The sequence below is a fragment of the Dermacentor silvarum genome, chromosome 3 (genome assembly GCF_013339745.2).
Source record: "Dermacentor silvarum isolate Dsil-2018 chromosome 3, BIME_Dsil_1.4, whole genome shotgun sequence".
NCBI lineage: Eukaryota > Metazoa > Arthropoda > Arachnida > Ixodida > Ixodidae > Dermacentor > Dermacentor silvarum.
Genome location: NC_051156.1, coordinates 165,428,462 through 165,572,640, shown reverse-complemented (window position 1 = coordinate 165,572,640; position 144,179 = coordinate 165,428,462). Strand labels below are relative to the sequence as shown.

The following is a 144,179-nucleotide window of genomic DNA, read 5'->3' as shown; positions in this document are numbered from 1 at the left end:
TCAAACAAAAGTGCAACCCTAATATAAGGTATGCAGGTACGAAGGCACACAGGCGTCTGTGACCGACACAAGGTGTGGCCGGGATCATCTGTTCAAGCTAGTTTTAGCATGAATCCAAGTACGCGGAAGTCGTACAAGGTTCTACTCTTTCTTGCTTACATCACAACCAACCGCAAGTGGTCCTTGAAACGGAAACGCTTACGCAGAAGAAATTGTTGTGGAATACTGTAACCTCACACAATCTGGCAGCCTTGTACGTGAGTCGGCACACTTGTCTGAAACTCGCGAGGCGTCTGCTCCGAACTTCGCTGGCGACATTAGCGATAACACGTGGTGCGAAACTGGCTGGAGGTGACATGCACGGCTACGTTTACGAGATGTACTGCCGTCTCTCATCTTTCTGGTTGCCCAACGCTTTAAAAGCTGCCTTGGACGTCAGGACACGCGTTCCGGAAAAGCGTTCCGCGTTCGGGAAAACCCCTACAAGACAATCGAAGTCGAAGGTTGTCTTTCGCAATTACTTGTGCGATTCCAAACGTTGGCAATGATGTACTTGCGAATCTTAATAAACACTCCCGACGAGCAAAAGAAAAAGAAAGAAAAAAAATAACCGCAGTGAACTACTTCAAATGTTTATATGTAATCCCGTCCGACCAAAATTCGAAATCCAAAGTAACTGCCGAGGAAACGAGACAAAAAAAAAGTATTTGGCCGTAAGTAAACTGAAATCGTGTTCCCACGTTTCATTTCCTCTTTTAGGAAAGAGTGGTATCGCGTAACATATTTGATACTGGCGCGCAGGCTGTGAGTCTCGTGATCAGGTTATCATGTTCAGCGGCACAGGTATTAGGGTTAAGTTCTTATGTTGTGTTATTTTTATATGAAAGGAAACTAGTTCACCAGAGCATAGGGAGATGTTTATGTTTAGCCTGCAACATTTTGACCGATTTTTACATCCCAGACTCACTTAACGTTTCTTCTTCTTCTTCTTCTTCTTCTTTCTGGGGTTTTACGTGCCAAAACCAGTTCTGATTATGAGGCACGCCGTTGTGGAGGGCTCCGGATTAATTTTGACCACCTGGGGTTCTTTAACGTGCACTACAACGCAAGCACACGGGCGTTTTTGCATTTCGCCTCCATCGAAATGCGGCCGCCGCGGCCCGGATTCGATCCCGCTACCTCGTGCTCAGCAGCGCAACGCCTTAGCTGACTGAGCCACCCCAGCCGGTGCACTTAACGTTTATTAGCTCCAATAATGCAACGACAGCGCATTCTTAGAGTTCAAGTCAACGCAAGTCCTTTGTGAATGCTGAAAGACTTTGTTCGCACCTTTACTTGCGCCCGCAGCTTGTGGGCCTTCATTTCCCTTCTTTCCTTTTTATTACCATCACGTTATCACCATTCCCACAATTGAGGGTGGAAAACCAGACGCCTCTGCTTAACCTCCCTGCATCTCATTGCTCCGATCTTTCTCTATGAGGTCTGGGACCAGTTGCTCCATATGGAAGAAGAAGAAGAAGAAGAGAAAACGTTTATTGATCAAAAGCATTGTGGTGGAACGGTCAAAACACGCCGCACAATGGAGCAATGGGAGGCACAGCTAACCAGCTCAGACCTGATGGGACAACAGTCCTTCATAGAACAGGTCAAGCGGGCGGCCAAGGCCAGTGGGGCCCTGGACTAAAGGGGCTCCATATGGAAAGTTTTCATCTGCATTATGACACAAGACACCAGTAATTAACGAAAATGTAATGGGTACACTCTAGACACAGGAATATACACAATGTTGTGGTTAAGTTTCTTGAACATATCAGTTTGCGGTGCCTCACGGCGTTTTCATCGATTTGGCAGCAGTCACGTGGGAACTTTTGGTTCTTATGCTCAGAAAAACGTTAACTGTAATGGAGGAAGTGTATATTATAAGGTAGACGTAAACAGGGAAATGTTTCACTTACCTAAGATTGCTTGTTCCTATTGCGAGTAATGATTTCAGCGCTATTCTCTTGTGTAGATTACTCGTCTCTACAGCCCCAGCCATGATGAGAGAGCACAGCATAACCATGCCAATTTCCTGCATGTGTACACGATCACGTGATAATCAGATCAGTGTCAGTTGCTCAGGTTCTGCCCATTTTCCTGGCAGAGCAGCAAACTCGTCACCTGTAAGAAACCTCATACAGTTTATGGCTGCGGTTGTCGAGAAAGACTGTTTCTCCTTTCCCGTGTATTGAGATAGGGGCCCCCAAGCTAAAGCTTCCTCTTAACCTTCATATCTAAAATTACTTTTTATTGACAGTTGAGCCAAGAAGCATCAGAAGACTGCTGCTGATGCTTCTTGGCTAAATAGTGCGACAGCAGCTGCCTCTCCCAGCTGCTTACCCCGCTATCATCTCAAGAACCAGCTCTTTGCAATGCGCAGAACGTCGTCCTGACCCGCAACCCCTTTACTTGTTGTCTGCAAGTAAAGACACGGTCGTTCAGAGTCTGCGTAGTGCACACGACTCAGCACAAATTAAAAAGCTCTAAAACTGCGTAATAGCCGAGTGGTTAGAGCGTCCAGGTGGAAATGAACATTGTCGCAGGGGCATAAGTTCGATCCCACAGTGCGGGGGTGGGTGGTAATGTCGTTACTCGCCATATGGCGAACGGGAAGACGAAGATAAGCAGGTGATTTGACGACGACGGCATTGCGGCAACGACGTAACGAGCTTTTAAATCTTGTACTATTAAACGAAATAGTTTCTCCTCCGATTCCATGGCCTTCATTGTCGCTTGGCTTCATATGGTTGTCACATAAGGTTTAGTATACTTGTCTTGATCTGCAGATTTATCGCGAACAAAATGACGGTCAGAAAGCAGGTTTGCTCTTCTTCTAGAAAAGGAAATGGCTGAAATAAGAGGGAATGGACAATTGCTCCCTACGCGTCTATTGATAAAATGCTTTATGCAGTTGCTTATACTATATGTTTGTCCAGCGGGATCGTTTGTGTTCTCTACATGACTAAATATGGGCAGCTGTTGTGCATGTTGTGTACGAGAAAACACATCCTGTTGTGCACATATTCTGCCTTCTTCCTATCGCCCCACTTCAATACACCTTCACCATAAACCAACTCTCCCAAATCAAGTTGCTGCTACAGCTCTACCCTATATTATACCGCCTATACTACCAGAAATGCCGCATTTACTCGAATCTAAGGGGCCCTGGATTTCTGCGCCCTCGATTTCTTCGCCATCCGGTCTTTCACGCCCATTAATGAAATATGCATTGCGCTCGATTGTAACGCAGTTTTCATACTTGAATTAAAATGCTAAATTCAATATCCTTGTGATTGTTTCCTCTCCAGATTTTCATGGTAACTGAGTGAAATGCTGATTTGTTGTCGCTCAGAAAAAGGAAATTCCTTCGAACTGAGAGCTTTAGTGCACCGGGCATTACTCGTCATTCCGGTCCGAAACCACCAAGGAGGAATTCAAGTTTTCTCGGTGGGCTTAGGCCATCGCCAATTGAAGTTTTCTTTTCGTCCTCGATGCTCGCAGGCATGCCATATTTTAATCATCTAGTGCGTGTTGGAATTTAGTAAATACGGTATGTACATGGTACCGTTTGTCTCTGCATCGTACTTCAATTTCACGCATTTTACTGCTACAGACAATGCTCTAAACTGGGTTTCGTTTGCCTTGACCATCCATCCCGTCCATTCATACTGTTACAAAAATGTTCCAAAAGCCGGGTAAATTATAATTGAAAAAAAGCTTTACTCCGACTTAACATAACAAATTAACAACAAAAGGGTATAGACACTTCGCCACCTATGCAAGTGGCATCTTCTGTGTGCACTGACATAAATGAGGGGAGGTCCCCGTCTACACATCACACACGTCCTTGTAAACGTCCGGCAGGGGGCCACGGTTGGTGTTGCACGCCGATGCGTCCCGACGGATGAACCAGGATTCTAGGAGTTTTCTTTTTCCCCACTTTTGCTCTCAGGCCAGCGTCGTCGCATTGTCAAGGTCGAAACTATGCCCTGTCGTCAAGCAGTGATCGACAAGTTTCGTCGTATATAGAACGCTTTGCATGGGTGGCCTTGGCAACGTCTCCTTTGTGTTCTTTCAATCTCGATTATTTTTTTCTGCCCGTTTCGCCAACATAAGACGCATCACAATCCCCGCATCGGACTTTGTAGATGACCGCGCTTTGATCGCCCGCAGGAGTGCGGTCTTTCGGTTTCGTGAGCACATTCCTCAAGGTATAATGTCGTTTAAAAACTGTTTGTATGCCTAACGGACGGAAAACTCTCCGAACTGTGACTGACGCACCCTGGATATGGGGAAGAGATACAAAAGACGCTGCCCTCTCTTGTGACTCGCTCCCTCTTCTCCTCCGCATTTGCTTCTGGGTATCGTTAATAAATAAGTGAAAAAGGTGCTTGATGCAATACAACGACGCGATTATCCCACGACCTTTATTTGACATTGGTCTAACGCGACTTCAAATGTGAAGATCATCTCAACTGCCACGCTGCAGGCACATTGGGCAGCTTGGAATTTGTCCTGCTGAACTATGGAAACAAATAAATATGACTGTTTTACATTAAAAAAAAAACAAAAATAAACATGAGAAACCAACACTACATGAATCAAACATATTTAGGCAGCAAATTGTTCAACCACCGTGAACAAAAGAAAAACATAAGCATAATAATCCTTTCATCAAATAACTTCCAGTCAAAGGTTTTATAAAGGTAAACATTTTAACTAAATAAATATAGCCTATTTACGCATGGGCAGTCTGATAAGGCTAAAGCATGTTCATGTAGATAGTTCAAATTCCTCAAAATGCATTACTATGTTACATAAAAAGGAAGTTGTGTACATAACAAAAAATAAAAGGACGGAACTTCATCTGATGCACATATATTTTTTGTGTACTGTAAAACAATTGTATGTCTGTCAAATATGTTAGATGTTGTTTAAGTATTACTTTAAATTACAAGTTTTTTTTATTTGACCGCACCCTTCCCCGCTAACAGACCACCCTGAAACCACTGGGTTGTTGTCCAGTCCCTCGTAGTGGGTGAACGCAATTATTCGAGGAAGCAGTGGGCAACCAGAACAAAAAAAAAACGCATTAATTACAGTGTGGTCAGATTGCACCTTCTTTGTTTCCGTTTGGTTACAAAGTTGGCGCCTAAATGCAGCACACGCAATGAGGTCAGGAGTTCACTCACGTTGAGGTAGAAGGCAGCCACCTTCTGTGAATTCAGAATCCCGAAAAACGGGAATAGGAAGACGGGCATCAGAGCGGTGGCGGCCAGTGGAATCGCTTCGGCCGACCAGTAGAACGCCATCCACAGGAGAATGTATGCGCACCATCCTGCCTGCGCTTACAGTTCGGCTTCAGAGGGCCGTGTGACCCATAGCTACAAGCTTCGAAGATATTGTACAACAAGCATGGGAGCGACAACATTCAACCGCAAATGTGATCTTTAATTAAATTCACATGTACGAATATGTCATCTCGATAATGCCATTTACACCCCTTCCGTTATGTTTACATAACTATCACTATGCGTACGCTGTAATAGTTCTGCGTTTATTGATTTACTTACTTGGGGGCATAGTGGTAGGTATAGTGAACTAGAATACCGATTCACTATAGTGGTAGGATAGGAGAGGTGGCCAAAGGGCGCCGCTTCGCCAATGCGCCACGCATTACGCGACGGCTCTCGAGTTGCCGCCGCTTTGCGTAAGATGGCAGCAGGGGTAGTGTGGGCGCATAGTCGTACTTGAAAGCAGGTAGCCGGCGGGCGTCGCGAGCATTCACACTGCCTTTTAACGTCTCTGACTTTTGAGAAAGAGCTTCGCGTCGTAGTGCCGTACAGCAGAGAAGTCTTCAGTGACACTGAATGCTTACGGTCGCTTAAAACGGACGTTTCGCGCGAATTTGCGCTTGCAGAGTGACTTCAGACGCGTCTTATTTCTTTATTTTACTGCATACAGATTGGTTCTGAGAACTGATACGGTGACTAATGCGTGATTGCCAAATGAATCACATTTGAAACGATATCGTTTTGATATGTTCACGATCAAGTACATCTGTTTCTGTTTCTTCTTCCTCGTTACAATATTAATAAACACTCCTTTATTAGCACGTACGACTTTGCAGAAACAGTATTTACTGTGTTTCCAAAACTACTTTTGGTGTGTTAGCCAACACACACACACACACACACACACACACACACACACACACACACACACACACATATATATATATATAGTAATCATGAAAAGTGGTGGGTCCAGAAATCGTCAGTTTCCAAGCACAGATTAAATCACTGGGAGGACAGGGTGATTTACCAAGCCATGTTCATCGACGCTTTCTGCGACACCGTAATATTCCCTGTAGAAGCTTCGGCGTGCGCGATCTGTCTGCAGTCTGCATCCCAATTGAAGTCCACTGACGTCTACAACGGTCACCACGCGGTTTCACTTACTGCGTGTTTCCCACCGTTTCTGTTCGTTGTTGGTCAGAGTGGCCGGCCAAGGTCGGCCGCGACCACGAAGGCACCGCGGCGCCACTCTGTCTACACAGGTCGGCGTCTACTAAAAAAAAAAAAAAAATACAGACGCGTCCCTTGCGATCGGCACTCAGTGTCACACTTGTCGAGATTACCCGCGCCGATTAGAAATTTTGACGCTCCATATGAGCCTGGTACACTAATTTTTGTGGGCAAGGGCGCCAGACAGCCTCTACAAGCTATTAATTGCATAAACAAAATTTTAAAGCTACACAAATTGCGATAATAACCGACCTTTTAGAGCGCAGCGAAAGCTTGCGATGCGCGTCTTTGACCCTATAAAACCCCTTTCGCCACCTGGCGACTGCTATAGAAACTCGAGAGGTGCGGCCACCTCTCCTATTGTACCACCGTGCTTGGGAGGTACCTGCTTCGTCATTTCAGGCATTACTGCCAGAGAGTTAAAATTCAAGAAAAGGAAAACCCACGCAAATCTCTTTTTTAAAGCACGGAAATATTCATTAGAAATAATGTTAACAATATTCAGTTGATAAAATAAATGAATATTAATTGTAAAATGGTAAATATTATAAATGTTGTTAAATGATAAAAACGAGCCTAACTGAAATCACGAACAAAGAAGATAGTAAAATGCGCTCGCGCAGAGTTCACGCACGCTTCTGACTTACACATACGTAATGGATACGTCCGCTTACAAGTTACAGAGAGAGAGACAGAAAGAAACTTTAATGAATGAAACAAAATTTGAGGTCCCATGGTTGGGGCCCCTAGTCCAGGGCTCCACTGGCGCGAGCGGCTCGCTGGGCTTGGTCCAGGAGAGCCAGTTGGCTGTCCTGATCCTCGTCCGCAAGCCACGCCTCTCACTGCCTGGTAAAATTTTGTGTTTATAGAGTAAATCAGAAGTACGCGTCGCCTGCGGTTATAGACGAAGAATGTAGAATTTGCGGGAACGGAGTGGTGGCGCCCGTCTGTCATTAATCTGCCAGCAAGACACCCCCCGCTTAAGGCCCATTGCTTATGGTTTTGTGTTAAACACGACAGACGGCGCTGCTGTTAAGTTACCTATTGTTTTTTTTTTCTTCCTTTTTTCATATTTCTTTCAGGTGTCGCCACAAACAACAAGCACTTCTCGTTCGTTCTGGACGAAACGGTCCGGTAATGCACCTCCTTTCATCCCTTCCCCTCATACTTTGTATTCAACTTCATCCACAACCTAATGCCACCTATGTGCAAAATTTGAGACAGAACGATTCAATGCACTAGAAGAGAGTGATGTATACTTGGGGCTCGGTTACAACATTCGTTGCACTAATGTAGCGGAGTGTAATGCAGGATTTAATCTAGGGTTTCTTCCGCTCGATCATAATTTTACTCGTGCCTCACGAGTGAATTATCACGTGCTTTCGTTTGCGGCCGGCGTATGCCGAAGACAACTTAGGCGGAGGGCCGCTCCATACACTCGCGAAGCTCAAAAGGGAATAGCATTAGAATATAATCGTTACGTTATTCGAGCCTTATTTTCTTCTCCTCTGTATATTTTCACATTTTTTATTTTCTTGCATCCGTCTACATACTCTCCATATTATGCTGGATATTGCCAAACATAAAGTTGTAAAATATACCTTTCCTTCAATATGCAGGGCCACTGGAAGCAGGAGCAAGGGAACGCCGAGGATGTAGAGGAGTCGCCATGATTTGCCCAGCACTCTCGAACTCAGAGACACTTTGGCGCGGAGGTTTTCTGCGTGGAGTTTGTGTAAGCCCAATTCGATCAACACTACAGCCCTCTGGCGGAGATGTGGACCAATATAATAAACTGAGAAAATTACAATGAAAGTATAACAGTCTTGCCTTGCCGAATTCATGGACAATAAAGTGTACCAAGCTCGTCACGGACAGCTTCTATTTTACTTCGTTAACATTTCAGTGCTGCTCACTAAGATCTCAAGTAATCATTCCAGTTTTCGGCCAGAACATGCACGGCGAAGAAATACTTGCGTGACTTAGAGGATGTGCAGTGTTGATCAAAAGTTTTCATGCATGCTGTAGCGTGCGTGAACACATTGACTTTCCAGACTGGTGGCGGGGCTCATGAAGCAGTTTTGACACATGGAAGATGACAATGATAAAGTAGTGTCTGTTTCCCTCTTCAGAACTTTACAGCTCTTAGAATCGGATACAAGCCCTGCAACAGGGTTTGCTGTGTTATAGCGTTCGCTTTGGCCCGGAACTTTTGTCTGGGGGCTGCACGTATACAGGGTGCAAAATATTTTGCTGCACGTGTTCGAAAAAAAAAAACAGGTTTTGCGTTCACCGCTCCACTGTTCTTGCTCCAATTTTGCAGAAAGATCGCATTTGGTAGTCGACTGCGTTTAGTACCACACCTGACACAGTTATTTGCCTGGTTTTCAGGGGCGTAGCCAGAAATTTTTTTCGGGGGGGGGGGGGGGGGGCGTTCACCGGCCAGACCGGGGGGGGCAAGCGTCTGCTTTTCTCTACGTGACGCGATCGATAATGCATATCGGTAGTTTAAACAGACTCTAGACATGTATATCCAAGACATGGAACCCCCCCTCCCCCCCTCGCGTGTGCGTGTGCTTGTGAAGAAATTAAGTAAAAAGTAAAGTAAGCTCAGTAAAATACAGTAAGTATGACAGGTACAGTGAGCGTTTGGAGCAACGGTCTCTCATCGCACCACTGAATGAACCAGTCTTCGAAAACGCGTCATTGAGACGACCCGCCCGATCGGAGAAGACATCATTAATATCTCTGTTAAGCGTATATGGTGTCGTCCTCGTCGGGGCGAAGTGCGTTTCACAAGTCAAGGACGGCTATACACGTGAAAATGCACGTGGGACCAGGCTGTACCTGCTCACATAGCAATAGCTTGTTCACTGCGTCTTTGCGCTAGAAAACATAAATACGCGCAAAAACGCGTAAGGCTTTTTTTTTTTCCGAAGCTTTCGTCGCCCTGCTACCTCATACGAGGGGGTTGCATTTCCTGCGGCAAGTGCATGGGCCGCTGTGTCTTCCGCTGTGTGCGAGCGTGCAGCCGTCATTTGCCTTTACGTCAACAGATTCAGAATTGTACAGAATATTTCGCCGCACAGCATAGATATGGCATGTGTAAGCATTTTAAGTAGTGCGTGCAACTCATTTCTGCTTCACTTACGCCGGTGCAAACCGCAAGCGGCCTTGTACCTCATAGAATCTCGACTGATTGGTGTACTAGTGATCAGAATGAACTCCGGTCTTGTTCAGTGCATAGTGCACGTAATCAATTTCTCAGGACGCGTGAACTCCGATGAAAACTGTAAGCGCCTGCAACAAGAGTTTACTTACGCTGTACTGCGCACAGGAGTAATCCATGCTTGTCGGCTGTCTGTTTCGTGCATTCTGTTGCGAGTCGGTGGAATTTCACTGCTGGCATCAACCCCTTCGTGTGTACATTGCTGGTTTGGGATTCCACAACACAACAGCAACCACCAGCCTTCCGTAATTGCTGGTTTGGGATCCAACAACACAACAGTAACTACCAGCCTTCCGTAGGGGCGCAATCGCAAACAAGAGACGTTTCGCGCGCGAGAGAGCGCGGCCTAACCGGCACCTGAAAGGAAGCGGCGCAAATGTATACCGGAAATTTCGACCATCTGGGGTGTTTAACGTGAACCTAAATCTAAGTAAACGGGCCTCGAGCATTTTGGCCTTCATCTAAAATGCGGCTGCCGCATTTGTTGCTTCAGAATGCGGCCGCCGCAATGTGGCCGTCACATTCTCGCCCAAAACCTCACAGAGTGTCAAAGCCTTGACAAACACCGTGACAGTTTTTTCCATATGCAGACATGATTCGCAGTAAATTACCAACCCAAACGGAAGCGCCCAGGAATGAAATAGTGATAGTAGCACCGGTTTCTTGCATTATGTCAGCGCGAAGCGATGAGAGCTAAGGGTGGGCAAGTGAGGGGGGGGGGGGGCAAAAAATATCGGAGGGGGGTTGACCCCCCCCCCCCCCCCTGGCTACGCCCCTGCTGGTTTTTAAGAAAAACGTCGCGTGAGCTCCAGAGGTGCTCACGTACGCAAAGCGGACGGTGCTGTAGAGCCCCTACTCGCCTGGACCTTTAATCCCTCCGTTCCGTAAGTCACTAGGGGGGTAGTGCTGTAGCGGCCGCGAGGGGCCACAGCGCACAGGCAAGTGTGAGCAACAACACCACCAGCGAGCGCACCTCCGAACCGGTTTCTCCCCGCAGTCTCTCCTCTCCACTCCACCGATGGCCAGGAGAGGGAAGGGCGAGCAACACCAAGAGAGGCTGAAGCCAATGAAAAAATCACCAGCCCTTCCCCTGTCGAGAAAATGGGGGTAAGTGAAGCTTGTCGTGCGTGTAATCTGCCCTTCGTCAGGCTAACGTTCGGAAGCCATCGCGTCGGGATTCTCTGCTCGTCGCTGACGGCGGGCCTCGGCTTAGGAAGCACTCGCTTCGGGATCGTCGGTTCTTCGCTGACTGCGAGCCTCGGCTACGGAAGCCCTCACGCTAGAATCGGCACGTCGACGACGAGCCACTTCCCGAGCGAGTTCACGCCGGCGTTCATCAAACGCAGCTTGCTCCTTTGCAGAACGCGCCACGCGTGGCCTTCCCATCTGTTCGCCAAAACTGATCTGAGGCGAGGGAAGCCCGGAGGAGCACGCGGAAACCCACTTTCCTCCCATGTCCCTTCTCGCGACGCACCAAACGAACCTAATTGGTCGCGCTGATGGCACGTGATCCACGTGTCACGTGATCCGTGATCAAGCGTGTAGCATATTCAATGCGCGTGTGCGCAGCACGTGATTTCTTTCTTTTTTTCTCTATTTCTTTCTGTCTTCTTTCCTTTCTCTCTTTCTTTCTTTCTTGTCCCTGGTATGTGCCATTGAGCTTGGGCCCTTTCTGCACAATCGCCAGGATCAGCCCACTTTTCAGAGTGACACCATCACCACCGCCGACACTTGTGAGCCTATAAAGCTTCGCTTAAAATCACGGTGTCAGAACTTTTAGGTGTTGACACTGCGCGCGCCCGAGCGTCCAGAATATGTTCGGCAGCGCGCGGGCGCACCCAGTAGCTCTACTGCGAGCCGATAGATGGCGCCGCGGTCAGCGGTCCCAGCTTAGCGGCGCCTGTGACTTGACACTGCTCTGCCTACCCTAAAATTTTCGTTCATAGTGGAGTCAGTAAAACTCAAAGTGCAACAGAAATTCGTTATTACAGATTAAAGTGATAAGTGTACCAGGCTTAATGCTTTGCTAACATGAGGTTTTCTTGCTTAGGGCGTGAATGACATGAACACGGATCGATCGGGGAGCATTCAAAGCCCACTCAAGTTACGCTCGGGCGCACAATTTGTTTCGTCCAGTCTAGTCGTTGATCCAAGTATAAAAAATAAATGTTTTAGCCCATGTGCTACCCCTCGATCAGAAGAAAATAGTGACTGCACTGGAAATTGTTGTATTTCATGCTTATCGCTGCTTCCATTCACACTCAGAAACCGTTCAAGCACCGTTGCGTGAATTCAGTGTGGCCGCGATATAAATTAAGAAATGAAACGGCGCAAGCTTGCGATATGCACCTCACTAGAGCAAAGTGGCTGTTCATGGCTAGAACTTAAGATGAAAATGCACATCAGCTATGTAAAAAACTCTTTCAAAGGGGAATTTATTAGGCGGGTTGAAGGCAGGCGTCTTATCATGGATTACAGCATCACTATTAGAGTTTACTGGTGAAAACCTGAGCATATGCATTTTTATTCCAATTCCACTTAACATAGGCCGTGTATATTATTCATTTGGCTTTCGTCCATTGAGGACTGAGTGACTCTTGCAGGATCTAAAAGAAGAGGTGACTTTCTTTTTTGTTTATTTGCATATGAGAATGTGCCAATGTAAGCGTATTTGACAATTGATGCTACAGCCTGTCCACAAATACATTTACACCCACCACACAATCATCTCATAGACTTTTTTATTTTTTTATTTTGCAAAGAGACAATACGAAAAATATTGTGCTCGAAGCAGCTCGACAATTTTAATAGGGGATACCCATCCCAGAACCTTACGCTCTCATACACTACCACAATGGAGAAACGTTGAATAAAATCATCCAAGCGTGTAATATACATCGCACGCGCATTGTAAAAAAAAATCGGTAACCAGGATGGAAAAAATTTGAAAAGCAGGCACACATCTGCACAGAAAACAGCAGTACTATACAGGGTGCACAAATATTTAAAAATATGCAAATGTCACGTATTTGGACAGAACCAAGGTAATGTTGTTTGCCGTCCCTTGGAGATACTAATATTCTTTTTACATTTAGCCCAATTAAATAATTAGCCTTAATAATTATTCACCTTCTCAAATATTGTAATTAGATTAAAAGTGTAAATGATAAAATTGTTAGAGCAACATGAAAGACTCCCGATACAGCTTATATTGCTCAATACGGGCTACGTAGAACTGTTTTCAGAGCTTGAAAGAAGCCCACAAATACATGCTAAGTGCCTCGAGCGGCCAGTCACGCGGCAATTTTGCTTGTATTCGCGGGTTTCTTTCACGCTCAGAAAACACTTTTGTGTATCACGTGTTGAGCAACAAAAAGCTGTATCGAGAGTTTTATCTAATTATAGCATTAGAAAAGTTGATTAAACAATTATGAAAATAATTACCTAAATAGGCAGAGTGCAAAAAAATAATCTTAGTATTTCCAAGCGACGTCAAACAACATTACCTTGATCCTGTCTAGCTACGTGACACTTGCATATTTTTAAATCTTGGGTGCATGATTGTTGGGACACCCAGTATACAAGGTATCCCAGCTATCACGCAGCACGATTTTAAGAAAAACGGGAACGGCGTTACGCGAAGCAAACCAAGTGCGTATTGTTTCCTTTACAGTGGAGAAGCCGCCAGTAATTTTTGGTTACTGAGATTTAATTAGGTAATTGTAATTAATTATGTAACTAGAGAAGTACTGTCCTAATTATCAAAGTGTCAATTAGAAGATTGTAGAGCAACATGAAAAAGTGCCGAAACCGCTTTCTGTTGCTCAATACATGCTACATAAATGTGTTTTTCCGAGCGTGAAAGAAGCCGGCGAATACACGCAAAATGCCTCGCGCGGCCACTCGCGCGTCGATTATGCAAGACAGGGCTTTCAAATTGTTGATGTTTCCATGGAAAAATGAAACCAGCCTGTTCATTAGCACTTTACATTTACGCCGCAACTACCATCCCTTGACCTTCAGCCATTGTGAAGAAGGCAACAGCCAAGGCTACGGAAAGCTTTCTAGCTCTGCAGTGGGCTATTCAAAAGAGAGTCAAGTTTGGCTATCCCCTGCGCCGCTACATGGTCTGGGGAGAGTTTTATACGATGGCCGTATAAAAGCGGCCCTGTTGTTCTTGCATGAAAAGCAAACAAATTTAGATAAAGGAAGCTATCGCGGGAGAGGCGAGAAAGTTCGGTCATGAAGATGCTCTTGGGTCACCATTTACGAGTATGGCCACCGTGTAATGTCTCCGTCACGCTATTCAGGGTTGTTGCGCCATTTTATCACTTCAGTTGGTCGCCCGTTTTAGAAGCGTCAAGTTTTCCAGGCCTTCATTTCATTTCATTTTATTTTTACCGTCAGCTCCACTTGGGCTACTGCAGTGGTGGAAAAAAATATAACACTCTAAGATCAAAGTTCTAAGCTTCAGCAAAAATTATCTTATTAAAAATCTGAGCTTCCGCAAAACTCCCGAAGTGAATGCCAAATTAAAAAAAAAAAGAGCAACGGAGCTCGAGCTCTCCCACAAGACAGCACATGCCCGAAGCTTCATCACACTTTATAATGCAGGCGTTGGTTAGACATAATTTATTTTCTCGCTTTAACTCTGTTACGACTGCCATCTCATAAACCTACTTGATCTCGCTCATTCACGTGTTTGTTCATCTACTCTGCATATCTTTGTTTAGTTTCCTTAATTTTAGTTTTTTTTCGTTATTTTTCATTTTTTCAGCCGAAGCAGCATGAAAGTACCCCCGCAGCACCCAGATTAAGGAAAAATAAGCGGCATTTGCTGACATACACCAGTAGCAAGTCGCTCACGAAAATCAAGAGCCATGTCTGCGGCAGCAGGCGTTGCCTTATAGTACACAGAACCATGTCATCACAGAAAACTACGAAAGCAACACTGGCTTCATAGTCTCGAACAACAGGGGTTCTATTTTTCTTAGGACTAGACAAATTTCGTGAAAGTTTTATCACTTTTGGTACCCTCGTCTTTGTTCTGTCGCCGTTTGTATGGAATTGCAGATCAATTTGAAACGAAAAAAAAAAAAAAAAAAACGGGGTAGCTTGCACTAGCAAGGCTAAAGACACAGCGGAGTTGATCGGTTCCTAGCTGGTCCTGGCTATACGAAGTGATGCTAAGTTATACGAAGTAATGCCAAGTGATGCTAAGTTATACGAAGTGCATTTCCTCGTGGTCCATGGCATCGGGGAACACCTCGCGAAGCACTTACAGCCCGAGCACAGGTAGGGGAAGTGAGGCGAAAGCCATGCACAGTGTACGGGCGGCGCGCAGCAGACGACACGCCGGGATGATTTCACGGCGCATGCGCAGTAGCGCTCAGCTGGTGGGAGTTCGGCCGAGCCGCCGCCTTGAGCGCCTACTGCAGTCACGGACACCGCGAGCGTTCGGCGCAAATGCGGGGAAACGGAGAAGCGCGGTTGGTGTCGGCAGCACCTCTGTGCGTTGCCTCGTTGGTACTGCTACAATTTGTTTCTCTCTCGCGCGCGCGCTCATTTTCTCTTTCTCTCTCCGGAGCATAGCGCGCGACGATCCGTGACGTGGTTGCTAGGCAACGCAGTGAGAGGCGGCACACATTAGGGCCGGCTTAAACAGTTCCGCTCTTAAAATGGCAGTCGAGCTGGAAGGGCAAAGCACGGGCAATAGCAAGGTTGAGCGTTGCGCTTAACTTCCTCGGACGGTGTTTTTGCTACATACGGGTGCTACGATACGCGGGTGCGCCAAAATTTCTTGCGCCCTTAAAAACTTTGCCATGTTTTACCACGGCGTGATGACATCGCACAAGCGTCATTAGCCCTTCCCGTAAACAGCGGTACCAGGAAATACATCACTTTAAGATTGGAAACACTAAATTTACTGTGCACTTACAATTCATCTGAGAAGGTTTAAGATGAAAGGCATGTGCTGCGAATGAAGTTTTTCATGACTTCTGTTTGCGCGCTGCAATTCTCATAAATTCTCACGAATAATCAGTCAAGTACATAAGATCTGGTTTGAGAAACCTTGGCGGTTCAATAGTATAGCTTCTGTCTTGCATAGGGTGTCTCAGCGAACACTTTCAAATATTATTCAGCGCTGCATGTGGCAGATGGCCCAATTCTAGTTAATGAGCTGGCCTACTCGAAGAGGCGGACGTTACATGTACAAAAAATTGAAATGCATAATCGACTAATTAACAAAAATTTGCTAATTAAGTTTTTAACTAATTACCTGATGACCCATATTGTAATTTACAAATTGTAGCCGTGGAGTTGGCAAGGCGGATCCACTTGGAACGAATTCTCGGGATGACACCAGTTACGAGATATTAATTCCCGAACTTTGCGGAGAAATGCATTGGCGTTCCAGTTAATTTTGTGCTTCAAAGCATAAAGCGACGTTTTGTTAAGAACCTAACTGCAACGCCAATGCATTTCTCCGCAAAGTTCGGGAAATAATATCTCGAAACCGGTGTCATCCCGAGAATTCGTTCCAAGTGGATCCGCCTTGCGAACGGCTACAATTTGTAAATTGCAATATGGGTCATCAGGTAATTAGCTAAAACCTTAATTAGTGAATTTCTATTAGTTATTCGATTATGCATTTCAATTTCTCGTGCAAGTAATGTCCGCCTCTTCGAGTAGACCAGCTCATGAACTAGCAATTGTGCTATCTGCCACAGGCAACCTTTAAGGATTTTTGAAAGTGTTCGCTGAAACACCCTGTATATCATTCTCAAACATGCGGCACGCATATGTATGACTATTCACAGGACATAACGGCGTCTATGATGGCGAGAATCCTCCTGGAGTGTCAATATATAATTGAATAAAAAGTAAATTTCATGCAAAGAATTTTCCCACCAGTAGCAAGATGCTTCTTCACGAATTTTTGTCGTGTACGTGTAATATCCTCACACAGTTCGCAGTGGGTTTCAGTGTAAAGATGGCTAGTTTCCATGACGATCGAAGCTAATTTGTCGATTATGTTCAGTCGTTGAGTGGATCAAGGAATGAGAAGGAAGAAGTACAAAGACAACGACAAGACATGCGTGGTAGGCAACAACAACAACGATAAAGAAAAAGTTATCATGATCTACAAGCGGTAATGCAACTATGCCATTGGTCCTGAAATGAGCTGTTTCATTCCTTCAAAATTTTAAACTTCAACGCCGTGCAAACTAGACGAGCCAGATAAGTCTGTTATGAACAAGGTAACCATATATGCTCGATAGAACAGTTATTATACAATGTAAATACAAAAGGTTGTTACACTTATTACAAAAGAGTCCTGAACGTCAGTGTTTACAAAGATAGACCTTTGTTAGCTCATTCGTCCTTAACATTATACGCATTCGCAAAATTGCATAAATTATGCTGGCATGCTTCTGAGCTGGTTTCTCGTCTTTGTGAAACTAGCTTTCCACCAAACGCAGTTTGAATGAACATTTTTATAAACTTTTTTTTTCTTTTTTTTTAACACGAAAGTGTTTTATGCCGGGGTCCACCATCAGCTTCCTGTAACCGGTGTGGCGTCGGATCAAACGCGTAAAATATGCTCTCTTCACTTAGGGAGCCTACATGCAAGCGCTGTTTTAAAACAGCGCTTGCATGTAGCCTCCCTATCTTCACTGGGATGGCGCCGCCATCTAGGAGCGGTGAAGCGAAGTACTGCATCATGGCACTAACGAGGGCCGACAATGAGCGCTTCGGTATTCTGAGCGCAGCGGAGGCTCCAACGTGGTGTAGCCTGGTGTAGGCAGTGTATACGCCTTCTGCTGAGGTGACGACGCAGTTTACGCACATGGTTTGTCTTTCGCGTCCGATTAGCCTGTGAGGCCTTGTCGCCCACGCACTGCAACTTTTACATGCATAACCAGTGCTTACGCGCCGCCTACTGCTTCGCTTGCGAAGGCACCAACCAAGAAAAGCTCCGTCGCATGCCCCCGCGCGAGTGACACGTGTAAATGCAGAGCATAGTGGGGTTCCGTGATGTTGGTGTTGTTGGTGTGGTGGTGGTGGTGATGGTGTGGTGGTGGTGGTCTGGGTTGAGAGAGAAGAGAGAATCGTAAGTAGGTAACGTAAAGTTGTTATTATTTTATTGGCATCACTGCGATGTCTTGAACTGGTGCTTCGGCGCTGATGTTGGAATGCGTCGAGGTACTAGTTGAAGGTCTTGCTTCCATCGCTTATCAACTGCGACCGCCGACGAACGCAAGAGAAGAGAGCGCAGGAGTTGACGAGTGGAGGCCGCGCCAACCCGCTTTATATTCCTAGCGCGCGCGTTAGAGGGAGAGGGGGTGGAGAGAGGGCGCGCTATCAAGCCAGCACCTGCTGTTGCTACGGTGCTTGCAGCGCCGGAGCGCGACTCAACTACGACGCTTCGCGCGCTGCACATGTGCTGCAAGCGTGATGCGGGAGAGGAGGAGTGGGGGAGAGGGCGCATCTGTGCTCGAGCTGTTGCGGACGGACGGCGCACGCTACATGTGAGTTAAAGAAATGCTCTGCATTTAAAACTACTGCGCTAAGCGGCGCAGAAAGGCAACGACGTCGACGAGAGAATCTCGCTTTGGTCCGGCGAGAGACACGCAAGCGTGAAGCAGAACGCCTTCACGCGTTCGCGGCGCACGCAGCGAACCTCTGAAACTCGCGTTCCTGAATGTGAGCGCGTGGCAACTCGATTGGCTGCCCAAGACTCTACGGAGCCGGACCTAAATGCTCGTACCTTCGCCGAAGCGCTTCAGCAGCAGGACGTCGCTTGCCAACAGGACGCCGCGTGCCAAGCAAACCTGCCACATGGTCGCCGACCCGCAAATCGTACGTCTTTCGCTGCAGCGAACCATCAGTTCACGAAGCAAACACGTGACAGCTTCCGTGAAGACACGTTTCACTTTCGTGTTCTACCGATTCCTATGAAAGAGGGAACAACCAAATTTTTTTCTCATTTTTTTTTATTCACACTAAGTTTATTTTAAATGTGTACAGTTCGGGTTACGGTTTGCTTACGGTACGGGTTATGCCAACCAATGGAAGTTGCCCTTGCCTTGTTCCCGTTTTCAATTACTAGAACATGCTCAGAATAGATAAGGAGAGTGATTGAATAAAGATAGTAAATAAATGATACAAAAATCTGAACAGCATAGTGTATGCCTTGTGATATATTTTCACTTCCTTGTATATAGCCGCCAATACAGTCTATTGTTTATTTGAATGGATAGTTCTTCCACAAAGTTTTTTTTAAACAGTAATTAAAAATGAAGTGAACAATTTACCTCACGCGCTCGTATGTTTTAACAAGTGTAGTTCACCAAGCTCAATGTTTGCAGTATCAGAGGCACAAGTCCTAGCCAAGCAGCCGGGTTGCGGACACGAATCAGTAATTACAATCGTATCTTGAGCTTTAAAGAACAGTGCGAAACAAATAACTGAACCGACACCTTACACCACTTCCGTGGACTTTAGTTGGTGGAAATGGTGACCTAATATTTATGTTGACGCGGGTTTACGCAACAGTGGTGACCGCCTCTTTATAGAGTAGCAAAGTGCGTGGATTTAAAGGACCCCTTCTTCATACAGGAACTGATGTAAACTGCAGCAAGTTTATTCATCTCTCGCCTATAACAACTCAAGCGAAGCAAGATACCCCCCCCCCCAAACTGGGTCTCTACAGATAAATATCTAAACTGCTTATTACATGCCGATGCTGAGAACGACCGATACCTTTGAAGCTTTCCAGACCGGAAATAAAGCTCTTTAGTATAGCGGGTATGCGATGAGAACTGTCAGTTTCGGCGTAGCACATACGCCGAACTAAATATACCGGGGTATCTGGCGCTAAATGGCTGTCTGACAAGTAAACAGACATGTAGTATTGTGACAGGCATGTAAAAAAATTCTCTTATTCGTTGGTTATTACGTGCAAAAAGAGCCAGTAGCGTTTTTTCCGCGAACACACACTGATGTGAGTGATTTTAACAATATAGGCAACCAAACATGAATCAAAAGGTAAAAACATTTTTTTTATTTACCTTTCCAGGACACTTCCGGAAACGCTGCACACGGGGCATCTCCGTCGGAGAAACTCGCGTCAGTCATATTTCCACCAAAAGGTTACACGAGCGATCAGTCACACGGTTCAACGACCTCTTGGACTGTAACTCCGCCCTAATGTAGTAAAGAATATCCATGGCTCAGAACTTCCACCAAGGTTCCGCCTTAAAGGGGTAACTTATTTCTCACCTTGGCAGCGGCTCCAAGACGGCGCACCCGGATCGACCCGGATCGCAGCAAATCTTATCAGCCTCGCGCGTGCGCCTTTTCTATAGTATGCACTCTCTCACCGCTGTATTTTTCTCACACCAAACGTCGACAAGTCAGGCGCAGCGCAATGACTTGCCAGAGGTCTCAAAACGACGGAAAAATGCGTAGTCCTACTCTCCCGCGAAACCAACGCCGAGGATGCAATAAGCGCAGTAAATTTCCTGGCCCGGGGGCTGTTAACGCGAGTTCCGCGTGGTGGCAACAGGCACGTGTGCGAAGGAGCGCGGGTGCTGAGTCGCAGCGTTGCGAAAGATAACGACACTATTGAGCCCTCGCTGCCGTACGCGCCAAGGGAAGATGCCTCTTGTGTCTTGTTAAGGGCCGTCAATGCCGACGGCAAGAGGAGAAGGATTTCGCCGCTTGTTTCGATACGTCACAATCTCTTCTATCGTTGTCGGCAGCAGTGGTCGTGAAGGCTCATTCACACTAGACCGACACGACGCCGGATTTTGGTCTGCCGACTGTTGGCGACAGCGTTTTCCTTCTTTTAAACGGTTGGCCACAGCGTTTTCCCTCCTGTAAACTGCTGTCGCCTACAGTCGGCAAACCAAAATCGGTGTCGTGTCGGCCTAGTGTGAATGAGCCTTTAGTGGACTCAACGGCGTTGATTCGACATGCATGGCTCGTCGAGCGGCTGAACCAGTGGCGTATTGCAGTTTTTTTTTTTTTCTTTCGTGCAGCGATATGTCTGCCGAGCGCACTGTGGCACTTGTGCCGTCTCATCCCTCAAGGTTATCCTCCATTCATACTGATTGAGTCCTAGAAACTTTTCACAATAGATACTTCGAACTGTAGGTAAACAAAATTTGGCGTGCGAAGTGTCCATTTCAGGACGCGATGCGGTTAAATCACTGGGCGGCACCTTAAATGTACATACATGGAAGGGTGAAAAGAAAAAAAAACTGCCGATAAGGCAGCCTGACTGACGGGTTCTCACCCCCGAACGTTTGAGCAGCAACCGTTTACAGCAAGCAAAAAAAAAAAAAAAAAACTTGGCAGGCCAGATGCGTTTTGGACACGGGCGCACGTCGCGGCAATTGCAAACAGTTCATATAATAATAAAAAATGGTCCTAAGGCCTTCATATTTTAATATAAGACGCCTTATATTGCCCCTGGAAAAACGTCTTCCCAGCAACGCATTGCTGTTTAAAAGTGAAGCCGACTTTAAGGGGCTCGGTCTAAGCTTGGTCTCTCTAAGCTGGCTTGCATGTTCTGTGTTGAAGTGAATGAAGCCTACTTGCCGGATGCGAACGAGTCCCGATAACGCTATCGCGTTCTACTCTTAAAGGCTAAGCTTAAGCGTCCTCCATTTTTTTCGTCAATGGAGATGAAATCGTCGCCACGCGCCGCCGAACGCTGTATGTGCGAGTGAAAGAGCGCGAGGGACGCGCGCTTTCACGGGGAGTGAACGCACGGTGGAGAACAAACGCGCGTTCTGCGCTGTGCTCCCTTAAGGGCTGCAGAAGTAGGCGTCTCTTTCCTCCTCTACAATCACCATATATGTAGAGTAAACGTACCTTCTTCCGACGCGCGAAAGGGTGTGGGGGAGGGGGGGGAGGGGCAGGGAAGGGAGGCGACGTTTAGCTGCGGCACCAAGTGCCTATTTATATCAGAGGCTCCGGCAACAGTCACCAACGCCGCACGCATTTTGAGCGAACGCGGGCAAAACGCCGGCGGCGTCGACAACAGTTCTGCGTGTTGCCGGTGCTGCTGGATGTCCAAGTTTATACAGCTGATAAAGCTGCTATCATCACTCTGTATAGCTCTCTTCAAATTTGCTATCGCAATTGATGCTTCGCCTTTCAGGTGAAACTGCGACAACTTTTTTTTGTAGTCGTTGTTCTCAGTTTCATGCCTTGAGGACCAGGTGAGACTCGTTCTCCGTGCGTGGCTATGTGCTCATTTCTTCGTTTGCTTTGCACCTGTTGCATGCAAATTTTTGCTTCGGTTGCTTTGAGCAGTAAACTGTTCCATCAGACTGCTATAGTAACACAAAAACGAGTTCACATGCGAAGTTTGTCGGCAAGGCATTGCGTAGGAAAAGATAATTGTTGCTCCGGTATTGTCGAGACCGCGCACAATATGTGTAAACATACGGATCGAGTTGCACGTGGCATTCCTTGTGAGAGTTCCAAGCTAATTTATATTAGAATGCTATGATTTTTAACGTATAATGTTGATGTGAGCAAAAAATACTACTAAACCGAGCTATCACTAAAGTAGGACAACTAAATTTATGAAACCGTGAAAACACTCCGAAGTTTCTGTTCCACCTGATTTCATCAAGCACGATGTCTGTAGGCTACATATTAGCGTGTAACTTCTGAACGGCACGAGGTAGATGCATAATTCTTTTCGAAATAGGTAACAAAATTGTGAGGGGTTCTCTTCAACGTGAAAAAAAAATATCTTTAAAAATTGTTCTCATTTCAAGAGTGTCTTCATGTCTTGCACTGGCCATGGGAAGGGGGGGGGGGGGGGGGGGGGTAAGCTGACGCACTTGTCCCTGAAAGCTTTGTTACGACGGAGCCCCAATTCACTTCGACGTGAGCTAGCTGTTGTCTTTTCGGCGTTATTGCTCTTACCGACGACACGCTTTTTTGTACGCGAAACATTGTGAACGATTTCCCGAATTAGATGGCGACAATGCGGCTTTACTCATATTGCGTGTGTGACTAGAACAGTGTTCTACATTCTCGAATCTAGGTGAGCTGCAGCGATTGCCGAGGACTGTAGGGTGAGGCGCGTGTAAATGCCGAACCGACTTGAGCCGGACGTTTAGATTTGGCGACCGCCGATCATGCTCACCGCTATTATTGTAACTCTAACGTCTTTTATTTTTCTCTACTTTTTTTGGCACAGCTTGCCCAACAATGCTTTAAGTTCACTATTTACTATCCGTAATAGTGAAATTCTTATTCATGGCCACTACGCCACGCAAACGTAGCACGGTTTTAGCGCCAGAAGTGAGTAGGACGTTAAACACTGCCACCCCCGGTAAAGTTCTAAGAAGTTCCATGCATGCAGTGTTGAAACATTGTTTGGGATGTAATAGCAAAGATCACTCAAGATAATAGCACTATAGTCGGATACAACTTTAGAAGGCAGCGGCATTTGCCCCTCAAAGGCGGATGCACACGAGGCGCGCACTTCAGGTGACGTCATGAGCCGGACGGCCGGTGTCCCCGCCGACGGAGAACATGCTTAACATGGCCGCGCTCGCTTCGAACTGCGCCGAGTCGCGTCGGCTCTGTGCATCTCCCTTCGTCAGAGTGAGTTAGAATTGTTTGTGGTGGTCTGTCATGCCGGAAATATTATTGTGTGCTTACGATGCACAATTTGTGCCGCGTGCGTTTGTTCTGAGCTGTGAGCCAGCGAAGAAAGATTGCAGCGAACATCGGTGACGCTGCGCCGCGTTTCGTGTGGAAACAGGATCCCGTGGCGACGTACCGCTGCAAACAAACATCGTGCGTGTTTGTTCCGTGGTGTTTTGTTTTGCTCCTAAGTGAAGTTACGACGAGGAGAGTTCGCCAAAGTCTGGTACCTATACTGTGAGCGGCGGGTGTGTTTGTGTACTGTGCCCCTGCGTTTCTCGTCGGGCGTGGTGAAGTGAAGGAGCAAAACCATTATCGGGATAAATGAGAAAAGCGTGCGCGGATGAAACCAACCTGCGAGTTTCTCAACAGAAAAGATTTGTGAAAGCAACCTCCAACGCAAAGATTCGTTGCTGCCAGCTCAGCGTGCAAACGACCGATCGTTGGCAGCAGTGTGATAAGATAGTCGAGCGTCTAGCAGCGTCATTCGAGTGTTGTGTAGCAGCGTCGATTGATTGCTTTCCACCAATTCTAACAATCAGTGACTAACACGCGCTGCTTGAGTGAATGTCATTAGATTGTTAACGGTGAGGCGTTTGGAAGCAGTGTTTGTTTCCTTAATGTCAGCTTCAATGCTAATATAAAATTATGACTGATACACTGGTGCCGTTACAAGGGAGCTTGGCATGAATTCGCGTCGCTGTGTGGCTTAGAACTCTTCGCTCACTGCACGCGCCAGCTGTAGAAAGCCTGCTGTGACACAATCGCGCATAAGTTGTGCTGCCAGCGCTCGACTTGCTTTCCCACAACACAGCTTTGCGCTTCGTCGTGATATATCGCTACTAAAAAATTCCTATGGCAGTGAAGGCAACAGAGCCAATATGTACATTAAAAAAAGTACGACAAAGTAGGAACAGCTGCTTGTGAACTAATTCCTAATAGTTCCACTCACGTCTGCGTTAAATGCGTGTGTGTGTTTTCTTGTGTGTTTGTGTATATTTGTTATTTTGCCCTTTTTTGTATTTTAGATCTTAGTTTTCGCGCTCGCGTTTGTGTTCATGTGTGTGAATATGCGAGTTCTTCCGTGCGTGTACGTATTTATTCCTATTTCTATCCTTTTATTTTTGCATTTGTTCTTGTAAGCATGCTGCAGCCACGTCTTTCTTTAGAATTCGATTAACTCGTCTCATTCAAAGCACCAAGTCCTGTGAATAGCAGGGCTGGCCTCTTCGATGTTATTAAAGCCATTCTCTCTTGTCTACCTTGCCTCCTCAGTCTGCCATCTTGCTTTGTTTTCTCTTACTATTCTGACCTTGCTTCTTGTGCAGTTGCCGCAAGGTGATTAACCAACGTGCACCAAGGAAAGTTCTATCAGCTGTGACAACAGAAACATTGACAAATACAAAATGTTAAAAGCATCACGTGGCTTGCACATTTACTTCGTCTCTCACCCCTGTTAATGTGTTTATGCATCAGTGCACACGACAGCTTGACAGAAGTGCACATGAAAAGGTGCCATATTGCGAAACAGCACCTTGCTATGTTGTTCCATTCAGTCTTAATAAACAGATGGTTTTGCTGCCCGTCACATGTGGTGGTACACATATATAACATTGTGCAGTGGGGTATCATTTCCTGTCTTGACGCTTTCATCATTACAAATGCAGTTTTCTAGTGAATGGAGTCCAGCAAAGCAGTGCTGTGAAAGCTTTTGCAACTTTCACCATTTATTACTTTCCTAATATCACTCTCTGAATCTGTCCGTCACTTTGCCTACGGTTTGTAATGAACAAAGTGACTCACTAAAATACGTTCAACTTTGCTGAGCATTTTTCCAGTACGTAAGTATGACAAAAAATGCTAGAAAAGTTAATCACGTTAATAATTGTGCTTGCGTTCGCATTACTTGCTCGAGTCAGATTAATAATTTGAAAATTGGCTATGACAACACTTCAATTTTCAGTGCAGACTGCTAACGGAGCCATAAAGCGTGCTCCGACTTCTGCTATTTCAATATGGGGCGCGTCAAACTCGACGGTGGCTGCCTGAATGACCATTTTGGGCCTCACTAAGCTAGTGATGTTTTATATTCGTTCTCTAATTCGCATTACTTGTGAGGCAGATAACAAAATAAACAATGCAACCACATGAATGTGCTTTGGCATGCAAGCTGCTGACAGTGGCTGTCAGTTTCGTGTTGTCTGCTGCTATTTCACCACCACTCGCTATGACATGACTGTGATTTACAGTGCAGACTGCTAACAGAACCATAAAGCGTGCTCTGACTTCTGCTATTTCACCTATGGGGCGCGTCAAACTCGACGGTGGCTGCCTGAATGATCATTTTGGGCCTCACTAAGCTAATGATGTTTTATATTTGTTCTCTTAATTGCATTACTTTTGTGAGCCAGATAACAAAATAAACAATGCAACCACATGAATGTGCTTTGGCATTCAAGCTGCTGACAGTGGCTGTCAGTTTCATGTTGTCTGCTGCTATTTCACCACCACTCGTTATGACATGACTGTGATTTCCAGTGCAGACTGCTAACAGAACCATAAAGCGTGCTCTGACTACTGCTATTTCACTATGGGGCGCGTCAAACTCGACGGTGGCTGCCTAAATGAGCATTTTGGGCCCGCCAACGATAATCAGGGTTAACAATAGTGTTTCAATTCAGATATGCCAGCATTTAAATGTGTTTCTATGCCACTTCTTAAATCGAGCACAATGTGTGCAGGATGTTGCTTATCAGAATTGAGCTTCTATTATAAGGAATATGCCATAAATGAAACTGCTTATTTATTTGAGAGGTCACGGAATGTATGGTTGGCTGTTGCGAACCCACCGGCAAAATTTTTGGTAGCCCTAATAAGGGTTGTTCTTTCGTTAATAAGAAGTCTTTATGCTTCGTCGAGTGGCTCAATGCCAGACAGCTCGCAGTCGGAGTCGCTTTCTTCAGTGTCATCTTCACCCAGCTGTATGATGGTGGGTTGAATGTGCTCACTCCCAGACGTGTCAAGTCTGAACTTTGCCTCCAAGTCCATCACATGCTGAATGCTCTTCGTCCAGTCTTCCGCCGTTACCTGCTTGATTTTCTTCCTCAAGATAACGTCGACCGTGGACAGCTTGAAGTCTCTGTTGTCCGCAGCGATGCCATTTTTGACCTTGTACACGAGCTCAAGGGGATTAAATTCGCAGTGGTACGGCGGGAGCCTGAGTACAATGCAACCGGCCCTTACAGCTGTGTTGTCTATGATGTAGCTCAGAAAGCGTGACTTTGCAGATGCCACCAGCTCAAGCAACTGCTTTTTTATCACCCTTTCCCCGTAGGTGATGTTCTTGCTTGTGAGACACTCCTGTATCTTTTCCTTCTTCCAGGCCGTCGTCGGCAATTTCTCTTCTCGATGGCTATGGTAAGGTGCATTGTCTAAAACAATGACGCTACCAGCTGGCAACTTCTGCAGAACGTCATTGAACCAGCCCTCAAAGCGATTGCCGTCCATTTCCTCGTGGTAGTCGCCTGTCTTTTGGCCTCTGAATACATCCAAGCAGCCGTCGAGGAAACCATCGTCGCTGCCGATGTGCTTCACGATCAGGCGCTTACCTTTCCCAGAAGGTTGTTTTAGACCCGTCGTCAGGCCATTTGCTCGAGCGAACAGGCGTCCGCGCTTCTGCACCACGGTGTCTGTCCACACGATCGACCGAGTGTGTCCCGCCTCCACGCGCTCCACGTCACGGAGGTAGCGATTCCGCCAGTCGGTGATGTCATCCCAGTCGAGAAGCAGCGAGTTGCGGCTTCTCTTTTCGTGCTTGAAGCCGATCTCGGCAAACAGGCGACGCACAGTACACCGCCTTAGTGATGGGAGTTCCATACGCTCCGAGAACTCGGTAGTTATCTTCTCGACCGTCGGTATCTCGTTGCGGCGAGAGAAATCGTGCACACATGACCTCAGCGCGCACAACGTGAAGCTGTCTAACTTCGCGCTGCATCTTCTCTTCTCCGCATTGTGTGGGCGCTTTCGCGAGGGCGTCGTCAGTTTGCCACCCGAAAAATTCGAAGCTTTAACTTCCTCCCTCACCCTGAACACAGTCCTTTCACTGACACCGAGTATGTCGGCGACAAACTTGCTCGTGTCCTCCACGCTGCGTTCAGGCTGCCTGTTACGCCAAAACGTGTAGCAGTGGAAGATCATGTTCCGTGAATCGTTGTTCAGGATGTGGCCGCTCTTGTTCTTGCCGAGGCTCCTTGGTGGTGTGGTCATCGAGGCGACACAAGGCTCGTTCGGCAACGAAGGATCGCGTTCCGATGTCACCTCGCTAGGCTCCATGGCGGGAAACTGGCACGGAATGCCGCGCGCGATCGTGCGCGAACTCACGACATTGCAGGTTCGCAACCGCGAAAAAAAAAGAAAAAAAATTAATGAAAAAATAAGCCTAACACATTAAGAAAATAAGCTTGTGCAAACACACAAAAAGTATATATGAATCTTATGCTATTAAGCCAGCGACTGCTTTATAATTACGCGCCCGGTGCCGTCGATCTTGCTCCGTAGCAGACGACGCACAGCGTTGTAGAAGGCACGGAGTTATTTTTCTCTCGCGATCCGGCATGTGCTGAAGCATTTCCATCATGATAGTTTTACCAAACCACTCGTCAAGATACACAAATCTTATTTATACTGACAAATACGTGTCTTAGAAGCAGTCACAATTTTTTGAGCGGGACTATTTCTTTAGTCGCGGAGGAATTGGCTTCTGCGCTTCGGTCAACTGGGCAGGGCCTCTCCTGTCTTCTGAAGTTGTACCCGACTATAGCTAATACAGATTTCATTATTTTACGCTAACTGCGAGGGTTTACGGGTTAAGCAGCGGTGCTGGCCCGCACGAGGTTGCTGATTTTATTCGGGCAAGGGCAGGCGCATAACTATATATAACCACTGCATGTCAATGCACTTGATGCTGAGGACTTACCCAGTGCTTTCCACTGTCGTATGTCTTGAAAAAATTCAGTAAGCATAACTTCAGTACTCTCACTCACACACTGGGTCAATGTGTTGAAAACCAGGAAACGGAGCCGAGGCAGAGAACGTCTTGTTTATTTGACGCTAGTAAAGAGAAAAGAACGCAGGCGCGTCCTCGCTCGCTTGGCACTTCGTCTGCTCTTCACTTGCAGAGCATATTGTATAACACAATCAATCAATCAATCAATCAATCAACCAGTCAATCAATCAATCACTCAGACAATCAATCAATCAACCAATCAATCCATGAAAGACTTTGTACGTCCATGAAGTTCCTGCAGAGCTTACCCGGTGCACTCCATTACCGCGTGTCTTGCATAACTTCCGTATGCCGAATCACTCACTCCGCTTCTTTATGCACACTCAATCAATCAATCAATCAATCGCAGCCTACCAAGTAAATCAACAACTGCAGGGGGGGGGGGCGCGCTGGCACAGATTGACGACAACAAGCAAAGGCGAGAAGTCAAATTTCCTTCTTTGGTTCCTTCGTTTATTACGACGAGCCGGGGCGTAGGAACCCCGATACAACGACCACGTCTGTAAATGTACGCGAGTATACAAGTCTCATACAAACGCAGCAATGCGAAAAGCACAAAAACTGTGCCCGTAGAGAGTAGGTATGTACATGTGGCACGGGGAGGGCGCCGACGACGATCAGTCGACGATCTGCGCGCCCCTTTCGCGTCAAGACAACGGTGCTATAGTGAACTCTGGACGTTGATCGCAGTAAGAAAGGCCTAACTGTAGCATAAAAAAAAATTAGAGCCAGTTGTTCTCGCGCACGAGTCGTCTGCAATTCCGCAAACCGAATCTTTACACAACCACGACGAGCAACACGTGCGTCATCATCGCGTTGAACCACTGAAACACTCCGTGCATTATTTCAGTTCAGATAGAAACGAGAGCTCACTAAAAATAATTTTCCTGTTGATATTGGGAGACACGCCCAAAAACTAGCTCAGAAAAAAAAAAGAAAAGGTAATCTGTGTGTGTCTGCCACGCAGCCTCATACTCTATATTCTCGGGCTTGGGTCGGGTGAAAAAAAGAAAAAAAAATCTTCATCCAGCTTGGCAGCACAGTCTGAAATCTGAAAGTGCAGCGTTGTGTCCGTCCGTTAGAGGGCATGTGACAGATATCGATACCAAGTCTTAATAATGCGCTCGTTGTAACAGTAATGAAGCTTACTGGGTTGCTTTTGGGAGTCGACAAGAAACAAAAAGCCCGGAAACAAACAATCGTAGCAACGTTTTCCTTGAGTACAATTTCCCACGAGCAACCACTTAAAGTGCGGCTCGTTTCCGTACGTGGCTGCACATAGCATTCGATATAAACTATATGATCGTGCAACACAACACAGCGCATTGAGGCTAGGTTTTTCGCAGCTCGAGTATGCTCGGAGTAGACCTTCACTAGCCCTCCTAGAGAAGTTTTATGATAAGACGGCTTACGATTAGGATATCGTTGTCCCTTTAAATAAGCATACGATTTCATATCAGTTGAATGAAACGTGGAGCTACCAGAACGCCCAATGAGTACCTACGGGTAATAACACTGTTTCTTACGTTCAAACGAAGGTTCGTGTAGACAGTCCGTATAGTATAAACGGCTTCATTTTTTTCGAGCACGACTGAAGAGAATTTTTAACAGATAAACAAACAGTCCACAAAAGCTACATATCTGGCTGAATGGTTTCATCAACATTTAGAAACCCTGTTCGAATTCGTATGGCGGAAGACGGATGAATATTTAGCGGAGAAAATCACAAGCGAAAGGCTCAGCGTTTCCGAACTGAGACGTCAACGACGTTTTTGCCATACTATCGCATTTTGAATGACCGAGCTATCCTCTGGCGAACATCACTGTCTTCCGCGTTTATCTGTCTCTCTTTGTCGCTTTATATGACATTTTCATCGAGGAAAACATAAATGTTTCCTTTCGACATTTTACTTTGATCTGAAGTAGATCGTAATTCCCTTTCAGTAATCAATGGCTGGCATCTAAACACGCTGTTCCAATCTGCTATGTCATCTTCTCCGACTGCAAATCTCTGCTGCCGGTAAAAAAAGACCTATTCGGGATATCCAACGCTTAACCAAATAATCTAACATATTATGTCCCGTTATTGTTCTAACCGTGGTTCCGTACCACCGTTATGCGAGAAACGCGCAATTCACCGCTTTACGTGTTTGAGGCAGCATTCAGATCTTCGATAAAATATTGAAAATGCGCGCGAGTGAACAAAAGGAATACCGCAGTGATCAATCAATGTACGGAGAATACGATTAAACGCAAAAAGAGGTAAAAAAAATACACACTCATTTCTATCACTGGTCCTCTCTTGTTCACTGCAGTTCCTTGACCTCAGGTAAGCACGGCCACGCGAAATTGCTTAGCCCCGTCCGACAACATTCACCAACGCAACATACACATACGCGTGTATAGGCACGAAGGAAACTATGAACACCGACTGTTTCCTGCACGCTAAACACTGAAACACCAGACGTCATCGCATGCCTTACTGGGCGCCGTTTCGGTGGGGCCGTCACAACGTCAAACGCCTCACGCGGTAGAACGCAACAGAAACAGGCCGCGCACGCACTCGTCGCTCCCGGACAGGAGCGCGCATGCGCCGAAGCTATAGGAACAGTCCGCGACGATCTCTTCTGTCGCGTGACGTCACGTCGTGATCATGGGCGTCGCCGCTGTCGTCGTCGACACCATCCCATCCGCGAGTGTGACGTTGAAAAGCGACGCGACGGTGGCCTCCACCAGGGTGTCGTTGCCGACAAAGGGGACGATACCGAAGTCCTTGGTGGCCCAGGATGGAAAGCGGTAGAGATCGAACACTAGCGGCCCTATCGTGTGGATGGCGGCCAGTTGCACCAGCACGCAAGCCACGTTCATCATGAACCCCATCTTCATCTGCGGGAAGAGAAAGGAGGGCAACGGTAAATTTCAAGAGTGATGGAATGGGGGCTTCCCTATCGAAAAACCCATGTGCCCCATATCCGATAACCCCAACAAACAATTGGGGATCCCATGTAAGAACCCGTATGTTACCACAGGTCATAGGGGACATACTATCGAGAAAAGAAGCATGTGCGCCATAACTCCCCGCATTCAATATAAGAACATATCCGGATCTGATAAAAAACAGACAAAAAAACGTGTTTTTATATATCGCATTGGACATATATAGGACTGGCCGCATATGATATATGGGAACATAAAGGTTCTTATATGGGATCCACATGTCTTCATATAACGGTTGTGAAGATCACAAGTGACACGCCTTGTAGGTTTATTGGAACATGCGAGTTCTTATATGCGCCCATATGTGTTCATATGGGAATATTAGATATGGGGCCGTTCTCAGTGGGGTATTTGTTGACTTTCTATGGTGCATCATCGTCATCATAACCAGCCTATTTTTATGTCGACTGCAGGATGAAGGCATCTCCCAACAATCGCCAATTACTCCTGTCTTGCGCCTGCTGATTCCAACTTGCACCTGCAAATTTCCTCGACTGCGCTTCCCTTCCCTTGGCAACCATTCTGTAACTCTAATGGTTCACAGGTTATCTACCCTACGCATTACATGACCTGCCCAGCTTCATTTGTTTATCTTAATGTTAATAGAATATCGGCAATCCACCTTTGCTCTCTGATCCACACTGTTCTCTGCCTGTCTCTTAACGTTACACCTAAGATTTTTTATTCCATCACTCTTTGCAGGGTCCTCAACTTGTTTTAGAGCTTATTTGTTAAACTCAAATTTTCTGCCCCATATGTTAGTACCGGTAGAATGCAATGATTGCACACTTTTCTTTTCAACGACAATGGTAAGCTCCCAGTCAATATTTGGTAATGCCCGCCGTATCCACTCCAACCAATTTTTAATCTTCTGTAAATTTCCTTGTCATGCTGCGAGACCCCTGTGAGTAATGGACCTAGATCAACGTGCTCCAGTACAGACTCTAGAGGCTGACTAGCGATCATGAATTCTTATTTCCTTGCCAGGCTATTGAACCTTACTTTTCTATTGTGCATATTCAACCCATCTCTTGTACTTTCTCTATTATGGTCATCAATCATTTGTTTGAATTGATGTCCAATGTTGCTGAACAGGACAATGTCATCTGCAAACTGAAGGTTGCTGAGATAGTCTTCGTTAATCCTGACTCCTAAGCCTTCCCAGTCTAAAAGCTTGAATACTTCTAAGCATGCAGTGAATAGCATTGGAGAGATTGTCTCCTTGCCTGGCCCCTTTCTTCATAGGTAACTTTCTACTTTTCTTGTGGAGAACCAAGGTATCTGTGGAATCTTTGTAGATATTTTCTAAGATATTTACGTATGCCTCCTGCACTCCTTGATTACGCAATTCCTCCATGACTGCTGATATCTCTACTGATTTATCTACGAAAGCCATATAGAGAAGTTGATTGTACCCCGCAGACTTCTCAATTACAAAATTGATCACATGAATGTGATTCATTGTAGAATATCCCTTCCTGAAGCCAGCCTGTTCTCTTGGTTGATTTAAGTTAAGTGTTGCCCTGACTCTATTGGAAATCATCTATTGGTGATGCATCAATTATGGTGAATCAGTACAGCGCAAATGCAAGGTACAGGACAACGATGGACGCGACGAGGAGAAGCTTTTATTTTTTTTTTCGAGACAGAAGCTTGTTCTCGCCTTGTCTATCTGTGCCCTGTGCCATGCACTTGCACTCTACCCAAGCGCCCTGGTAAAAGTAAGTGCCGTACGCGGGATTCAGAAGACGCATTCATGCCGAGAGGTGTTAGTTCCGTTTACGCTATTCCGCTGGGTATTATAGTCATGGCAGCATAAAAGCGGCCAAGGCAATTACTGTGTGTCCTTCGCTGGAGTGATTTGGGCAAGCGACCTTGGCACTCCAGTCTCCATTCTCTCGTGGCAGTGGACTATTTGCTAATTTGGTTTTTGTATATTAAAGAGAATCTTCCTTGCCGAGTTCGAGGCACTTTTTCGTGCATATGTGGCCTCTAACGTCGAACGCGTTGGAATTGAATGGTACATGAATTTGGTAAACTACGTCCTTTTGGCACTTTTGGCTGCAAAACGGCTTTGTGACTTTGCAAAATTTCAACAAAGTACGGTGTCATAAATAATTAAATGAAACATTAATAAAATTGCCCGACGTGAGGATTCGAACACAGAACCTCTAGCGCACAAGCCTCAAGTTTGAAACCATTTCGGCAAGGCCGCATACGTCGACAAGTGGCACAGAACACCGTTTCTCGAGGGCAAGCCACCGCGTTGAGACTCTTGGCGCGTTTCGATCCACAGTTGCACTAGAAGAAGCAGACGCATCAAAAACACGACGGGTGCAGCGCGACACAATGGATTCAACTGAAAATTTCAACAAATAATATTTGTGTGACGTACTGCACGTAAATATGTGCATATAATATCCAGCCTGTCTTTAGTTCCCTGTAAATAAATTCATTTCTCCGTAAAACAGGCTGATCTTTGAAACTAATATTTATACTTCGAAAACCACGTTTCATATATGCACACACACATGGTCCATGAGCGAATCACACCACGAATGCTTCGCTTTATGCAGATCTCAACTGTTGTTCAGTGCGCCAGTTTTATTCTGGTTGAGAGGCTCCGTACGGAGTTGGTCTGCCATGCAGCACTGCAATGGCCAGATTCCCAGGGTGGCTTTGTTATCCCTTCTGTGTGTGTCCGCTGCAGGCTACTACACTCTTAAAAAAGTTTTGCACCTTTGGTGCTTATTTTGTTCCACAACAATAATTGTCATCTGCCTTGCGTGCGTTTCCTTTTAAAAAATGTCGCAGTTTCGCCCGAAAGGCGAAGCATCAATTGCAACAGCAAATTAGTAGAGAGCTATTCGGAGTAGGGATAGTAGTTTTATCGGATACATAAACTTGGACACATTCGCTTACTAACTGAATTAACAAGCGTGGTGTCAGCGCGCACAAGCAAACATGCATGAATAGATCACACTCATTTACCGCAGACAACCACTGTCAAAACGCTGGCAGCAAGCGTAGCCGCCGCAGCGAGCGAAGGTTCATGCGGTCTATCGCTTCAACGGAAACTGAGCGGCGAATGCACGGCGCATACAAAGGTCAGAGCCGTGTGGAGATCGCTTACAAGATACGGTGCGCGCGACAACACCGGCAGAGCGTACTGGCGCAAAGTACAAAAATGCATTTGTTGGCAGAGTAGAAGCCCCCCGCCCCTCCCGCGCTGCCTTTCCGTTTTCCTCTTTGCGCGTGAGAGATTGCGTCGCCAGTTCCCCTTGCGCCCGGTTGCAAGATACGCATTTGGTGCCGCAGCACGGCGTACAGCGCCTTATATGATGCATACTGCATCATATAAGGCATGCCGTATTAACGCAAATGAGTATAACGGGTGAAATACATACGGCTCACCTAATTACACCGCACGTGAGCCGGTAGGCACCATTTGCGTTAGTCCAGATGCGATGGTATAGCGAAAGGCATTTAATTTATAGCCCACTACCTTAACTAAACGCGCCACCTTAGATATATGGTGTGAATATAAAGATTAAATACCCTCTGGCGGTGACAAAGGCGAAGGACACATGCCGCCAGCCGTCTCGCATTCTCGCCTCTCCACACGATGCAACGTGCCAACAGCTACGTGGATAATGAAAATGAGAGACAGCTGGAGACGTCACTAAGATATTCCCGAACATCACAGTGACGTCATAAATTCTGAATGCGTCTAGCTAATCCTCTATCAGTAAACTACTGTACGGTATTCTAAAGGAGCTAAAGACTGCCCCCTGTTACGTTCGGCGACCAGCAGGGGCAGCGATCGAGCTTGAAGTATCTCCTGATTGCGTGTGACGAATCGCTTCGGGAGGCTGAAAAACGTCCCGCCGGGAAAGATCAGCGGCGATACCAGGCCTATACACCTTTCAAAGAATACGTGTCACCCGGGCGCCGACCACGACGCTAGGAGGAGGAGACTTCGGAAAAGGGCCGCTACTACGACGCTTTCTCACGGCCGCTCGACAGACCAGCTGGCCGTCAAGGCCGTTCTTCAAGCAAACCCATCAATGGCTGGCCCATTCCAGGAACAACAGACGCGTCAGTTCAAGTCAGGCACGAAGCCCCCTGTCTACGAGTGTGCCCTCCTTTCTGTGGGGGAGTGTGTGCCCGAGGGCACTTCTCCGAATGTGTTCGGGAAACAAAGGCGCCGGGGGATTATCCACACCCTCGCCCTCAAGGCGGACCCTTCGGTGACTCTCGACGCTCCTATTGGAGGATGGTGGGACCGCAGCTTGGCCAGAGGGCTTTTAAGCGGACTTTTGCGGCTCTCTGGTGTGCTTCGATCCAGTCATGCTAGACTGATGAGACGTAACATTCTCCTACTTCTTATGTAAATAATGTAAATAAACCCAGTACTCTTCGTCCTCGATGAGAACCTGTTCCTCCTTTCAATAACGTCTTCAGCGTGGATGAGGCGGACGACGGCATGGGCCAGCTACCACTTTGGATATGCCCGACCCCAACTATTACAACTGGCGGCGAGACGCACCGGTGGCGTAGGCTAGAGAGCGACCCGCAGTTTGACGTCGGACTCCGAGGCCACGACTCCCAACTCCTACACCCCTAGCAAGTTACCGGAAGCTTTCTTGTTTCAAAATGGTCGAAATACGAAACAAATAATGCTTTGCAATCCGCTTCAACGCCACGTCGACGCGCTAGCGCTGAGCTTTCGCTCAGCGCTAGCGTTAAGTTAAATAAAAGTTAAGTTAAACGAAAATGGAAATGTTAAATGTTAGCGCGTCGGAAATGTTAAGAGGGCTTTGGCCTTCATTTTCCTTGAATTATAATCAACGTTTCTCTGTCTAATTAATGACAGAGTTTTGAGAGAACACTTTACCAGTTCCAACTGATGTAATGTTCACATTTCGTGATCTTGTAAGTAGTCATGAAACGGGCCTGCATGCTTACATTTAACTCCGTTATGGTGTTATGCCGCATGGCAACCGAAGCGAAAAAAAAAAAAGTTGCCAACTTAGGTAGGTACCCCACATATAAGCACCCTAAGGCGCCCGGATTACGTACCATGTCTATGGTCCTTAGCCTTCCCATGTCGCACAGGATGGCGTTGGCCCCGGTAGCGATGGGCAGCATGAAGGCGAACAGGCAGCACGCCTTGACGGGCATCAGGAAGTACAGCGGGTGCACGCGTGTCGCCACAGCCTGTTGAGAAGAAAGGACACTCGCTAAGAACGTTCCCTTTTGCAACATTCAAATGACGTTACTCATGTATCAGATTTTATCTAGTGCAGGAACTTCGAAGCTAGCTTACTTTGCGCTACCACGATGTGCTTGCCGTATCTAACCTGCATTGTTAAATTGCCGAAACAACCTCATGATACGAGCGTTGCGTGTACAAATGATGTTTAGAAATTAGCTTTGATAGAACAGGATATTGAGTTTGTGTTTTTGCAGTTGTCTTTTTTTTTTTGTTCTTGTCATTGTTGTCATTGCACAGACACACAAACACAGAGCCTGGAGGATCAGCGAAGTCTGGTGGACCGGGCCCGGGCTGCGGCATTAGCCAACGGCTTTCTGGACTGAGAGAGCCGCCCATCTAGGGCGAAGAAAGAACACTTTCTCGCTGTTTCTAGCAATAAACGTTCATTCCTCCTCCTCCTTGTCATTGTTGTGGTTATTGGTGTTCTCGTTTTGTACAATCTTCTTTCTGCTTTCTGGGGTTTTACGCGCCAAAACCAGTTATGATTATGAGGCACGCCGTTGTGGAGGGCTCCGGATTAATTTTGACCACCTGGGGTTCTTTAACGTGCACTACAACGCAAGCACACGGGGGTTTTTGCACTTCGCCTCCATCGAAATGCGGCCGGGATTCGATCCCGCGATCTCGTGCTCAGCAGCGCAATGCCTTCGTTTTGTTTTGTACATACAGTACAATATATTGTATATATATGGATATACCTATAGTTGGCATATAGTTGGCATAGTGCTGTATAGTAGAATAGTATGTCAATTGTATATTCGTTTTTAGTGAAATTACTAGCTGATTTTGATCGCCACGTGATTATTGCATGCTTATGCTCGTCGACGTGCACGTCGAACTGCACTAAGAGCAGATGCCTTTTCATGCTGTATAGCCCTTAGTTTCTGCTTCCGCTCCTGTAAATAAACAGGCCCAAAAATATTCAATACGATATATGGGGGCTGTTTCTCTCGAATACTGTATTCGATTCGATTCGGAAAGTTTGCTATTCGAACACCCCTAATTAACAGTTTTCTTTCACGACGGCTTTGTACGGTCACGGAAACGTTATAATAGCGACGGACGCCACAAAGAATTTGGCCTGACGTACTCTTAACACATTGCGCTGTAATAGTTAGCGGACATGCTATATTTTCCCCGCGGTCGCAAAACGAGGCGCTTTCACCTGAGAGCAAGCGTGCTTCTCTGCAACGCTCCGTATCATTGTGGCAAAGGCTGCTTCGACAACACAAATACGGCAGAGCCTGAAAAGCAGGGAAAGTGGCGCCACTGCCCGGCGACTCTCGTCATCAGTCGGCTGAGTCAACGGCCTCCGAGGCTGCCGGCACGGCGAGACCGAGACCGCTCCAGACTCAGGGGCGCTGATGGGTCAGATCGATCGCTCTCTCACGCATATTGACCCTTTTCGCGGAGCAGTTTGTTTTAGAGAAACGAGATGGCGCTCACGGCGGCGCGCCATACCTCTCCCCAGCGACCGTGCACGAATACGAAACCATTACCGCTTCTATCTTGCTTCTGTGCGATCAGCTGTCGGAAATGCAACTGAGTTTTCGCTAACACACTGTGCTCCAATCATGCTAGATTGAATCATGTGGATTGAAGACGTGTGCAATAGTTGGCTGCAAAAATAGTGACTGGCATGTTAAGGAATAGAATGAATCTGCGTGGCCAAGTTCGCGGACCGCTGCTGCAACTGTCCGAACGTGTTACCGGCACTTCGTGATGTACAGTCGGGCGCGATATGAAGGTGATCGCGCGAGCGTCGACCAAGAGCGAGAACAGCGCCAAGGCCCAGAATTCAGTTTTGAGGAGAGGGAAGTACTAGGCATGTCTCCCTCACTCTTTTTGCTGTTCCTTAAGCAGCGGTCACTCCCGCCCGAGGAAAGTGCTTTTTCAGTGATTTTTTTTTCTTTACTGGCTTCAAGCAAAGGCGGGGACGGAGGCGGGGACCATTTTCTTGCGAAATGAGATTCGGGGTCGCATCAGCATCGCAGCAGTTATACTCTTCAGCGTAAACCCTTTACGAAATTTCATTGGTTGTAGAAATCAGTGAAATGACGCAATGCCCATTTTTTGTAAAACATCGCACATCAAATAAATGAAGCGAAGCCAAGGATCGCCTTTAGTATAACTTTCCCACCAACGTTGTTATCATCCTGAAAGATAAGAGCCCACCAAGTTATGATTGATCGCAACAACTGGGAAGGTAAAAATAGAGAGAAAGAGCGGTGAGTTCGCCTTGGGAGTGATTGTCGCAGCATGGAACAGCTAACGAAGGAGAGAAGAGCGTGAAATCTTGATTTTTATATTTCCTAAACGTGCCGCTAGGGCCCTGGTACGCTTGGCCGGTCGACGCTCGCGCGATCACCTTCATATCGCGCCCGACTGTACGTACGGCTTTCCTTGAGGATGCAGAAATCTGCTCATCCGCCAGCTCTGTATCGCTAACCTTCAAAGAAAGGGCTTCATCCCCAGAACGTCGGCAAGAGTGAGTACCACTCGTTAAACAATGACAAAGGGAGTAGCGCCGCTTCCTGTCATAGTAAGTTTCGCGCACGTTATCTATACACATCTGTCCCAAATGGCAGGAAAACTTACGCACACTCTATCGCCGACGTATCAAGAATAAGTGAATGAGCGCACACTTGAATATGTGCACACTGTATACGCACAATAAATGACGGACTACACCGATGGCGCACGAATTGTCGAAGCTGAATGTTTCGTGACGGTCCACAAGAGTAAGCGAGTTACTAGCTGTAATATATATTTCCTACAAGGTATTACAATGACCACCGGTTATCCATACTAGGCCATATAATGCGTAGGATGGATAACCGGTGGATCATTAGGGCTACAGAATGGATACCAAGAGAAGGGAAGCGCAGTCGAGAAACCAGGTGGGATGATAAGGTTAGGAAATTCGCAGGCGCAAGTTGGAATACGCTAGCGCAAGACAGGGGTAATTGGAGATCGCAGGGAGAGGCCTTCGTCCTGCAGTGGACATAAATATAGGCTGATGATGATGATTACACTGTACAAAACAGCTACGTTTCAAGCCTTGCGCGCAGCAAGAACAAATCTATCGGAACTGAGCACAACCGCGAGCGATTAGGCAGAAAATAATCAGATAGTGGTCGCACCGAAGAACTTCACTGAGTCAGAAACTGACAAGCCGCTGCTTCAAAATATTTGCCAAATAAAGTACAAAGAGCAAAACACACTAATCCTGATTCAATTCATGAGCGGAATGTTTGTATAGCTTGAAATACATGTTTAGCCCCGCTTTTAGGACAAGCACCATATACGCTGCTTGCGCAGTTTGGACATAGCTTAATCTGCTCCGAAAGCGCTTTTGCATGTTCTCTGAAACTGTGATCAAAGCTTCGTGTCGTCCACCTAGTCACCGTCGACGATATCTCCGAAAACAGAGGTTTTCTAAGCCGCGCCGGCGTCATACACTTCCATTGTAAACAAGGAGGCAACGGAGGCAGTTGAGGCAAGCAATGGACGCGTCACCACGTGATCAAACATGGCAGCGCCCACGGGATCACCGCGAAAAGGGTCAATACTCGCACGTGCTTTGGCACCTTTAAATGTCAGTTTTGCAAGAACCGTTTTACTCTTTCTGTTTTCTCTCTGCCAATTCTCTATTTTTGTAGTTGTTTTTTTTTCCTGCTCCGTTTAGCGACGGAATTTCAACTGGTATGTATCGCCTCACATAGACATCGTTGCTAAAACGGCGCTAAGTTCGGCTGGGCTCCTGTGTTCGCCAAAAAGTCGCTCCGAAAAAGCCGCGTGAGCGCTGACGTGGAGCGTATTCGGAGACGGTCACAGTTGCGCGCATAAACCACGTCTCTGCAGTCTTAAAGGGACACTAAAGAGAAACAAGACGTTCAGCTGGAATAAAAGAGGGACCTTCAGGAATGCATGCAGTTTTTGTCGGGTGTAAAAATATCAGTTATTAGTGGAGAAATTCGTAAACAAAGACCACATATCTCTTCCTCAATTTCTCTCACCCCAGATTCGGCGCTGAAGCAGTGTCGTCGCGGATTTCATTGTTCTCAGCGAATCAGAGGGCGCCATGATACGTCCCCGCTTGCGTAAACGGCCGAGGCGCTCGCTCCATCATAGGCAGCATGGCCGCTGCGTTTGCGTTCGCTGCGACTTTTGCTTAGGTGTCCTGTGGCTACGATGGATACCGTTGCTGACACTGAAACTTGCAACGAAGAGCTCCCTAGGGAATCAGAACTGCATTTGAGCGACTTCAGTGAAACGGAGCACGAAATGATCCTCCGTGCTCGCGCGGTAGGTGCTTGCACGTACGATGGCGGTGAGCAGCCGGCCGCGCCGACGGAAAGCGAGGCGGCCGGTCCGCCAGTGGACAATAGAGTGTTTTAGCTGAGCGCTTGCTGTCCGCTCCGCTCAGACCGGTATATGCTAGCAAATGCCACACAACCGCTTCGCGGGAACGCTATTGCGCTTGCGCACAACGCTCATACCGGCAGCGGAACGAAGACCGCATCCCTCGCTCCGCTGCAAAGCCGACTGAGCGGAGCCTGACAGCGTGTCTACTTGGCCTCTTCGTCGTTTTGCAGCCGAGTTCATAGCGCGTCGCTCGCGTCTCGGCAGGACGCGCTTATCAAGTGCGAAATCTAGGCAGTTCCCTGCAGTATCTCAGAGCGTGAAATTTGAGCGGAGCGGAGCGTAAGCGGCGCTTTGCTAAAACTGTCTAATGTTCCCGACAGAACAAGCGTAGAAAGTCCGGTATGGTTTTTTCGTGTCTTTTTTTAATGACATTCACTTTCACCGAGCCGCCAGTTTGCTGCTGCAGAGGCATCAGTAGGGGATTTGATGATGGCGACGTTGATGGGACAGCTACTCGAGAAAGGACTGGCCTCTGGGGCACGCCAGGATACTTTCCGAGGGCAGGATTATATACATAATCCGAGGGCGAGAAATGCAGAGAGCACACCATCGGTTTCTCAGGCTCTTTTGCCGTTTTATAATCGGCAGAGCACTGAGCCATTGCGAACACCGGGGCTCATGGCGCGGCAGCACATGAAAGGACACAGTCGCGTCAACACTGCTGCTGCCCCTGAGCAAGCACCTTGCGCCGTTTATACAGCCCTCAACACTACACACACGAGGCATTTTCTGGCCGTTTCCCTCGAAGTCAACGTTTTTCGAGCCACGCAACACGCAACCAAACACTGCAACACTGTAGAGCGGAACAGGCGCGCGCGATGATGCATGGAGCAAAAACGAAACTATCACGACCGCATGTAGCGTCTTGGCGTTTTTTCTTATTACTTATTTAATTTTGCGCTAAACTTGTACGTCCTTGCTTGAAACGGCTTAAAAAGTTGGCAAATTCTGTTTATGTACGTTTAAGGTGTATTTCATTTTGCGCTTTATTAACAGCGATAAATCGCTCTCGACCAATCGCGGCCGGGCTGCGTTTGTGATCTCCGACGTCACGAACGTGTAGTGCGGGAAGTTCGAAGGGGCGTCAGCACCTATCCTTCAGTTTTTCGCTATTTTCTCGCTTATCAAACCTCTGTTCGCAGTAAGAACGGTATGCCTGTGATCGTGATAGGATATTCTACCATTAAAGCTGAACTTCCGGTTTCTCTTTAGTGTCCCTTTAAAGGTATTGTGTGTTAGGTTGTGCTTGTTATGCGCAGCGGTCTGTACTTGCTATCCGCACTCATTAAGTCATACAGGTTTCGGAGCACCTTTTCTTAATCCACCTGCACATTGGGACATAACTTAGGAAGTTCGTACAACGACGCGGTACTGTAGCTTGTGACTTATCGTCTACCTGCGCTGAGAATGATGCATTTATTTGATACGCGCCGAAACTGACGAAACCAACTGAGAAAAAGCGTGGCTTCTAAACGCAGATATCTTGTTCGGTAGCTTGCATGTTTGTTTGTTTGCTTGTTTGTTGAGTAGGCCTTTGGAGGGAGGTTTTCTCACTCGATTGCAATAGCATTTGTTCGATTAGTTCTGCTGGTAGTGTCGAAGGGCTGAATGGAAGAGTTTGCGGACACGCCTCGTTCTTTTCACTTTAACGTGACACGATCCGCAGACCTCGAGTAAAACGTCAATTATTATGTATCTGTACTGTGACATGAGTGACAATTAACTGACGTACCGCCTCTCATTTCCGCAATCCGACCAGTCGACGCGCCGGATTTCAATACATGGGACTTGCGGTTAGTTTCGCAACGTGTGCGACAAAGAGTTTTTTTTTCTGTTTACAGCAGCAAATCCACGAGTATGAACAACGACCGTGCTAGGTTGTTATTCATCGGTTGTTCATAAAGTGTCGCGACCGTACAACATGCTGAAGTTCGTGCAACATAACAAAAACATCCACAGGCAGCCTTGTTCTTTCTTTTCCCGCCATGGAAGTATAATTATTTCTGATACACTTATCCAACATTACAACCGGAACGCTCCTTCATTTAGCTAGCCGGCCTTCACAAGAACCCACCTACAGCTTCGATCACTTGTTACGCGATAACAGATGCCACAAGACTCTCCTCGTATGCGTACTCAAAGAAATTCCCACGTCATACACATAGAGCACAACATGCGACGTGCAAGTCGTCATCAAATAAAGAGAATCACTAAAAAAACGTAGACATTGAACGATCGAAGACCGCGATTTCACTCACCAATTCGCTGATGATGGGCGTGAGGATTCCGGTGACCACGTAGGTGCTGACCACTTCGGTGAGAAAGCAGCCGCTGAAGCACAACAGCACCAGCACCAGCCCCGAAGGAAGGTCTCGAAGCCCGTTCAGCGTGTTTATCACGATGGCCGACAGGCCGGAACGCTGCGGCACACAGTAGCTCGGTTTGCATGAACTCCACGCTAGTGGGCCGGAATGCAAGAACGCTCGCGTCTTGTTTACACGTTAAAGAACCCCAGGTAGTCAAAATTAATCCGTAGCCCTTCACTATACGGCGTCTCCTCGTGACTCATACGCTCTGTAGTTTCTGGAGGCTGACCGCACAATTTCATTTCATAGAAAACGCAAGCGACGCCTTTTATGCTTTTGCTGCTCTTTTGATTCCTGCTAGCAGCACAAACACATCAGTTGTTGAGAATATATAACCACTGTTCCTCATATAAGTAACATTTTGTTGCGAGTCACTGCCTGTTTGCGTCTTCTTTCAATGTCCATTGTGCTTTCGACTGTCTAGTTTCACGTGGTCGCATAAGGCGGAATTAATTAACATTGCAATCAATCACTTGGTTTTTTAGTCATAATTAGTTCGTTAAACGGTTCGCCAAGTAAAACAGCTCCAATGGTTGCAGTGCATCACTCCCTTTGTGAAATCGCGTTCAAGCGGTGCATTCCGGTAACATACGGAGGCATACCTGTGAAGCCTCGGCAATGGACAGGCATCCACCGAAGAGTATGACGATGCCCCAGGGCATCTTGGTGGAAAATTCCTTAAAGGAGACCAGTGGCTCACTGCAGTGCAAGTTTCGCGGGTTCTTGGGCAGAACAAACAACAGGAAGCAGATGGCAAGCGCCGGACTGGAAGACTTGATTTGGCTAAGGGAAAATAGAGAGTTGGAACCGTATGAACAAGCAATCCGAAAGAATGTAACACTCACAGAAGCTAAGGCAATTGCAGGATAGTTAAAATGCTGTTATTTGCAATGTCACGTTTACATTTTGTATTCTTTGGTATTTGGAAAAAAAAGGGATGGGAACAGAAGTGAAGAAAAGGTCAGCAAGGCGAAGGTTGTATAGAAACCAACATGTCCCTGCCGGTTCCGATCCCACCCTCAGCGCATCTGCCACTTTACTCCAGTTTTGACCTTACTATATGAGCAAGTACATACAAGATGAACTCTATTACAGCTAAAAATTGTCCACTTCTCTTGCCCCCCATCACCCCGGAATAAGTGTGATAGAATGTACACGGCAACGCTTGTCATGCCTTAGGCTGCATCTGTCAGAGCATAACTTTACGCAGACAATAACCGCTGAAAGAAGAGAATGTGGGGGACAGTCGAGAAAATGCAGGAGGTTCGAAAGTGGGCAAGGTAGATGCACTACAGGTCGGATAACATGCCTGATCAGGATCATTGCGCTGGTCCCTAACTATATATGCATACTTTTTCTTAGCTTCGGCAATATGCTTTCGCTTGTCACTGAGGTTAGTACCTTCGTTTTCAGAATATGTTTCCAAGATCAGAAACCACCGTGAACCGCATGCCCACAGATAGCTTCACATTTCATGGTAAAAGCTGCACAATGTTCGAACCAATGGATAACAAGTAAGCCGCTGATTACATCGCGCAACGTGCTGTTCCTCGTAGCCGTGGAAGTTGCACGTCCAAAAGACGAAACGGTGCAACCAGCGAGCTCAGGCGAACACTATTCAAAAGATGAAAGCCAGAAGCAGTTGTGGCTGAGGGCGCCTCCAAGAGAAAGGGCTTACTAGTTTTTACCACGCCTCGGAAGCTTAGGCAGTTCCCACAACGTGCTCGTACCATATGATGCAGTTGTCTGACCCAGGGTATGATTTAGTGTTCACTGTGGTCGGATGATACACTGCTCGTGCTTAACTGGGCCACATTACGCTGCGGCCAGATTTTGACTCTACTAATACCACTACACTACGAAAATAAACAACTGAGAATGATGCAGTATGGGGTAGAAGTACTCACTTGCCGTACTTGATGAGATCACCCCAGCCCGTCATGAAGTGTGGCTTGTAAAAGAACAGCACAATTATCACAGCAGCGAGTAAGATGAGCACCGTGTACTCGGCGAAGCTGACGGAGCCCAGCCTCTGGTACTGTTGCTGGATTTCCCGCCGGATGTCGTTCTTGCCCTCGAGGCAGTGCTCGTTTCTTCTGAAAAACGGACGGCCAGTGACGTGGCAGCGATAAGTTACAAGCACAGCTCGAAGCCAAGAATGCACTTTTAATAGGCTCCTCATATGGATGCCAATAGCTCAGGCAAGTGTATTCCATAGGCGTCCTTCCCTAAAGCACATACATCCTAGGTTTTCATGGGTTAGAGATGGTATAGATTGGTTATAGACACTAAGCACTGTAAGCCTAAACATTTCTCTACTCTACACTCTACCTGTCGAAGAACTGATATTTTGTATGCAGTGTATATTCATAAGTCGAGGAACGGTGCTGCCCCACACAGCATACGGCAGTGTCAGAGAACTTCCAGGAATTTTCTAGCTTGACGCTAAACCATAGTTAAGCAGCGCACGAAACTCGTGCAAGCTGCATGGCTTCAGTACTGTCAGTAATTTTCTCACTACATTGCTCGAGCATTTGTTATTTGTTATGCAGTTGTTCAGCAACGCGAAGCAACAAAGTAGTTCACCAAGCAGTTACGACCACTTAATTTTCATGCTCTTGACTAAATGCGGCCTGCACCACCAGCAATTATTGTTCAATCAATCACCTTTTTGTTCGGTTGCATTTTTTTTTCCTTTCTCCGTTTTTGTAATTTTCTTGCTCACTCAGCGAACCGTCGACACGGTGTGTGGCAAAAACTTTGCACGAACTAGCGAATGCACAACCTGACACATGAAATATGCTAGAACTGCGAATGCTTCAGCTTCGTGGTACTGAAAGGAATGGGTGGATATTGTGTTTCGCGATCCCATGTAAAATTCTCCTTATCACTAAATGAAAAGCGATCCCATGTAAAATTCTCCTTATCACTAAATGAAAAGCAAGATGGTGTTTCATTTACCTGCTAAGTCTGATGACAAACCAGAGATACATCCAGCCTATGGCGGTGCAAACAATCATAGGAGGAATATTGTACAGCATCCAACTGGCTGATGTGAGCTCCGTGGAATGAGGAAAAAGCCTGAAAAAAAAAAGAAATCGCTATTAAAAAAAAGTGCGACATCTCGCGTGCCAGTGGCAGCAATGAAACATGCAAACGATTATGCAAATATAACTGAACTTTTTATGTAAGCTTACATGGCCGTAACGATTTTTTCTACAGCTCTTTCATAACTTGTATCCGGTTGCCTGTGAATGTTTGCTTTTTTCCTACGACGATTTCTTACTGGCCACCTAAATGATCGCTAAAAAGATTTCTTGTGCGTCAAGCCGGCGTCCTCACCTGTAGCCACGTGATCCTTCCTCAGATTGTGTTGTTCGGAGATACCTAGTGCGTTATAAGATAAAGCTATTGCAGACTGTTTTCACGCCGTTTCTGTAATTAGCCCTCCACGATTGTTCAAAAAGTTTTCGGGCTACCCTCACTTCGCCTGTACGTCACGCGACCTCACGGAAACCGCGAAAACTCCTCATATGATACGGCGCATAGACACTGACTATGCACGATAAAACTGAACAAAAAGGAAATAATTATTTGCAGCTCCATACATTTTTCTCCATCAGCTCACCGCTATTGGTCAAGAGTTATCGTGCTGCGCCCACTTCGCCTTTCTGTCACACAACGTCAAAGAAATCCATGAAACCTCACTACGTCTGAGTGACGTGTACGCATAAACATCCAATAATATAAATAGCAAAATATTTTTTTCCTTTTCTTTATTTATTTTTTTTTTGAAATAACACGAGCCCTTTCGTTCCGCAAGCCCTCGACGTCCCCTCATGGGAGGCTTAGGCCCGGCCATCTTAAAGTGCTGGTTCCGAAATAAATGTTTATTCCTGCTCCTCCTTTCGTTCCGAAAGGAATAGATGATGTTTGCCTGCAGACCGCTCTGACCAAAGCTACTCGGAGCTACCGGGAAGAACGAATTGATTTCCGTATTTTACTCCGTAATTTATTTACGCAGCAATGTAACGTTGTCGAGGCGTTTCGAAAGGTATACCACATCGTTCTGCTAAACTTTATTTGCTGAGGATGCATTTTAGTGGCATTTCTACTATTCCGTTGCATGCCGCCGCGATTTTCGACCAGCCAGCGCAAGCTAAACATGCGGAAGCGGGCCAATCACAGACGCCGGCACCACCTTTCTCATCCGTTTATCTACTTTCACTGCGCTAGCTCTGCCCCAACGAAACCTGTCCACTTCTGTGCACTCCTCACCTTTTGACAGCCAAATAGATAAGAAAAACCTGTCAAGGTGGCCAATGCTATTCTCTCTGAAAGCAAACAAAAGTGACCTCCTGTAAACGAGGAGAGCGTTTGGTTCGGCGCTTGAAACAATGCTGCGGGTCAACGCCCGATTCTTGCGTTGGCGGTTTACGTAAACTTGACGTAAGGAGATTGGACTAAACACATATTAAAATAGTTTCGCCTTATATAGGGCCCTAAGTGGGACGCAGGTCAGCCAGCCACACTTCGCTAACGAACACCGTGTAGTTAAACTTCGCTGAATGACGCTGTTTAAACGATAATTTATATTTATTTATTTATATACGCCCATCGTCAGGCGCGCCGGTAGCATGTCGCGTTGTTTGCTCCTTTCTCGGAAAATTCGGCACAATCGCGGACTGATAACGACACTGACAGAAACCACATGCATGTTGGCTTCTCTTATTGATTCCCGAGCCCTGCAGTAGTTAGTGCACGGCAAGTATAGATCAGACGGATCATGGTTTCAACGAAGGGGGTTTTAGGGTTCAACGGCACTGCTCGAGTGAAATGATGCGCTGTGATGCTCCGCTAGTGCTGCGGAAGCTACACAGCGGAGAGGCCAACAGGGAATAGTCCCCGCCAAAATTTGAGGATCTCGGCGGCGAAAGGGCTCGTCGTGGCACCCCGTGGCGGCTGCGGTAGATTAAGCTACGTAGTACACCGTTGCCCTCTCGAAGGCCACGCGGAGCAGACGCAGCTACGCACAATGCATAGATGAATTGATGTTTCTGTCTTTTTAAGATCGCATGTATACTTTTTCATTATTTAACTTAAAAATAAGCAATGATATACTACCGAGAATGCTCTCGCGATCACGAAATCAGCCAATAGCGTCAGTGGGCCAGCTGTTTTCGATGACGCCGCATGACAAGATTGCGGAAGCGAGAGCAAGCGATGTTTCACTGTGTTTGAACGTAGATGTAGATTTCAAGTTCCCTGCTGCAGGCAGCGCAATAATATTTGGCTCACACGTTCACAAGAGCCCCGTTACCAGATCGGCAACGTTTTCTTTTTTGTTACTATGTTGAAGAACTCTTTCCGAGCCTCTTTAACAGAGACAAGAATACGTCATGACAAGCCAAGAATACGTCTTGTCAACCTCGCGAACATTGGATAGTTCCAATAAAATTCGTTTACTCTCTCAAGCGCACGCCATTTTATTGCGATAGCAATTATATGGACACTCAAAAGCAGATTTCTGCCGTCGGCGTCGCCGTCGTCATCGCCGTCGCCGTGAGGTTCCGTATGACGTCAATGGAGTTGAAATCGTCGCCGATGATGATGATAAGTGGTTCTTGAGGGAAAGGGAAAGGTTGGCGCTATCATCGTCGCCGCGCGCCGAACGCTGTATGTGCGAGTGAAAGGGCGCGAGGGGCGCGCGCTTTCATGGGGAGTGAACGCACGGCGGAGAACAAACGCGCGTTCTGCGCCGTGCTCCCTTAAGGGCGGCAGAAGTAGGCGTCTCTTTCCTCCTTTACAATCACCATATATGTAGGGCAAACGCGCCTTCTTCCGACGCGCGAGAGGCCGTGGCGGAGGGGGGGGGGGGGGGGGAGGGGGGGGGGAGGGAAGGGAGCGACGTTTAGCTGCGGCACCAAGTGCCTATTTATATCAGAGGCTCCGGCAACAGTCACCAACGCCGCACGCATTTTGAGCGAACGCGGGCAAAACGCCGAAGGCGTCGACAACCGTTCTGCGTGTTGCCGGTGCTGCTGCATGTCCAAATTTATACAGCTGATAAAGCTAATATCATTACTCCGTATAGCTCTCTACATATTTGCTATCGCAATTGATGCTTCGCCTTTCAGGTGAAACTGCGACAACTTTTTTTATTATCTCTATGAGTATACAACCGAAGCCGACCGGCGAGGCGACCGGCTATATTTGAAAGCACGTCACGCCGTGCCCTTACGATACATCGTGCCCTGTCTGAACCAAAGTGTTTAAAGGAACACGACCCACTCTGCCGTCTATGACGTCATAAGGAGCTGGTGCGGGGACTACAATACGGCATCGCAATCCGTCTTTTGCTGTTACTTCAATTCTGGCGCATCACGCGTGCCCCCAAAGTTAGGCTGGTCTATTTGGGATTCTAAAAGCCTGTGTGTTGTGGGGAAGAGTGGGGGAGGGGGACGCAATAGCCAATTTAGGTTATAATAATACTACTTGTCTCATGTACTCTTAGGGGTAGCAGTAAAGCGACATCGGCGCACATAGACTGTCTACAACACTGAACGCGGTACCTGTGCAGCACGCTTCACGCTTGACCGTTACATATGTGTTTTTTTTTTTGCGCTATTGATTTCGCATCTCGAAAACAACCGAGAGATCGATGTCCTAATTTTTACTCAGCCTGCGTCACACGGCGGATAAACAGTAGCGGCACCGCTGAAGTTTGCGATGTCGTAGACTCCGTTTGATCATCCGCCATTCGTTGATCTGTAATCGCCACAATCAATAGACACTTCCGAATTTTTACTCACTCGTCGATAATGCCCTTGAACAGAATGTTGGTCGACGAGCCGATTATGGACCCAGTGCCACCGATGTTTGACGAGTATGCGATTGAAAGCAGCAGGATCTTCTTGAGGAGATCGTGGTTCTTCTTTATTAAAGCTCCGCTGATGAAACCAAGAAAAAAAAGAAGAGGCACAGATCGTTTCACGTCGAGTAGAATTGAAGGCAGATAAATGCAGTGACAAAAAAATGAAAACGCAATACAAGAATACAAATGTGAATCCGTGATTAAATACCAGTGCTAACGGACATCGAGAAAAGAGAAAAAAAGAACACCTGTAGACAAAATGATTGCTAACAACTGTTATGCAGTCAGCAAGCCTAATAGGTGTGTGTTCCTTATTTTTTTCGCTGCTCTCAAAGTCCTCTAGCACTGGAATTTAAGCATAAAGATTTATCAATTTCCTCCGACTTCCATGTCGCTAATCCAGGTTCGAAGTAGTAGAATTATGGAATAGGCGACCTTGTTAACAATGCAAGAAAGGCATTAACGCCCAACCATAGGGATAGAACAAGAACATAGAATCGGGAAGCAAACTAAGCGAAAAAAAATAATAGGAAGAGCGGCCAAATGGGTCTGCGCCGAGGCACTAAAATATGTTACACCAGCCGCAAAGCAAACAAGCACAAAATTAAAGCTTAGTTACGGTGCTCAACAACATTGCGATACCAAAACTTCAACTGGTAATGAATAGGTTTAGGGAAACAAACATGCAATTCTTTATGATTAATGGCACACGAGAACTATTTCGAGAACTTTCCTTCCCAGCCGAATTAGCGATTTCTTTAATGCGCCTTAGTATCGTCTTTGTTTATGATACTACAATAAAGAAAAAATAAACAAACAAATAAAAACAGGATGATATTGCAAGGAATGTTTCTACGGACTGGTATATTGATTGTAATTAGCTGAACCAATCTATTAGTACAATGAGTGACTCACCTTGGATCTGCACCGATCCCAACTTCAAAATGGTCCCCGCCTGCGTCACCATTCTGCTTGAAGCCTGCAGTGTCAGTAACAAGACAATCAAAAACGTCTGCTGACAACAGTGAGAAGAACAACAAAATACACGTTATGAGTATTACATGGTCGCCAATGAAAGATGTTTATGATTAGATTCAATGCGTGATTTCAATGCCCTGGCCATAGCAACCTTTCTTTGTTCCTAGGTATCTTTCTTGACGGCGCTATACCTTCGCGATCGTCATCATTACCAGCCCTAATTGGACCGTCGAGGAACAACGTTCCTTGCCGAGTATTTCCAACTACCTTTACACGGTGCGAAACACACGATCGAATTCAGGGTAAACTGCTGCATTTACCATCCCCTTACTGCACACTCCGTCGCCTTAGCTGATCACATGGTACTTGCATCTACGCATTAGCTGACTAGTTCCTCCTCCGAGCTAGTCCTCCTTATTGTGCACAGATACAAGAGGTCACCTACTAGCCTATGTTCCCCCTAAGTCTTACTCATCCCTAAGAAATGTCTTACTTATCCTAAGTCTTATGTTATCTTTATTTAAGAGGAAGCTTTAGCTAGGGCCTCCGATCTAAATACATGAGAAAGGAGAAAGTTTTTCCCGAGAACCGCTGTACCGATTTTGATGACGTTTGTTGCATTTAAAAGAAAAACGTAAACTCCAGTAACCGAAGAAGTTTTTTATTATTATTTAAGTCCTTAATCGCTTTTACAAATATTGCATAAAATTGAAAAACACGAAACCGAAGTTTACAACTCCGTAACTCAGCAACGAAAAACACTACCACAATCCTGTAAATTGCAACTAATAATACATCTAAAGGTGACAAAATTTGTAACAAATTTACGTAAGAAGTAAATTCATAGATTCAGACCCGCTGTGGTGGCTTAGCAGCTATGGCGTTGCGCTGCTGAGCGTCAGGTCGCAGGATGAAATACCGGCCACGGCGGCCACATTTCGATGGGGGCGAAATGCAAAACCTCCCGTGTACCATGCATTGGGTGCACGTTAAAGAAGACCAAGTGGTCAAAATTCATCCGGTGTGCCAAACTACAGCGTGCGCAATAATAGAATGGTAGTTTTGGCACGTAAGACCCTGGAATTTATATATATATATATATATATATATATATATATATATATATATATATATAATTAATTGAACAACTCTGTCCACTTTACATGCTCTTACGGATGCAGTTGACAGCACTGCAAGATCTGTTTTGGGAGCAAAGTTAGCTATTTGTAAACTTGGTGCTTTTGTTTTTTTAAGCTTGCCGATTTCCGGCAATTCAGCGAAAAATTTCAGATCCGAAATTAAAATTCTGCTTTCTACAGTTACTAGAATTTAACTTTTCCTCTCAAGTCCCCCCCCCCCCCCCCCAAAAAAAAAAGAAGAATTAAATCAGATGATTTTACGGATTGGCTCATCGAAACATTTCTGCGTTTTATATGCATTCGAATGTGTGGCGTCAAAGTTGGCCCCGGGCTAAAGCTTCCTCTTAACAGCACGTCTATAATATTGGGTAAGAAGCATCGAACCGTGAACTCTAAGACAACTGCCTCGGCTTGTCACCGTGATGTTACCTAGCAACTCAGCGGAGCGTGCTAAAAACACGCAGTTACAGACAAAAGATGGACACAAAAGGGCTAGGCTTCTCTTTCTTCCATTTGTGCCCAAGTGTGTCGACTCGTCCCGCTACACCCCCCGTTCAGCGCGGGCAACCTGTTTGCAGGACCCACCGTCACGGCTGAGCGGCCGAGGAGCTTTAGCTGTAGGACACGAGATTGCGTGCTCGAATGCCGGCAGTGATGGCCCCTGGTGTGTACAGGGAGGAAAAACGCCCCCACGTTCTGATATTTCGGCACACACCGAAGATGCCCGTGTGATGCACGTTTACGCTAGACTTGCCAACTATCTACATTCACCCTCGTAGGCCCTGATCTGGGATACACACAACCTCGTCAATTAACCAATGTGAGAACTTGATAACGAACCTGCGGTGTGGAACGAGCGCTCCCGCGCACTTCAAGCACCGCACGTTCTGTCGTGGATACAAGGCAAGACACACACACACACACAAAAGCGCTAAGTGTAAGCGTACACAGGTGCGCAGAAAACTTGAGGACGAATAATAGAAGACACACGGTGACACACGTGCAATGCGGTGGGAGCGTGACTTACACTCGTTCGTTGGCACCTGGTGGTAGGATGGCACGACCATCTTGGCTGCGAGGGCGATGGCCATGGGCCCCATGATGGTGGCCACGGCCGTGTTGGGCATCCACATGGACATGAACACCGTGATCGACATCAGGCCCAGCAGGACTCTGTTGCGCAAAAGAAGAAAAAAAATAAAGGTCATGTCCTAAAGGACGTAAGCAAAAATTAAAAAAAGAACACCGCGGGAAAGTGCAGAGAGCAAGAGAGACATTCACGAAATGAGAAGTGGCACATATATGAAACTCGCGCGAACTTGCCATGTGCTTGTGTGTGATTATGCAGGTCGACTGACTCCGCCGGTCTGCGTGATTCTAATCCACGCCGGTCAATCATATTGTCATGTTGTTGTGGTGATACAGAACCGAACATTGACACGACTGTGAGCTAAAAATCTAACTTGTGTCCCAAACGAACAGGCAATGCTCGAATAACAACAGTGGCGACCCGCAGGTTCATCGGTCGCCGATTCTAAGCTCAAAGATCAAGTCAGTCTACAATGAATTTATACATATATCCCCGTACATTCCAGAATAATCGCTGGTGCTTGCTTATAATCATCAATTCGCAAGAATACTCGAGTAGCGCGCACAATCAGCTTAGGCAAGACAGTTTCGCTTTGGAATGAGCCTCAACATTCAGGAAATTTGCGACACAGTAGGCGCGTCTTGCACAGAGCGATAAACCTGGTAACAGTGGTAATCGGCGGAAATCTGTCGCCGGACAAAGAAAAGAAAAGGACAGTATATGCTTGACAATATTTAGCTTCGGTGTGCCTTTTTGAATACGATACCTTTGTGTGTTTGTATCACTTTATTCAGCGGACAATGTGATCAGCTATTCGGAACAGTCATGTGCTACAAGTCCACAAGTGGAAATCACCTGTCCGTGGCGCGATTATTCGATGCTTAACTGTGCATCTGAAGCAGCACATTTTTATTTGCACGTCAAAGTGCTTCCGATACGTGTAACAGTCTGGACTCAGTATAGTGTGAGGCCCTCGCCTTTCGTGTTTATATTTTGCAGTGTGACGACTAAATGTGGGGCTGGTTTACTCTCCTTAGCAAACTTTGCTCGAGAATGTCCGTACCTGTGGCGTTTCCTTTCACTCTACAGAGTTTTCATTGCTATGATGATTGTATGCAAAATAAGTAGCCATCACCACTATAGGGTGATAAAACCTCTTTTTTTGTATTTGTTTAAATAAAAAAGCAAAACTTCGAATAAAGAAATAAACAGAAACCTCGCGTATGACCTATCTGCGTTCCTGACAGTATATTTCCCAAAGCATGATTTTAGGAGCATGTGTACGCTACCGGCGATGTTGAATAATGGCCGCCGAAAATATCTATAGTGGTACTAACAACACGTTCGCAAATATTAACGGCAGAAAATAGTTAAGAATACTCTGTCCTCAGTGAGGACTTTCTGTACTAACTGACTGCGTTCCTTCCCGGTAGCCTATCTTTCGACACGATAACTTCTCGCGTAAATGTTCTGAGTGAAACTAAAGGTTTAATAACAAACCCACGTGTTGCATATTAGCATGTCACATTCAAGCCCACAGATGAGTAATCGTTGCTAAACTATTCCGCGTTCTCTTTCATATTGCGGCCAGCTTGTCAAGAGTTCTGAAGTCGACGTATCCGCGACGTCAGTTCTGTCGTTGTCGTTGTTGTTGGTGCTGCTGGTTAATAGCAGCAAACATGTGGGAAAATAGGCTGCATTAAAAACCAACTATCCCAACAAACAGTTAACAAACTAACCAAACATCGTTATTGATGCAACATTCACATTCATACCACGAAAACCGAAATAGTATGTCCGAGTCTGTCCTTTTGAAGTATACCAAGCTTACACACACACAAAAAGAGGATGGGGGATATATAAGCGCAAAGAAATAAAGTTAGCCGTCAGGCAATCGCAGTAAGCTTTACATCTATCTTCTCAGGCTGCGAAAGAAAAGTCTACTGCGCCACGTGGCCGAAAGACATTTCCCGCTGTTTTTCTCTTTCTAAGAACAAGAAAAGACGAAGCCCTCCGAATAAATTAAATACAACAAAAGAAGAAAGAGGAACAGAGCTGCTGGCTAGTCGCTGAGGGAATCACTACGGGAGCGAGTAAATAAGCAAATGCCACGGCGGACGCCATTGGCTGAATGAAGGAACGAAGAGCGCTGATGCGTGATATACTAGGGCGGCTGAAATATGGGCGGTGGCCGTGAAGGCCGAAGCCAGAACCGGTATGTCGAGCGCGCGGATGCGTGGTACCGTTGTAGCGCAATATCGCAGATGGACCGCCACATGAGCTTGCAGACAGGCGCCGCTGCCACTATGGCGCCACGGGTCAGTGCACTCTCCTATAAGCAATATTGGCCCTGCGTCGAAGCCCCGCTGTGTAAGGATGCACGCAGACTAAACAGGGAACGGAGGGATGCGATAGAGTGTAACTCGGTACGAGATAAGCCTTGTCATCGAGTTTAAACTGGGACCCTGACTCGAAAGACTAATTCAATTTATACTGGTAGAATATCATTTAGGAACTCTACTTTTATTCCTTTGACGGTAAGATGCCAATTGTTTAAAAAACAATTAGGGCACGTTACGTGCCAAAACCACTATCTGATTACGAGGAACGACGCGCAGCGGGGGACTCCGGATAAATTTGGACCACCTGGGGTTCTATACAGTGCACCTAAATCTAAGTACACGGCCGTTCTTGCGTTTCGCCTCCATCGAAATGCGACCACCGTGGCCGAGATTCGATCCCGTGACCTCATGCTTAGCAGCCCAACTAAGCAACGACGGCGCGTAAGAGACCAGTTGCTGAAAACGTTACACTTTAGAAATGAGCCTTCTTTTACGAGTTTTGCACCGGAGTTACAACACTGCCACGCGTGTATAATGTCACAGAGTTCGAAGCATCTCCTCGCATTCGGACCGTTTCGGCGTCGAAAAGTTCATCGTAACTTCCTAGGCTGAGTCTCGAGCTTCGATAATTAATGCGATGTCTATCCTTTTTATTTATAGTGTAGAGTATCAAGGCAGGTGCAACCTGGTTAGCCTCTTTGCCTTTTCTTTATTTCTTACCCTCTTTATAATGCAATACAATGTTTTATCTGTGAACAGATTGCTAGCCGAAATGTGACACTGTCAAACCTTTAACGTCAAGGGATGCTAGTGCGGATACATCAAAGTGATGTCGGTACCAGTCTTTCAGATTAGAATTTTTTTTTTTTTTTGCTGTTCTAAGCTCTGCTAACGGTAACAGTTATTCAGCACTTTTCGTACAGTCAATCACAAATGTTTACGGACCACGCGATCTCAGAAAATGTTCCATTCCCGAGCAGCCTGTAGCAGTAGCCAGTAAAACTGTACCCGGCAATGTTGTTAGCATATTCTAGTCGAGGCCCGAAATGCAAATACCAGGCTGCATTGTGAGGCTGCGGAAAACTTCAGCTTTTTCTCAGATTTCATGGTCCGCAATATCGTGTGGTTGACTGTACATGTACATAAATCAGGCATGCTGAAGTCTCATAGAACTTGTATGGCTTGCATTCTAAAGCTGGCCAAACAAACAACCAAGAAGAATGGCTCTTTCGGTATTCCAGAAACTTATTTTACTTACACCGTTTGACCGAGTGTTGCTATTTAGTGACTCTTTAACAAGTGTCAAAAATTGAAGCACTTTTCCCTTCCATACGAGGAAGACAGTAACGATCGGAAGACGCCGGAGCGACTGCGGAAGGATATGTTCAGCATGAGATCGCCGGTGGTACTAAAATCAGCTTTTGTGCAGCAGAAGACCGCACACGCATTTTTTGAAGACGACGTTTTAGCTGACTTGCCACGGGTTTTGCGCATCCCAGACTTGAGTGTCTTTAACCACTCACAGAAAAAAAAAAAAAAAAACGCGGTGCTTTCGCGGCTCCAGAGCGTCGTAGCGAGTCGCAAATGGCATCAAAATGTAGGTCTCCATAAGATAAAATGCGACTCGCAGATTACGTAAAATTAACGGAACGTGCGTAATTAGGGCGAATATAGTGGCAAATTACACATATTGCACTAAGCCCCTGTAAAGGGTGCATCGCCATAGGCACAGTCATGCTGAGGAAAAGCCGCCGTATGGCACACTTTTGGGAAATGGAGCGAGTTCACTTGGAATACGCAGGGCTCGCGCTAAGCAATGTTGTCTGGAAGTCAGCTTTACCAGTGCTCAGAAGACGCGAGAATTAGTCGCAGAATAAGTAAGTTTAACGGTACAGGCGTAATTAGCACGAATATAATTGATAATTAGCCACATTGCACCGCAGACTGCGCTATCTCCGGTAACAGCTTGGTCAAAGCAAAAAAAAAAAAAAAAAAGCTCAACCAAGCGTCTACGCTGCACAAGACAAGCTCGACGTAATTGCGCATGAACTACGATACGAATAAGACATGAAATGGTTGAAAATTGAACATAAAATTGAGACAGGAAGCGACGGAATGGAGAGATATGATAAAGATTTCATGATAGAATGATTTCAACCATGTACGCTGACCTTGGCTTCTTTAGAGTCGACATTTGGTTGACGCTTTCTTTGTTAATTTTTTTAAATGCGAAAGCGTCAAATATCCCACTGAGCGAAAAAGCCGGCGGTGTCTATAGCAGCGAAACTTCGCATTGGCTGCGACTCCACGTCACGTGATACTGGTTCGCGCTTGCTGGCTCGGCCCTCGACGGAGCAGAGCTGGCGAAAGGGAACACCTGCTGCCGCCAACGTTTGCAGATCTATAAACGTTGAAAGACATGATTTTTTTTGTCCCAAATTAAAACACACACAAAAAGAACATAGACAGCACGGGCGGCGGACGCGAGAATCATGTGTCTTCCTTTTGTGTGTGTTTTAATTTTGTGGCAAAAAAAAAAACGTCTTTCAGCTAGCAACAACTAGGCCAACAAACAGTTCTGCTGAAACTATAAACGCTGGCTGCCGCGGTATTGCGTGAGGGGACAGGGCATCGTCGCGACGCCACGTCACCCTCGCTCTGGCAAGCGTGTGTTATCCGCGCGTTCCTTATCCATGCAAGCTCTCGCCTGCGTTCTAATTGCGCCTCGGTAAGGTCAAATCAAAACGCGCCAAGCGTCTCAGCGCGCTCGATTGTCCGCGATGAGTTCACAACTCGATGAACCGCTCAGCGGCGTTCAATTGAACATTAATGCTTTCGCATTTACAACTCATAAGTGCATAGGTGTCCTCGGATTTTTATTTTTTTAATGCGAAGGATATCGAATATGCAGTTGGAACATCACTGAAGTGACAAGTCATGGGAGGGGAAAAAAAAACGTAGGTGCAGAAAGACGTCCCAATTTCCAAAAGCGGGCCATATGACGTCATATGGGAAGGCCACGGTGAACGCTATCACTGCATCGTTTTATTGACGATTCTCCCAACATAAGCATCGGAATGACGCTCTGGTTATATTGTTTCGCTGACATTTCTGCATTAAGATATTCGCACAAGCACAAGCACAGCGTGTACCACCGGAGTTCGCTGTGTAAAAGAACGCTAAAAAAATGTAAATTCTTCAGTTTTACGCGCCAACACCACAATCTCATCACGAGGTACGTCATACTGGGGGGACTCCGGGTTAATTTTCACCATCTTTGGTTTTTTTTTTAAGCTGCACCTAATGCACGGTAGACAGGAGCTTTTACATTCTTCCCCCATCGATATGAGGACGCCGCGGCCGGGATCGAAACAGCGAACTCTAGGTCAGCAGCGCCACGCCGTAGCCCCTGAGCAACCGTGCACGGGTCGTTAAAAAATGTGCTAAGCAATAGAACAAAAGGAAACGAGAGCACAATGGTTTTATGCGTGCCCACGCTAACGCTCTTGAAGGCGTCTCTATCAAGAAAAAAGCATGCATCCGTAATGCTTGTAGACGACGAGCCTTAAGCATCAATGAGTATGCGATCATTGAAATGAAGGCTGCATGCAAGATAGAAATTAACGTTGACGATTGCGCCTTGTAATTATCTGTCGGTTATCTTTATATTTTACACGATTTTTTGCCGCATAAGGCGTCGCCGGTGCTACGTGTCGAAACCGCCTTTCGTAGAAGGCCAACAATGCGACCAGTTAACAACACTGCGCGTGTCTGATTAATATATACTGACACCTTTTTTCATGCGAGCAGTCCTCAATAGAATGCGCTTCGTGAAGCGCATGACGTCACATCAAAAATATGGCGTGAGAAGCCCACAGAAAAACGAAGTGACAATAAAAAGCATATCCCCGCGTAAAAATTTTAGCATACCTTGCATAGTTCTGTTTCCAGTAGTCTTTCCGTTAAACCCTTCTATACGTACGATATTTCGTGTTGACATGACCAAATAAAAACGCCGCGACCTAGAGCTAAGGCCAAATAGTTATTCTATAAAGCGACCGTCCTTAATCTGCAGGCATTATTTCTCTCTTTGACCTCTTTCTAACCCCTATAACCCCCACTCCAGTGCAGGGTAGCGAACCGGAAACTTGCCTCTGGTCCTCCTTGCCTTTTCTCTCTCTTTCACTCTCTATCTTGGCGTAAAACGGAAAGCTGGAGGTCTGTCAGAGGCGGTTAAAGAAGAAAGAACTGCCGAGTAACAGGAAACAGACCTGTATTTGTCAAGGCACTTTTGTCAAAGTTGTATAGACAAGTATAACTGCCGTCGGTATGACAACGTCAGGTGGCGGCGCTCACTTTGGTTGCCATTCCTTTGCAGCCTGCTGTTGCCCGAAGCAACACTCGTCAAGCCACTGCGCTGTCCACGTAAAAGGAGTAACACGCCACGAACAACAGGGCTGCCTTGACAAAAGCTGACCCAGTGACGGCCGCTCGATGTTCCTTTCTGTCATATGTGGCCTTGAATATGCTACAGACGCATCTGCCCAAGTTAACAAATGCTGCTGTTGGAGCTTTACTCAAAGCAACACTATAGAGAATGACATTCAGTACCAATTATGCTTCCGAAATAGTGAAACGGCACCGCTCTTTTCGTTTCAAGAGTCTTTGTAAGCCAGAAAAGCAGACAAGACGCAAACATGAAAGACAGGTGGCAATACCGCCGTTAAGTTCCGCTACACTGGCTCGACATGAAGTCATGGACGTTGACGCGTCTACTCGGACCTATAGTAATAGTTCATCGGTAAACGATGACTACGTCTATGTCTAAAAAATAATGAGAATCTCAACATAGCCAATTTCGAGAGCAATTTATGCAGCGATATCGTCGACACGGGGAATACATTTTCGGTTCGATGACCTCCCAGTGACGTAGCGTCTCCGCTGTTACGGCGACATAATTGAAGAATGAAATATATGGCCTTCCCTTTCTCCCGTAGTAGTCAACCTTTTATACTAAAATAAATAAAAGAAATGTTTTCAAAGGTTACTTTACTAGTTTTTAACGTCGTTTAGTGATGTCATTCAGTATTTCTTTAGGCATTCGCATGCAGCACTCGAGACGTGCGCCTCTCACCGACCTTCCCTCGCTGGTGCCGACGGTGAGGAGGCACTTGAAGGCGAGCCGCTCGTGCAGGTCACTAGACTCGATGGCTGTGGCGAGCATCAGCGAAGCCATGAACAGCAGCCCGGTGTTCTGTACGCGGCGGGTTGGGAGAGAGATCAGAAACACCACAGTGGACGCAGCAAAGCATATTGCCTGGCTATTGGCTCTTCATTTAATAGTGACGTGGTGGAAGGTACACGGAAGTCTACTCGAGACTTTGCTGTAGGCCGACCTGAACACATTCTGACATGGAGGACCATACCGCTCAGTAATACCTGTTGATGTTTTTAAAACGTAGTGTAGGCACCGGAGGTTCAGCTTCGCCTTAAGCATTGCTGGTTTGGCTAAAGATGACACAGCTGCCTGTTCCGTGCAGGGCATGCAAGAGTCGTGCGTATTGTCTTAATGGGCCATAATTGGGGGATACAATCATAAGTGCCTACCAATTGGCTAAAGTGGGCGAAGCGTATCTGACGAAGCAACGTGGTGTCCTAAGCAGAGAAGTACATTTCCTCAACACTGCTTTTGGCGCCCGTTATCGCTCATCGAAGCCCTAGTAAGTCGGGCTTCTGGATAAGAGCTGCAATCATTAGAAATAACCACTGGAATATTCACTTAAATAAACAAAGTGTTTTAGAGTTTGCGCTTGGCTATATACCCAATTCTTTATGTAAAGCTGTCAAAGGCGTGGATGACGCTAAATTAATGCTTGTCTTTAATTTCACTTTACCGAGAGTTAAAGCATACCGTGAACGCTCAAGCACACACGAATCGCTGGTGACATGACACGCGAACAGCGTTGGTGGCGCCATCTTGTGACAATGCATTCTTCAAAAGTGCTATGAGCTATTATTTTTTTTTTTGTCCCACTGCATTCTCCTTCTACAATGGAGTAAACGTGACCCGGTTATATAATGTGGTTGCTTTTGTCACTTTTGTTCCTTTTCCGGACAAAAAACTCAAGTAACTCATGGACTCAATGCATATAATGTCACAATATGTTATCGCCATCGGCAACGTTCCCGACCACTATTGGCTACCACGCTTACGACATGCAAAAAAAAAAGAACTCGAGGATGGATGCGCGTAACGATGACAGAATGAATGCTCGTATTAGCAACTCTTCTCCCACAGTACGAAACTGTGAGAGTTTCTATGTGTACGCTGTGAGGGCACGCATGCGCGCGTACTCACGTTGAGATAAAAGGAAGCCACTTCTTCGGTTGACAATATTCCCAGGAACGGTAGTAGAACTATCGGTAGTAGTGACGTCACCGATAGAGGCACTGGCTCCACGACGTAGTAGATGCCCATCCATAGCGTCACGAAGGCAACCCACGACGCCTGCAACAGACACGATAGTTAACGTTAACGGTTTCGAGACAACAGCTGAAGAGACCTGGCACCAGTCAAAACGGCGATACGAAAGATCAGCCAGTCGCAAGCACAGTACACCCAACCTTGCCAGAACCTGGGCCTGTGCAACAGCATGCGGCCTGTAAAGTTACGATACACGGCCTATTTGACAACGCCCAAATAGATTTCTTACTTCCTTATTATGGCTTCTAAGCGTTCTAAGCTGGTGTAATTTATCACAACCTGTTAATGCTGCAAGGAGCCCTGTATGTACTGTTCTTATTATGGAAAGCCTTGCAAGATGAAATCATGATACTGCAGAAAAACAAAAACCACAGACATTGGCACTGATTTGTCTACACGGGATAAGCAGGCGCACGTATAATCGTTGGTGAAACTCGATTCACATGGGAACGCATGTAAGTATTTGGACCGGGTACTCGCAAGCATGTTCGCACCTTCGTCACCGAAGCGGATGATACTCCGCTGACTTTATTATTTCGCTGTCAACTGCTAATTCAAATTACCTGCTGCCATTTCTGGCTGCGCCTTTGTTGAAGGACTTGCACTCAATTAGCAAACCGCTCCATTTTAGAACAAGTGCCAACTTCTTGTTATGCTCGTGGTACAAATTTAAGGAGATGCTTCGAGCGATTGTGCTTTTACAAGACAAAGAACAAAAATATTCATTCATAATTTGCAATGAAGCTAAAAGAACTCTACCAGATGCACATTCCCCGACTGTGCTTACGGGCTGTATAATAATATCCTCATGGTGCGTGAGCTCTTAAGAACGGCGCCTTGTCTGTGAGGTACGCTTTTAGCCGAATTACGTTTCACCAACTGAGTTTCTTGTACGCGAACTGAAACCACAGTGCGCGGGACTTTTTCTCTTCTTTTCTATTACAATACGACTACTGCAACACCAGGGAGCCAAAATTATGACTTTGTGCCCAACCTAAATACGTCCTAGCGCAAGAACCATCCCCCCGTACCACTGGGTGCCTAACGACATTCACTAGCTCTCAAAACCTGATTCGCTACGACTTATATGTTCACTGCGTTAGACAATACGGGCAGTATATATATGAAGGGGTGCTGATACGTATTCAGCCTTACCAAGAAAACATTGAGCTAAGTAGCTGTCAATTGAAGGGTGTGTTGGCCAATTTGTCACAAACTTTGGGCGACAGCGCCATCGGTACTGTTAAACGCTGGGTTGTCGAGATCAAAACTGGCCATTACTGTGCTGAATGTTTTCAGTTTTCAGTTATGTTGTTTCCTTGTAGAAAACAAAAACAAGAGGATGTTGAGACTAAAGGCATAATGCCTGACAGAGGACCCAACACCCTTGTACACAGTTCGTACAACACTCATATTTATACAGTAATATATCAATCAATATTAAATAAACGGCATCTTTCACGGTACACAATTGAACATGCAAAACATAAAATCTAGGACACAGAGAAAGCATCACTCTGGGCAAAATAAATATAGAGTAGAACAATATGAAACCAAATGAATACAGAATTGGTATGGTTAATATAATACATGCAATACAATGTGCACTGCCTAACTACGATAACATAAGATCTGATAATCTTCAAGGAGCAAAAAAAAAATAAAAAAAAATAAAAACGAAAATATTTAGATACAAGCATGAAAAACGGCACAACTATGTGCAGGTGTGTCCCACCTGTCACAGTGTATAGGTGTATCGTTATGATCTTTTGTGTGCTAATCTTAGAAATGTATATTTTCCTGCATTAAAATTTTTAAACTTCTGGCCTGAAAGCTTTTTCAGTACAACTGAAATTAAGCTTTTGTTCCAACTTGTTTATTATGTAAGCTGTTTGATAAACGAAAGTATGTTTCCCATAATTTGTTCGTGTTTTTTGGGTGCTGCGCAGGTTTTGGCGCCTAGGATAATGGTGTTGTCTAGCACCTTCACTCCGCGCACACAGTTTTTCCCTATATATGATTTGTAACAGTTTCATGTAAAAAAATTTGATGAGAACGAAGCATATGATATTTTTTCAAATAGAGATGCTCTCCTCAAATTTTCATAATTTCCTTGGTGGTTGCAGTAAAGTCGGCGAACTCTAGTGAGAGTGAACTAGTGAGAGCGCTAGTGAACTAAAGTGAGAAGCGTAGTGGAAGGCCTGTTCATGCACCCGTGCTTGCAAATGCGAAAGCCACCCATGACATGAAGGACCGTCGAATATCAGCCGAAAGTATTGTCACACATATGAGAATATCACGTGACAAAGTTCGGGCCATCATCCACGACGACTTGCAGATCAGAAACTTGCAGCAAAGTAGATCTCTAAACTTTTGACAACTGAACAAACAAGGAATCCTGCGGAGTGACTGTTTTGGAACATTTTGCAAGAAATCAGTCAGATTTCCTGCGAAAAATCGTAACTGGTTATAAGACATGAATGTACTGTTGCGATCCCTAGACAAAGTAACAGCCTAAGGAACGGAGGCACAACGATTCTCCCAGGTCGAAAGAAGTCACGTTTGGAAATGTCGCTCCAGAATCAGGTGGGAGACAGTCCTTGGGGATCAGAAGGGACTTCTGCTGGTGGACTACCTCCAACAGGGTTCAACAATCAATGCAGAATACTAATGTGCTTTATCGACGAAGTTGAGGCAAGACATCAAGAAAGAGACGTCAAGGATACATCCCAAAGGTTCCATTCTGTTGCATGACAAGGCCTTGTCACACACTGCAGGTGAAACATTGCAAAATTGCTCTCCTATAGGCTTTGAAGTGATGACCCTTCCACTCTATTCGTCCAACCTGGCTCCTTATGGCTACCATATTTCCCCCTATTTCGAAAAATTTCCAAGTGGACACAGATTTGGGAGTGTTCTGCGGGTGACTAATGCTGCAAATGAGTGATTACACCAGCCAACGAAATGATTTTATTTACAAGGACTTACTTAGATGCAGGACAGATGCCGCAAATGCATTCACTTCCTGGGGATGATGTAGAATAGTGTGGCAGTTATAGCTTGCTAGCTCAATTTTTTCTGGGTAAGGCCCAAGACTTATCAGCCACCCCTGTAGTCCATGGCTGATGGGACTTCTCACGCATGAATAGAAGGCACCCGGAGAAATACGCAGAAGAATCTCTGACGTAGCGGCTGTGTAGTTTTCTGCCCAGTTATTAAGTCCCACAGGGTTTACACCACATCACTTGCACTTCCGCACTGTTCATTGCATTATCGCATGGCATAATCGAGCTGCCGCACGAGCGGAATATACCGGCCAAGTAAAATTTTCACCAGTTCGATTCAGTTATTTGTTAAGCACACCTCGAAAATGTAACGTGACGTCAGTCGCGAGATAGAAAGAGGACTAAAGGAGATGTGACACAAAGATGCAAATCTCGACATTTTTGTGTCCCTCGTTTCGCTGCCATACACTAATACAGTTTAGAAAAAAGAAGAAGAAGAAGAAAACATATATGCATGCCGGTTACGGATTCGTTTTCAAGCTATCTTTCGTCTTACTGGGCTCACTTTGACTAGCAAGGTGTGCGGGGTATTTTATAAGTAGATAAATTCATTCGAAAGCTATTATGTTTCACATAGTACGTATGACGCAGTCATATATGCACGGCCTTTGGCATGTTTTCTCTACATTTTCAAGAAACGCAAAACCAGACATGCAGCGACACAAAGAATGTCGCTGACACTTCTTCAGGAAGCGCACGACCAATAACAATATTAAGCTTTTCTTGTCGATAGCTTCGCCCTGTTATAAAACTAAGTGCAATGGGCCACCGGCACCCGATTAAATTATGCAAAGGTACAGGGCGTTGCAAATGCTAAAGCGTTTAAAAGACGTGTTGCGCCACCGTTTGCGGCACTATACATGTGTTCTGCCTGCCCAAGCGCACATCTGTGGCTGCCGCAAAAACTTTAGTCTCCCGTGTAAGTTACGAGGGCAACGCTTTGCGTCAAGATCCTTTCGCATATGCTAATATTGAAGTTCAAGTCGGTTTTCGCTAACCTTGCATAAGCACCAACGAGAATTGGACATCGCCGCGGCATAATCAGCCGTGTTATCATGCCGACCGCTAGCAGAAGGGGGCGGGCACCCGAACGCTGGCTAATGAAGAGACGCTCTTACGTGAGAGAACTTTTGTGAATAGGATCCCAAGTATAAGAACAAAAATGTGGCGCATGTTGAGGTTACGTGGGCGCGGCACGCCGCGTGCGTTGCGCTTCGCTTGTGCCCATCTGCGCGTAAGAAGTTTGGGTGCGGAGTAAGGAGCGCAAAATTTTGCTTCAGGGCTCGAATTCACAAAAACTTCTTATGCTAGAATTGTCCGTAAGAAAGAATTTCAGCCAATCCGGATGCAAAACATTACTATCTAAGACGGCCAGCCAATGGCAAAGGGCACTTACGAAAGAAGAGCTTTGTGAACTCGGCCCCTGGTCCCAGATGATGAGCTTGAGAGACACTGCCACTGAGTAGCGTCATCCACACGGGCGTGGGCGCCAGACACAGTGAGTTGTGTTTTCAATCAAAATAAGAGACTACGGGCCTACCGTTCGGGTTGAAATTTCACGAAAAATATAAAAACGAAGTTACTTTTCTCATATCGTTCGATGAAACTCTCGACATAACTTCTTGTCTCATTTGCTCGAAATTACGCTTGCAAACAGGCGTCTAAAGAACTATTCAAAATTTCGAATACGAATCGAGTAGTCTCTGCTATTATATTCATATTCGATTCGATAATTCGCCATTAAAAATTTTCGATTATTCGTTTTTCTCGCATGTTCGAGTTGCGATGGGGAGTGAACAAAGGAAGTGAGGACCATTCGGAATGATTCCGCTGCATACGAGAGCTGTGGTTGCTGCGCAGACACACCGGGTCCATGCACAGCGAACACCCGGGGCTGATAACTTCTGCTCAATAATTTCCAGCCATTCAATAAGAATACCACACTTCTAGTAGACTATATACAAACTCGTTGCTTCAATTTATTATTTGGCAAGCCTCGCTATGTTTGCAAGTCTATTTAAAAGACTGTGCGGAGCTGTAGTGCCAAACTTCGCTCCTTCAACGAACACAACGCCGTTCCTGCATGTGGTGACATGCCGTTCCCTCGTTGCATTACTGGCATTCTTGTGCTACCCCAAATAACTGAAAGCTGTTTTTGCTCATTAAGAAGCTCCTCAGTTGTCAGAACGTCCAGTTGCGAACGGCATTACATATACATATACAAACTTTAAAAATATGCAAATGTCTCGTAGCTGGACAGAAGCAATATAATGTAGTTTGCCGTCGCTTGGAGATGCTCAGGTGATTTCTTGCAATCCGCCTAATTGCATAATTAGTGTTAATTAAGTAATCAACTTCTCAAATGTTATAATCAGTTACAAAGTGTCAATGAGAAAATTGCAGAGCAACAAGTAAAACTCCCGATACAGCTTTCTGTTACTCAGTACGTGCTAAATACAGGTGTTTTTCCCAGCGTGAAAGAAGCCCGCGAATACACGCAAAACCCGCCGCGGTGGCGCAGTGAACCAAGGCATTTCGCTGCTGAGCTCGAGATCGTGGGATCGAATCCCGGCCGCGGCGGCCGCATCTCGATGGAGGCGAACTGCAAAAACGCCCGTGTGCTTGCGTTGTAGTGCATGTTAAAGAGCCCCAGGTGGTCGAAATTAATCCGGAGACCTCCACTACGGCGTACCTCATAATTAGAACTGGCTTTGGCACGTAAAACTCCAGAAAGAAGAAGAAGAGAATATACGCAATATTGCCGCGCGACTGGCCGCTCGAGGCACTTTGCGTGTATTCGCGGGCTTCTTTCACGTTAGGAAAACCACTTTTATGTAGCACGTCTTGAGCAAGAGAAAGCTGTATTGGGAGTCTTTCATGTTGCTCTACAATTTGGCATTGACTTCATTGACACTTTTCACCTAATTATAATATTTGAGTTGGGAAATTTGGGACACCCTAATAGTTGGGACACCCTGTATAGTATGTCAAATGAATGTACATCAGCTGAATTTTTCACCAAACGGGATACACGCAAACTTCATTACACATGGGAAAATATTCGATATTCGATTCGATATTTGGAGGTCGCTCGATTTGGTTCCGGAATTTCACCCTTCGAACAGCCGTATTGGTGTTTCATTTTGTCGGAACGAACCAGACAAGTAACGAGGCCAAGTATTTTGTTGAATGATGCAGACCTCAATGTGAGATTTTGGTGACGAATCTGGGAGAAAACAAAGCAGCAGTAAGTGAGAAATTTTATTTCGACGTTGTTAGAATAAATCCGCGGTTCACTGTGGTATTCAAGTCCTGTATCTTGAACCACGCAGCTTGTAGTCCTATTACGGCTACTTATCTTAGCAGCGCGCAAGCGAACGATCTACACAGCTATGTGGACTCCTTCAAGAGGGGTTCACATATTCCCAAAGCAAAAAATAATAATAATAATGGTTTGAAAATACCTACATCTATTGCCAAGAGCAGTTAACATTCTCCGCGTAAGCTTTCCCCTAATTCTGACTGCAAAGGGAAGTTTACCAAACGACAGTAACCAGCTTGACATATTCCCGGAGCCAAAATGCGATCACTTACGTCGGTTCCTATGCTGAGTGGTATAGGAAGCAGGACCAAGGGTGTTGCAGTGGCCAGGACAGGCTTGAGCGCTTTTTTCCAACTGGGAACTGGTATTTTGTCCTCCATCCTGCAAGTAACGAAAAGACAAATAAAACCCTGTAAGTGCCCTGTAGCATTCCTGTCACAACTACAGGCGTCACAACGATATGTAGTGTTTGGTCGGTGATAATAATATCTCATGCCGTATTGTATTTTATTGAAAGTATTGGGTTACAAATAATTCAATGAACACTATGAAAATTGTCCGACGGCCGGAGTTGAACACACGTCCACCACCACCACCACTTCGACTATGCTATGATAGCGTGCAAAATAAATGAACGCAGCTACGATTTCCGCACCACTCCGAAAGGAGCCCTTAGTGTAGGTGTAAACCGTGCTTGTCTAGCGCGAGACGTGAAACGGAGCGAGGATCGCACCCGACACCGTCTATCACACAAGCGGGCATCCTTCGTTGTGGCGAAGTCCAGGCGCAACGACGGCTGTTATGACGGCAGTGAAGAGAGAACGAATTAAGCCATCCTACCTGGAAGGAGAACTGGAAGGCGAATCAGAATCTTCCTGTCCAGCTAAGCTCCGCTCGTGCGCGTTGAGGGAAAAAACCGACCGTGTGCTGCGGAGACACAACGATTGTGACAGACTCTCCTCTTCGTGTTCACGCTGATATCCTCAGGCGATCAGGGCGAACCAAACGTGTCTTCTAGAAGCGCCACTGTCGTCACGCGACTCCCCGCAAGTCATCGCTGGCGCTCCCTCCTACCTGATCTTCTCCCCTCCGGTTCCCGTGCGAGCAACGTGAGATCCCGCGAGAACCTGGCACCATCCGGGCTGAAGCGGACGCCTACTAGCGTTTCAGACCTTCTTCCGTTCAGCAGGAGGATACGCGATCGCCATTCGCCCACGCGTCTCTGTACCTGTTCCATAACGCAGAGGCCTCGCCGAGAGAACTGGCACCTGTTATCACGGTGTCCCATGTGCGTTTAACGGTGAAGCCAGCCGTCGGGTTTAGTCTGAAGATCTAGGGTATCTAGAGTGCCTTGAGGCTTTCTTTTTCTTTCTTTTTTTCTTTCTGTCTATTTTAAGCGAAGCTTTTTGTGCCACGAGCGTGGACGTCCGGCCTTGTTGGTATGACATACTTAGGAACGGTTAAGCGCGAAGATGACGAGGACTTGATCGACTCGGTTACAGCCGGCGGCTATAATAGCTATAAAACAAAGGGGTCCAATCCCGAAGAAAGCATACTATGCGGTCAAGAGGGTCACGTGGTGGAGGTCTCCGCGTCTTGCCGTCTGCACTGGGCAGGCAGGTAGTCGCTATGATGGTAAAAAGCTTCGCTTCTCAGATTACAACATGTGAGTTAAACCTGCATAATTGAATTATTTGCTTCGGGACGTCCGGATTTCCGAATTCGGCTGTTATCTCGGCATCTTGCTCCACGCTAGTTAGTCTACTAGAAGGAAGTATACACATGTTGTAGTCGGGGCTTTACAATATCTGGAAGACGACAATTTCAGTGCCGGTAACGGAGGGGAAAGGGGATGGACACATTATCATAAATGTGCTCTCACCCACGTAGTTATAAATAAAATGGCGGGAGCTTGCAATGGTGAACGTGAATTCTGAAAAACAGCGAAACGGCCACTACTACACAGGGATGGGATGGCACGGGTGCAAGATAAAAAACAAGAACACCACAGTGAAAAGGAAAAGAAGATAGCGAAATAATTTAACACCGCATTCCAGTCCGTCAAACGTTCTGAGGGAGCACCCATCCCAAACTTATAATCCCCATAGTCATTCATGGGAATTATGAGCGCAAACTAAATTCGGTAAGATCGCACATACTTGGCGCCAGCATCGTGTCGTGTTCTGCATCAATGGCACCTTACACTGGTTACCACATGTGAGGCTTTATTATCTCTATTTTGTCGGCCTTTACATGTCACGACGATGTTATTTTTTTAAACAAAACTTCTGCTGCGCAATTAAGATCACAACATCGTGTAATTGAAAAATATCCGCCTCCATTCCACCCTATGAAATTGGCAACGACAATGTGGCTGGAAATGCCACAGTGATCTAAAAACCTGGGGTTCCTTTTCAGTTTCTACTGTTGTTGCTAGTTTTTTTAAATGCAAAGCATTTCTTGGCGAACATTTTCCACTTTGACAGTATCTATCTATCTATCTATCTATCTATCTATCTATCTATCTATCTATCTATCTATCTATCTATCTATCTATCTAGCCGCCTACGTATTGGTGCTCTCATGGTCGTATCGTTAACTTGGTACGTATTTACCAAAATTGGCATACTATGACAAGACTGTATGACGAAGATAAATGGAAGGTCATGACATGAATATCACGACATGTGTCATGTAGGTCATGAACCAAATGCCTACGTCTTGGTGCTCTCATGGTCATTTCGTTAACTTGGTAGGTACCAAAATTGGCACAGCATGACAACAGTGTATGACAAACATAAATGATATGTGATGACATGAATATCATGACATCCGTGTCATGTAGGTCATAAAACAGCCGCCTAAAATGACAATGACCCAGCGAAAAAACATTAACACTCAAAAACCACTCAAATGGGTTCGTACGTGGGTACTAAGTGAAGGAAACACTAAAGGATGCTGGTAGAAGTCATAGTCATGAGCATGACTCAGCAAAAATGACAATGACTCATCGAAAAAAGATAACACTCAAAAACCACTCAAATGGGTTCGGACGAGGGTACTAAGTGAAGGAAACACTAAAGGATGCTGGTAGAAGTCACAGTCATGAGCATGACTCGTCAAAAATGACAATGACTCATCGAAAAAAGATAACACTCAAAAACCACTCAAATGGGTTCGGACGAGGGTACTAAGTGAAGGAGGCACTAAAGGATAATTGTAGAAGTCATAGTCATGAGCATGACTCAGCAAAAATGACAATGACTCAACAAAAAAAAAGATTAACACTCAAAAACCACTGAAATGGGTTCGGATGTGTTACTAAGTGAAGGAAAGGGCTAAATGTTAATGGTCGAAGTCATAGTCATGAGCGCGGCTAAGGCTTTCGCCTTAAGGTCTCCAAGGCAGTTTCTAAAGGGACTCTTGAGGACTCATGACGTGAATGTCATCAAACAGCCGCCTACGCCTTGGTGCTCTCATGGTCGTTTCGTTAACTTGGTAGGGTCCCCGGACACTGCTTCGCATAACATCGATTCCCACAGGGCTTGGGATCTGCCGGCTTTTCTTAATTTTTTTTATAAATCTTCGTTAAGAATGTGCGTATTGATCGCAACAAAATGTGCGTGCACAGTGCAAAGTTTCATGAAATACATGCTCTCCCCCCTTCCCTTGCCATGTCCTTAGGATTTTTTTTTTTTCAAATTTTGAAGTTCACAGGTTAGCAGCTATGGTATAGTGAACGTACTTCGGGACAGCCTGGACACTCGATGCGTGTTCCCACCCAACTGGATTTACAAAAGACAGCAGGTTGTCTGCCGCATATATCTTCGACGGGACTACAAGGGTGGCGGTTTGGGTTTGTTGACACGTAAAATTTAAGAGAAGCCCGCCTATAGCGCGAGCGGGGAAGAGAACGCATAGAATAAGCAAGAAGAGCAATGTGGGAAAAAGTGTGGCACATTGGGGTAGCCGGTATTCCATAATGCTGCGAGGGCGTACAGCGCAAAGCAGTAACAACAGGGCGACACCAAACAAGGACGACCCTTGTCCCGGTCTGTTGTCTTCCTGTTGTTAACTGCTTCGCGCTCTACGACCTTGCAAGTGTGTGGAGTGTATGTTTCGCGAAAAAAAAGAAAGAAAAAGCGCTTACAGACTATAGCCGCTATTTGCCGTGCCCCTATACTTGAATTTTGTATGAGCGAATCGTAATTGAGATCGCACACGCCATCGCTCCACCCGCGAGCATGCGAATCCGGGGTCTCCCCTGTGTAGCCTCTTGGCTTACGGTAATGTCATCATTCTGATAAATGTGGGGAATGAAGGCGTAGCCCTCATGCTATTTCCGGAAGAAAGTTTTGACCGAGGACTTTGCGAAAAAGCGTATACGCTATAGCGAGTTTTCATGCGTCTTGATAGTTTGAAAAACACTTTTATGTAGCACGTATTGAGCAACAGAAAGCTGTATCGGGAGATTTTCATGTTGCTCTGTAAGTTTTTTTCTCACTGGCAATTTTGCCTAATTATATTATTTGAGAAGTTGATTAATTAATTAAGACTAATTATGTAATTAGGTGGAACGCAAAAATTATTCTGAGTATCTCCAAGCGACGGCAAACACTATTACCTTGGTTCAGTTCAGCTACGAGGCATATGCATATTTTTCAGGTTTGGCTCAAATTACGTGAGACACCCATGGTATAGCGGAGGATTATATAGGAGGGGGTGCTGGAGCTGGGTGGGTCACTTTAAATGTAGGATCTACATATATAGCCGATGCACCAAGCAAGCGGAAATGCAGTCAAGGACGGTAGAGAAATGGGTAGTCGAGACGATGTTAGGGAATTCGCAGGCTCAGGACGGTGGCGTTTGTCCTGCATATGACTTATTAATAGCAGGAGGATGATTATTAGGTTACACTGTCATATCAGCGAGTCGGAATCCGTACTTCGGGTGAACACAAGAGGCAAAGAATACAAGGTGTCGCAGTTTGCCGGCTCAAATCGGCACATTGCGAAAAGTACTGAGAATGAGTCATTCCGCGAAATGATGGTGCTACAAAGTTTACGCAGCTTATGTCGGAAACATAAGAGAAATGCGAGACTCCGTCCGTGATTTGAGAGAACAATGCGGTTCTTTTTTAGCGACTACGACATCGGAACCACTGCCAACACATTCAGAAAAAAAAATTATTTCAATGTCTTCCGCGATGTCAAGGCGTTCCGCGATGACAATACGCCTCTTGCGCAAGGCGTGTGCCCCGCTGTGACCTATTGCGGTAACATAATTCGGTGCAAGCCCAAAAGAATGTCTTAGTTCACCTCAGATGCAGCGACGTATCCACCGCACTTGTGGTTTATCATTTTTACGAGATATATTCAGAAATCGTCGTAGGGCCGGGCCACTCAACCCCAAGCTCTATTGCCATCAAAAAGCAGACGGTCTGACTACGGCTGTGACAATAATCGCGATAACAAAGACATTGGCGCTACGGTGTCAACGACAGAAATTATAGAGCACGACGACGGAGAGCGCACGACAACGCGACACGACCACGATCAATCACATGACGCGGTCGCGTGATCAAATTTCGGGTGAAAAGGATTTTTTTTTTGTTTCTTCTGGTATCAGAAGTACATACATCATGATGATGGTAAGCATGATAATACTATACGTGCAAGAAACGTCGCTATAAATCTGGAAGACATTCTCATGTTAACATCGCTCGTCTGTTAAATGCTAAATCGCAAGGGACAAATAAGCGCACAGAAAAAAGGAAGAAAATGTGAGTTGGCACAATGAACTCTTTTCTTTTTTTTTACCTTTGTTTTTCTGCTTTTGTTTTGTGCTGAATTTAAAGCTTCATAAGGTCGACACATACGACAATAACAGTGTAGGTAAATAATTAAGTGCGGGTGTAACTATATACGAAGCCAACCGGTTCGTAATCGACGAACCGTCTTTATATATACCTCGTGTCCTAGCTAACGTTAGCCAAGCTGTTCAACGGGGGAAAAAACAGAGAGAGATTTAAAAAAACCTGGTGCAAGATAGGATGATAGGACCTACGGTGTTCACCGTCATAGGCCCAACGACATAACACGGTAGGCCTTAAAATTGTATTAAACGACTCCAAACGACTTAATGTTAAGCGACTCCCAAACCGCATTTCTCTCTCTCTCTCTCTCTTTAATGCGCGACTATAAGCGAGTGTCAGTTCCTATAAGTATCCCTAATTACTCCTTTACATAACATAACATTATTAAGCAATAATTTCTACAAAGTAGTAAACCCACAAACTCGCATAAGAATTAAGGGCAACAATTCTTTTCTCGTCATTTTATTTCGCTTTCTTACTCTCAACCTAAGTTTAATCGCATCCTGAAAACCGTTCAAGTAAAAATAAGAAGAATACGAGAATGAGCAAAATAAACATAGTTTTTTTTTCTTTGTAAGTATAAGGAGGAGATAGATGAAAAGCTCACGTGTTCGGTACGTCGAGTAAGGGACCGAGATATACCGAGTCCATAGACCTGAGTAAAAAAAAAAAAAAAACACACACACAAAAAAAAAAAACACGGACTGCGGGGCACCAGATGGCGATTTAAAAAAGGCCACCTATTGTGAGTGCAATAGGCTCATTCTTAGTACCTGGTACAGCTCGTGGAGGTACAGCTCCTTATAATTAAGGATCCGCATATTGCGGACTTTTCTTTTACATGGTCTACTACACTGATCAAGTGCGTATTAGAGCAAGAAATGCTGAAGAAGGGCATTAATGACGGCGCTAACATAGGACGCAACTCGGGTTCATGCAAAAGTGCGGAGCTATCACGCAGGAATGTTGTTTACGGCGAGAGTTAGCGCAACAAAATATTTTCCGCGGCGCAGTTCGGCAAAGGCTCTCACGTTTCATAACAAGTAGGCCTCCATACGCTGCAGTCCCTCTGGTCACTGACGTCTTACCTCATGTGAGCTCACGATGATTCATCAACCAATCGATGAATCAGCGACTTGACGAAATAAATGAGCGAGCACTGTCGTGCATGTAAATCTAATAAGCATGCTGACGGTCACTTAATCGCTTTTCTTTTCAGCGGAAGGCCGCCTCCGGTATTTCTCGCTTGTTCTCAGCGTGAAGTTTAATGGCGGTTAACGAATACAAAGACATAGCAGACTTTAATGGGGAAACAGTTGCCCGACCCAGGGGCTGCAATTGTCACTTTGTTCCGCTGAGTTTGTTTATTTCGCTGTTTTTATCTTTTAAAACACCCCGTCAGCCAAATTCCCACGAGACCAAGTGCTGAAGGGAGTATGAATTCTAGAGTTGTCGTATTGTTTTATTTTTTTTCCTTGTTTTTTTTTAATCAATCGCATGAAAGTGATTAGAGGACGCGCCATTATTTCTCAATCAATGGTGCCAAAATTCGTGCATTATACAGTTTTCAGCACCGTCAATTATATTTTTCCACGACTGTGTCTCTTCTAAACCGCAATGCCGACATTAAGCTGCAGACGCTATAACTAATAAAGAATACATAATTCATTTTTCCGCACATTGTTCTCTCATAAAGCTGCGGAACCAGACATCGGATTCTGCTTTTGTTGCTTCCTTTTCGCGGCGGCTACGTGACAACGTCAGCGCTTATTTAAGCGATAGCGTTAGGTCGATATTGGCGTCCAGTAACCCTAAGCGACATGCTGACAAATCCACTAAAAGAACGGCGCCGCTTGTTTATGCGTCATTGTTCCGCCGTGCTATAAAATTGTGCATAATAAGGTTACCAAGTTAAGGACGCGGTGAAAAAAGGCTTTTCCTTTTCTGTTTCCTTGCGAGACATATTCTTACCATACATACGCCATCTATTTTGTTTTTAATAACACCGCGCAATTGAGCGCCGACCGGGCAGCAAGTCTGTCCCATATATGGCGGATCGCGAAGGTTTACAGTACATACAGGGACGAGAATATGGGCGTGCGCTCATAAAACGCACGGCATTGCGATTGTCAAGTGCGGCCATTTTGACCGTCACCGCGCCCTGTCAGGTCTGTTTCGCACCGCGACGAGATAACCACGCGCTACTTTCAATTCCGAGGTGCACGTCGTGCACAGACACGACGTGAAACGCATTACGGCCAGAATTAAAAAAAAAAGAAGTGTTTAACGCACAGCTTCACACTAACGCGAGCCCCAAGGCGACGCGAAGCCTGAACTTCATCGCAAATTCGGTTAAGGTGGCCGTTACTTTCAGGTAAATGTTTTATATTTTATGGCTTTCTGTTGTCGTCTTCTTTTTCATCTTCATCCGTGCCCAATGCTCATGATTGGCCTGTCTTGATGACGATGACAATGATTATGGCATGAGCATGCAGTTTAAAATATTCGTGGTGGCACACGCTCCAGTTAGATTTTCAGATATATTTATGGTGTACGTTAGTTGTTAAATATTTGATACACAAAGCTAAATTATTGCAAATACAAGATTTGCTTCATTACGTGTTTTTTTTTTCCTCTTCCCTGCGCCACCAATCTTTTAAACGAGAAAAGAGATTTCTAACGCAGAAAAGGAAAAGAAAACGCGTGCCAGCTTAAGACGAGAACACACGGGCAATAAGATGTCTTTCAAACGACCTTTCTACTGGCTCTGTACCGTAGAATAAATTACTGCTTCCCCCTTATGCTAGGGAACGCTGAACAACAGTTTCCGTGTATGTGCCTACATTGAGAGCGTATGCAGCGACGCTACTGAGCAAGTGAGTGCAGCGCCATCTGCGATTAAGGAACCGACGGGTGTATCAGCTGGGTGTATTTCGCGTGCGGTTCAATACATCACTCGCGGGCTTTACGTAACACTGTGGCACTCTGTATACAAAGGCGGTACACTTGTGCTCGAGATGTCCTCCGCGAACAAAACGATTACGCGTCCTATAGCATGCCAGTGGACAAAGGATACGCTATTATGTCACACTGAAGCGTAAGTGCACGGTAAGGCGATGCGTGACTCATAGCTTCTGGCTTCCAAAACACGTTCTGTTTTTGGAACGCGCGAACTGCGTTACGACTACAAAGACCATTGTGCGCTTCTGTACGAAAACATGCAAGCCGCACCGGCCTTCCTTTCTACAGCGCAAGTTCGGCACAACTTCTGCCTGATCCGCTCAGATACGAGGCAGCGCCTTTTGCCGTTACATTAGCAGAGGCTTCAGAGAAGCTGAAGACTCGCTATTCATACACTTCTGCCCGAACTTGTAATGCTCAAGACTGTTGTAGTTAGAGACGAAATCAAGCAAAAAACAACGAAACAAATCCATCGTGTTTGTCTCGAATTTACAAGGAGAAAGTAGGCAGAGTTGGTATATACTCATTATCATTATGGGCGTTCCCCAGGAGATAAGTTATATATATATATATATATATATATATATATATATATATACACCATCTAAACTGAGACGTTGACCTTGCCCCATTGAATACGCACAATGTGTTATGCTAATAGGAAATGTCTGAAACATGGCTGAGATCCGCGAGGGGAGGCCGGTGCAAGACAACATTCGATAATTAAGACTGTTTATCGGAGGCGCGATCAAACGAGTTCATTAAGCAATCATGTCGGCATTATCGTTAATAAACTCGTTAATAATAAATATGCTACGCGCCAGGCAACTTGTGTGCGCAATGCATCTCCGGGACAGAAATAGTTGGGCAAGTTTAAAGTTTTTGTTTCTTTTTTTGCTATATATAGCTGACTATATTAATGACAGCTGTCATGCGGTTACAATTCATCTCCATTTGAGATGGAAATCATTGGTGCCGGCATGGCAGCTACATGTACTCGCATGGCACCCTAAACACATTCAAATTGTTTGAGCACGTGGCACAGGTTCTGCTCAACACCCCCTATACCCTAGTCTAGGTGGTGTTGTTCTGCTCCAACGTGCACGCCATACAAAACGTGGCAGTGTTCGTCTATACTTAACCCACCGCTACGCCATCCTGCACAAGCTGTGGGGTCTCTCGACATTTTTTTTTCAAATAGGACGGCACCCACAACATCGTCTAAAGAAGGCACCTTGCAATGTCGTGTCGAGGAAAAATAATGCAGAGCTGTTCTACAACAGGGACGAAGGAATCCCTGACAACTTCATTATTACAGCGAAGCTGTATATGGCTAGAATTCCGTGCATTTTTGTTCTGCGTGTGCAAAAACTCAGGTACCGCGCGAACGCACTCGTGCCACAGCTCGAGCATTCGTCGTCGTCTTCTTTTACAGCTTTCTCGTCGGCGTCCCTGGGATATTTTGAATAGATTAGTTATTAATAGGCTCCATTTTCAAGATCAGTAGACTCCCAGGTAGATAATAAAAGTTGCTCAAAGATTTGCCGCTGTGCGACCCGCCTCAGCAATGTCCACGTTCACACCGCCCTCTCTGTGTCGGCGTTCCAAGTACTTGCGTATCTAGTTTCCTTTTCTTCCGCTCTCCCGTGCTGGCGGTGCCATCGAAACATCACGCGAGTCTAGTTTCCTCCGGATCCTTGAATGTATATTAAAAAAGAAAAAAATGTGGTTGATCCCTCTTATATAGGAATCGGTATAGAACACGAAAGTGAAACGTGTCTTCACAGAAGTAGTGTAATGTTTATTGCACATTGATATATAATGTCTATTGGTGTTTTGTGGCTAAAGCGCCCTTAGGCGTTGATGCACCCACGCTGACGCCTGGTGGCACGTCTCCTCCATCACGACTACCAACGTCGATGACCATGAGCAACCGTCGTGCATATGGAAGCTGCACTACGCTGCACACGCTAGCACAACGCGAAAGACGAAGCACGTAACTGACACACTAATACAACGCGCAAGACAAAGCACGTAACTGAATCGTCACCGAGTCAAATCAGCGCGTACAGCGCGTCGTAATTGCAGCCTCCGCGATCCACTTCAGAAACATTTTCAGAGCTAATTGCGGAGGCCACGCTCCGCTGTGCTGAGTACGGTGAACGCCACCTAGGCGTTCACCGTTGGTAGTGCTTCTTGATGCCAGCGTCCCTTCGAATGCTGGCATCGAGGCGTCGTAGTGGTGAGACCACCGAAGCGTTCACTGTCGGTGCGCGTTAGTGTCATAATGCAGTACTTCTCTTTTCTGCTCGTAGGCGGCGGCACCGCCCCGAGCAAGAGCGCGGGTACACGGAGGAGTGTTAGATATACATTATAAGGCGCGTCTGTGTAGCTCTCTGCAAATACGTTTGTGGCGCAATGGGTTAAACGCTCGGCGATCTATCGTCGCGGACCGAGAGGTCGTGGGTTCGATTTCCAAATTTTGCATGTTTGTGGAACTTTTTCTCCTGGTTTCTTTCTTTGTATTATGTTCTATGACGTATTTCCGTGACGGAAATACGTCAGTGAAGTCTTGGTGGACCCCGGCATAAAACACTTTCGTGTTAAAAAGTCGCCGTATTGCCCGAAAGGCGAAGCATCAATTGCGATAGCAAATTTAATAGTAGAAAACTATACGGGACAAGGATAGTAGTTTTGGACACATTCGCTTACTAACTGAATTAACAAGCATGTTGTCAGCGCCCACAGGCAAACATGAATAGATCACATTCGACGACCGCTGTCAAATTGCTGGCGTGAGCAAGCGCGGCGGCAGCAGCGAGCGAAGGTTCGTGCGGTCTATCGCTTCAACGGAAACTCAGCGGCGAAAGCACAGCGCGTACAAAGGTAAGAACCATGTGGCGATCGCTTTCAAGATACGGTGCGCGCGACAGCCCTCAGCCGCGCAAAGTACAAGTACGCAGTTGCTGGCAGTGTGGAAGCCGCGCCCCCTCCCTCCCGCGCTGCCTTCCCGCTTTCCTTCTTTTGCGTGGGAGTTTGAGTCGCCAGTTCCTCTTGCGCACGGTCGCAGGGTACGCCTTTGGTGCCACAGCTAAACGTCGCCTCCCTGCCCCCCCCCCCTATCCACCCACGGTCTTTCGCATGACGGAAGAGTTCGCGTTTTCTCTCCGCCGTGCGTTCGCTCACCGTGAAAGCGTGCGTGCCTCGAGCGCTTTCACTCGCACATACAGCATACGGCACGGCGACGGATTTATCGTCGTTGGAATTTATACGGAACCTCACGGCAACGGCGACGGCATAAATGCGCTTAGAGTGGCCATATTATGGCTATCGCAATAAAAAGGCAGTTTCACCCGAAAGTCGAAGCATCGATTGCGATAACAAATAAGTGGACGGCTATACGAAGTAAGAATAGTATTTATATCGGCCGTATAAACTTGTAAACATAGGCATACTAACTAAATGAACAACCATCGTGTCACGCGCGCACAAGCAAACATGAACACATCTCACTCGATGACCACGGAAACTCGCTGTCAAAACACTGGAGTGAGCAAGGGGCAGTACCACCTTCGTGCTGCGTCTTGCATCAACGCGAACTAAGCCGCGAAAACACAGCGTGCGGCCGACTGTGACCCGACGCAGATGGCTTTCAAGATACAGCGGCCTGGGCGGCCGGGCGGGCGCGGTTGTCCGGAGTTGAACGCCCCCTCCCCCCCCCCCTACCCTCCTCCCGGGGCTTTGCGCCTGACGGAAGACGGCGCGCTTCCTTCCTGCTTCCTCCCCTTGCGTGCGCGAGATTGGGCCGCGATCGCCAACTCACTCTCGCACGCTTTCACTCGCACACAGCAAACGGCGCGCGGCGACAATTTTATCACCCCTGGACTTTATACGAAGCCTCACGGCGACGCCGACGGCAGAAATGCGCCTGGAGTGTCCATACAATTGCTATCGCAGAAAAACCACAAAGACAAGTTGCGGTTATCCATTTTGAATTTCCCTTCTCTTCTGTCGTCGTAATGGGGAGGCCGCGTATAGTTCGGACTCCCGAGGAACAACGCGCGTATACGTGCTAAACTTCGCTGGCCATCCACCATCACAGACTGGAATGGCTCATGATTTTCACATTAGTTGTCTCCAACAAGGATGAAGTCATGATTAGGTAAAAAGAAACATGCTTAATGCTGAATTTGTTAGGAATGCTGTTTAAGCCTAACAATTGTCGCATGCGCTCAAGAAAACGTTGATCAAAACAGATATTACTTAGAGCTGGTGGGTGAGTTGCTCGTTATGGTTTCCAAAAAGTGTTGCAATTCAGAACTTGGCTCCAAAGCAAAGCAGTGAAGGTCTTGGCTGTTACCATCTGACCGAGAAGCCTGAAATGGCTTAAAACATCTTAAAAATTTGTCGCAGTTTCACCCGAAAGGCGAAGCATCAATTGCGATAGCAAATTAGTAGAGAGCTATACGGAGTATAGGAGAGAGCAAACGGAGAGAAACATATACGGAGAGAGCCCTGTGTGGGGCAGGTGTTGCAGCGGTGAGTTTGCGCCTTCGATGTTCGTGATCCAACGGGTGCTTGAGTTTATGTTTCAATTTGACCTCCTTAAGCATCTTGCCTCTAATTTTCCGGGTGTAAGGTCACAGCCAGAATAAGTGATGAGTGATCACCGAGTGGCCGGAGGACAGATCGAACACAGTGACACCTTTCCGATCGCCCTCACCCAAATATTCTCCATTATGACCCCTTTTGCTGCATAACCTCCGAACTGTGATTGTTGTAAAATACCAGAAACGGCACACCATGGTATTTATTTTTGCCTATAATATCCGTGCACTTGCAGAAATTTTGGACTTTTCCCCTTCAGCCATCTGCTAAACTTCACCGCAATGCGCCAGCGTAGCTCAATGGGTGGCATTTATGAAAAAAAAAAAAAAAAACATATTTCGAAAGGCAGCCCGAATGCGAAGAATTTTCAGTACAACGTCGAGAGGGTCCGTCCTTCAAGTGCCACGCGTATTTACGACATTTAGTCGTAACTTGCCTGCTGCGTTATAGCAGCCTTTTGGACAGTATTAAAACACTGCTATAACGTGGCATAGAAGTTGCGACTATGTTTCGTAAATGCGTATGATATTAGAAGAGCGTATGCTCCGAACGTTGCTAACAGAAAGTTGTTGAAATTTCGCCGATCTTTCAAAATATAATTTTGTGTCCGTGAATAAAATACTCTCATAATACGCATATCTCGAGCTTACCACCAAAATATCTGTTATGTAGGCTTAGTACGAGGCTTGCGCTGCTTGTATTCAAGAAACTGTAGTCCCCAAAAGTGCGTGCATAGATTTTGTACCTTGTGTATGATGAATACGGTGTTCCGCTTAATTTATTTTCTCTATGTATACTGCGTCCCGTAAGCAGGCGGAAAGTGTGTACCTCTCAAGAGTAAGCTTCCAGACTGATTTTTCTCAGTAGCGGCTGTCATCATAATCATCAGCTTATATTTAAGTCTACTGCAGGAAGAAGGCCTCTCCCTGCGATCTCCAATTACCCCTGTCTTGCGCTAGCGTATTCCAACTTGCGCCTGCAAGTTTCCTAACCTCATCATCCCACCTGGTTTTCTGCCGTCCTCGACTGCGCTTCCCTTCTCTTGGTATCCATTCTGTAACCCTAATGGTCCATCGGTTATCCATCCTACGCATTACATGGCCTGCCCAGCTCCATTTATTCCGCTTAATGTCAACTAGAATATCGGCTATCCCCGTTTGTTCTCTGATCCACACCGCTCTCTTCCTGTCTCTTAACGTTACTCCTAAGATTTTTCGTTTCATCGCTCTTTGTGCGGTCCTTAACTTGTTCTGAACAAGATAACAATTAGAGTAGCGGCTTGTCGTAAACATAGTGAAAATAACAATTTTAAGGAAGAACAAGAGGACAAAATTTGAAGGACGCTTACGCGAAGCTTCGCCTTTAAGAGTGCAACGCGATAGCATTCAGATCCCTGACTGTTTGTCAGGCTTCCCGGCAACTGCGGCTTTTTTTTTTTTTTTTTTTTACATCGTAAACTACTATGGGATAATTTTAACAGCCGTTTATGTTGGCGTTGATGTGTGTCCGCCGCCACCGCCGGTGGCGTCCGGTGTCCGTAGCAGCTATCGCTGGGAATGAGAAAAAGAACTACCCAGTTTCCGCAGGGAATCGAACCCGGGTCCACTGCGTCTGCTAATCCACCACTGAGCCACGCCAGCACTTTCTAGCATCTAGCGAGAAAATGCCCTATATACGAGCCCTAGCACGCGAGAAAACACGCTGTGCGTTGGTGTTTTTGCAAGGAAAACCGCATGGGGCGCGCCACTATATGAATGGTATAAATGCTGGATAAGGGGTTGTCTTCGAGTTTTCTCGTAATAGAATTATGTTTTCTCGTAAATTCACATTACAGACCGACGCTATCATGCCTGTACGTTGTGGTTAAGTCGTACTTTACGATTTTTATGACGCAATTTACTTTGATAAATTCAATTGTTTCCCCAGCGCCCCTGCGCCACGCGTAGCGCCTGCGTGGTCGGCGTGGTTCGGGATGATTATCTTGGCAGGACAACGCCGCCGGCGCCAACACCGACGCCACCACCGGATTTTCTGCACCACTGGGCCCTTAACGCTATCGCGTTAAAACAAACACTGTGTAATTTTTTCCCCTTTAAAAAGTGCATAACCCGCAAAACTACAATGTAACGGTTAAAATCGAATATCTCAAGTATTCCTGTATTAAATTTTCGTGCGTGTCCACATTCTTCTATGTATAAATAATGATTTAAGAAACAAATGTCGTTGTTTCTCATACTTGCCGCTCAAGTATAGCTGCGGTTAGACTTGTTCGGGACAATTTAACAATTTCGTTGCGTGTAAGCGCACTTCGTCTGTAGTGCTGCGCGTGATGTGACCTGTTGTGGTCTGAACTGAATTTTGAGGTTTTACATGCCAAAACCAGGATTTGATTTTGAGGCAGTGAGGTACTCCCAATTAATTCTGACCCCCAGGGGGATCTTTATCGAACCATCAATGCACGGGGCACGGGCGTTTTTGCATTTCGCCCCCATCGATATGCGGCCGCCGCGGCCGGAATTTGATCGCGAGACCTTGTGCTTACCAGCGCCACACCATAGCCGCTAAGCCACCGCGTCGGGTGACGTGTTATATTGGATTGGATTGCCTTTTTCCATGTAAGCGTGGTGTGGCCTCCTCGTATTATTTTCCTTTTTTATCTCCTTCCCTTTCTTTCTGTCTTGTTTTTTCTCTCTCTCTCTCTTCCCGCCGTGGTTGCTCAGTGGCTATGGTGTTGGGCTGCTGAGCGCGCGCGGATCGAATCCCGGCCACAGCGGCCGCATTTCGATGGGGGTTAAATGCGAAAACACCCGTGTACTTAGATTTAGGTGCACGTTAAAGAACCCCAGGTGGTCCAAGTTTCCGGAGTCACCGACTACGGCGTACGTCATAATCATATCGTGGTTTTGGCACGTAAAACTCCATAATCTCTTTTTTCTATCTCTCTCTCTTCTTCAACTGGGTGGGCGTGGTGTCCCTTTTAGGAGACAATTGCAAGCCTACTTCTTTTTCTCTCTTTGTGGTGTTTATGTACGCTTACATTAATCATATTAATACAGTTATAACACAAAAAGAAGAAGACGACGACGAAGAAGAGGACGCTGCACTTCGGTGCTGTCGCTGACCGCGAGATGAGTGCTCAAGATTAGTCCATGTACCGCCAAATTCGCTGTTTGTACCTAATTATTTTTCTCTTATTAGTTTAGTTTCACTCAAGTTAGTGCTGTTTCCCGATTATTTAAAATTTGATATCTTGATCTGTCTTACTTTGTCTTTTGCATTTTCTCTCCCCCACGGCCTTTAACACTGGTTCCCTGGCCAATCCCCCGTAGTGGGTAAGCGCCATGAAATGAGCAAGCAAGCAAGCAGTGAGTGCTCGTTCTTGGCCGGTACCTGTGGGCTTTCGTTGGCGTTCCGCTGCCCTAATTAAGTCGCTCTACGACCTTCGGTGGACGTACGGCATCTAGTGGAGATTATCGCGATGCACGCATTCTCGTTTGTATGGCGCCCACGACGGCTGCTCCTCGTAATAGCCGGCGCGGCGACTGCAGCTGGAGCACTGGCCATTCTGGTAGTGCTAGCTCGCCGGCTGCGCCTGCTGCTTGCCGGTGACGTGCTGCTCGTGGACCGGGGCACCTACTACAGGGTCGCACTGCAGCAGCGGATGCCACTGACGCACAACGTGCGCCTGCTGCGATTTTCCCTGCCCGACCCGTCGCAGCGACTCGGCCTTCGTCCTTGCGAGCACGTGTACCTTCACGCGCACCTAGGCGGCCGCGTGGTCGTGCGTCCCTACACGCCGGTCAGCCTCTGCGACCACCGCGGCACCTTCGACCTGATCGTCAAGGTGTACGCCGGCAACGCCTCCACGGGTTTTCCCAACGGCGGGCTTATGTCCCAGTACCTGGACCATCTCACGCCGGGAGACGAGGTCGAGGTGCAGGGACCCAAGGGCCGCTTTGTGTACGAAGGATGCGGCCGCTTCGTGCTCGTGCGCGATCCCAGCCGCCAGCTGCCACCGACGGCCCATCTGGGACTGATCGCAGCCGGATCGGGCGTCACCCCGATGCTGCAACTGCTGCGGCACGTGTTTGCCGACCCGCGAGACCGCACAAACATCGTCCTGGTGGACGTCAACTCCACGGAAGACGACATCATCGCCCGCGAAGAGCTCGACGGATACGCGCAGCTCTTCAGCCAGAACTTCAGCATCTGGCACGTGCTGAGCAAGCTCCCGGCGTCCGACGCGCCGGCCAACTTCCTCCAAGGCCGACTCACCAAGGAGATACTGGCAGCACGCTTGCCGCCTCCGGGACTCGGCACGATGGTGCTCTGCTGCGGACCGCCGCGTCTCATTAGCGAGGTGTGCAAGCCAGCACTTAGGGACCTCGGCCACTTAGCCGAACATGTGCTCATATTTTGAACTATTTGCCGGCTGCATGGAAGCACACCGTGTGCACTCGGAAATACTAAGGTTTGACGTAAAAGACATACGTGGCAAGGAACAATCCTTGCATTGTGGTTTGGATGGTGTGCGCGTCTGTCAGCTTACAGTTCGAGCCACTTTCATGCAAAACTGAATGCAGAAAGAAAATCCATCGTACTGAGAACAAAAGTTAAAAGCGATCAAGCGCGCACTTGTATTTATTTACTGTGGGCTCTGGCTGGAAGCACTCATCCCGCGGACAGCGACAACCCCGAAGCGCACCCTCCTTCTACAATAAACATAAACCCTCCCGACGTCCGCCTGCACCAGTGTCGGATACTCGCTTCACGATGTACATAGGCAGTGGAGAATATTTAATGAATACTGCAGCAAATAAATATTCTCCACCATTTCGTCCAGTATTGAATAGACGACACGGGCTCAAATGTTATTTGCTCGCATGGATATCGGCGAGGTCACTTGATAATTTTTTTTCTTTTTCTTTTTTTTTTCACTGCAAGATGTACAGCTGCTGCGGAAAAAGGTTAGCACAAATTTCCGATCACCCAATCAGACAAATTGAGGCACGCGATGCCGTTATTCCCTATAGCACGCCGAAGACGAGTGTGCCATGCTCTCTGAAACATGAATCATGTGGCACTTTAGATAACCAGTGTGCACGGGAACAAGAGCGCCGCGCACAGCAATTTCAATGCTCCAGTCATCAGTCGCTTGTGCTAATCTTTTTGCGCTGCAGCTGTACATGTGTGTTCTTTTGACTACAGGTAGCGCTTGTAAGAGAAGGAGCGCGCAAAATTAGTTTTGAAGAAAGACTCAGCAACATGGATGAAAATAAATGGGCGGCTAAAGTGCACAAGTATCTGTATCTGAAAAGTGTGGATACAGAATGGAGGAAGAGGTCAAGCAACTGTAAATATACGACCAGGAGTCATCACAAAGAAAGTGAGAGAAACAGAGGCAGTGAATTGGATGCAAAGAATGGAAACAAAAAGGACCATGGAGATTTACTAGAATGAGAAGAAAAAAATTAGAAGGGAAAATGTGTATGATAACACAAAGGGCAGTGCCCTGCTATTTGAGAGGAGAACCGGTTGCCTAAGGGCAAAAACATACCGGCGCAAATATTCGCGGAACTAGATGAGGCATTTGTATGCTGCAGCAAAAATCCGGAGACCACTCAGCACATCCTATGGAATGCGAAGATTCACCCAGTCGAGAACTGTGCTTTACTTTGTATACACCGTCTCACAAGTCACAGTCCTACACAGAGCTTTCGCCTGTTTCAAATCCGCTAAGTTACCTTCCGTTGTCATTTTAATGGACTGCTGCAGACACCGTAACTCCGCACCGTGCTTTATGGATCCACACGCAGACAACCCATTCACCTTGTTAGCTCACACGCACGAGGCTTATACGCCATGCATGGACACTTAACCTGCTGGAACCAAGCCGGCGTTATAAATATGAAATGTGCTGGCTTAGATTCCCCACGCGATTCCAAGCATATACCAACGGCGACTTTCTTTGAGTCCGACAACGCGAAAGAGGTCAGAGACACACGCACACATACAAAAGAATGCAATATAACAAGGAAATGTCCTAAAGTCAACAAGAACAGAGCGGTCACAGTTTGTGGCGGCGCTTGTCCGCAGTAAAACTAAAACCTGTCTCACCGCCGCAAGCAGAGCGTCGTTCGCCTAACGACTGCGTTCTTTCGCTCGACCCATCTGATCTTACTGCACGGAGGCCATTAGTAAGCGGAGGTCATATACGCACGTTTCAAAATGAGCGACTAAAGAAGTGAGAACACACTATCTGCGTTTGGGAAAGGCCCTCTTAACTACCTCTCGACACACAAACGTCAACGATCTTGTACACACGTGAAAACCATTATAAGAACGCGAGGGGGAGGGGGGGGGGGGCGAGGAGCCGAGTTGGAGAACAAAATGAGACCACACTCACGACGTGCGACGAGAACTTATGGGCGCGAAAAGGCACTCGTCGGTGGTCGCCGTCGCCAGGCCTCCTCCTCCACCATTCGCCAAGCACGGCGAGGCACACTCCTCCTTCGCAGTGCACTGCGCGCACATGGTCCGACCGCTGAAAAACACTGCCTCACGCTTCTTCGTCTCGGACGTTGCGCCGGCAATGCAAGAGCCGTTAAATGTGCATTACAGCTATACCACCCCACGCTCGTCGACTGTCGCGAACTGGGAACAAAAAAAAAAGTGAAAAGAAAAGCATAAAACTAAAAATGTCGGCTCGATCGAGGAAGCGTGCCGAGATGGGCACGCACGGTCGTGTTGTGCTTTTGCAGTCTCCATTCTTTATTTCTTCTGACACACACACACACACACTGTCTCTCTGTCTTGCTGAGTACATTACCAGTGTACATAGCCTTCCTTTCTTTTTGCGTTTTCTCGCACTGTTTCGCACAAAGCCCCTGCAATGCTACAATATAAGGAGCCGACGTATATAATAATCGACGCGACTGCTTCGTTGTCGTGAGCGCACTGTGCGGTAGACAATGCTCGGCGCGCTGGAGGAGGAGGGAAGGTGCGCGAGGCTTTGTTGTTGATCTCACGAAGCCACCTTGAAAAAAGCGCGCCGACGCATTCGCGCCGCCGGACGCGGCTTTCAAGGGAATCGCGGTCGAAGCGAAAACTGCGCGCAGCGAGCTATGTTGTTCTGTCGCCGCCGCTATCTTCGTCCGCTTTCTTTCTTTCTTTTTTCCCTACGGTAATGCATCACACTTCAGTGTACGGAAACGCACGTATGCGGCGCAGTGTAAACCTTAGTATAGCTTCTAGTGCAGGACGCGCGGAAACCAGCCCTTCTTGTCTCGATCAAGTAGAGGTCGACGGACCTATATATACCCGGTGTTTCAGCGAATCACTTTCAAAAATTTTGAAAGGGTGCCTGTGGCAAATAGCACAATTCTAGTTCAGGAGCTGGTCTACTCGAAGAGGCGGACGTTACTTGCAGGAAAAAATTGAAATGCATAATCGACTAATTACCAAAAATTCACTAATGAATTTGTTAACTAATTACCTGATGAACCATACTGAATTTTACAAATTCTAGGCGTGGAGTTTGCAAGGCGATTCCTCAGAGTGAGACCAGTTTCAAGATATTAATTCCCGAACTTTGCGGAGAAATGCATTGGCGTTCCAGTTACTTCCTTAACAAATCCTCGTTTTATGCAATGAGGCACAAAAGTAACTGGAACGCCAATGCATTTCTCCGCAAAGTTCAGGAATCATCTCGAAAGTGGTGTCACCCTCAGAATTCGTTCCAAGTGGAACCACCTTTCAAACTCCGCGGCTATAATTTGTAAAACGCAATATGGGTCATAATGTAATGAGTTAAAATCTAATTGGTACAATTTTGTTATTTAGTCGAATATACATTTCAATTTTTGCGCAAGCATTGTCCGCCTCTGCGACTAGACCAGCTCATGAACTATAGAATTTTGCTATCTGCCACAGGCAGCCTTCAAAAATATGTGAAAGTGTTCGCTGAAACACCCGGTATATATTCTCTGGAATATGTATATTATACTTTGTATTATACTAAGGAGTTTATATCATATTACACTATGCTCTTTACAATACACATATGCACTGTGTATAATCATGCTGCGTAGCGAATGGCGCGATGATTGAGGATGTGTCATTTCTTTTGTAGTATCTACTCTCTGTTCTGCGCTATATATAGCAGCACTAAAACGATCATAGAGTGCGAATCGTCTGTTCTTCCCTCCCCCCCCCCCTACTTGACAATCCCACTCTCCCTCTCCGTTGCTCGTAAGGGAACGACAGCACTTCTCTGCGTGCGATGAAATGCGCAGGCCGTAACGCATCATTAGCGATCGCGCTTATGATTGCTTGCGGGACTCGTAACGACCCACAGAGCAATCAGTGGAGCGCAAGCACGTCACTTATATTGCCTGAAAGCGAGCGATCCTTGTAATGTCTTTTCATCAGCGCACAATCCTTGTCATAGCGCTATCTAACTGTTCGTATCGGTAAGACTACAGAGAACTCGTCTGCAGCAGCGCTACAGTTAGCTAAGGTTGGGCGTCAAACGTTGTCATCACCTCGCTTGCAAAAATTTCGACAAATTTCAACATAAACTGGCGGGAACACATTCGTCTTTTTTCCCCTGTATTTTCTTTTCCTGATTTCTGGCACATAAATTCTGTATGTCATCCCCATCATCAGTTGACATTACGTCCAATACAGGACGAACGCCTCTCCTATCAATGTACAATTATCTCTCCCTTGCCAATTCGTATGTCCGGGGTCACAAGCAGCAGTGGGGGCCAAAAAAAAAAAAAAAAAGAACGGTGGTGATAAGAAAACATCAGCATCTCGGTTGCACTAGCTTGTGCCTTCAAATTTGGTAAAGGCATCCTGTAAAGAGGCATATAATTCTTTCCATCGAGGCACAGTCACTACAACGAAGGTCATAATTTCACACAGCATGTAGGATGCGCTGCAGCGATGACACGCAATCACAGCGGTATCAAAAATCTCGACCGATACTAAATGCAGTAGCACTGTGTCCACTCAGGAGTCATCAAAGCGCAGACCCGCTTGTCGTATTGTGATCACAGTGGACGCAGTGTTCACATCTACCGAGAACGCGAAAACAGTGCGAAGCATTTATATGCAAACGCTCGTATAGCGCAGTCTGCGATTCGCGGTGTGGCGAGAAGCATCTATACTTGGACACCTGACAGTTGCACGCAAAGCGATATACTGGACGCACAAAGGGCCACAGGTTTCGCTGCAGTTGCAGTACGTATCACGCTAGGGGCGGTGCATAGGTACACGCTGAAATGTCCCTGTCGTTCTGCAAGACCATCCACGAAGAGGCCACAACGGCTTTTGTGCATAGCGAGTGCGTGCGTGTGTGTGCGGCCGTATTGTAACGTTTCATTTTATTTGACGCAATAAGGGTTGGCAACACGTACACGAGACAATTAACGTCGTAACTACTTTGCGAACAGATAAAAGAACAAAAGAAAGAATAAGTAAGGAGAATTGAGGCAAAGTTACGATGACAAACTTTCAAAAAGCGTTCGGCACATTCACTGAAAAGAAAATTACGTTACGAATGGGGCCAATAAATTAATGTACCAATGCGCGATTTCCAGCTGTTCCTGGTTACATTTTCTTCGGTGCGCTACTGCAAGCGAGCAGCGTACTTATGAGCATAATTTCAACTTTGAGGCTAACGTTCGTAAAATGCGCCACCATTGCCGCAGAGAACAGGGGTCCTCGGCGCTAAGCATTCTGGTAAGAAACGAAGAATGGAAAATGAGATGCATCGGTATAGTAATGCGCCCGGTAATGGCCAGTGGCCGTATTAGGGCAATAAACTCCTCACTTTTTTCTACCCTTCGCTCCCTTTCTCCGAGCTCGCGGGTGACGTGAAAAAAAAAAGAAAACATCATCTGTTACCTGCATAAAATATAGTGGTCGAGTAGGACTTGATCTCGGCCTAGTTATTAGAGGTTCATCTTACGGAAAGCGCAACGACACTGTAGGACACTTGAAGCACTTTTATAAAGTAAAAAAGGAGACAAAAAATGAGGCACTAAATCAGTATATATAAGTACAATGCTTCACATTTTGGTACAGGTGAATATCCCGACGGCCATTCGGCATTGAAGTTATGAGTAAATAATGACACTTTGCTGCGGCCGAAAACATCGAGAATGTGTTTTCAAACACATTCTCTATGGCACGTTTTTCCTTGTTCTTGTTTCCGTCGCATGCACGCCACTGAAATAAGTTCTGATCGACAAGTTATAAATTGTATTCCCGTTAGCCAGCTTGCGCACAGATATTCCTGTTTTACATTTTCTAACTAATTTGAAGAGGACGGCGTTCTAAATCATTAAACATTGGTGCCGACGGTTCGTTCGTCGCAGAGAACGCTACGATCTCTATGGTTCTTTCTTTACTAAGGACGCCAATTACTGAGACGCCTTCGAAGATTCACAAGCTGCTTATCAGACAACGACGTCCTTCAGAATGCGTCCATTCTCGCCGCCGTGCACACATCGGAGCGAGCGCTGTACGTAAAAAAAACGCTTAGCCCCTTCCTGCGATCGGTAATAATAGGTCACAGCGCGCACACGTGGCAAATTTCCACCATTACATCGAAGCACTTAAGCGCGCGGGATCCGTGAAAACACCGGCGGCTAAGAAAAGATGTACTCGATATGGGCACCAAAAGGGGTCCACAGTTTCTACTTGGCATTCAAAATGCATGTATAGCGCCGGTCGATTCGCAGTCTTTTTTATGCGTGCAAACGTGCGCGGTCGGCACCGTACACATAGCTCGCAGAGCCACACGAGAGGGAGCCGAAAAGCATTCAAATTCTAAAAACAAGGCGCCAACAAAAGTCCGGCAAGCGTAGGAGGAGGGAAAGGGGGAGGGCCGGTCACGTAAACTTTGACGTAAGAAGCATCGGAGAGAGATCGATATCCACGAATAAACATGTCTGAAAACCGGAAGGACATGCACGCGTCCCTCACCTCTATTTAGTTGCGCGCAGCATTCTTTATGCGGAATCGAAGAAAAGTTTGGTGAGGTCGAGTAGCAGCAGATACAAACAACAGCCTGAGAAGTTCCAAATTTGGACGGCCTCGACCGGCTCCACACTGTGTGGTGTCGTGCTACATAGTAGCTGTAGCTATAGAATATCTATATAAAGCCTGGGGACTTAAGGTGGTATACACTCTTCGTCGATATATGGCTTGAGGGCTAAGCGCGCTTAAGAGTCCGTGAACCACGACATACTGCAGGAAGAACACTCAATAACAATTGTATTTAGGCGATCTATTCTTGCTACAGTAAAGAGTGCAGGTATATGAGAACGTAAATGAGTGTACTCGAACTCTATCCTGATAATATCATACTATACAAATTCATTTTTCCACGTGCGTGCTCTGTCTGGAATATTGAGTAACATTGCAAAAGCTGCATGCAAAGGATGTCGCACAATCTACGGCCACTCCCACGAAGCCGTTTGAGCTTCAACCTTGCACGAATTTACTTCGCTCATCTATAAAAAAAATCCAGAGATGTCAGCTCGGAAACAACATACGATTTCCATAGTCAATTTCTACACGCTGTTTATACTTAGTACACGGTCCACAGACAGCGCTCTGTGGGTTGAACTATCTTCATAGACTTTGTTAAGCTGCACTATAACGGCTTACAGAGTTTTACAGTTACTTTTGATCGACTGGTCCCTGCTAAATATATACGGATTGTCCATAAAGAAAGAAAAAAAAACAGTGTATAGAAAGGCAAAGTGATCTGTAGGTGGCTAAAGACTGTTCAATTGTAATTTTACAAGGGAGTTGATGTTATTTATTATTCAGCATCCTATACACCAAGTAAACATTTTATTTGATGGCCAATTACGACGGCTTACAGCACAATATGCCTCAAGAGACCCTTACATAAAATGATTTGCTCAGCTCATAAAACATCTACAAACACTTGCCTACAAAGCTGATGGAATGTGTAAATAGTATATCTATAGACCATTTTACAATCTACAAACTCTCTACGGGCACTCTGTTACTCTTATCACTCTGCACTTCTAATCAGCCGCTGTTTGTAAGACGCCTAAAGGGTTATGAATAAACAAAACAGATAAATAAATGTAGCTAAGCAACATAGTCTAGAATCTAGTAGACGTCTATACAGAAGGCTACCGATTATCTAAGCATATTTGTAGGGGAGCGGCCAATCACAAAGCATTGTTACGGGTCGATGGCTTTGACGTTCCGGCCGCCAAATTCCTGACACAGACTGTAGCTTCCACACTGCTGTACGCTTTTAGAGCAATATAGCGCATGCCGTCGACCGATAAGAACGGTAGCAACGTATTCTGTCTTTAATGATTACGTCATGAGTTTCCGGCACCGCACGTACAATAGCGAAGGCGCAATGTTTACATTGCTTGAAGTCACGACAATACAGCGAAACCCATATATAGCGTGTGTTCTGTTTCCCGCTGTTAACGCGCAGCTCCTATATATAGGGACGGCTTGATTGCACGCCAAGCTAGCCCTGTACTGCCTCGAAAGGGCAAAAGCTTTCAGAGCAATCGCTTGCTGCACGCGACTGAAAGAATGTAATGAAAGCTGTAAAATTTCCCGATATGTTACCTCAGCGTTCGCTAAAGGTAACATGTAAACATTGGCGCAACACCGTCGTTTATGTACGAAACACTAGCTTTCTTTGTTTCTTTTGCTCACAAAATATTCTGGCAGTTCCATCTTCTCGCTACTTGTGAAACAGAGGATGGCCTAATTCAGGTTTTAGAACTTGGACATGAACGTGAGATGCGAGAAAAATATCCATTCAGACGGCGGTGTTACGCAAGTACCTCAACGGGAATCATGCCGACTACACACGTATGCCGCCAAAGTGCCGCTCGACTGGCCGCGCGACTGGCCGCGCGAGGCACTTTGCGTGTATTCGCGGGCTTTTTCACGCTCGGAAAAACACATTTATGTAGCACGTATTGAGCAGCAGAAAGCTGTATCGGAATTTTTTCATGTTGCTCTACAACTTTATCATTGACACTTTGATAATTAGGACAGTACTTCTCGAGTTAGATAATTAATTACAATTACCTAATTAAGTCTGAGTAACAAAAAAATTACTGGCGGCTACTCCACTGTACTGGAAACAATACGCACTAGGTTTGCTTCGTGTAACTCCGTTCCTATTTTTTTTTAAATCGTGCTGCGTGATAGCTGGGACACCCTGTATAGGTAGAGAACATACAGCCAATCGACAATACAAAAAGGGTCATCATAACATGTATGCAACAAAGAGGTCCAAAACAAACCTTACAATACAAACAGGCCCAAGACCAGATACAAAACAGTGGTGTCCTTATAAGCTACGGAGGAACTTGAACTCTATCCCGGTTGAAGAGATATGGGCGACTGGGTTGGACATTTAGTGAAGTCGAAAGAGCTATGCTACAAGTTCGATAAACTCACTTGTCATTAACGATGTAAAGCTCAGCTAGAGTTACGACGTCGCCATACAGGGGGCAAGAAAATCATCACGCTGCGCGCAATTCGTAATGTGCGAGCAGCCCATTGCGATGCCATATACGGGAACATTCCCCGCTTATCAGGTGTTCTGTAGGCACCCATCCGCCGCGCTAATAGCTGGCTCATCCATAGTTTGATATGGATAAGTCAATTGGTTGACAGTGCTGTCGAGGTTGTTAGTTTTCTCGGTACTATATTCTTTCCGACACGCTTTTCTACCGTAAACAAAGCACCAAACAAGCGCTCCACAGGAATCACCCAGAAGGCCAAAGTCCCTTCTACCGGAACAGCTACCGATTTCTCGCACGCGAGAACTCCGGACGTCCCGCAATGTCGACCTGGCCGTACCTTCGTATCAGGAAAGACGCCGTCGTTTCCGACAGACAGCTCACCGATGGGTGTGCGTCCCAGGATGTGGCCAGGAAGCTTGCGCGAACGCACAAGCACACCCGGGCAAGCGCGCCAAGACACTTACAGCCGTCGTCGAAGACTGCGGCCAGAACACACAGAAACCGAATAGGCGATGATGAAACCGCGCACACCCAACGTCCTGCCAGGTACAATCAAAAACGCGAATTCACGGGTACTAACTATCACACAGGCGCGCGGAGCCTAACTTCTCGATGCCGCGTCCACAGTGAAAGCTTCAAATGCAGCGTTCAAACGTTTCTCCCCAAGCTGAGACGGGAACCCGCACATGCGGAAAACCAACTGTCACGCACGGCCGCCAGATAACCGCATAACGACAAACCACCGCGGCCATTTATTTTCCATATAAATAGCACGTTCGTAGTTACGAAACATTCGCAATACTCGCTGGACAAAACGCCCCGTGGCATTTCTTCGCCTTCGCGTCGAGCGAACCAGTGAGGACCGGTGGCGTGCGCTCTGCCTATTTCAAACACCGAGCGAAGTGGCGCGTGTCTTCTCGAGAAAGATTTTTTTTTTTTTTTTGCGCATCCGTGCACGCCTCCACCGCGGGCTCGCAGCTTTTAATGACAGCGCTCGCAGTGGTGTTCGTCCATGTTCTGCGTCCTTGTTCGTTTCGTCATCTTCTCGAGCGTGCGTCGGCCATCTCGCGGTGCGACTGCGAATAAATGTGAAAGCCACGACGGCGGTTTTTTCCTCGTCTCCATCGAGCGATGCGTGGGCAATGCGCCAGTGCAGTTTTTCAATTAGGCGCTGCAGTTCGTCACGAGACTTAGATGCTGAAATTCACCGAGCACGTCCGCGTTACTCTCTCGACGAGGAACCGAGAGCGAGAGCGGAAAGAGGGCGATCACCTAAGCAAACTTAACTACGCCGGCGCTATATATAACAACGATGTTCGGGCGTTCGCCTTGTTGCGTAGGCTTGGTTTTGTTTGTTTGTTTGTTTCAGATAAGTTGCGCGGTCTCACGCGCAGCTTTGTCAACCACGAGCAGCAACGCTCTAGCTTTTCATACAATGTGACAGAGGGCAAAAAAAGCAACACGAAATGCTCACGCCAGAAGTTTGGGCATTATAGCTCTCACTTTCTTATTCGAGAAAACCGAAAGGACGCATCATCCGAACAGAGAAAACTGTTTTGCGGAGTGTTAACTCTAGCAAACCAGCTGTCCGGCTGGTCACCTCTACTCAATCACATCCAAGCCTGTCATTCGGCGGTGCGGCGACATGCTGTCCCTGCATGCCGCCAGCTAACGCTAGCCAAGCTGATCAGCGGGAAAAAAAATGTTTAAGAAAACACGTTGCAACATATGATTTTAAAACCTACGGTGTTCGGTTTTTCCAACTTCTGACTACCTAACACCGTAGGCCTTATGATTGTATCTTTTATCGTGTTTTTAAAATCCTTTCTTTTTTTTTCGTTGGACAGCTTGGCTAACGTTAGCTGGGACACCCTATGCGACGGTTGACTTAATTGATAAGGCTTCGCGTGTCGTACCCGCCGTGGTTGCTTAGTTGCTTTGGCATTACGCTGCTAAACACGAGGTCTCGGGATCGAATCCTGGCCGCGGCGGCTACGTTTCGATGGGGGCGAAATGCAAAAACGCCCGTGTGGTGGAAATTAATCCGCAGGATTAATTTAGCCCCCAATAAGGCGTGCCTCATAACCACATCGTGGTTTTGGCACGTAAAAGCCTCTAATGGTCTTTTTTTTTTAGAGCGCAGCTCATAGGCGCCCGTTCCTACGTTGAGCGTCAGCATCCCTCGGCGTTACCGAGCGAACGAGCATAGCGAAGGATGAAAGAGTGAACGCGAGTGCAGCGGGGGATGAAAGACGGCGATAGCAAACAAAGCGTAAGGATGAACACGGAGGAGGAGGGTACAGCTGAGCCATGAGCCAGAAAGCGGAGAAGAACGGTATGGCGAAAGCCTGAAAAGAAAAGCGAAGTGCCAAGCAAGATTTGTTCTGCGGCGACGATCGCTATAGTATCGCGAGAGTAGCGCGCGTCGTCTGTTCGCCGATGACGCCATCGATAAGCACGCGGCGAGCGCGTCCGCCAATGCCATATATGGAAACAAAGCGCTGCATGAGCGGAGGTCTGTCTGCGGCGGCTGCTGTGAATCACGCCCACGCGTCACCCACGAGCTGCCTCTCGCGATCTTCCGATTAGCGAGGCAGTCGCACCACACTTCGCTCCGTTTACAACGTGCCGCAGGAGCCTGATTGTCCGCGCAAACCAATGTATCGCGAAATGAAAACACGTATAAAGCTGCGCTTAAATTTCGCCTTATGGTATATCGTAGTCATCGGTGAATTTTTTTTCGCGTATCGTATATTTACTAAAGCGGAAAGTTGTATATACGCGGCGTCTGGGCTGACTTGTGCATCCTTGGTTGCATTATACAATGTCCAACTGTCAGCAGCAGTCGCTCTGTGCTGATTAGCACGTTCCAAGAGCAAGTTCCCATATATTTTGCAATATTCACTCACTGACTTCATATTCCCAGTAGGTCGACCTTCAAGTTGATGCGTAGTCTACAAAGCTGTTGTGGAATGCTTTTGAGCCACATGACTCGGCTCTTGTTTGTAGCACTCTCCTTCTGTCTGTTGTGATAGCTATATATTTGCGTGCAGCATTATTAATTATTATCATTATTGTTATTATAATTATTATTCAATCCACATGTTTGAATCTGACAAGCGAAGCTGTCATGAAGCGGATAAATAAATGTAATGCAACTTATTACATTCTGCAAAGCGTTTTTACACCATAGTGAATACGTACCTGTCACTGAAAACGACAATATGCGGACACATCCACCGCGTGACCCACGTGACCACACATGAAAAATAGAGGACGCTTAAGCTCCGCTTTTAAGAGTGGAACGCGATAGCATTCAAAGATCCCTGACTGCTTCTCACGGTTCCCGACGACTGCAGCTTATGTAACCATAATGGTAACTGACAAACACTAGCGGCGAACGCTATGCACGTAGGCGAGCTATCTGGTAGAAATGCAGCCTCTTGCGTGGGCCAATCCCGGAGATAGTGCACAACCGCGCCAAAGAAACTACATCATTTTTCCAGGTTTCCGTGTTTGTTTCACACTTTTAATATTTCAGTCTGAGAAGATTTAACATAAAGGCATGCGCTGTGGGTGTTTTGTTTCATGACATTTGTCTGCGGATTGTCATTCTCAAACTTCCGAGGAATAGCTTTGTCAAGAATGTGAGACAAGGTATGAGCAACATTAGTGATAGAAAGGTGTGGCAATATAACCCGCATATACCGCACGTCGTATATGAAGGCGTGGCATATGCACCTACCTAAATATATTCGGAGGGCCTGCATGGTTGGGGATGATTTTCTCCGCCACCCGCCGACATCGCACGTCGGTTGCCGACGCCGGATTTTCTGCGACACCGGACCCTTAACGCTGTCGCGTTAAAATGTATCCGGGATTGGCACCCTTTGGTACGACGCTGTATCCAGGGTCGTACTACAAACCCCAGGAAAGTACGCTTAATAAAGGCGTGCTTTATTAAAGGGATTGCGCTCTTGATGGGGTATATTTGTTCCAATGCGGACATATTAGGTATCATTTGTTTTATCACTGAGTAATTGCGTTGAAAACAAGGCCAGCAGCCGTGACACGTACAAGGGTAGTGAATATTGATTGGTAGTGCAGTCCTGCGTGTTACCTATTCGGCAAGACAGAAGCACGCAACCACGGTCAGAAAAGTCCGGGAAAGTTCGCAAAGAAGGCTTCGCTTTAATAACACCTATCAGGCAACGTGCACCAAATTTTTCAGCGAACGACAGTTATAGCAATTTATCGTAACGCAGCCGGCGCGGACAGGAATCGCACCTGCGACCTCGCGCCCACCGAACTACACCACATCACCTCCAATTAAACCACTGGCTGCGGTCTGCACCCCCCCCCCCCAAAAAAAAAAAAAAAAAAAAACGCTATATAGTCTGACGCCTTCGTACGCGCGTCTGTCCTTTCCTCCCCGGTGAAACCCTGCGGGGCTGTGTACACGCGGCTCCTCATATTCAGGCGAAGTTATAGGCTTCTCCCACAATCGGAGCAATTTCCCGAACGACACACAGGTGAAGCCAAAGAGCCGTTGTGCGTTCGGGCCGAAAGGGGCCGTCGACACGGCAGGGCACTATAGGGGGCATCAATAGCAGCCGGCCTTGGTATCGAGGCCCCTTACCGGGGCACGGCAGCACTGAAGAATCGCTTCGACGAACGCCACGTAAGATGGGAACAAGTAGTGTTCCAACTGCCAATTATCGAATACTACTGAACAGATCATTTGGGTCGGTCCACAGTTTCAAAGGTAACGACAGATTCTCGTGGACACCCTCCCAACTAACTTAATACCTCTGTCGTTTAAGGACCAATTAATTCCGTCACATCCACCCCAACTGGCAAAAGCAGTATGGGACGCTCTTTTACAACTTATCTCTCACCCTCGTATTTTTCGCCATGCTATTCCCGTCCCATAAACCACCACAACCCTTTTCCAAGCTTCCCCCTTCCCAGAAGGCCTGATGCATAGGCAAGAGGCATCGGTGTCGTTTTTTGTTTAATAAACGCTTGAAAGAACAGCATAAGCAGTGTGGCCAGCGCCTCCACTCGTCGGAAGAAGGAAGCTCGGTCGCACGCAGGTGACACTGGGCGTCTAAACCACGCGTCTCACACAGCTCCATCAATTGTATGCAGCGCAATGAAGGCTATAGGGCTTGCGTCAACCAATCACTTGCTAAAACGTGGTACGTGTTCCATAGAAGGGAGGAGGGTTCGCCCATCGTTTATTGCTTATACCAGGTGTATTTTTGTTTTTTTTTAGTTGCACCAAATTTTTACAAATTTCCTGGGGCAGACAGCACAATTCTAACCCTTGAGCTAAATTACTCGATCAGGTGGCCCATTGTTTCTATAAAAGATCACAATGCTTATTGTAATAATTAACATAATTGCACGAACAAACTTTTTAATTAAGTAATTTACGGCACGCTGCAATGTACGAATTGTAGCCGGTGAGTTCGCAAAGCATATCCTCTTGGAACGAATTCTCAGAGCTACACCATTTTCGACATATAAATTTTCAGAAATGTCCGAGAAAATGCATTGGCGTTCCAGTTAGTATTGTGCTTCAGCGTATTCGCGAATCAACAATAAGGAGATATTAAACAACTGTTCAGAAATTAGGATTTCGACTGCTTCGTAAGAACGCATTCGTGCGCAACAAATCCCTTCCGTGAAACTTCCATTAAGTCGGCGTCGTACAAAGGTCAATGAGGGGCGGACGATGGAGGAGCCTTTCTTCTGGTTCTCTCTTCTAGCTCTTCGACGTAGTCCGTAGCTTTCACTGCAAGACCCGGGGTTGTTGAGGTGGAGTACACACTACAGTGGCGCCAGACATGAAGACAGCAGACGGGTTTCACGTTTCTTCGTCTCAACCTCGGTGAATCGATTGTTGCTATAGTGCGCACTTCACGCCAGACGTCTCTCTCTCACTCGCTCTCTTTGTTTCCGGCCGGAATCTTTTTTTTCTTCTTTTTTTTTTATACTACTTGGTTTGTCGTGTTCACGTCTCCATTCGTTCCTCCATTTACAGTCTCTTCTTGATGGTGCTCTCATTTTGAAAGATTCTCTCTTTCTTTACAATTCCGCACTCTGTTTGAGGATTACGCTTTAGTCAACGTAGCCGTGGTATGCCTTTGCAAGTCGTACTCCCGTTAACCATCAGTCACGGCAGACAGAATTTCCACTTCGAGAAGTATAATCAATGCAGAGGGTTTTTCGACTGCGATGAATAACTTGACTTACCAGGAGCAGTTCTACGCTCTGAAAAGCAGCGCCAGAATTGGTTAACGTGTAAATTTTCGTTTAGCTTCCCTCAGCAGGGTGACCATCACGAATTTGAACCTGCTGACCGGGCGACGAAGAAACGGTTCTAGTACGGCGTGTAACGCGCGATTCTGTCACCGAGCACGCTATGAGAAAAATGAAAACAAGAAAAGACAGCGTAACTTCTACTCTCACGCAAGGCGATCTAAATACCATTAGAATTTCGAAGCACGCCATTTCGAAACAAACTACTAAAAACTTCCTTAGACATCATACAGGGGACTAATTTGCAAATCATTTTGTTCTCAAGTGTTGTGTGCCATTGGTCGGCCACTTTCGCCAATAATATCCTCACTATATGCGAAAACATTCAGAGCCCTTCCACTATGTGAAGATGGAAGACCAGCGAAGCTCTTGGTTTTGTTTAATTATATTTGAATTTTTTTTAATTTGGTGGTAATGGTAAATGGTTGAAAAGACACAACACACAACTTCGTTGCGTCGCCGCGCGCCGTATGCAGTATGTGAGAGTGAAAGAGAGTTTAGGCGACTAGATTCGCACCACCTTGCACCATCGACCGCAGCACGTTAGGCCGCTGTGCGTTCGGCTTCTAGTCGCTTTCGCATCCATTCGCGCTGTAGAGCGCGCCGGCACTCTTTGAAGGCGCGCTCTTCCTCTTCGGAGCGAGCGACACGGGTCTTACCCATACCCAGTCTAAGGGGCAACTGACGACGTCGCAAGGGTAATGGCATGTCAAGAGAGAATGAGACACAACTATTGGAAGGTAGACAATTACGTTTTATCACTGACGTTTCGACACGCATCGTCACAGACTAGCGTTTGGGCAACATCGTTCATCGCTCCGGCGCATTGTTTTTGTCTCTCTGGGTCCCACGTGTGACAAGGGTAATTCAAGGGCGCGTTACAGGTCCCCGAGCCCACAGGGGTATGTGCCATTGAGCTTGGACCCTTTTTGCAAGATCACTAGAACCGGCCAACTTTGTTGATCTACGTGTCGTTTTGTCCGCGGACGCGATTCGCCAGATCCTAGCCATATACAGCTTCGCTGCAATAAAATGATAAGGGTGATATGCAATATTCCGTAAGCAGGATATCTCATACACCTAGTTTGACCTAACGGCGACGGAGGACCTCGGGTTAGAGTCGTAATTCAGGGTGTCAACGTGCGGACTGCTGAAACTGTTCCCGCTGCCTTCCCTTCCTCGCACCATCCAAGCTTTGAAAAAGTGTATCTCAGGTTTCGAATACGGGCCCAAGTTTGTTTAGCATCGCTTTTTTTTTCCTCCGAAAACGGAGGTGCCTGCTGAAACCAACGCAAACGAAAACATGCTACAGCGTTATAGCTTATAGCTTTGCAACTGTACCCGTGTGCCTTATACTTTGGTATCGTTGTGTAGCGGGAAAAAAAACGATTACAAGACCACGTAGTGTGTTGCGTGCGCAGAAAGCGCCGTTGTCGCGTCAGAAGGCTAGGTCACAATTTGTTACCGCCCCGTTTCCAAGCGAATGCTAATAAATTATCGCCATCAGCCGCAGCAGCATAACGCAATCGAGGCTAAATTTAGCCTCGCGCGAGGCGTTCTGGGTGGCGTACCTTGGCAGTACGTTAGTCCATAAGAGCAGAAATGGTCGCGTTTGAGAAAGCTCACTATGCCATATATCAGGTATAATTTATCAAACTAAAAGTGTTGCTTATCAGGAGTTGAAAGGTCTACAAATGTCCAGTATGTTGCAAAAAATGTTGCGCTTGCTTGATACAGTCAAACGCACCAACAACGAAAGCCGCTACAACGAAATTACCTTTACAACGAAGGATTCTTATGTCCCGGTCGAATTCACATCCTTCATATTGTTATGTCGGCTCCGGAAAAAGCCACCTCTACACCCTGCTGGTCGCCTTCATCCTATCGACGTGCCTTCAGAACCGTCCTTTCGCCTTGGGTTACTGGACCTGCTTGGACCTTTTCCTATTTCTGCTTCCGGCAACAAGTGCATTGTTGTCGCTACCAACTATGCAACTCGCTATGCGATCACCAAAGCTCTTCGGTCATCCTGCGAAACAGACGTCGCCGAGTTCCATTTGCACGACATAATCTTTCATCGTGACGCTTCTCGTCAACTTCTTATAGACGGCGGCCGGTATTTCCTCTCCAGAGTTGTGGACGACCTACTCCGTTGCTTCACCACCACACGCAACCTCACTATTGCCTACCATCCGCAGATGAACGGCCTTACTGTGCGCCTTAATCGTACCATCACGGACATGCTTTCAATGTATGTTTCCGATGACCACCGTGACATAAACAATGCTCTCCCCCTTCGTCACATTCGCGTACAATTCCTCGCGCCACGATACAGCGGGTGACTCGCCATTTTGTTTATGGTACGGCCGCAATCCCGTATTGCCTTTCGACACCGTTCTGCCCATCGCTCAAGATTCTGCGTCGGAATACGCCCGGGATGTCATTGCCAGGGCCGACCAGACACGTCAAGTTGCTCATGGCCGTCTTTATATTTCCTAAAACAAAAAATAAGAGCATTTATCGCAGTCGCCACCGTAACGCCAACTTCCCGGGGACTTTGCCCGTCTATTGTCTTCGATCCACCGGGTCGGCCTATCGGAAAACCTAATATCACGCTACGCGGGTCCTTACCGGGTCCACCGCCAGGTGACAGATGTAACCAACTAAAACTTTCCGGTCACGAGTCCCGCTTGCTATCCCCAGCCTCCCCGTGACATTGTCAATATTGTCCGCCTTAAACGCTACCAGGTTTGGCCAGATAAGACGCAGCGGTACCACGCTTCCACGCCGGAGGGACAGACTGTTACAACGCTGAATGCAGGGTTGAAGAAGGAGAGTACGAGCTTGGGGCTGAAGAAGACGAGATTAGGAAGTTCCATAGTCTGGCATTCTCTTGTAAGATCCCTGTTTCTTCGCTCCTTGTGCCACAATATGTATCGTGAACGCCTCTACAGCGAAGAACACTACCACAAATTTCCCTGTGCAACGAAGAAATTTAGGCACCCCCGGCGCTGATTTGTTGCTTTACAACGAATGCATGTAGTAGTGCCGTCATTGCCCTCTTCAGGCGCAACTGAGCTGCCGTCACGCTTGTCGCGCCATGTAGGAAGCGTGCCGATCACGACGAGTATAACATTCCTGCTGCATAGCTCGTGCAATGGTTCAAATCATACGCCATTTGTTGCAACACAGCAGTAGGTGTGACGGCTGACGAATACGTCGCGGTAGAGGACTACGGTAGTTTCTCGAAACCGACGACCGACGATATCGTCAAATGCGTCGACATAAAGGACGTGAAGATCAACGAAGGCATCAGCGATGAACAGCCTGAAGACAAACCAAGAAACCGGGCCATGGAGGCAACAGAGGCATCGGACACTACGGAACTGTACTTTGCGCAGCTCCGAGGTTACGCCACGGAGCAAGCCTCGAACTTCAATGTCATAAGGTCAGTCGCACTCGGACATTCCGTCAGACGAAGTGTGAAGAAGAAACTTAGCGACTTCTTTCGCTCACTATCTCTTAAATTCATGTTAAACAAAGGTTTTGTTTTGCTGGACGTGCGTATAGTCTGCGCTAATGGGAACGGTACATTGCGCGGTCTTTACAACAGGTGAGATGTACAACGAAGCATTTTGCAGGTCCCGAGCACTTGGTTATAAAGGCGTTTGACTGTACGTGCGCGAGACCCACCAATTTTTGTTTTTTCATCCCCTTTTTGACGTCCAGGGCATCAATCCCCAAACTTAAACAATCACTAATGTTCACCAGGGATCATGCAACAGGCTTTTCAAGGCATTATTGGAGTCTCCGACAAACACACTGCTCGATCACGGCGAGCTTTCATGCACATTTGTAATATTGTTCCATTTCACAATGGGTTATTCTTAGAAGGTGTCGCTCCTAAATTGTATACATACGCAGCCAACAAAGAAGGCGACAGGAAGGAACTCGGAATGCGAGTGTTCTTTACACAGCCACACAATGCTTCAAAACTGAGCATTCAGAGACTTCTTTCGCAACGCCAAGATGCCGGCAGGCAACATAGTTTCATTACCTGTGGCCTTAGCATTTCATCACCCGAACGCTGCAGCGGCACCCTGTGAAGCTGAGCAAGGGCTTGGCTCAAACGTGAGCATTTCGCACTCGCATTCTTGAAGACGCATATTGCGAAAAGTTATGAATGAACTTAACGTTGTGAAACTGCACAGTGAAGCTATGAGGGACGTCGCAGTGGAAAGCTCGGGATTAATCTTTACCACCTGGGGTTTTTCAACGAGCGTCCAAGGCATGGTAACAGAACCCGTGACCTTGGGCTCAGCATAGCAACTTGCACAGCAGCATAGCAACTCATCATCGCAACGCCATAGCAACTTACCCGCCAGGGTAGGTAAAAAATCAGTATTGTGTTTAAGCGAGGAAGTGGACGAACAAATGAACGGGCGGGAGAGAGTGACTGAGCTAGTCGGCGACGAACTGACTCAGTTGTTTATGTCGAATGCTTGGATTGAACGCCGAGTTATGCTCCCTAATCTATTTATATTTTTTCCTGCCTATAAGCGCGATAAGAAAATTCGATTATATGTCATAACCTTTTATATAAAGGCCAGAGGGAGGTCAGAGGAGGGCTTTCGATGATGCAAAAGGCATCTCTGCCATTCGTATCTCAGAGTAAATTCTACAGAGACACGTAAAAAACAGAAAGCACAGGCACATTCTTCATTAAAAAGCGTAGTTAATTGTGCGTTCTGCTTAGAAACTAAGTAGGTGCTTGGCGATGAAAACCATCCGAGGCGAGGAAAGCCCAGAAGCACAAATAAACTGGCTAGATGCTTGAAAGGGCAGCCACACGGCCGCTGTTTACGCAAGGCGGTCAGGATTTATTACACCAAGAGCGTGGTTGCCCCACCACAACCCACACGCGGAAGATCCGCGGCTCCATTGCATCACATACAAAGGAACAATACGAATAAATGGCCACTCATACAAACCACGGTACTTGCACATCATTTCGACAAATTAAATAAGACAACTCTGAACGGGCAGCAAAGAGGGAACAATCTTTACAAAAAAAAATGTTGTACGTCCTTGATGCAATGAGTACAAAAAAAATGTGTTTCACGATAAATTAATTGTGACGGGTGGAGTGGAACTTGGCAAATTCCATGTACCGTGAAATTTCCCTCGTGAGCGTTAATAACGTGGAACCCTTTTACGTTCTGCATGGATGCTGCAAGCTGTGAAGCTATGGCCCCTTCAGAATAAGCTTCGGTGTCATTTGCCGCGTTTCTCAAGAGGACACAACACAGATATTTGCTTGTCAGGAATAACTGCGCCATTACCTCTAAAATTGAACGGTCCGGCGTCAGGATTTAATCCTAAATGGCGAATTTCGATAAGAGTTGAAATCAAATTTACGCGTATGTATTTGCGCCGTGCCTAATACTTGAAGCTGTCAGACTTAGCCAAACTAACACATTCCCAAACCTACACAGATACAGCAAAATGTACCCACAAAAATATCGCGGCATCTGCCCCTGGTGCGGCGACACACGCCCTACGCTCTTCCAATTCTCATTGGGGTGCGGGGGCAAACCTCAGCTGAAATGACGCCTAGCACATCATTTGAGCGGTGGGAGGTACAGCTGACCGGCGATACCCTGGCGGGAGAAGACGCGCACGTCCAGCAAGTTCTTCGAGCAGTCATGGACGGTGGAGTCCTGGAATGAGGACACCACCCACTCCACCTCAAGAGCAACGACCTCGATGGTCCAAATAAACGTTTTCACTCTCTCTCTCTCTGACTAGGTTGAATCGTACTTATTATTATTATATTACTATTAATATTGTTATTTTTATTGCGCCTTCTATGTGCACACTTCTTTTCAGCAATGTTCGTCTTATTTATTTATTTATTTATTTATTTATTTATTTATTTATTTATTTATTTATGTATTATTTATTTATTTATTTGTGAATACTGCCAATCTCGTCGGAGATTATAGCAGGGAAGGTACATGAAATGTCTATTCGTTACAAAGAACATCATACATTCCTATTTGAACAATACAATCAAAAATGGCTTTAGTCATACCATTTAACACAAAAAATTATACGCTTGAACAATGGCATAGGCTCAACACTCAGTAAGTTTAATGTATCTACGATGACAATGAGGCTACCTGTGAGGCTACTCTTGGAGCTAAATTGGAGCTACTCTTGCGCCGCTTAACCAGCTTACGCTGTGACGGTGCTGCGTGTGCCGTGCCGGCCTGTGACTTTTTTACTTACATTCCCCTGCAATTTCTTTTTATTTTTTAACACGAAAGTGTTTTATGCCGGGGTCCACCAAGACTTCACTGACGTATTTCCGTCACGGAAATACGTCACAGAACATAATACAAAGAAAGAAACCAGAAGAAAAAGTTCCACAAACATGCAAAATTTGGAAATCGAACACACGACCTCTCGGTCCGCGACGATAGATTGCCGAGCGTTTAACCCATTGCGCCACAAACGCATTTGCAGAGAGCTACACAGACGCGCCTTATATATCTAACACTCCTCCGTGTACCCGCGCTCTTGCTCGGGGTGGTGCCGCCGCCTACGAGCAGAAAAGAGAAGTACTGCATTATGACACTAACGCGCACCGACAGTGAACGCTTCGGTGGTCTCAGCACTACGACGCCTCGATGCCAGCATTCGAAGGGACGCTGGCATCAAGAAGCACTACCAACGCCACTTAGTTCACCGTACTCAGCACAACGGAGCGTGGCCTCCGCAATTAGCTCTGAAAATGTTTCTGAAGTTGATCGCGGAGGCTGCAATTACGACGCGCTGTACGCGCTGATTTGACTCAGTGACGATTCAGTTACGTGCTTTGTCTTGCGCGTTGTATTAGTGTGTCAGTTACGTGCTTCGTCTTTCGCGTTGTGCTAGCGTGTGCAGCGTAGTGCAGCTTCCATATGCACGACGGTTGCTCATGGTCATCGACGTTGGTAGTCGTGATGGAGGAGACGTGCCACCAGGCGTCAGCGTGGGTGCATCAACGCCTAAGGGCGCTTTAGCCACAAAACACCAATAGACATTATATATCAATGTGCAATAAACATTACACTACTTCTGTGAAGACACGTTTCACTTTCGTGTTCTATACCGATTCCTATATAAGAGGGATCAACCACATTTTTTTTTCCGTATGCCTGCGCCAGCACTCAGACCTTATGGTTGTTCCTGGACATGGCACATAAATGATTTAATAAGGCGATAATCTTATGTCTCGTTTTGGGGTGACCTTGAAAAAGTGGAGACAAAACTCAGACAAAAAATTGCTAAGAAATCTGTACCAAACATCGAGAACTCAATAAGATCATTACAAACCCATAACATTGCATATCAATCGATAGGTAATACAAGGAACATGAGGTAAGAAGAGCAATATAAATATCGATAAATTATCATGACAGTCATTAAATAATTATGATAATTAGCACGACAAAGCTGAAAATGGGTGGAAGACCCCGATAAGCGGCCAAGAACCGAGAATTAATAATAGTAATGGGTAATGATGGTAATGATAATCATAATAAATGGGTATACAAAGGGGTGAATTAAGAGTAAATTGATGGTGAATCAAGAATGAATTGAGGGCGGATTAAAGGGGTTTAGTTGCGTGACAGAAGTCAAACGAAAGGTAATGTTGAGATAGAGTGAGCTAAGATAATAAAGAGTAAATGAGAGTGAATTAAGAGTGAATTAATGTTAATCAAGCGTTGATCGGGTGAATCAAGAGTGATGAAAATTGGAAATTTGGAGTAATAGAGCAAATCAAGTGTGATGGAAGTAAAACCGAGATGGATATAGTGAATGAAGAGAGAGAGAGCAAGGAGAGGAAAGGCAGGGAGGTCAACCACACGAGCGTGCGGTTTGTTACCCTACACTAGGGTTAAGGAAAAGGGGGAAAGAAAGAATAGAAGAAAAGAGGAATGTGAACGGCCGAGAGCCCGATGTGCGACTCCTGTAGGTGCGAGGAAACTATCGAGCACCTATGTGTACCTGTCCTCGCTACGAAGTACAACGTCTCTCTCTCAGGACTACTTTAAACCGACTGCACTCGAGACCGTTCTGTGAGTCAAAGATACTCGGACCGTGGCTACACCCGTCACCGGTACGAAAAAGCGATTCGGGCACTAGCACACTACTTGAAGTGCACCAGTTTAAGAGAACGCTTGTAGTGCCCCTGTACATCGTCCCACGTGTACTCAGAGTGAATGAAGGTGAACCAAGCATTTATAGGGTGAATCAAGAGTTAATCAAAGGGTTATGGAGTGGGGGAGTGACTTGCAAAAATATATGTGAGATTTGAGGTTCTAAATAGGAGTGACTCGGCAAAAAAGTGCTGAGCCACTGTTCAAGTTTTGTGACTCATAGGAAGGGCGACTTACAAAAGTGACTGTAAATTGTGGTTTCGGAGGGATGATGTACAAAGCAAAAAAAAAAGTGCTGAGTCACGGTCAGAGTTTGGTGAATAAAGGATGACTTGCAAAATTGCCTTTGTAAAATATGGCTTCGGAGTGAAGGTGAGTCAGCAAAAAAGTGGTCGTCGTGTCATTGAGCTAGCGGCGCTGGGGTTGTTGCCTTCAAGTCGTCTTAGTTGTAGAATAAGGGACCCCTAGTAAGTTTTTATTTATTTACTTACTTATTTATTTATTGGTTGATTATTTGATTATATATATACTTTAAACTAATCTTAGCCAGAAATTAATAAATCTTAATATATAATACGTCACGGAAGGACATTGCGAAAACTTAAAAGTTGGCGTGGCCACCTGCCTTTGGTTGGCATCGCAAAAATGTGATAGCTCTAGGCCCGCCGTATTGCCGTATAAGCAAACGCGCCTTTTACTTTTCGCTACAATGAACGCAGGCATACATACAGCAGTTGCCCACCACCATAACCGGTACACTGTATAAACGGCAGCGGTCGCATATATGCCTTACGCCGCAGGGCAACGACGAAATTCTCGCACATCTCCGTTCGCCTCTCTGTTATTAGTAAACTTGAAACTATCCCTGCTGTGTACAGGAGCAACACAGGCCGCACGTGTTCCGAGACTTCCGTTTCGGCACAGAACCGCGCAACAACGTTTCCATCCGCTCATCCCGATTACGTTGGCGAACGCCGGAAACGGCACGGCCTTGGTCGCTTCCTCCAACTGGTCACGTGTTGAGCTTCACAAACCGGCGTTCCGCGAGGAGACCGGCGGAAGTGTTTATTTTCATTTACGCCGCCGGCGCGCCAAAGCAAACACACGTGACACCGTAGAAATTTGTAATATTAAGCTTTGGCATACTTGCCCTAGCCGCGTTTATAATACACAAGCGTTCTAGAAGTCGCTTGAATATGCTACACGTCGCGTAGCGTTTGTAAGGAGTATTAATGTTTTGGGATTTCACCCATGGTCAACTATCATGTTAAGGTTGGTTATAGTCACTTACCGACTATAACCACCTATACCATATATATATATATATATATATATATATATATATAGGTTGTCCCAGCTAGCTATCACGCAGCACGATTTAAAAAAGAGGAATGGCGTTACGCAAAGCAAACCTAGTGTGTATTGTTTCCAGTGCAGTGGAGTAGCCGCCAGTAATTTTTTCGTTACTGAGATTTAAATAATTAATTCTAATTAATTATCTAACTCGAGAAGTACTGTCCCTAATTATCAAAGTGTCAATGAGAAAGTTGTAGAGCAACATGAAAAACTCCCGATACAGCTTTCTGTTGCTCAATACGTGCTACATATAAGTGTTTTTCCGAGTGTGAAAGAAGCCCGCGAATACACGCAGAATTGCCGCGCGACTGGCCGCTCGAGGCACTTTGCGTGCATGTGCTGGTTTCTTTCACGCTCGGAAAAACACTTTTATGTAGCACGTATTGAGCAACAGAAAGCTGTATCGGGAGTTTTTCATGTTGCTCTACAACTTTCTCATTGACACTTTGATAATTATGACAGCACTTAATGAGTTAGATAATTAATTAGAATTAGCTAATTAAATCTCAGCAACTAAAAAATTACTGGCGGCCACTCCACTGTACTGGAAACAATACGCACTAGGTTTGCTTCGCGTAATGCCATTCCTCTTTTTTTTAATCGTGCTGCGTGATAGCTGGGACACCCTGTATGTATATATATATATATATATATATATATACTGTCGAGCCTGGATATATCGAGCCCGAAGGGGATCACAAAAACGTTCTGTATATAAGTAATTCGACATAGAAAATACAAATTTTGTACAACATTTTTCAAGAGGATTTTACTGCTGTTCGTGATACACAATTCATTATACGTATGTGGGTTTGATATATCTGGGTTCAACTGTGTCTGTGTATACACACACACACACACACACACCACACACAACAACCATATGTATAATTATATATATAAAGTATTCAGCACATTATCACCACCTGTAAGTACAGAACTTCGCAAGCAGCTCCTATATACAAAAGACCGTTGAGTGGAGCAGCAGGGTTCGCGCTAATTACACGCCCGTCCGAGGACGTGGACGGTAACCTGACAGTCACGCGCAATACGCTCGTAAAAAAAGTTGTTTGCATCGACCACTCTATCACTGAATTTCTTATTGCTTCCCCACTTTCGCCTGCACCCGCCCGTGCACTCAACACCTCGCTCGCTGTCTATTTTGGTTTCACAACTATGCGAACGGGGGGCATACTAATGATCGCACTGGCCTTGTACAGGCGGAAAACAGGAGCAACCCATGTCTTCGTCGCCTCAGTGAAATAAATGATTCACCGCGGACGACCGTGGCATTTAATTTGGCACCATTAGCATCCTTTCACTGGCGCTGTCTCCAAGCCTTGCCGGGGATATTCGATCATTTATTCGCGGCTTACACTAATCGCCCACCGTCTTGCACACGTTACGTGAGCTCCGCGTGCCGGAGCAATCCCGTCACTCGCGTTGCAACGACACGCAACCGGACCAATGAGAGTGAATCGAAGACGCTATACTGGTGAAATCGCGGCAACGAGTGACCGTACGGTGCAACAAGTGACGTTCATGTAAATCAGCGCTCGCGCGGGGACACGCAGATTATCGCGGCTGTGTGGTCGACATTGCACCGCGACACGAAAGGTGCCGTAAAACACGACGTGCTCCGGCCTTGATGTGTTTAGATCATTCGTAATGCTGTATCGGTTGCACGAAAGCAGCCTCGGGTTGTTAGTTCGGTGGTTATGGCGTTCGATGTGCTGCCATTAGCCCCGCGAGATAGCCAGTTTGATTGGCTACCGTGGCGGGTGCATTCCGACAGAGTCGACGTGCAGTGAAGCATTAGCGGGCGATAAAACAAAACCGGATGTTTAAAATTATTCAGAAGAACTCAACTTTACCGCTTCCCCCGTAATCTTGGCGTCGACGTTGTCCTCCGCAGTGCCTCCACTGTGTAGAACATCCCTATACTGAGACCCGGCAACCTGGGTGGCTGACTACAGCTGCCCGGCATCCCGACCACCAATTCCTAGCCTCCTTAATTCTACACGCCAGCATGAACTGAATGCGTAACCACACCTGCTAAGCAACGAAGCACGACGTCAAAGGCGAAATAGCGGAGAAGCCCTAAATGTAGACTGCCGAAAGCGTTCCTTGCACTGTGCGAAAATAGTGAGCTTAGCATAGCACTGTGGAAACGCTGGCAGCCGCATACGCCGGCGCGTCGGGTGGCCAGTCACGCGGAAACCTCGCGAAAATGATCGTGTCACCGGCAGACAGCATGGTAGCTATAGAGTAACGACAAGACCACATAGGAAACTATGGACACAACAGCTTCTATACTCGGAGAGGCAGACAACGACGTCGACGACACGCCAAGTCCCGGGGAGGTAGGCTGGCATAAGAGAATACATTAAAGCTACGCCTTCATTAGCTTTACTGTATTCTCCATATTCTAGGGAGACGTGCCGAGCTATACGGGGAGTGAGGTCGGCAGGCGGGCGTTGGTTTGAGAGTATAGCGAATATAGCCTCGGAGTACCTCCTGGATTTTGTCGGGTAACGAGGGCTCTTAGAGCGCGGTTTTACATCTCCTCCATCTCGCAGCCCGCCTTCCACTTCCAAGATACCAAAACAAACCTTCGCCCCTTGCAACCCTTTCTCACGTTAGACCCAACAGCCGTTCTTCGCATAATAAAGCGTTTATTCAGTTCATTGGCACAGAAACAACGCATTCGCCACCGGGTTTCTCCCGTAGCAAGGTCCTTGGGAACGAAGCTTAGTCGAGAACCTCGAAGGTCAACGAATGCGCAGCTATTTGAGGGTTGCTCTCGTGCGCTGATGGATGTAGGAAAACGGCCCCAGAATGTATATGCGAGTGCAACGCTCCTGAGTCGTTCAAGCGCTCCGCGGTTTTCCGTGTATAAAATTGGCTGCGTGCACAGCCACAAGCAAAACAAGCAGCAATGCCGCGCTCAGCGACAAACTCGTTCCGGCGTAAGTGATGAACGAGACGGACACTGACGGGCACGTCCAAGCCGATTCGACATAAATGATGCGTCTGCCGACTTCTCCTCCAATGGTTTAAGTGTGGCCATTATGTGTAGTTACGTATCAAACCAAGGCGTAGCCCATTCTCGTGAGAAAAGACGAGAGACGGTGACGTTAATGAACGTATGTATATGGATAACGTGGCTGAACGCGTGTCCCCCTATTATAAGTGCTTGATGATAATTATTGCGTATATATTCATCACACAACGCAGGCAGCACACACACCCTTAAACCCGCACGTACACGTTTATTAAGATCCGTGTAGGTATCAGAAATACTAGAAGCGCCTTCGTTGCGCGTGACGCGCAAGCGGTGCTTCTTGGCGTGGCCAGAATGTCCCGCAGGTCAAATATCGAGTAGGAGTTCTAAGTGCAGCGCGGCTTTTAGACATTGTCCTGCGGTACGGCATGTGACGACTGAAGTCACGTTGAACGTGCTGTAAGTCATCGAGAATTTAAAACTGAGTGGCGTCTCCCAAAAAAAAGGTGGGATCGATGCCGGTGGAGTGCAGCTTTACAGAATATTTTGATAATTCAGTTAGCGGCCCCCTTTATTATCTTCTATACAGCTACCTCAGCCGCGATATCGTTCGTTTACACGCTGAGGAAGGAGCCAAGCTGGTCCCCTAAAGTTCGGGTTTAATAATTCTGACGTTTTGGTTGACTTTATTAGGTCGTAATAAGTTAGCCCCAAGAGACACGCAAGCCTATCAAGATATTAAGCTTCCGGTCCTCAGGAACGTTAATTACACATACTGCGCACAGACCGAATTTTGCACTTGTATAAGCTCATGTAGGCCTCGTAGCGCTCCATGCGGCGAAAAATTGCTTCTTTTAATTGCACATACTTAACGCTCGATGCATGTCAGAATCGCGAGTGGGACATTTCAGGAAATCTGCACGAAGAGAGGCACATGGCATTTAGCACAACACCGAAGCACGTCCAGATGCTGCTTAAATGTTCACTGCTCAAAAGAAGCCGACGCTTGTTTCGGACGACTGCCCCGACAACTGCAACGGGCTCCGTGTATGCATTCAAACCGGGATGACACGGATATAACGATTCATCGGATATAACAAAGACATGCTGAACAGAACACTCCAAACAAAAACAGAATGACGAAGATAGGCGAGACAAGACGAAGCGCTGCAAATCTACTTGCGCTGTTCTATTAGGTACGAATTAGCAATACGTCAATTTCTACGCTCTGTCAAATAACAAAAGCATTTTCGTGTTGCATGCGTGTTTGTTATAAGGTCGTTCGATTGTAATATTTAATTTTTCAAGAAAGCAAGGCACTGTCTGCTTGGATCTCCTTCCCACAACAAATCACGCGAGCATCACAATGTTGTTAATAAATGTAATAATACATTCAAACTTTCTGCCTTAACAATTTCCGTGTATTCTCTGCCGTATGCTGGCTGCGTAAATGTGTGCTCCTGTCTCCTTGTTTTCGTTTTGCCTCTCCGTAATTAATGCCGAGCGCTTGTCTCTTTTGTTACTCCAGCGCAAAGAGCGATGAGCCCGCATTCTGCTCCGTACACTTCCCGCCTACCTATATGAGGACGTATACAAACCTGCGTAATTATGCGGGCCAGCTATGGATCTGTACATAATGATTCGTGAATGAACGTTTTAGCATTGTCACCGATGCCATCGCGTGTGCCCTTATCACAGCAGCCCCCAAAAGATGTACATCTGGTCCATTTCATATTACATTTTTTCTACCTCAAATGAGGCTAAACACCGCGTCAATTTATAACTATGTACCATGGCGACAGGAGCCGATGCTTATACGCGTCACATGACGCCGGCACTAGAGCTAAGTACAAGTTGCAACTACATATACTAGGACCGGTGTTACCTTTATAACGGAATAAAAATGGTCAAGAACGTTAAAACGCATATCAAAAACATGCGCTTTGTGAAATGCTTCTAGCGATTAAGGGCGTAATACGGCGTCACGTAATAGACGCGCATACGTTGCAATGCCAGCGCGCCGCTTTTTGAGCACGTCCGGGCAGTGCCGGCCGGTTCAGCGCGAATACCTGATGAGACAGCGAAGATGCAGTGAGAGGGAGAGAGAAGATGTAGGGGTAAGATTGGCACCGCCGAGCAGAAAGCGAAAGGCGACCCCGCGTAACACACGTGACACCTTCGTCGCCGGCGCCGCATGTAGTCGCTCTTTGGCCGCGTGTCCGGAATACCAACGAGGAAAGCGAAGATCTATAAGGGAGCTCCCGTCCGAGACGCACGCGCCGGCACAGACGGACGGCGCGCTCGGGCGGCAGCTACTGGAACTACTGGAATGTCCCCCGTCGACATGCCTGTCCGGCTGAGCAGTCTCCCCCAAATGAGAGACAGGCGGGGAAAAGACAAAAAAGAAAGGAATAGTATAACCAAGCAGGCACACACAAGCCTGCGTACTCCGCTATACAGGGCACTACACACGAATGGGACATGCACACAGGCGGCAGTCCTATAGCGTTGCCTCTCTGCAATGTCTTTCTTTCTTTCTCGTTCTTTCTTTCTTTCTTTCTTTCTTTCTTTCTTTCTCAATTTGCAAATTCAGCGTGATGCAAGGCGTACCGTATACCCTTGCGCCAAGTTGCAATGCCACCCAGTTGACATCTCTCTTTCTCTCTCTCTGTATTTTAAAATTTATTTTGCAACGCCACAGCTTCATACAGACCTCGGCAACATATGCACTACAGTTTCACGGGCAGTGGCCCTCTGCCGCTGAACCCTCTTAAAGGTCACGGGTACAATTCCCGGTCACGTATAGGATTGAATCCCAATGAGATGCGAGACGTGCTCACGCAAGCTGTCACGCCAACGAAGGTGAAAGGGCTTCGAGGTCTCGTAGATCGATGCGGAACTGTCGGGTACACCGCACTGCACCCATATAAGGCATATTATACAGCTCCTGACACGAAACAAATTCCACGTACTGAACTCTCAGCCTCACGGGAAAGCGTCTGCCAGGCTAGCCCTGTAAGCACAGGCAAAACGCCTCCAGGAGTTGGAAACGAGCACGCAGGTCGAAAAGTTTCGGCCGTCGCTTTTCCAGCGAGATATACGATATATATCCGGTCGGCCGTAACAAAGCTGCCATCGATTTAGAGCGGCCTGGACGTAGATTTATTCAAGCAACAACCGCCACATGAAAGTGCGTTTATCGTTTGTTTGAGTCCAAGCAAGGCCTTCACGACAAGCAAACCATACCGACGATCGACATTTGTCACGTTTGATTGGCTGTTTGCCGCCCCCTCTTACTTTTGTTTCATGTAGCAACCGAATAACAGCTCCTCTCGAGGTCTGATTGAAAAAGCTAATTGTCTTGGGAAATTAGTGGAAGTTCGTGCCGAAATAAATAACTTTCCCTTGTTGTCGAACGGGACCGGGTTAAAGAATGACGGGAACTGATGTTAATGAGCGTTGTTTTCTTCCTTTCCCAAACTCTTCACTCTTCCAAGGACGCTGGCAGACGGATTATGGAATGTGTGACAAGAGTGGTTTTGAATGTCTTGCTGATATGTAAACAATAATCATCGTCAACGTGTAGACTTCGGCAAAAGTGTAGATTCTAGGCAAGATAACGCTGCACTTCTCAGTCGGCTTTGGAAGCATTTTTTTTTTTAAATCAAGAGAAATGCCTCCACTGCATCAGCGACGCGTCCGTAAGCCTGCACAATTCCGAGGATGAATTTATGAATGCCGATGTTCGACGTGCGCGGTTTTTAAATCGCAGTTTTTTTGCGCAGTGACCGGAGGGTGCGACAAGGAGCGTGCGCACCAAGTAGTACATATATCGGTTGGTGATCTCCAGTGAATAAACACTTGATAGTATCGCTCGTCTTTGTTTCGTCATTTGTGCCCGTTTGTGCGTTAAGTTGCCACAATTTTATCCGGAATAATTTTTACCACCTTGGGTTCTTTAACGTGTCCCCAAATCTAAGTATACACGAGCGTTCCTTGCATTCCGTCCCCATCTAAATTCGAACCCAATCGAACCCGCGACCTCGTATCAGTGACGCCGCATCACGTGACTTTTGAAAAGCGATAGAAGCACTGCTCTGGAATGTTGCTACGGGCAGTAATTGTACGCGATATTCTGCAACGCCTCCCAGCAGCTTCCAACTTCATCCCCATCTGCCTGCTAGCCACATCGCGCACAATAAATAAATAAATAAATAAAATAACAAAGAGGAAGAAATACAAGAAATGGAAAAAGCCGACAGACGACAGTCATCAGCGATACATTACCTCTTTTCCAACGACGCAACATGCTAACACAGAATGCGTTCATCGGCATACCTTACATTTTAAAAATAATAAAGAAAATAAAAGAAAAGGAACAGAAAGAAAAAGCGATTACGTCTATACGAAACCCAATACGCCAGGCAGCAACACACGCGGCGGATAAGATAGCCCGCATAACTGCTTGTAAACGTTTGCATAGCATGCGAACACGGACGCAAACACAGGCCCTCCATGTAAACCGACACGTTTCTGTTCCAGCACGGGCATTAGCGGAATTACACCACTTTTGCGCCTGAGTACACGCTTGTACGATCGAGAGAACGCATTATGCTTTTTTTTGTATTTCTTCTGTTTTCCTCTTGTGGAAGTTACCCTATACAGCGGAGATATGCAGGATTTGCACTGGTAGCGGCGACTGATCCACGTTCAATTAGAGCGACCTCTACGCCCAATATGCCTCGTCTAGTAGGCGAATCATATGGCGACGATAATACTGATGACCGTGGAGACGACACACGGGCATGTTTTCGGGCTCAGGGCGTGCTCCTAGGACAGCGCTCTACAGAAGACAAAACTACTATATAATATATATATATATATATATATATATATATATATATATATATATATATATCATAAGAAGCCAACAAACAATGACACCAAGGACAACATAGGGGAAATTAGTTGTACTTACTAATTGAATGGAGGAAATTATAAATTGAAATGAAAATTCCCACCTGCATTCCCCACCTGCAGCCAGTTGTTTTTTCATCCATTTTCATTAATTTATCATTTAGTTTAATTCACTTAGTAAGTACAAGTAATTTCCCCTATGTTGTCCTTGGTGTCATTGTTTGTTGGCTTCTTAGGATATGATTAATAAAAATCGGGTCCCTCGGTTCCCTTTCTTCTCGTTCATTACATAACGAGGGCTACCCGCCGTGGTTGCGCAGTGGCTATGGTGTCAATCCCGGCCACGGGCGCCGCATTTCGATGGGGGTAAAATGCGAAAACACCCGTGTACTTAGATTTAGCTGCACGTTAAAGAACCTCAGGTGGTCCAAATTATTTCGGAGTCCCCCCTACGCGGTGCCTCATAATCAGGTCGTGGTTTTGGCACGTAAAAGCCCACAATTTTTAACCTCCCTGCATTTCTACTTTTTTCAGTCTGTCTCTCCATTTTTATTCATCGGCCTCGACACCATTCGGCTGACGCCTACTCAGCGAGAAGTACTCTCACACCAAACCCGTCCTTCTCACTATACATGCCTCAGCGTATTTTTGTTTGTTAGAAGTAAATGAGGAGTAGTGTATCAGGTTGGTGTATCCAGACCAATCAGTTCGTTTTAGGTTAGAAACGCCATTCCTAAGAATTGAATTATTTAAATGCTGTTGTTTTACGTCGCAGCACCACGACCTGATTACGAGGCGCGCCGTAGTGCGTGAGTGTGTACGGGGGAGAAGGGGGTGGGGTGTTCTGAATTAATTTTTAACCCACCCGGGGTTCTCTAACCCGCACCAAATTCTAAGCACACGGGCGTTTTCTGCCTTCCACTCCCATCGGAATGCTGTCGCCGCGCGCGAGAGTCGAACCCAGGACCTCGCGCTCAGCAGTGCAACGCTATAGCCAAAGGGCTACTACCACCGGCGGTTTAGACTTAGCCATTGCCAACCAATAGCGACGGAAAGTGAGTGATGTGACAAAGAAGCTATCGCTTCAAATGTCCCTTTCTCTCAACGCCCTGTACAATCGCGCATTGTACCATACTACATCGCAGTATGCAGATCATAATGAGCGCGATAGTACATGCCCTAGACTAGGTCAGCAGGTGCAGTTTGCGACAGTGTGCGTCTATACGCAATACTACTATCTACGCATGTAAACTTTCTTCTATACACGCCATCTCCTTCGGAATTCGTGAAGAACCCGTATTTTCGTTTCTCGCGGCGGTCTATAGCTCAAGGCGGTCTGTAAGCTCAACTACTGCTCAGTGTACAGTAAGAGCAACGACTAAAAAAACAAAGCATTTGTGCTCGTTTTCACTCGTCATTCCGTCTTGTTTCGCGCTACATCGCTAACCACAACTACTCGTGCCGTGCTCATCCGGAGAAGGGCAAGCATTAGGCAAAGAAACGAGAATCGAGTCGTGGCGTCTCTCGCGTTCCCAGCTACAGGCAGAAGTTGGCCGCGCCTGCGAGGCACGTTTGGTACCGTCCCCGTTCACCATGGCGCGCTTTACCACGGCTATGTCAGCGGGTCGGGGGAAAGTGCGCAGATAAGTTGCTCAACCTTCTTTTCTCAGCGAAGGCGCTAACAATGAAAACCTTTAGCCAGTCTAGTCATGTGTCCACGTTGGTGACAGGAAGTACGTGTGAAATCTTTTTCTACTAAACTATTTCGACACCAGCAATCGTTACTGGAGACTCAACTTTCCAACGTGACGAGACGCGCAATAAAAAAAAAGAAAAACATTCACTCAACGCTCGCAACGTTATTTCGCCACAGTTTTGCATAGTTATGAAACGTAAGAAACAGTTCTGTTCCTGAGAGAAAGAAACATCGCTCACGTGATATCTTTATCGCTTACGGACTAAGAGAGAGAGCAAGGACGCGAATTTGCTTGTGCGGCCGGTCACTAACTCAACAAATAAGTTCGACTATAACTTTATTCGAATATTGGAATAAACAGATGCGGAAGATGACATTTAGAGAACGCGCTCACGGTAAATACCACGCACGGTTCCTTGTGAAACCAATGAATAGCGGCCGGAATACTCGAACAACGTATCGTGTCACATTTTCCAGTGTAGTCCGATCGGCAGTTCAGTCTTGACCCCCCCCCCCCCCTCCCCTCCTTGTTACCCAGTCGGACGATTCCAATTCATCAAACCAACCAAACTATCTATAAGGTTGCCGTCAAGATAACCGGACGGGCCACGCTGCAACTTGGACACCATATACGTTTCTCGCAAAACGCACATGCACCCGTATACAATGCAGGCAACCTTAATAATGCGCCTGACGATCAATAAAAGACGTGTTTCTCATTTTCAATTCTGGGTCATCACAGTAACACGCAAGTACCAGAGTTTGCGCTCGGTAAACCATGCATTTTGTCGTTCTCATCCGTCACACACACCTGAAGATCGCGTCGCAGCACGATCGTGGTCGTAGCGCGACGCCCCGCCTGTTTCAATCTATCACGGAAGACAAGAAGCATATTAAAAAAAAAACGCTTTTGTGGACCAGTGCCTGTAATGCAACGCCGTAAAACAGGGCCTGACGCCTGTCTGGCCGCAGAAATTATATATATACGAACTCGGGCACGCAAGACGTTTTCCTGTGGAGAATTATTTTCTTTTGTCGGAGACCTACGTGACAGAATACAATACAAAACAATACGAGATAGATAGATAGATAGATAGATAGATAGATAGATAGATAGATAGATAGATAGATAGATAGATAGATAGATAGATAGATAGATAGATAGATAGATAGATAGATAGATAGATAGATAGATAGATAGATAGATAGATAGATAGATAGGATAGATAGATAGATAGATAGATAGATAGATAGATAGATAGATAGATAGATAGACCCGTCAACACCGCGGCAGCACGAGAGATGTTTTAACGCTACCCAGTGCTCTTCCTCGACCTTACGGGTCATTGTCCCTTGCACGGTGGCTCACACTAATGAAGCTAAGATCGCGCTGAATCGAGCACAAGTCATCGGCGCGAATGCATCGTATCACTCTCGTAAGGACATCCAGAAAGCCCGGCGGGCGAACGAATTACGCGATTTCAGAACGCCCCATTCAATGAAGACGCGCCTCGGTTCGCTCAACACGCGGCTAAAAGGTGTTGCGAAGAAGCATCGCGTAGCCCGCACGACTCCCAGGAATTGCCCCAACGCACGCATCCTCGCCAAATACAAAATATCATAGAAAAAAAAAATATCTCAGAATGTCACGCACATGCCTCCGGTTGGTCCTCGCCGCGGCCTTTCGCCAGAAACAAGCCTTGACCGAAACAACCGACAGAGCTTCGAATACACGTCCACGCGAATTTGAACGAACCGCGCACCGAGGCGTCGACGTGCGCGTTATTGGAATTCCCTCTCGTTCAGCCCGGGTGCGTACAGCGCTATATGCTCGAACATGCACGTATGAGTCACACAGCTGCGGAAAAAGGGGGTATAAAAGACGAGAAAGAAAAAAAAGACAAACCCCTTGATGCTACGAACTATAGCACGGCCGGATTGCCGCGTCTTCCAGAGTCCGAGCCGAGGCGGGCGTTTCTCGGAAACTTATAGGGCTACACCGAACGGCGCAGGTGCTGTGAGCGTGAATAGCTAGCTAGCTGCCAAGCGTTCCTCGCGGTCCATTCATCGAGAAATCTTCGCCTCCCGTTCCAACGCGAACGGCTCTTTTCTTTTTTTTCCTTCGACAATTCCTTGCCCAAGTTTGTTCGCTCCTATATAGGGGCCTACACAAACGCAGTATTTAACGATAGCTCCAAGCCCGCGATATTTCAAAGCAATCCGAACCATCTCTCCATTGATGGAAGGTATACGGCACGATCATTGGCGTAGGGCTCTAGATACAACTCATTCTCCGCGATTTTCTTTCATGCTGCATCGACTGCGGTTATCAGAAAAAAAAGCATAGCTCTAATCTTAAAGAGCACGTGCCAGAATTATCTTAAAAGCCGCGCACGCGCATTCTATGAGGTCTGCAGCTAGGGTTTAAAAAAAAAACAACGATAGTACAGCTAAATTAGTTCGAAGAAAGAGCTATTGTGCCTGTAAAATGGGATGCTACGCTGAATCTCATTGAATTCTTTCATTTCGCCGATAAATTTGAAAGGAAACATGGCGCTTACACCAGACGCTTACAATAGGAAGAGTATATATAGAGCTGGACGGCACGTCCGCTGTATACATCGAGGTTTCAGCAGCGACGCGAACTACACCGCTGTATGTGCGCTTGCCTTCCTTCATATTGGTTGCAATTTTTCTTTCTCCGCAGACGATCCACAAACCAATCTTTCATCTTTTGCATCTGCTTCTCGTGACACGTTTCGAGCTATAGCAGATGAAGATATCTGCACCTGTTTCGGTAAGCGGGTATATAGAGTCGTATACGTGACGTATGAGCAAGAATGACACCCAGTTGTGGGTCGCGAAAGTTTGGCAACACCTACGACTAACAACGTCTGCTGCTGGGATAGTTTGTTCGTGGCATATAGTAAAGTTTAGAGAGCGCGAAAAGAAAAAAAAAGGGACACGGACAAGACTGAACAAAAGCGCTTACCTTCAACTGACGCCTCTCAGGAAAAGAGAGGCGTCAGTTGTTACCTAAAATACTCATTTCATCATTGCATCTTTTCGCGAGAGGCGTCAGTTGTCAGTGAGTGCTTGTGTTGTTCTGTATTGTCCATGTCCTTTACGTTTTTTTTTGCGCTGTTTTAATTTTATACTATGTATACCCTCATTCATACGACTATTTCTTCAATCAATCATTGTAAACGTCGTTAAGCACGTCGTTATTGCCAGCGATGAAATTTGCGACCAATAGCGCACAATTATGACTATATATATGGAAGTCGACGATATACGCGATCAGAACGAAGGTCAGTCCTCTCAGTGCATCAGTTTTCGTGGAAGCCTGTCGCGACAGCGCTCCACAATTACATTTTCTTTTTTGAGCTCCCGACTCCCGCGCTACGATAACTAAAACATTCGTTGCTGAAGCGTATGCTCAGTTAATTACCGTTTATTAGTTTATTTGTCTGGCACTTCAATTAATATGCTTAGCGCTTTACTTACCCGTATTGTCTCTTTGTAATGAGAGACAGCTAGCACCACCCTCTGTAGGTGCCGGGTGCCAACGTTTTCCGGGAATCGGGAAAGCTTGTTGACGTGTCAGATTACCCCGAGGAGATCTGAGTTACCTAGACAGCGCGATCAGTAATGGATTTATCGAGCGCGGTTAGCTTGTCAGCGCGTCGAGAGTTGCGTTGCATGTAGACATTATTTCTTTTCATATCTGCATGAGCCACTCCATTAGCTCAGAAAGCTTAGTATGAACGAATTCTTCCGAGAATAGTTATTTTAGGGTACGAGCATGACGGAGCAGTTACTTGTTCGCTTAGAGTTACGCAGAGGGGTATTCTGCTCAAATGTATACTGTAAAGCAAGTACTATACGTAGTTCGAAGGGTTAATTCTCGCACGTTAAGCTCGCGGTGATATATTTGATTGTGATGAAAAAGTTAGCGATTTGAGTCAGCAGCTTTGTCACAACATTTAGATGTAAAATGAACGGCCCCAAATCACATTAGGAAATAAAAAAAGAAAACAAACACGCATACGGACCTGCATTTAGCGTCTACACGACTGAATTGTTTTCAAATATAGTGAACGCGCTAATACACGCTGCAGAATGTGCACATAACTGTACAGCTGAAGAAGAACAAGCAATAGAAGAAAACGATGGAATAAAAAAAAGAAGAAAAACGAATCGGTTTTTTTTTTAAATAACTACGACAGTTTGGCAAGGTTCGCTATATATGGAGGAGCCTGCTATCTCAAGATTGTATGGCTAATAATAATAATAATAATAATAATAATAATAATAATAATAATAATAATAATAATAATAATAATAATAATAATAATAATAAAAAATAAAAAATAATAACAGTCCAGGCAGCACATAATAAGTAGAAAAAAGTAGCAATAATAAAAAGCCTTCCCAATCGCTTAGAATGAAAGAAACGCACTGCCAGTATAGTGAGAACTTTTGTAAAATTTGTAAAACAAGCCAGGCGTTCATTGTAACGACCGTTGTCGAGTATCAGAAACATGACATGACATAATATAACAACGAGCGCCAAGCAAGCTTTCAATGTTTCGAACATAGTTTCATCGATTATGAGGGCTATCCCTAATGAATCAAGATAGTTTTTAATGCTCAATTTTTAACGCGATAGCGTTAAGGGCCCTGTGTCGCAGAAAATCTGGCGTCGGCAACCGGCGTCGGCGTGCGATGTCGGCGGATGGCGGAGAAAATCATCCCCAACCACCCAGGCCATCCGAATATATTTAGGTAGATGTATATGCCACGCCTTCTTATATGAGATGTGGTATATGCGGGATATATCGCCACACCATTATATCAATAATGTTGTTCATGCATTGTCTTGCATACTTGGTTAAGCTATTCCTCGGAATTTTGAGAATGACAATCCACAAACAAACGTCATGAAACAAAGCACCCACAGCGTATGCCTTTTATGTTAAATCTTCTCAGACTGAAATATTAAAAGTACGAAACAGAAACAGAAACCTGAAAATTATGCATTTTTTTTTATTTTTTGCGCGGCTGTGCAATCTCTCCTGGATCGCCCCACGCAAGAAGTCGCGTTTCTACTAGAAAGTTCGCCTTCTCGCATAGCATTCGCCGCCACAGTAACCATTACGGTTGCTTAGGCTGCAGTTGTCGGGAAGCGTGAGAAGCAGTCAGGGACCTTTGAATGCTATCGTGTTCCACTCTGAAAAGCGAAGCGTAAGCGTCCTCCAATGCTTTTTTTTTTTTTTTTTTATCTGCGGCGAGAACCAGTCGGCCAGGTTGCGCGTTAAGGCTATAAACACGGAAAACTTCATAAGTATAATATAAGGCGTATTGAAGTTGTAAAATTGCCGAAGACGATTGACGATTAGAAAATATGTTTTACCAATCACGGAAATGTGATTTTACGAAACTCTCCGCCGAAAAAGCGTGTGAAGCTGAGCTTCGTCTTCGCTCTTACAAATGAAAGAACAGCAATGCATGCCAACACAATTTCCCGATCAACCAAACATTTTGTCAGACGATGCACGTACCATTGACAAACACATGTACACTAAAACAACGCAGTCATGTCCACCCAGTTTCTTTAATCACCGCTAATGAACGTGCACTACTGTTATAGCGCAACGCGGTAAGCCTTCGTTGCGTTTCCAAGGCGAATCCAACAAGAACCATTCATTACCAGATTAAATGATAGTCGCTTATTGTATAACCAGTTGGGTAAAACGCAATACTATGGATACCTCCTATGGATACCGCACGCCACCTTCATATCCAAAAGGTCAGCAGAAGGCTAACGCTCAGACGCAAGGGCAGTTATCGACAGTACGAACTAGGATAAAGCAGCCCATACGAACAAATACATAGCGTCAGTGCAGTGCTCTGACGAATCATCAATGGTACGAGACGGCACCATGCATCAGCATGATTGGAACGCTGCTAAAAGAAATTTCTAGCCACTTCAGACGATTAATGCCTCTTGGGACGACACTGTGTCGGCCGGAAGGGCGCACGCGTAGTGGTAAAGCCCATCGTGAACTTGGCTTGAACAGTAACTGGTACAATAAAGAAGGCAAAGAATATCGAAACAGTTTCAGCTACTTCGCTCATGAAGTCAACTTCTATCTTTTTTTTCCTAACCTACAGAACAAAGCTTTCTAGCGCAGGATGCAAGAAAGGTTTGCGTCGTTCAGGACTGGTACAGAAAACCGCCATCTTTCACGCTACTAATGCGGGCTGTCAGAGTGAAACAAGGCGCACGCATTTATGTATTGCAAGCTCTTATGCTTTATAATCGTTGTCCCATACAGGTGGCTGGCGACGACCGACAGTATCAGTGCCAGTAACCGCAAGTCTGTACTTGCAAAAATTACTTTTCTTTTCTTTTTTGTTACTCCTATGATGTCGCGATTTATGACAGAAAAAGGTGCAGTATTTATATGGTTAACACGGCCACCAATGTAGACGGAGGTGCTGTGAACGGTTAGGGCCTACAACAGAACTAGAACCTGCGAACGACGAACACGAAACCATCTTGTATTTATGACAATGCAACAGAAGACAAAACAGAAGAATGTGCAACCGAGTTGTCAGGCATTACAGAAAGGAAAGTTTGGTGTATTGATTGCTATTCAGTAGGAAAAAACGTTGACTCGTCAACCCGGCCCAGCGAAAGTAGATGTCCAGCGAAGCTGTTTAAAACCACCACTACAACTGCTCAGGGGGCTATGTAATGCTTTATTGATTTAGAGTAATGGTAGTAATGGCAATTTAGAGTAGTGGTAGTAATGGGAGTAACGGTACTTTTGACAGCACAACGCCGCCAATAGTTGTGCTGCAACAACATTGAAATCAGTTGCTAGGCTGGTTCATTTATATACGAAAGGCTAGTGACGTCCCTCCGCACGTCGCAAGCTGCCGTTGGCGCGGCAGCTTGCGCAACAGTAATCTTTACCGGGAAACGTATATGCAGGGAGCGCTACGTGCTTGGCATTGTTATCAGGAGCACCTTATCATCAATTATGTGGTTCGCATGATTCCTTTGTGCTCGTTCTTTATTGAAACGTGTGCTGTTCAATATGTTGTATGCATTATGCCAAGGAATGTATGCACTGTTCGCTTCACTTTGTTGACTGCTTGAAGCCTCTGCCTTATGGGTGCATGAGCCACTGTTCCTGGCTCTGCACTGCCATTGGGATCGGCGCACATTTTTGCTGACGGACGCAGACGCGAAAAATGCCGACCAACAATATGATAACAGCTTCGCTGTAAAAATGAAAAGTCGGGACATTTGGCCGTTTCGACTGGGTCAAGTCGGTACTCGGGACATGCACCCAAAAACTCGAGACTGTCCCGCTAAATTCTGACCGGTTGGCAACCCCTACCCCATACTATAAGATACCACAACGATGGCTGACGAGGCTACAGTGTATTGCAACATTCCTTGGAGCATGAGCGCACGTTGACCTGTAAGCTATGAACGTAATAGGTCCGTAATTTCGGAACTTCGTTGGGCCTGTATAACTGAGCATGCAGCGCATTTCTGCTCATGAACAGATTGGTCGACGTGAATGTTCGGCAGTAAACACAGCGTGCAGCATTTGCATGACGTATAGCACTACATGCGCAAGTGACTCAAAGGCTATATATACTCAAAACGCGATCGCTGCCCTTGAAAGGCCGCGAGATCGCTCTTATGTGTCATCGTCGGCAACGGCGACGTGACGAGGGTAGAGAGCACGCACAATCGACGACACAGAATATGTCTTGCACTTAGGAGTGCTATCGGCGCTGCAAAAAAGAATCGCATTGCACAGAACAAGCCTTTGTCATTCGTGCAGCGACACAAAGGGCCCATCCCCTTCCAGCTATCACTCGCAGAAACCGCCTGAAGATGCTCAGTGCTCAGTATCACTGGGATGTACGCACTGAGCAATTACATAAGTATGGGCAGAGAAAATCAGACACCGATCTAGGAAAATAATAACCAGAAACATTGCGGACGCCAGCACGACGTGTAGGTGGTTTTATATGTCACCGATGTCGCTCGCGGTTGACGATCAACAAGATTTCTAGGGTTGGGCGCGAGGAATAAATATATCAGGCTCGATCGAAGGCTGCGAGTCCGACCTAAAGATCGGTCCTGTTTTGTGATTTAAATAACGTATAAATGCATGCGGACAGATCATTAGAATGCCGATAGGCACCATTCATAATGTCTGGAATGTAACCTCACTCGCTCTTCAACAAACGATGCTGGTTGGAGGACTCATTTAACTCTAGGGCAGGCCAGCCACGTGGACCATCTGGAACTCTCTCAAGAGCCCCAAGGGCTCGCGCGTTCCTTTGAGAATGATTGCTTCAGTCTCGGGACACCATAGGTAGTTGATGCTACCAAGATGAAATAGTTACGTTGTGCGTATATCTATTTCAACTGCACTAAAACATTCATTCGTCATTTCTCCCCTTGCTTAACACGAGTGGACTGTCGGTGTATGAACCCATGTTGCAGCGGCTATAACAAAGCATCCGGTGCATTTCCAAGATCACGACAAAACGTGCCGGCCATCTTATGCAACAGATGAGCTCCTGTACAAATGAACTGTGTGCACGTCGACCTGCAGACTTCGTCTATGTCTCCAGCAGATAAATGGAAGTGACTAATTTGCGTTTATAAACGAACCATTTAAGCATGCTACCGCGTTATAAGGGTACCCCTGAGCGTTACCCGCGCATATTGATGTGTGCACGACCCGCTGGAGACCGGCCGTCCGTCAAAATGTCAAACCGCGCAGCGACTGAACCGTCTCCGTTCATATCATCTCCTCATCAGGAAATCATCGGTGTTAGTTAGCCCAGAGACACGTTCTCATAAAGCATCAAAGACGAAAGCGCTTTCCCCTAACTTATTGCTTGTCATGAATAGTGGACAAAATGTCTAGGAAATACGAACAGAACAGGGTGCCAAAAGAGAGCGTATGCACGTTGATTTAAAGCACCTCGTTATCGCTGCTTCACCGCTACTATGGAGAATGAATGAGCAAGAGTGACGAGTCAAAGCGAGCGCGCGGCGCGCAGCGATGGACCGCGGAAGATGCGAGAGGCAGAGAAAGAAAGGAACACGCAGACTGGCACGCCGCGGCGGCGCGCGGCCTCGGCGCGCAAGCCTCGAAAGAGCAGCCGGCGAAAAAATAAAAGTAATAATAGTAAGTGAGAATACGGTTCAAAAACCCTGGTTTGCGCCAGAACTCTCTTACCTGAAACAGCCGAAAACGAGGAGGCCGCGTCGATGGAGTGGTTCGGGCCGGCGTTCTCTTGGGCGCTCTCCAAAATGTCAACCCGAGTGTCGGCCCGGCCTCTTCGGTGCCAGCGGAGAGAGAACAGACACAGAGCGGCGGAGGCGCGGCGTCCCCGAATCACCACGTGCTCGCAGCTCTACTCGCGGCCAAGCATCCTTTCCTCCTCAAATCAGCGGTAGCGTTTGCTTGCTCAGTTCTCCTCCCGCGCACCGGCACTGAGTAGCCGCGCCACACACGCAGCAGGGGTAGTCGCCGCCGAGTACTCTGCGGTGGTCGCCGTCCTCGCTCCCATGCGTGGACACTTAACGAGGGACGAGCGAGCCCCCTTACTTCCTTCCTCGAGGCAACAACCTTTTCTGCGACGCCCGCCGCACACACGTTCGCGCGAGTCGCAAATGGAGCAACAGTCGGGGTTCAACAACGATCGCCGTTTCTCTCTGGCGCCGATGTGGGCAACCACCGAGGTAGCAGAATCGGGCGCCGAAGTAGCAGCAGCAGCAGCAGGCGTTCAGTTCTGCACCGGGCGCAGCAGACGAAAAAAGCAGGCAGTAGTACTTCGCGACTGCTCGGTCCTCGGGATTGCGTTGGTCCTGCAAATACAGCAGGCTGCTCACACTTTCGAAGAGCACGCGCGCGCGCGCGCTGTTCTAGCACACTCCTCCGTGACTGCAACCGTCCACACACCGACGACGACGGCAGGCTCTCTCAGCCCCGCAACGCTGGCGACGACGCGAGTTCTCGCCACAGAGCAACCCCCTCCGAAGTTCCCTGCCGCCTTGTCTTTATGCCCCTACAGCCGCGCTACCGCCTTCCGGAACCGACGGCGGCGACGCTTCTCGGTAAGCGCGCGCTAGGACGATGCGGCGGCGGCGCCGGCTGCTCGTTCGCGGCGACTGCCGCCATATTTATTTGGGTTTTTCTCTTCCTCAGCCGCTCTTTCTCGCTCTCCTTTCTTCGCAGCCTCTGTCCTCTCTCTCACACCCGCCACCAACGAGGAGGAGATGCGGCCCCCGTGTGCGCGTCCGTTCGGCAACGGGCTTTTCTTTTCTGGACCCGCAGATGGAAAGAACAGACTATAAATGGGAGCCAGAGGAGGAGAGCATGCCTTTTTAACCGGTCTCTCACCGGACACTTCCTCCTTTCGTGTTCTCTCCCCTCGGAGTTCTTGTTTCGTTCGTTCTTTCTTTGAGGGCCGGTACACGCCAGAACGATTCGCTAATGGCCGATAGGAGGAAAGGAATTTTACGTTGAACCATCACGTAGCTCTTGCTTATAAGTACAGGAGTGGGTGGCGAAACGTACCGAACGAGCGCTAAGCAGAAAGAAGAGAACGAGAGAAGCAAAGGGAGAAAAGGAACGTTGATGGATAAAATGAAAGTCCCGGCCAGTTATTTCTTTCTTACTTTGGTTTCTCTCTCCTCTCTCGATATATCGACCGGTGGCGAACTCCGAAAGCCGCCGCCAGTTGCGATGGGGGCGCTACCTTAGTGCTTCGGGCGCATGGCTTCGCAAACGTGAAAGGAGATTCCGACGCCGGTGCACGGCGCCGACCACGTGGTCTCTTCTCGGCTCGGCGCCGAAGGGTTCGCGCGGGTCCACGACTGAAACCGGAAATAAAACACGACGCCGCATATCTCGTTCAAATGCGCTGTGTAAATGTGTCCCTCCACGGCCTCCGATTGCGTATTAAGTGTGACGACATCGAGTTCAATTCCTTTCTGTGATTTTCTTATTGATCGGACTCTGGCCAAGTCTTCTTTACTTCTACACTTCCTCGTGACTGGGTATTCAAATGACGGCTCTTTTTCGGAGGCTATTGGAGATCATTGCTGGCAAAGCAGGTTCAGCATGACATCTTGCCCAAGATCTTTATTTTTTCTAAGGACCGGTAGTCCCTAGTTGTTGTGCAATCTAACTCTTACGCATGTTTCACTTACGGAGTCAACCACGGCGGTCTTAACGCACGAATGAGCACATGACTACTCCTTACTCGGAGCCGAGTTGTACGATGTGTGCGGAGCAATCAGTGCAATATTATCACACAAACAAACACTGCTTACGCCTACCGGTGAAAGTGAACCCGTTATTTCATCGCTCCATGCGATCGTGTCAAAGTATAGCCGAAACATACAGCAAAGCAGAACAACGAAGAATGGATTCGAGTTGAAAGCAAGCAAGTTGTATGATTAGTTATTTCAACTGTCTGGCAGCGCATTTCATATCAAGAGGTCTAAAATGTTTTGTAAGATGTGCAAATTATCGTGAAAGAGATAAAATCATCGCACATCCTGCCTGAAGACTCCATGTTTCTGATATACACCACTATAAAGGATAATATATACAGACGCTATCCGAGAATACTGTCGGGATGGCATACCACTAGTTATCTCATCTTCTGCAGACGTGATTGGAAAGGACAAGATTTTTCGCGTGTAAAGAGAGTTGTGGCTGCCATAGATCAGGAACTCCAGGGAGGGCAATGATATAATCACTGATCAAACAATATAATACAAGGAACAAAACCGCGGTGTTACAATGCCCAGTCTATACTCTGTCTCTGGGGAGCGATTTGCATATGTTTCACCGTTCGAACGAAATCGTCTATAGCAATCGCAACCGCGTCTTACTTCATTGACAGAGCAACAACACATATTTTTCGACCGTGAGTCGGGGACTGCTAATGTTACGCCCATTTGCAAAGAGTTAGGAATTCTCCGAAAGACATTGTTTTCTGGGCGTGCAAGTCTACAGGCCTTATTTTTAGCATCGAGGGAATGCTAGCAGCTGTTATGTTTCTCACACAATCTGTTTTTTTTTTTCCTTCTCTTGGCTTACGTTAGAGTTCACGAGGGCTTGCAGTCTCTTCCGCCTCAGCTTGACGTAAGGCATATATAGAACAGGCGTGCAGTGGCCAGCGTGAGACACGACGCAGTTAGGCATGTGTGGCGAACGCGGTAATAATAAATAAATAAATAAATAAATAAATAAATAAATAAATAAATAAATAAATAAATAAATAAATAAATAAATAAATAAATAAATAAATAAATAAATAAATGCACAGAAAAGGGGTCTGCAGATATACAATACATACCCTTGCTCACCTAGCTCTGTTTGAATGAATGAACATCTTATTGAACGCAATAAAGAACTTTTCTTGGGGAAGTGATCTGTGCTAGCAGCACCATTTGTTTCTCAGTCTTGGACAAAATTGTACATTCCTTCTAATATTACACGCGGGTCCCCCGCAGCCGTGTCATTCGAATTCGCGCTCCAATTCTTATGACCATATATGCAACACCCTTTCCTTTTCTTTATGATAGTTCAGTCCTGCATTATTACACTTATTTGTTTAGTTTTATTCAAAATACCCCTTAAGGCCCTCAAAGAGGTTATTACATAAGGGGGGTGGGGGTGGTACAATAACATGGGAACCAGAATAGTTACACAATAATAGTGTGACTGAAATATGAACAAACAAAACGTAATTATAAACAGTGCGTGATTAACAGCGGGGGAAGGGGATAGGATGAAAGCAATAAATGCAAAACCATAACACATTTTGGGCTAGAATACATACAACAGTTATAACACTAGTGACAATGCGTAATATGGAAAAAAGACTAATAATTACGTCGAACCGGGATATATCAAACCCGCATATAACAAATTATTGTGTATAACGAACAGCAGCAAAATTCCCTTGAAAAGCTTTCTATACAATTTTTATTTTATATATCGAATTACCTATATATCGAACTTTCTTGTGATGCCCTTCAGATTCGATATATCCGGGTTGGACTTACAGCATATAATAAAAATCTTACAAAATGGTTACAAAAATACACAATAACTTACACAAAAGCAAAATATAAATGCACAGCGCCGAAAAATTCTGACAAAATGGAGCAGTAGAAATATTAACACGTTAACGGTACATTACATGTCAGTTTGTAAGTGTAATGTGGCATTTGTAATCGTGTTTCAATATGCTGCCTAGCGGGCACGTGGGCACCCATGCACGATAGGATGAAAGGAGTGCCGACTTGCCTCCGACAAAGAAGCAGACAAACGAGTTGCGTTCGAGAACGAACTGCGCCCGTCCGCCAGTGGGGCTATGTAGACATCGCCACATCCGGCGCCGATCGCGTGAAGCGGGCGTGTCTTCGAGATACGTCAGCTCGTTATCTGCAGCTGGGGGAAAAAAAAGCACTAGAAGGCCCACTGCTGCTCCAATATTTCACTTCATTGTCGGCGCAGGTGTACGGCACAAGCGTCGCACGGCACGACGGGTGCGTAGCAGTTGTATGGGGCATAGAGGTGATCACCGTACTAGAAGTACTTCTAACACTGTGGGGGTGATCATCATGATTGACGATCTCTATTGGAATCCCCTTCGAAACGGGGCGGCGAAAACTAGTCGCCTAGCCTGTTTGAAGTAATCCGACATCGTCTGCTACAAACTGCGTATAGCAGTTTGCTTACAAAGCGACGCCGGCATTGTTACAGTTCATGAAGTCGAGTGGCCTCAGTGACCGATTGTGAAGTGTTGGACAACCGCACGTGTTCAAACTGAGAGTACTTTCTTCCCTCTCTCTCCTTTCTTTCTTTTCATCCCTTTAAACCCCTTCCCCGTGTAGGGTAGCAAACCGGACGTGCGTCTGGTTAACCTCCCTGCCTTTCCTGTCTTCTTCTCCTCCTCCTCCTATCTCTCCTTGATATTTCTCTCTTCATTAAAACCTATATCTCTATATTCTGCAGTTACCTGTGCCTGTAATGACTCTACTTCTATCAATCTCATCTCTGTTCTTTTTTTTTCTTTTTTTTTCACCAATGGTCTAAACGACTCTGACTCTTGCTTATTAAGACTGCTGACTAGTTAGTGCTTCCATCCACTTTGAATCTTGTCGCTACTGGAAGGCGGACGCTGTAAGGGTAGCGGTAATCTTCAGCGCCACCTATGTCTTGCTCTCCGAAGATTGAATTGGTAAGGCATTACTTCGAATGCCCTACAGCAGGCGAACCAGCCCTCTTGTCTATCTACATCCGAGCCCAAGAATCAACAGTCAGACTCATCATTGGCATGAGAAATTTACTTACGAAATGCCGAGCGGTCAGAGAATAGAGAAATGGTAGCATGAGTGGTGACGTTGTCAATGTAAAAATAAGACGTAAGTCTAAGTAAATGCTATTCGTGTCGCAAATTGACAGTCACGAATCGAAGCCCTTGTCGCTCAGGAATAGAAAAAGAGCGCTCAGATAGTATCTTGAATATATTAGGCACAATATGTACTCAGGTAGGCCAAACAAAATGCCAACGTTCCGAATGAGCTTACCCGGGTTGGATAATGGACAACAAATGCGCCAACTCGTTGCGGCAGTACCTGCATCACGCAGGGCTGCATGGCGTTTACTTGAAGCCCTTCTATTCATTTTTTGACTGAATATGCCATATTCGGCAAATCCCCCGTAAGAATCCCCCGTGGCTTATTTTTTTCCTGATAGAAAAGTATGGCTCTGTTTTCTATGGAAGCAAGAAGCTTTGGGTCTCTTGATTTTTCGCTAATTAAATTTTATAAAGGCGCCAAAGTATGCAATTAGTTCCTATATATATAAGCCAAATTCTAACGATCGTGCTTTTTTACTCGAACTCATGAAGTGAGAGTTAATTATTTGTAAATGCGCATCGCTTACGGTCAAGAATACTATTGTGCCTTAGAAATCAGAAATTGCAGGAAGTGTAGGATGTTACTACTAAATAAAATATGGTTCGACACTGTTTAACGTAGACATACATTATATGGTGCTTTTTTTATAACAGTAACCGTTCATATTTGCTTTAAACTTTCCAATTTATTATTTCGCTGCAGTCTTCTGGACAGACAGATACAGTGGTAAAAGCAATGAAAAGGCAGGGAGATTAACAAGAGGATATCTAAGATGGGCTACCCTGTACAAGGGAAAGGGAAGAGAGGTACGAAAGATAAGAATGAACAACGTAAAACTCTAACCGTGAGCACTGTCAAAAAAGTATGTGAAGGACAGTGTGAAATTGACACTGTGTATGACTGTGTGGCAGAGCGCGAAATAAACGTCACTCCGTTTCTTCTGGTCGGTGGTAGTTGTCCGGCAAAATGGTACTACCGTCATACTTGTCCTCGCAAGTGGCCGTACACAAGTTGCTGGCTCCATTCACGACCGGTATACCGACGAAGAATCCGGCTGCCAGCGGTCAGTACCGGCCTTCGAACACGGTGTTGACGATGCGTCATGCGGCTACTTAAAAGCGATAAACTGGACTCGCACTTCCTCGACGGTTAGAAATTTCTACTATTGGGCAGTTATAGCTAGGCGCTGAGGCGACCATATATTCACACTTCGACATTAAATACGGCCGCCGCAGCATGATGAGACTGCCAAAGCTGTTAATTTACATCGTTCATAATTAGGTCGGGGGCGTCCATTAGTTTCTGCACCCTATGAAGCACCTGCCTCCATTTGCTTAATAAAATTTTTAGTCGATCACTTGCATAAGATTGTGGAAAGTACTGACCTTATTGTAGTTTTTCTCTTGACTGGTTTTTAACCTCCGGAGATCGAGGAATTGAGGAAGGAGGAATCTACGCGGTGGCTGCAGCCTTGCTATTAGAATCATTACCGGTCCTCTGACCACGCATCTACAGTGACAACTGTCTGTACAATCGATACATGCCTCCGCGATAGAAGGTGGAATACTTAAAGGCACTATGTGATGCCAAGTCTTTGCGCTGTATTGATCTCAAATGAATTGTAAATTAAAGTGTGCTGCGTAATGGCGCGCTTACATCATCAGATGTCTCCTTCGACGCAGTTGCGCTGCTGAAATCGAGGTCGCGGGTTCGAACGCGGCTGCGGCGGCCACGTGCAAAAAATGAAGTGCCGAAACTCTCACGCACATAAATTTAGGTGCACTTTAAAGAACCAGAATCCATCAAAATCCATCCGGAGTTCACGACTACAGCATGCCTCATAATGAGATTGGGGTTTCGGCACGTAAAACCACATATTTTCCAAAAAATCAGGTATTGCAGAGTTCCTGTCAAACCTTTCGAGCCTCATTTTAAACAGCGAATGCCAATTCCCAGTGCCGTAAAAGTTCTATTTTCTTCCCTGTGCTTCCTCGACAAGCAAAGTGCGTCGTTTCGGGGAAGCCATCACAGAAACGTGTGGCGCAGAGTCACAACGACCTCTCGCCCATTACCACTGTACAGTGGACGGCAAAAAAAAAAAAAAAAAAAGCGTCGCCGGGGGCGAGGAGGCGAGTCGTCGCCGGCATATCTGGCGCGGTCACTCACTTACGCGCGCGAATTTCCCAGGAAGTCGAAAAGCGTTCGCGGATCCAGTTTGGAATGCGGCGCGCGTTCCCGTGCCTGCGCGCGTGGAGTGGATACGCTTCGAGTGAGTGCGAGTGTCTTCGCGGCCTTGTGCACGTGGTTGTGCATGCGTCTCTGTGAGTGTGCGTCCATGTATGTATGTATGTATGTGTGTGCGCACTCAGGTGCGTACGTTGGTGTGCCTGCGCACGTCTGATTTCATGGGCACGTGTGAATGGCTGTCCTTGTGCGTAATGACGTCGAACGCGGACTAACCGACAAGGGAGTGCCACGCGTTTCTTTTTTTTTTTTTTTTTTTGCTGGAGAGGTCATTTCGACAAGTCAATGATCGCCTGGCATCTCGAATCACTCAAACGATTCGATTTCTTAATTTTATCTCTCTCTTGCACAGTGTTAGGTAGAAATTTTTGTTAAAGTTCTGCCTAATTGCGTAATTCTTCAAGATTACTTACCCATTAGAAAAATACAGAAACAGCAGGACACAGGACGAGTGAAGAGAGCACAGGACGGAGCGTTGTCACTCGTCCTATGTCGCGCTGTTTCTGTATTTTTCTAATGATGAACCAACCAGCCCCTTTGAGCACGCAACTTAACCATGTTTGCTAGTCTAGATCGTATGACAAAACTTCAAATGCGAAAGTTGTAGAGCGCTCTAGGAAACATCTAATTCAGCATTTTCTAACTTTCTACTTTCACGTAATAATTTTTTATGCCATAAAGAAGCACACAATATATGAAATAAAGAGCACTTAACATGCACGCTTAAGCGCCACATTGCAGTGCTCTCAAGCGTACTGCTGTTGAACGAACATCGCATTTATTCTGGTCTGCTGCCGCTTAAAAAAAGTGACAGGGAAGCGACGCAAGCGTTAGCCGCACGATTTACGCCAGTAATGTGCTGCCTTCGCGGCGGTTAATGATAGCGATAAGCAGACCAGGCAGCTTACCTTCTGGGCTAACTGCTCGGCGCTCTAATACGCGGTGCGTATGAGAGCGCTGCGATCGCGGCGCGCAAGCGGACACGTCACGCAATTTTTTTTTTTTTTTGTCTCCAGATTTTGCAGGCTTTCTTTAAGACGAAGAAAACAAAGTATTACGTAACCTGGCTGTGTCCGCTGGGAGAGTGCTGCTGTAGCGACGAAATTATTCTTCGTGTATTATGTCGGCGCCATATAACCTCAGCATTTTGTTTTAATTTTTTAAGTGTATTTGAGACTTTGGCGACTTCGACGTATCCCGCGCGCGAGTGCAAGTTAGCGCATACTGGGTAGATGGCGCCAGTTGTAAAGTATCGTTAACCTGGTTATCGTGAATGCAGGGCCTAAGTGTGATGGACAGACCACGTGGGAAGTAGGAGACTGGCAATCGACCATTGATTACTGTCTGATGGCAGAATGAATTTATGAAAAGTTGAGAGGAATGGTCATTGACGAGGAAAGGTATAGCAGCATAGGGAGAAACCACAAACGCATCGTTTTGAAAATGGGATATGTAATTGGGAAAGAGACCAAGGAGCGAACAATGGCCAGTCCGAATTTGAACGCTCAACAAATAACAAATATAGGCACAAGAGTCGAGGAAGAACTTGGCAATTGGCCAAGCAAATGGTGTGAATATAGTGAGCTTCCAAGTGTAATTACGACTGAAATAGGGAAAGAGAAGCAGCATGCTCGTTGGAAAAGAAAAAAATAAACCGTAAAGCTGGTGGAACAGAGAGATAGGATAAGCGATCGCCGAACGACCGAAAGCACCACGAGAGCACAGGCAGGCAAAAAAGGGCTGTTGACGCAGGATGAAGTTGACAGAAAATGGGAAATATATCGGGAAAGAAATGTGTATGGTTCGAATACTGCCTCAAGCAAAAATAAAAGGCGAAAGTGAACGTTAGTTGTCAGAAATACGTGAGAAAAAGAAGGCCGCGCCTAGAACATTTTGGAACCGCATAAACTTATTAGGCAGGAAGTCTGGAACAACACAACAACATATTCTAGACGAAGATGGAAACAAACTGGGAGGCTTGCCTAAGAACAGGTACTTATAAAGCGAGATGCAAGAAGAACGAAGAAGCATGTGCTTTCTTCGGTAAAGCTAGGGAGGCGATGGGGCATGTTTTCTTATAATGTGAAGATTGTGATGCCCAGCGGTCGATTTAGGCACCTCTGGCCTCCTTGATGCCCTTGGGTTCGGGGATAGCAGGGGGAAATTAAACGTGTCCGCAATAGAGACTAGTAAGAGGCGACTGGGAGATTGGTAGAAGAAAAGTAGGAAAACGACAAACAGCGGAGGCGTACAAAAACAATGTTCCCAACAGTGGTTCAGAAAGTTTGGTGAGGGAAATTCTTCGCGTTTTTTCTCTTTTTTTTCAATATAGGCGGGAAATTATAATAACAAGAGCTTTGTGGCGCAACTCACCGCCCCATTCCAAAGGGGACGCTTCTAGCATCCATCCATCCATCCATCCATCCATCCATCCGCGCAGTCTACGAGTGTTTACGATCCATTCTACTCCATCCGTATTATATCATTAGTTGCTGACTATTGCTACGGTTTCTGGGCTTGGCGAGCTATCGTTTGATACCATTTTCATCTTCATACGACGTCTACAAGTAACCTAACCGACTAGTATTTTTTCTGAAATTAGTAACAAGATAGGCAAATCCCAGATACGCCACACCCGAGTGAAGTCAGAAAGCGCGAGTTTCCCCGAGTAGTTAACAGGTCATGGCACGTAACCCACAAGTTCACAATTCAAGTTTATAAGCTACAACACAAGCCGAATGCTGTCCGTCTGAAAGAAAATGGTTAAGAGGAAGAAGACGATAAAACATAGAGACCCCCCAATGTGTCAGGGGCGTCGGCACTAGGACACTGTAATAGGAACGTATGTGATGCCATATTTAATTTTGTAATGGAAACAAGGAGACTTTTTTTTCACAAGACAACGAAAATATTTGCTTCAAATTTTAAGATGCCATAGCATGAAAATAAATATTAACGATTAGAATTTCATTTATTATCTCATTGTTAAGTAAGAAAATCCCATTTAAGTATCCTTCATTTTTCTTCCTACTGCCGCCCGATTCATGGCCAATCCCCCGTAGTGGGTTGTGCTATTTCTTTAGGCACCAAACCAAACCAAACCAAACCAATGTGTCACACCGCGTTTTGTCGAGCGATAACGTTGCAACGAGTACATTCATTTGCTATCTGGAATAAGGAAACGCATTTGGAGAGCACACGACGAGGACATCATATAAGCACGTCACACTCGGAACCGAAACGCAAACATTAATTCTCCGGTCGTAGTGCCACTTTGTCTGAAAGCTTGAACATAACGGCGGAGAACTCCCACATCACTTTCGAAATGTCAGGGCTGGTTCACTAAAGCAAAACACACATTACCTTAGAACGCTTCGCTTCAGTTGCTCCGCGAGAAGCATTAACATGCGTGCAGCAAACGCACAGGCTGGCTTTTTTTTTTTTTTAAAGCTGAAAATAGAGAGAACGGAAGACCGAACGAAAAAAAAGGGAGGAGTGTGTTCTGGCGTTCTTCCTTTCAAGCCACGCGTCATTCTTCCTGCTCGTCTCCAAAAAAAAAAAAAAAAAAAAAAAGAAAAGCAGTGTTTACTAAGACTAGCCACGTGCTGCCTCGACGAATCTAACTGCCACCCTTAGCAAGCCCTGCACACGCCACTGGTTCCGGAGGTCGAGGGAGTTCTTCGGTTACCCGGAGACGTTACGATTCCTGGTTATCAGCAGAAAACCACTGTGCGGATGCAGTGAAATGCACTGTTTCTGTTTCCATTGTTTGTGTCGCTTTGCTTTTCATGCGGCTCACGTTCTTCTTACCCCTATTTGTCCTCTTGAAGTAACGGCACTCTTAAGAAGTGCTCCTGCCTACGTCTTTTCTCCCTTATAACGGCGAGGCTGAGAAGGATGCGTGCAAGTAAAAAGACAAGTATCTGGGACACGTGGAGACGTGGTGCTATAGGCAAAGGAAAAGGTGAGAAAAGCTGCAAAGAAAGCGCTTCGTGGCACCACTTTATGCGAGTCTTATTTTATCTATTTGGAACTCTGCCTTTCAAATAACAGGATGAAAGCGAGAACATGTTCCCTGCGTAAGTTTTTTTTTTTTTTCGTGATGAGTATTTAAAGATCTCTTAGAAGTATTTTGAAGAATGCTGAACGCACCCAATTTGTTTCTATTTTTTGTCACCCCTAGTCATTAACAGCAAAAAAAAAAAATAAGCCACAAAACCCTCTGCAATTTTCACTGCAATGCGTAGCGACGTTTCAATATTTTGTCAATCAGACTTTCCAGAGCTTGCCTACTTATATTGCAAAAATGTAATGGGTATATGTTTTAATTGAATAGTTATTTTTTGTTTACGGCGTCTTAGAATGACAGTTCCACGCCTCTTCACACATAGTCGACGGATAAGCAATATCGCTATACTCAAATTACAGCGCTGTCTTCATTTGCAAGGCTCTTAACTACGCTTTAGCTCCTAAATGATGAAAAGGAAAAGTCAATTGATGCTACTACCGTTTCTTGGTGGTCCCCAGGTGGTCCAAATTATTCCTGAGTCCCCCACTACGGCATGCCTCATAATCATATCGAGGTATTGGCACGTAAAACCCCACAATAATATAAAAAAGTAACACAGCCCCTGGACACTGCCAATTTTGGCCGTGTTTTTTTTTAAATTTATTTACTTATTTTCGTTTTATAATACCTCAAGGGGGGATCCGCGTGAGAGACATTGCCTTGCGTGCGGGACATTACAATTTCCCCGTGTTGGCATTTAAAGCCAATCAGGACTGTCAAGATGGCGAATTACACAATATGGAGGATTTCCATAATACACAATAAAGCATCCCTGGACTCGCTATTGGCTTTAGTCAAGGACGCGCAGCTTCTAGCACGGCTATGAGCTTACGCCTCACTTTCCGCAGCTAACGTGAAAGCGCTTTCGAATCACCTACGAACAGAACTGTTTTAATACTAATCACTGAAACGCAGTCCAGATCTGAAAGACCTGCGAAAGTGCTTGCACGCTACTCGGAACGGGATGAGACAAAGTTAATGAGACGTCCTTAAGGCAGTGGGGCAGAAAAGTAAAAAGAAGGCAAAAAAATATTCAGTTCCAACACACGTGCTGGAACCCATGTAAATCGAAGCTTTTGCAAAGCGTTGTGTAATGAACCTTACAAGACTAATGGCGGTGTGTGCAATTGGGATTAACCCGCCTCGGTAGCTTAGTGGTTGTGGCACTGCGCGGCCGAGATCGAGGTCGCCGGTTCGCTCTCGGTCCCAGCGGCTGCATTTCGGTGGAGACGGAGTGCAAAGACGCCCGTGTGACGTGCATTATTTAGGTGCGCATTGAAGAACCGCAGGTGATTAAAATCGTTCCCAATCTCTCCATTACGACGTGCTTCAGAATCACATATTGGCTTTCGCATGTAAAAAAAAAAATAAACAGAATTTTATTTTTGTTACAATTGCGTTTACTATCATCATATGCTGCGTGCAATCTCACGCAATTTTTTAAAAATGTTTATCCAGGCGAAAGGTCACAGCCTAAATCTCAGGCAATTTTTTTTTTAGTTTATGCACTACCACTCTCACTATGCCGAAATGCAAGAACAAAATCAGGCGTAAGTTTACCGTGTCAGACGTCTATGCAGCGACGTCATGAAGGTAAAGGCGATGTATGATGTTTATCGAGAAAGGAATTAAGGGACATATGACAGGTGCATGCATACATAAGTACGACACAAATCCAGTTATATTTAAGGATTGTGCACTTGTGCCACAACCACACACACTCATGAGGCAGGACTGGCTAAGAATGGGCAGTTTTCTCAGCGGCTGAGCAGGCATCCCTGTGATGGTGTCCAAGAGCGGAGGTCCGCAAATAAATTCTGTATAAATTAAAAACATTCAACGCAAGTTGCCGACACGGTACTTCTAAAATGTTTCTTCTTAATGATGAGGTACCGGGATAGAATAAGAAAAGAAATTTCCGGCACAAACCATCTCAGCATGACTGCCGACGTTAAT

The 144,179-nt window shown here is 46.2% G+C and overlaps 2 protein-coding genes across 6 annotated transcripts in view; both read right to left on the bottom strand.

The window, feature by feature from the left end:
* LOC119445993 (solute carrier family 13 member 5-like) overlaps window positions 1-20,373 on the bottom strand; it is a 383,695-nt gene extending 363,322 nt beyond the window's left edge. For 2 of the 4 annotated variants that reach the window (XM_049663798.1, XM_049663799.1), the window contains exons 1-4: window positions 19,872-20,373; window positions 8,168-8,286; window positions 5,232-5,381; window positions 1,956-2,071 (exon numbers count right to left, since the gene is read on the bottom strand). In XM_049663798.1, coding sequence (XP_049519755.1) covers window positions 1,956-2,071; window positions 5,232-5,381; window positions 8,168-8,286; window positions 19,872-19,938 — 452 coding nt within the window. In that variant the 5' untranslated portion in view covers window positions 19,939-20,373. The remainder of the gene's footprint in view (window positions 1-1,955; window positions 2,072-5,231; window positions 5,382-8,167; window positions 8,287-19,871) is intronic. The other 2 variants (XM_037710293.2, XM_037710294.2) reach the window with 2 other exon arrangements.
* Window positions 20,374-28,557: 8,184 nt separating this feature from the next.
* LOC119445992 (solute carrier family 13 member 3-like) lies at window positions 28,558-130,771 on the bottom strand. Of its 2 annotated transcripts, none has more exons than XM_037710291.2 (13): window positions 130,701-130,771; window positions 69,179-69,287; window positions 62,394-62,543; window positions 61,174-61,289; window positions 53,631-53,776; window positions 51,402-51,465; window positions 50,425-50,562; window positions 46,574-46,693; window positions 45,520-45,708; window positions 44,215-44,395; window positions 43,505-43,666; window positions 36,623-36,760; window positions 28,558-31,429 (listed from the first exon to the last, which is right to left on the bottom strand). In XM_037710291.2, the coding sequence occupies exons 2-13, from the start codon at window positions 69,284-69,286 to the stop codon at window positions 31,184-31,186; spliced, it is 1,758 nt and encodes a 585-aa protein (XP_037566219.1). In that variant the 5' UTR covers window position 69,287; window positions 130,701-130,771; the 3' UTR covers window positions 28,558-31,183. The 2 variants fall into 2 exon arrangements, with proteins under 2 accessions (XP_037566219.1, XP_049519750.1); XM_049663793.1 differs by lacking the exon at window positions 130,701-130,771 and adding an exon at window positions 88,757-89,276.
* Between the last annotated feature and the right edge of the window lie 13,408 nt (window positions 130,772-144,179).

Excerpts from the sequence above, each read along its gene's own strand:
- LOC119445992 (XM_049663793.1), bottom strand. The coding sequence starts at position 88,884 with ATGTGCGCGCAGTGCACTGCGAAGGAGGAGTGTGCCTCGCCGTGCTTG. Across the intron at positions 45,709-46,573 it reads TTTGTCATCAGACTTAGCAG|AAGAAACGAGCACTGCCTCG; the intron begins GTAAATGAAACA and ends TCCGTTTTTCAG. Across the intron at positions 31,430-36,622 it reads GGCTAAGGACCATAGACATG|ATGAAGATGGGGTTCATGAT; the intron begins GTACGTAATCCG and ends CTCTTCCCGCAG.